Source organism: Streptopelia decaocto (assembly GCF_964273445.1).
Source record: "Streptopelia decaocto genome assembly, chromosome: 5".
In the NCBI taxonomy this organism is placed as follows: domain Eukaryota; kingdom Metazoa; phylum Chordata; class Aves; order Columbiformes; family Columbidae; genus Streptopelia; species Streptopelia decaocto.
This window is the reverse complement of record NC_138659.1, coordinates 13567041-13711219: the sequence shown is the minus strand read 5'-3', so window position 1 is coordinate 13711219 and position 144179 is coordinate 13567041. Positions and strand designations below refer to the sequence as shown.

The window sequence follows — 144179 nt, the reverse complement described above, 5'->3', positions numbered from 1 at the left end:
TGCAACCTTTGATTCACGCTTTCTTTTTAGGGTTCACGATGTTTCATTTTCAGTAAGCTGCTGGTGAAATGAAATGCTTTCTGCATGCCAACTGTTACCTCATAAATGGTCCTTCTGAAAAGTAATTTGTGATCACGAGATGATTATCAGCCTTCTCAGCCAAGCTCCTGTGAGAAGCGTGAGTTCTTCTTCCCTCAAAGAAACCCTTGGGTATTCAAGCCTTTAACAAGCGCTCCAGAGAAGTGTTTAGGGCCTGCATGACAAAAGGGTTTTATTTTAATTACACAATAAGCTGCTGGGAGTCAATAACTTGGCCTGGGACAAGTATGCACAATCTAGTGGTCTTGGTTGTGTTGAAAGGACATGAGGGCCATGGTGCATCAGGTGAGGATGAGCGGCCAGCACTGAGGACCAAAACCTGCTGTACCAAATGATGCCTGTGCATATTCACCCCCACTGATGTTAATGGTCTTCCTAGTTTGCGGGGCTGTTGTGTGGGCTGGTAACTCGCCAAGAGGTGAAGAGGACAGGGAGTGAGCTGGAGAAGGTGACTTGTGGTGGCATGTAGGGGAGGAAGGTGGCTTTGCTCTGAGCTTCGTGGTGGTGTTATTGTTCTTGCTTGCCAGGTTTCAGGGTATAGCATGGTCCCCACGCCTTATTCTACAGAGCCCAGGTGGGGTCCCAGGACCTATGGGACAGGGACATCCATTGCCCTGTTACAGCTCTGGTGGACAGCATTAGCTGAAGATGAATTCAACTGTCCCTGGAGGCAATAAATGCAGCCTCTGAGGCTTTTCAAGGTATGAATTTAGTTGGTGCATGCAGCCACCTGGAAAAACTTGGCCCCAAAAGTACAAGCTAAAAAATGCAGCTTTCTTTTTACCCATGATCTGTTGACGCCCCTCAGGTTTGTTTTCTGGACAAAGTCTCACTTGTGTATTTCAGAGTGCTAATAACTCAATTTTAGCCAACACTTGAGATATGGTGTGTCCTGAACACAGCCCTGATGCTGGAGAGGTGGAGTCCTGTCTCCAGTATTTTGCCATGAAGGGGTTTGTTGTTTTTTTAATCAGCAGGTCTCTTCTGGTGTGTCATGTGTGGCAGCATGGTATTGCCAAGGATTTTTGCAGCCCACTGCTGGGGGAGTTCAGCTTTAATTTTGTCCTTCATTTGTTTTGTTCTTGCTAGATATTACACAGGCATTGGGCTGGATGGTTGCTCTTTGTGTATTGGAAAAAATCAGTAAACTCTCCAGTGATTCTTGCCATGAGCAAAAATTTATTGGAGGAAAAAAAGAGTTTAGAGTTGTTTTTGCTTGTAAAGCTCTTCGAGGCTGAGCTTCATCTTGTTGTCATCTCTGGCGTGGTGCTGGGAAGCCAAAATGAGCTTCTTCTCCAAGGGTGTGGGTCACAGCTGTCACACACAGCCAGGTGACGATCACACTACTTGGGGCAGCCACATGCCCCAGAACTTGCTCAGCATGCACAAGTCCCTCCTTAAAGCTCTCTGCTCATGGGATACAGGTATAAAATTGCTGGAGCTGATATGAGCTGAGTGAGGTTCATCCAGGTTGTGCTCCTGCTCACCCTGAGTTCCCTGGTCCATCTTCCTGGCTGGGTTTGCTTGCAGGCACCATTGAGACAGGACCTCTCTCTGCCAATGGTCTCACCAGGATTCTGAGTTGGAGCTTTGCAGCTGCACGATGTTTGTCTTCAGTTCTTTAATGCATTGCTTCTGCATATCTATGTGTGTATCTATCTATATATATCTATAAAAGTATATGTGAGCATATAGGCAATATATATACTTGCAAATAAACCTATTCATAATGCAGTATTGTCAATACACAAAGAATTATAGTGTATAAATCCTATTAAATCCTTCCTGTGTCTCACAGTGACTGGATAGTTGTTAATTAAATTCTGGCACCATGGCAGGCCAAACAAATGCAATGTGTTATCTTGTTTTTCCCTGTTCCTGGGGTCATGGTGCCCCTGGTTAGGATGGAGTCAGTGTTGATTCAGCTCAGCCTTCGCCAGCTCCAAATGTGGGGCATCAAACAGGAAGAGTCATCTGCACCTGGCTAAGTGTCTTCCAAGGAAAGGTCTTGTCATACACTTAAATTATATCATACGACACTGGGCAGTCAGTTGTCCTGGCTCCTAAAGCATCACAAAAATGTCTCCATAAGTGTTATAAGTATTAAACAAGGAAAATGTATGTTTGCTTTATCATGTTCTAATGCTGCAGAAATACTAGAATTCTTAAACCAGCCACTTTGTGGTTTTTTTGTCTGTTCACCAAACAGCTTTTCATAGTGCTGCAAGGAGGATTAAAATCATCCCCAAACAAGACACTGTGAAAAAGGTAATTTATTCTCTCCTGTCTCTTTAAGAAAAAAAGCAAGAGGGTAAAACACAAATGAAATAGCCAGTATCTTTTATGCATCCTGGGAGTCTTCTCAACAGTGTGCTTTATCTGTAATAATAAATGCGGAGCTGCTGCACATAAAGCAGTCAGAGTTCCCATGCCAGTTTTCCTACATTGTTATGTGACCCATCAGAGAAGCTGCTGCCTCCCTAGTTTCAAGTAAAAAATACCTAGCAAGCAAACGATGCTCTCGGCTTCTACCCAAAGCTGGTTAAAAGGAACAACACTACAGGTAGTCAAATGGTACCTAATGATGAGAGACACTTGTGAATTACAAGGTGGGAAATGATCTGGCTGCTCAAGGGGGGAGAATGTGGGTGCCCGGGAAAAGGACAAGTATTTTGTGCTTGTCTACTGCTGGTTTAACGACATGATGCTGAGCATCTTCCCCATTGCTCCCTCATCTTTCGTAGTCATCCTTTCTTGCAAAGCTTTGCGTGTTATCTTTGGCCACTCGGCTGTAGGGTAGTACATCCCTGGCTGCATCTGATACTCATAAAACATGGCTCAAAGTGTAATAGTTTTCAAACTAATCCTCACTTTCTTATTTTTACATCAGAAACAGGGCATTTGTCCATCAGTGGCTCTGATGTAGTTGTGGTGAATTCAGATGGCCTTTTTGCAGGGTGTACATAAATATGCATTGCTGCTCCTCAACTTCGTTTTCCTGGCAATTTCTCAGGTGTCAGAAGACCTTCCCAAAGCTGCTGCTGAAGTGCACTCGCCAAATGCCTCTGTAAAGACTTTTCCAGAAGCTGAGGTTACACAACCTCTCCTTAAATCAGAACTGAATTGTTTGAAGTGATTCAGCTTTCTTATGTGATGCTTTTCTCAAAAATCAGGCCCTTTGGGGATGCTGCAGATCCCACTACCAGGCCACCACTAGATCATATAGACTTCTATGTACCACCTGAGCCCTGATATCAGGCTGATTTCCAGCATGATTGACCACTTCTCTTCCAGCTTCACTTGGTGCTCATCAGCCCTGGGTGCTGATGAACTGCTTGCAGTGGGGGGCATGTTCTTTCCCTTGTTTCCTAGGACTGGGCACACTCATGGGTCCAGTAAGTATTGCAGGTGGTTGAAGTTCTTGTGAGTTCATCTGTTACTGAGTGGCAAAATAAAAAGCTGAAAAAGGGCAATAATATGATGAGGCATGGCTTGTCTCCACCAGTGGCTGAAGCTTTCCATAGGAGGAAGAGAGAGCACAGAGGTTGCAGCTTGCCTGGCTGGCAGCAGCATATCTCCAAAGGAAGCATCTCTGTCCATCAATGCTGGCTCTCCAGGAAACTCTTCTTCTAGGAAGCTGTCTCCAAGGCTGCTGAAGTCAACACAGACAAATTCTCTTCACACCTTCAGCTGACCCCCCCAGCAGACGGGGAGGAGGTGATCTAAGGACAGCGGCGTGTGGCTCGGAGGGATTGTTCCTCATGGAGACCAAGGTGGCAGTCCCCTTCTGGCAGGGGACAGTCCTGTTCCCCATGTGCAGTCACTGACGTGGGTCTGGAAGGATCCTCACAGCCAGGAGCAACCCCCAGGGCGGCACCAGCTCCATCTGAGCGGGATGCTCTTCCTGTCCTTGATTTGAGAGCAATCAGTCCTTCCACCACCGTCGCTACCTCTTGCGAAGCAGGTTGTTGGCTAAGCCAGCTGTGAAATGGACGGTACTCACCAGCTCACATAGGGAGGGAAGGAAAAAAATGCTGAAAGCATGCCAGTACCACGCACAGAAAGGTTGTTTTTCATTTTTTGTGGAGATATCAAAGATAGGGGAAACATAGAAGCAGCTCTGGAGGAACCAGGCAGAAGGACTCACAGTGTAGGAAGTGTTGGGCAAATAAAAGTGGAGGATGTTTATGGTGTGAAATTGGGAAGTGTTTTCAGGAAGCTGGTAGGAAGATTCAGCTGAGACAGGAGAAGGGGAAAACAAGAACACAGAGAAGGAGAGGAGGGGCACTCTTGTTTAACCATATTTATAGAAAATTGGGCCATCCTCAAATCTGATTTTTTTTTTTTCCTTCTCTTAACAGAGAATAAAATTGAATGGCAAGTGGTATCATTTAAAACTGAAGGAAGAGCACAGACTTGCAGGCTGTCTTGCATGGAGGTGTTGGCCATGAGTTCTCAGTTTTATTTCTCTAACTCAGCCCAAACTTACGGTGTGGCACAAGTTAGTGAAAATAGTCTTGTTAAAAAAAAACAAATTCCTGGAATATGATCCTTAGACAGAGCTGAAAGGCTACAAATTATTAAACACCCAGGACAAATGAAGGGAAATAATCCTTCATATACACTGTGCTCACTCTAAAATTTGCTAATGTGGGAGATCGTCAAAGTCAAATGTCCTGGATGTTAGAACTTTATTTTTAAAGGAAAGTTTTAATTTCACACTCATCAATAGCATGTTTAGGTTAGCCAAGCAGTGCAAGAAAAATCCTTATTCACTCCTCAAGGCATTTTGGGGCTCATGGGGAGGAATTATTCCTCATTTGTGAGCAATAATGACTGAGTGTGGGCATTGCCAGAGGGGAAGGAATCACTTTCTTCTGCCTTGCATGTCATCCAGGATGAGGAAAAGATGCTCAACAGGATAAATTTAAGAGCTGACTGTAAGCAAGGCCTAGTTTTCCATATATTTGACTTAAATTTTAATCAAAGTAAATTGTTTTTCAAATGCAGATAACACAGCAACAGCTCCAAAAATAACACAAAAACAAGCGATCTATCAGGCATGTCTGTCGGCAAAACAGATGCCATTTCATAAACCTGCCAAAACAGCTCTTTGCTTCAAACAATAAGAACTGCTTCAAACAAAAAGAACTCTGCTTTAAAAATCTCTTTGTATGTTTAAAAAAAAAAAAAAAAATCCCAGCTCTCAATTGCTGTAATTTGGCCTAGGTTAATGTAAAAGTGAAACCATTCAATAAATCTTTTAGAGGAGATCAAAAGCAATAAGTGCAGGAAACCAGAAAATTGATTATATGACATTTTCTGTCACTCTATAACATCCATATTATTCAGAGAACTGCCAACTGCAATTGTTCGAATACTATTTTAACTGATGTTGTTACTTGAACTCATATCCAGCCACTGATCTCCCCAGGGAAAAATATCTGGGAAGACAGTAGCTCAATTAAAAGCAATATAGCGTGTGGCTCTTAATCCTTGATTGAGCCCTTGTGCCAGAAAGTCTTAAATGTGTGTTTAAATTAAAGCCTGTGATCTAATTCTATCTGTTTTATGTGAATTTCTTGAGTGAAATACCCCAAATACTCTTGAATTTCCTTTTGCAAAGGGTCTGCTCGGGCTGTGCTCAGAGGTGGCCCCGACTTTCTTCTGGGTGCGCTGGGCTCTGCGAGCATTTCTGGCTGTTTTCTGTCATTGATAAGTACGGGTTTCTGATCGCAAAACCTTATGTGAATCCTGTCTCCCTCTAGTGTTGTGAAAACAATTGGAAGGAGGTAAACGGGGTGTCAGAGATTTAATGTCCAAGTTAAGTAAGCAAAAACCAGATGCCAGCAAGTTCTCCCCGTAACTGTGCACCTCATTGGTGACCAGAGGATGGGTTTGGGATGGGGAGCATCCTGTTGCCAGCGGAGCTGCCGCTGCCTGATTTGGCTGATTAATCGGGTGCGTTTTGGCTGGGTTGTGTTGTATCTTCTGCTCCACTGCAGTAACAGTTTGTCTGTTGCGTGACGGCGTCTGTGCTGATGGCGAGTCTGGCGTATCCTCTCACCTATTCTGAAAATTAGTGACATCTGAAGAAAATGACTGATGAAAACAAGATTATGAAAACCTTATTTGCATGGAAAGAAGAGGACAGGGATTGGTGCCTTCCTGGGTGGGTGACACAGGTTGTGTTGTGCCCTTTGTCACCGGGTATACCATGTGCTATTGGTGGCCGTGGTCTCCAGGATCTGCCCAGCAGTGAGGTGATACCACAGCTTTGCTTTCCCCTGGTCTCAGTAGATGGTAAGAGCTTGCAGAGCTGAAATCATGATTATTGTACTTGTATTTTCTTTTCCCTCCCCTTTGATGGGGGATGATGCTGCCTGCACCTCTGGGCTCACAGTGGACAATGTCCCATGGATGTGCCAGCCTCATTTTGGGTTTGGTTTGTTTTTTTTCCCATGACATTTGAGCACCCATTAATCCATTTGATTTTAGCCTCTTTGAAGCCCAAGGCTTGGATGTTTTTCAGCACACACTGAAATCAGAATCAGACATGAAGACACTTGAGCCAGTACAAAAGTTTAAAACTCTTATTCATACACCCTGGAAAGGCTTTTTCACTTGATATGCTGACAATGACTGACTTTATTATGTTTATCTTTTAACAGTATCTCCTTTTGCAATTGATAGTGTCTTGTGTTTTCCTGGTGCCAGACTCAATTTCCAAAGGGGCTGTGGTGTTTCTCTGCCAGGCTGTGGCATGCTCTGGGCAGCCTGTGATTTCGGTGTTGAATATATAGAGGAGCAAAATAAACATATAACAGAACAGCACACACAGGCACACACTTATGATAAAAAGTCTGGTCTTTCACCTAATTTAGACCAGAAAATTGGCATCTGATTTTATTGTTCAGACTGACTCCAAGAACACAAACTTTTTTTTTTTCCTTCAATATGAGAACTGCCAAAATATAAAGAATGATATCTGCTGTTTTGGACTAATTGGGATTAACTGTTTTGAGGCTGCTTTTTGTGGAACAAGTGCTGTTTCACTCATCTGATGGCAGCAGCATCCAGGCTACATCCTTAGGGAAAGGGATGGTTGAGGTCCCCGCAGCCATCGGATCCTTGTGGGAGGCACTTGCTGACCAGCACCTTTGGGTGTTTGACACAGGAACAGTCCGTGTTCCCCAAGTCTCAGCTCCCACTGCAGTGTGGGGAGGCGAGTTTGGAGCGGCCGAGCCAGACAGCGGACCGTGGGGGGGAAAATGCAGAGCTTTCAGCAGTTTGGTTCCATTTTAATTAGTGTTTTCTGTGCACTTCTTGATTTTACATTTTCATCCCCAGCTCTTGAGACTGTTTGTATTTCTGGAAGTGTTTCCAGAAGGCAGGGGACAAAAAAAAAAAAAAAAAAGCACAATCCCATCAAGAACCCAAGTACTTAATTAAAATTGTTGGGATTAGAATAACATTGCAATTAGAGTTGTGTCTATTTGTCTTCCGGGGTTTAGGATCTGTGTTTTCAAGCCTTTTGCTGTAAACATGGGCCTGGAAATTTATCTTGGGGTTTCAAAATAGCCAAATGTTGCAAAACCTGTCAGGAGGGCTGAGGGAGCTGGGAATGTTTGGCCTTGCAAGAGGATGGGGGAGCACCCAACCATTGCCTGTGGCTGTTTGGGATGTTGAAATAGGTGGAGGAGAAAAAAATACCATGTTCTGTTAAGGGCTGGCCTGCAGAACCACACTGAAAAAGCGATGTGCAAGGCATGGCATGTTCCACAGAGGAACGATGCAGCATATTTTTAGCACTGTTTCCCGGCACCTTATCTATTAACTACTTCCAGACTGAGAGCATCGGACAGGGATGGTCAAGGTCGCCGGGATTTGTGTGCTGATTGTGTGTGTGATGGGGTGGCTGACACAACTGCCAAGCAGAAGTCAAGAAGGAAAAGGAGTATTTTTCATACAGCTCCCAAGGGGATCTCTTGAAGCAAAGATGCCCGAGTGCTGTGGTACACCCCTTCCCAGATGTTTATACCATGATGCGAGCAGAGCAAACCTGGAGACAAGCTGCTCCTGGGAGAGGACTTCATGGACAGGCACACACAAACATCCCCAGGGATGCCGTGTGGGGCCACCAGCTCTACCAGCCTACTGTGCCCAGCAGCTGCTGTGCTGCAGGGACAGTCTCCAAGGGCACGTGGTGGACGAGGCCTCCAAGCTGGAAAGGTCCTGTGTGTTCAGGGGGTAAATATTTTCTGTAGAAATAACTAATCTCTTTGTCAAGATGTCCCTGAGATGCCCTTCAGCCTAGATACATGCCAAAGGTGTTTAAAAGATGCATAAATGGGTTTCTTCATGGTTAGTGCTAGAGTTAGGTTATGGTTGGACTTGATGATCTTAAGGGTCTCTTCCAACCAAAATGATACTATGATCTGAGGTGGCCCCTAAGAAAACAGATAAGGCAGATGCCAAACAGAAGGCGGGGTCTTCTGGGTTTGCTTATTGTTGTGTTTCATTAAAACTTCCAGTAACGGCGTATGGGGCTGATGCTCTTTCCCACAGGCCACTGCCTGTGGCTGGACCCTCTGAGTAGCAGAGCATCTGTGAGGGTCTCAGACCCTCATTTCCTCATAGACCTGTTTTTGTTTTATTTATTCAATATAATACTAATCTGGGCAAAGATTGTGAGGGGAGATGTAAAGCCCTGGGGGAGGAGGAACTTTCTAGGAATAATGTGTCCTTGGATGACCTTTAGTAATACCTTGAAGGAGCTGCACAAGCAGCAGAGAGGACAGGGGAACCCTGTTCCCCAAGGAAAAGGGATGTTTTCCTGGAGCTGTGGGTGTTTATCCTTCCCAGCGGAGGCTGCTTTAGTGGGTACCATGGGAACATCTCCCTTCCCCTCCCAGTCTCCTACGGGGTCATTGAGGAAACCACTAAACCAGCTAAGAGAACATTGATTTTGGGTTGCTGGTTTGTTTGTTTAGTGTTGGAGTCTGCCGTGAAAATCTGGGGCAAACTAAGGAAAAACAAAGCAAAGTTTTTTCTTGAGAAAAAGAAAAAAAAAAAAAGCCCGACTTCAGAAACTCACATTGTTTCGTGACCCGGTGGAGAGGAAGAAGTGAGAACATGGACAGCCCTCACTACCACCTGCATGAGAGGCTCTTGTGCCTGAGTCTAGAAAATAAGTGATCCCACAAGAAGACCCCTGGGAAGTTGACAGGAGCTCCCAGGCCACGAAAATAAGTTACGTTTTTTCCCTGCTGCCTGTTTGCTACTTTTTCCTCCCAGAAGGCTTCACAGTTCACCTTCCTTGATGTGTTTCTTCCCTCTGACCGCAGAGACAGAGATGCCCGGACCCCAGCATCCTCACACCTGGCTCCGATTCCCTGCTCTCTCTCTAAAATTGATGATGTGTCAGGGGTCTGACTTCAATTTGGATGTCAAATGGGGAGAGGGGGCTTGTGAAAGACAGTCAGCACTGGGGCAGGGCCCAGCTGCCAGTTTAAAGCTTCTGCAAGTAGTAGGTGAGGGAACTGCAAACATGGGCCACGGGCCAAGGGAATGGCTGGACTTGCAGGGGGTGCCCAGGCTGAAGGCGTCGTCTCTGCAAAAATAAACATAAATATTTGGTACCTTGCATGTTCTTCAGAAGCAGCAGCTTTCCTTCATATTTCTATCCCTGCTTCTGATTTGCTCTGTCACCTCAGGCAAATCATTTAACCTCAGCTTCAACCTACTTTACAGGGATGTTGCAAGGCTTAATTAAGGCTTGTAAAAGGTCTTGAGTTCCTGAGAGGTGCCTGCTGGAGCAGGGTGATTAATCACATGTTGATGGGAAGGATATTGTGGGGGTAAATCCAAGCAGTCAACAATAGGGCAGATGATATTTTTCCCTGGGGGAATAAGACAAGGGGGTTGTAAAAGCATGCACATATCAGATTTATTCATTCTGGATATCAAGCTGTTGAAACTGTAGGGAGGCTCTGTGGCCAAAACCACAGAAATCTGACTGTATGGCTGAGATAAAGACATTCTGAATTTCCGCAAAAGTCAATCAAAGACACATAAATTAGGGTGTTTCCCCCCAGACTTCAGAGTCACAGAGGTGAACAGTTTGCAAAACTTCAAGTTTTAGAAATAAGTATTTGGCATTTCCTCTGAGCACCATCCTAACCCTTGGAAAACACAAGAGAATAACACTCTTGTATTAATTACTGTTGATCAAAGGGAAGATTATTCAGAGGAGGAGGAGAACCCACCACCTTTTGCTGAACTTTATGCAGTTGTTCGCATGATTGCCCAATTGCCCTTCCACGTAGAAAAGGAGAGGAGAGAGAAAATGCTGGGCCCCGTGCAGTTATTTTCAAGATGACCCATTTCTCCTTCTTTGCGGAAGAAATGGAGATGGAAAAGTTGCCTGCTGATCTTGGTTTAGTTTGGTTTTTTTGGGCCTGTTATTTTCCCTTATAACTTCACCTCCTTCAGTAGGCTCACCCCTAATTTACACCAGCATCCTGAAAAGGAGCTGGGGCTTAGAAAACAAAGCAGGCAAAGGCTGAAGCGTCTTTGATTGGCTTTTGAATTCTGCAGGCTTCTCCCCAACAGTTTGCGGTGACAAAGGGACGGACTGTGGACCCTATTTTGGGCTGCACATGAGGCGATTTGCCTTTGAATACCAAGGGAAGGAATGCAGCGAGCCCCTGCGCATGCAAACGAGGGCGATTTCATATGCTTTTCAGAGACAGAGCATAAATCAATATTGTTTTGTAGATCGCTTGGCTTGCCACATTTTTTTCCTTGGGGTACATCCAGTCTCCATGTACTATGGGGAAGGACACTGCAGGGGAGAGGGAACGGCTGTGCCCTCGGCTTTCACCTCAATGTGCAGCTCAGTGAAAACTGGATTTTATTCTTCCAGGGACCAAGCAGAGCCAGCCAAAACCAGAGATTATCATCACTAAGGAATCCTGCCTGGGGAGCTTCCACCAACCAGGAGAGCTGTTAGTTTGAGATTTTTTTAAAGCATTTTTTTATGGCACGGCAGTTTTAGTTGAGCTAAATGAAGCTTATTGCAGTGGGGAATTCAGCGTGCACATGTTTAAAAATCTTTAAAGATTGGATATTTTAACTCCAGCAAATAATCAAGTCCCAGGAACAATTTAGATGAGTAATATATTAAAAACAGGCTTATACAGATCCAAGAAAAATGTTGGAGGATCCATAGGGGTCATTGTTATGCACTGCAGGCTTAAATATATTGACTTTTACAACTGCAAATGGATGGTTGCATAGTGGTTTCCACTGAAGAGCAGTTTCAGTTGTGATAACTCATACAAAATGAAATTCAGTCTTGTGCTCAGTGCCGGCATGAGGTCTAAGAACTGGGTGAACTTAATCTTTATCTCTCTACAAACATTACATCTCTTTAATCCTTGAGGCATGCCATTCCTGGGAGGACCCTGCATAATGGATGCAATAGAGCAGGACAGGAATCGGATTTGTTATTTATGGAAAAAACCTGAAATTAGAGAAAACACGTTCTGAAGTTACAGGAAAGGAAACATTTTCCAAAGGGGAAGAAAATCTCAAAACCAAAAATAAACGGATTTTTTTTTTTTTTCACTAATGAAAGTGTTCTTCACTTCTCTAAAATTATATCATTGTATTGCAAACAAAAGAGGAGGTTGAAATGTGCCAGTCAGAGTAATGTCAACCCTTCCATTTCAGGAAAATCAGAATACTTTTTCTAGAAGAGATTTCCTATTATAAAAATTTGTGAAGCTTATAGATTTTTATGGAATGTTGTTTCTTTTCCAGTGGGAAAACAAAAAAAACAACTTTCCTCTGGAAAATACGGAAACTTATCTGTTTAAACCCAGAATGCCTGTGAAAGTCTGAGATTTAGAAGTGCATAGATAGGAAATATTTGGGGGAAATGGGTACGTAGGATTTGGCCACATAAGTACAGAAACTTTTCTATAGCACCATGGACTGCTAGGAGAGATGCAAGGGTGAAATAGGCTGTACAGGGTGATGCTGTGGGGTCACTGGGATTGCTCCTGGCAGGGGTTCTTGCCCAGACCAAGATGTGCTGTTTGCAATGTATGCAGAAAAACTATGTCCTCTACAGACAAGTGTTGATTTTCACTTGTTAGAGTTATACAACACTCTAGATCTTCACTTAGGTGATTGGTATTAATTTTTAATCAAATTTATTATATGTTCTCCTGCCAGAAAAAGCTGTTGATGAAACTGGGTTTCCATTGGCAGCAAGACTTAAATACTCAGCAAATAAAACTGAGCATGGGAGCCGTAATCAGCATGTGAAGAACAGCCCCCGGCACAGCCAGATCCCCCGAAATTTGCTGAATAGTTACATTTCTGTAATGCTTCCTCCTGTGACATGGTATGACAGCAGGTCTTTCCTCCCTGAAGATGAATTCGTCATTAACCAAAGCAGGAGAGGTGACAGTGTCAGAAGCAGGGCTCATGATCGCCTTCGGTAGCAAGATATTGTGCAGGAACCCAAACATCTGAAGGATAATATTTTCCTTTATTCCAAAATATCCATTTCTGGTCTATTGGAGGAGCTATGTCGTTTACTAATTAGGGAATTGGGAACTGGGGGTTCATGAATTGTAATCCTTGGCTGAGTGAAGTAATGTGTTCATTGCAGCTGTCACTCATCTCCCTCTTGTCTCATTTTTCTGATCTGTAAATTGAGGTTAATACCCTCTATACACCCAAGGTGCGAGGAGGATTAATAAGACGGTGTCTGAAGCGCTGCCGTCTTCTCTTGGAGCAACGGTTGGAGCTCCTGAAGAAACTGAAATGTCCCACTGGAAAATCTTGTTTGCTCTTGAAAATCTGAATACGGGTGCTTCAGTTCTGAATCACTGAGGTATTATTGTTTGCATCTGAAAATTACCAACACATGAAACCAACATTTCTGACACAAGGGGGACAGGAAGCAAAACCGCCCTTTGAAAAGTGTTTAACAGGTTTACCTGTGAAGGGGAGCAGGGAGGCTTTTCATATTGAAAAAAACTTCAGGACCCCAAATACTTGGCAACAGTATAATCACAACTTTAATAGAGCTCTCGGTTTTCCTGTTACAATAAATGAGGTCTGCTCTGTGTTAAAAACAAAGCAAAGGGGATGCAAACAAACTCAAACCCCAACCCTTGCAGCAGTCTAGGGAAATGGGGTCACTCTTGGACGTATCTCAAAACCTCTCCAGGAACTGCGTGTTCTCAAACCGATTACATTTACCCACCACTCGCTTGTTGGGCTACATTAGCAAACAAAACAAACCGGCTGACAGCTTATGCTGTACTGCATAGCATAAAAACACCACTCCCAATGGCTTTTCCAATTCCAGGAATGGAGCTGGTGAGTTAACTACTTTTTTACTCGGCTCTGCTCACCCAGAAAGGACCCAACCTGATGGATGGTCCCTGACCTCTCTGTTCTGCATGACCACTAGCCAGGCTGCCACTTGGGTGTCTTCTGCATGGGGAGATACAAACCTCCCATCTGGCAAGAGCCCAGCTGATTTTTGTTCCATACCCACCATAAGAAATACTGCACTTCCCTGAATGGGTGACCTCGAAGTCACACGCGAGTTAAATAGAAGCATAAGTTATCTGGACTTGCAGCCATGAAACTATTCTCTGGGAGGAAAGGGTAAATAAACAAATCATTTATTAGCAAGTAAAATTGTTTTTTCTTTGAAATGCAAAAATGTGCTCACTGGTGAATGATGTTTTTAGCTTCACCCTTCGCTCTCACCAGGCAGAGTCCAAGCATGTCATGAGCAAAACTGCTTTCAAGTCACCCGTCCAGCTGGATCACTGCAGGGTGGTGCTTGTCTGGTTAATCACTTAGGGCAACACTCGGCTGAGGGGAATTCAGCCACCGATGCTGGGGGTAGTGGGGCCGAACTCTGGCTGCAGCTGTGGGGCAGCACCAGCAGACACATCTCTGTATCCTGCAGCTGGGGGGCTTGGGGAGGGAGGGTGAACTTGATAACCACCAAGGTGGACTTGAAGGTTATCCATGCAGAGGTAATGATGGAGCAAGGGAACAGGTCTGTGGCATTCAGTAGATGTGAGATGTGTCTGGAGAACATGCTGTTTTTCCCCCTGCTCCTTGCCTTGTTACAGACGGTGTGGGACTGAAGAGGGGAAAGTGGCCAGTTTATCCCCTCCTTCAGGAAGGAGATGGGGCTCCAAGAGTAGATTCCTCTTGGGGTTGCTGTCATGCTGGTGCAGACACCATCCCAGTTTACTTTAGATTTTCTCAGCTTCCAAAGCAGTCATCATTTTTCACCAAAAAATCCCAACTGCAGCATGTCACAGAAGCATGTCACAGGTTTCCTGCCTGCCCATCAAGCCGCCATCCTTTAAGCCAACTCCTTCCAACCAGCTCCCTGGAGACCGCCAGTGTGTTAATGAACCCATCCATCCTCTGGAAGCTCCTGGGTCACGTCTCTGCTCTGTGTCACAGGCACATCACAAACAGAGGTTTACATCCAGCAAGTCTGGAAATTCACTTGGGATGTCTCCTTTGATACCTTGCTGGTGCGCTGAGTCTAGAGACACAGCTGATCCTACGGCTGGGCGGGTTCATGTGGGTAGTAGATGCTTTTACATCTCTGCTGCTTGGTGCTGACAATTAGGAAATGCCTTGGGGGGAATTGGGGTGAGTTCCTGCAGTTTCTGTCCTCTGCTGGTTGTCGGTGATGCTGGTGGGACAGTGCCGGCTGCTGCCCCATGGGAGTGTGACAATGAGTCAGTGAGGAGAAGCAGCTCTTTCATGTGCTGAGAAGGAAAACCAAGTGGAGAAATAAAAATATGAAGGCAAACCTGGTGAGAAATCATTGCTGAGTCATGTCAGCTTAGCAGGTGAGAGATCCTGATTCCTTCAGGAGGGTGCGTGTTGGGGGCAAACCTCCCAGCTTCCCCCCCTTTCAGAATGGGCTTTCAAGTCCATAAAGCTTTTTAGAAATACTGGTTCAGGACGGGTCGAACTACTGCCACCAAGAACATCAGCAAGTCACAAATGGCCCTCAGACACATGGTGTGAATTTTGGCGTTGTGCTATGCAGGACAGGAATCGGACTTGATGATCCTTGTGGGTCCCGTCCAACTCAGGACGTTCTGTGATTCTGTGCTCACCATGAGTAGGTCATTCGTGCTGCCACACTCTCAGGAAGGAGAAATAATCATTTTTCACATTGATGCAAATAAGTTGGGGTTACTACCACAGAAAAATGTTATTTTTCTCTCATTTATGATGCCCCGGCCAAATGAACTCACTGACGTAAGAGCTCAGGCACAAACACCTTCCCCCGGTGTGGTGGTTTGGAGAGTTGTTTAAGGTACTTACGAAGCACTCGGGGCTTGAAATAAACTGTCTGCTAAGAGGCACAGACCAAAAGTAACAGGCACATCTCCTGCCATGGTCGCTGGGGCTCCAAAGTAGCTGTTTTCTGGGCTGTGTCAGCTGTGATTTATAAAACTGTTTTCAGGATTGTATCATCGGGTACTTCTCAAAAACTGCCTTTTCCCTGAAGACTGGACTCTAGAAATAAGATTCCTGACATTCCTCGTATTGTCCAGCTGAGACCTGTAGTACAAGCAGCGTTTTTGTAAGGCTGTTTTGAAAAGTGAGCTGTGTTTGTTACTGAGCCCTCTCTCTCCATATTATTCAGACTTTTCTTCTTTCTCTCCTGTTGTTATTTATGAACATGAAACTGGTGCTTCTGTTCAAAGGGGGATTGCTTCATGTGTAAAATTGGGGCTCTTGGTGGTCTGCTACTTCTGAATTAATACTTCGAGTCAATAAATGTGCTACCACAATTTCATAACTTATCCATATGAGGATTAAAATAAGCTGAGGAAAACAACAACAAAAAAAATGGGTTATTTTAGCTGCGACTACTTGAACCTGCAGGATGAGAGAAAAAGTACATCTTGCTTTCTGATTTAAATAGCACTTACTTATTTTTAGCACTGTGGCCAGTATGGGAGCTTGTGGCTGAAGCAGAGGCAGGGATGCCATGGGTGGGTAGGTCTCCTAGGCTGTTAAATCATTTCTCTGGCAGTTTTAATGCTCATTTTGGACTGCAGTTCAGAGTTTCAGTATGGGAGAGTGGGGAAAGGTGGGAAGAAGTGGGATTGCTATTGACAGCCTCAGGTGCAAACCCTTAATTCGAGAGTGATGAAATGCACACAGCTGAAAGCTTTTGCAGTATGTTTTGGGGGAATGGGCAGGGAATATTTCACTTAGTGCCAGCATCTTCCCATATTTCCACGTTGACCCTGTTGCTCTGGGACCTGACCCATGTGAGGACACGTTTCACCTTGCAGTTTTTGCCTTCCCTTTCCTCTGACCTGAGTAGGGGAAAAGAACCTCCAGCAAATACAGCAAATACAGGGCTGAGAAATCTGTGTGTTCAGACCTGTGGGTGTGCAATACCAAGCACAAGGGGAGATTGTCCTGTTTGGGGACCCTCGGTGCTTCCAGAGTAGGAGAGCGAAATAGCACCATGGCACAGAAGCCACCACTTTGTGTTACCAAGCTGAAATAAAAGTCCTGCTGTATGGCTCTGAGGAGTTCTGCACTTGCCTGTGCATGGGGTCATGCTTTAGAAAGGCATGGCGGCTCCAAAAGATGCGACTAAGGTTTTCAACAGGATCTAATAAATAAGGGCCCTATAAGAAAGATGGGCACAGACTTTTTAGCAGGGCCTGCTGCGATAGGACAAGGGGTGATGATTTTAAATTAAGGAGGGGAGATTCAGGCTGGACATGAGGAAGAAATTTTTTACACTGAGGGTGATGAGAGCCTGTCCCAGGTTGCCCAGAGAAGTGGTGGATGAACCATCCCTGGAGACATCCCAGGCCAGGCTGGACGGGGCTCTGAGCAACTTGAGCTGGTGAAGATGTCCCTGCTCATGGCAGGAGTGGCACTGGGGGAGCTGTGAAGGTCCCTTCCAACCCAAACTGTTCTGTGATTCTCTGAAATGGGAAGGCTAATGAAAGCTGTGAATCCAGGGAAAATAAAGGATCATTTCAGATGATACAGGCATCTAGTGTTGTTTAGAGTCTCTGATGCTGTCCAAGCCATCCACATGGGACTGGAAGGTAGAAATTGGGAAGGAAGGGAGACCCGAATAGCACACAGTGAGCGGTCCCTGCCGAGTGCAGCACACTTGCAGGTCAGGACGGCTTTTTCCTCTCTGATATTTGCCTCCAAGCTCTGTGGCTTCTTGGCAATGATGGTTTATATCACCCAGGCAAAAGGGAGGGCATCTCCTCCATGGAATGCATGCTCCTGAGTCCTGAGCTTGCCTCGGACTTGGCTGAAACCTGTAGCATGTGGCAGTATTTCTGCATCACCAGCTGGAAGGCTGCAGAGGCCAAAATGTCAAATCTGGGTTTCCAGATGAACTGCTGAGCACGTTTCTGAATTTCAGGTTCTCTAATCTATGGAGCTCTGCTCGAACCTCAGAGCCACCCGTGATGTGGGACTTCGAACCTCTTCAAAAGAGCCAGTTCTGCAGCCAGAGCTTTCTGGGTTGTGTCTTTGTACCGTGTGGTTTCCAATGTCAACTCAAATGAAAAGGCCACGAGGACATTACCTCTGTTTACAAAAAGACAGAAACAAACACTTGCATTTGCGAAAGCAAACGTCAGCACCATTGATCTGCAGCTGGGTTGTTTATGGCGAAGAAAGGTTAACATTTAATGGAAGGTTAACTCCATTTTTTCTTTCTTCTTTTTTTTTTTTTTTAAAAAAAGGTACCTAAGCTCACTAGATTTTGCAAAAAAAATATGGTTTTGATTAAGAAACATCTGACCTAACAAAAGCAAAGTTACTATGTGCATAGTTTTGTATTAGCCTGCCTTTAATTTTGGAGTAAAACTCTAATGACTACAGTAAATTTGTTCATTTATGAAACAGAGAGGAAATGCGATACGCAGGAGAGATTAGGGGCAAGGAAAACAACCCTTCTTCTACCGAAACTGAGACGAGCTGTGCTGCTGCCATAGCCCCCAAACTGCTTCCTCCGGGCTCCCTCAGAAACAGGGACGTGGGCTTTTCAAGGATACATAAACTTCTACATCACAGGGGGGAAAAATTCAGGATGGATAGAGAGATTTGAATGCTTTTCTGTGCAGAAGAACATTTTGGTTCACACTGAGCAAAATTGGGCCTTCCTGCTGGTCTGAAGTTACCTAAATGAGAAAGAAAAGGGGAGGTGTGGGGAAGAAACAGAAATTTTGCCGTTTTGTAGAGAAAGAGTGATTGAGGATTGAGTCCCGTAGGTCCTTTCTTGTGCATCTGAGAACAGATCACAGAGCAAGATCTCATCCTACGGGATGGAGCAGCAGCCAGAGCACCCCAAATGTAGAGTTAGAGATGAGGAGCAGAAGAGCTTTGCTGGAGGAATGGTCAGGAGGAGAAATGCAGTGCTGTAACGTGGTGAGCCTGGGTCTCTGTGGCAGCGAAGAGGGCAGGATGCCCTGTCTGGTCCCTCCTGCACTGTCCTCCCCGCGTCACATGGGGCTGCGGAGCTGCGGAGCTCTGGCCAAAGCCCAGGGCAGCGCTGCAGAAACACTTGCAAGCCCAACACCTGCTGCTGCATGAGCACATCGCACTCCATGCTTGCTGATGCTGTATTTTAAAATAAAAAGGTTGTTTTCAAAACATAAGTTATACAAATATCTCTCTCTCTCTTTTTTCTTTTTTTTTTTTTTCCGGAAGGACACTGACATCCCTCTGTTTATGTTTTTCCACTGCAAAGTGAACATCCCAATGGGATTTACCATGCTGGGGCGAGCAGGGGATGGGACCTGCACTGGGCACAGCCCTGCAAGGGCTCAGCACTGGGGCGAAGCAGCAGCATTGTCGCCCACCTGCACTTGGCGTCCTCCAGGACTCAAAGCCGGGGACAGCCACTTTGTTTTCCAGCCAGAGATTTTGTTTGCAGGCAGGAGGGACTGTTTGATCTGCTGCTTATGGGAAAAGCTGCTGCATTCGGATGCGTTTGGAAAGTGCCTGCTTTGGCGGTGGCCCTGATAAGGCACGCGATGGCTTTGAAGGTGAAAGGCAGGGTCCGAGGGAACCCCCGGTGTTTGGAATAAGGGACAACCCTCAACAGACAACAGCCTGGGCGCGGAGCTCATAACGTGCTCCCCTCGGGTTATCTAAATAGCATATAAATCACTGTCGGGCTGCCATTTCCTCTGACAGGGACCCGTGTAAGTGATTAATAACACACAAACAGTGGTACTTTGTGGAACTGCAGTAAATTTTATTATAACTTCCTTCCACTTGATAAGCACTTCCAGGGAGACAGAGGCTGCCCGCTCCCCTCCCATCCGCCGCCCGCAGAAGACCCCAAGGTTACAGAGGGCTCCATCACTCCAGCCTTTTCATGACCAGCTGCAAGCCATGAAAAGGAGCATTTTTTTTTTGTTTTCTTGTTTTTTTTGACTGGATGGAGCCTCTCATCCCCACTATTGGACCCCGGGTTGTATCTTGCACACCTGCTGTTTTAAAAGTCCCATAAAGTGTCAAATGACATGTTGAGCATCACCGTGCCACGGCGATGGGGTGCATGGGGGCCACTGTGAGAAGAATCGCTCCTTTGCAAGAGAGAGATGGAGAAAGGCTGTGACTGTTTGTGTTTGGGGTTTGGAAAGCAACAAGAGCAATTGCTGACTGTCTCACCACTTTGCCCTGTTCTCTTGAGGATTCACATGTTCTCTAAACATTTACAGAGAAACATGTGTTTCTGTATATGGAATGCTATTTTTTTTAAATGTTAGGCTATTTTTTTCAAGTGGGAGTGGAAGCTGCTGGTAGATGAATGACGGTGCATAGTAGCAGCAGCCAGCCCAGAGCAGGAACAGGGTAAATGCTTGTGGGTCTGCAGCATGGTGCTTTGTTATCGTTATGGTGGGAATGTAGTTTCCTATTGCTTTACACCAGTAATCAAATATTTCACATGCTCAGTGAAAAAGGGTAGAGATCTCTCTCTCTTGTCACCTCCTGAATATAAGGGGTTTCTCCCCCGTGCTGCTCTGCACAGGCAGATTTTGACTGACATGGGGAGATGCACGTAGAGTATTTTAGGGTGTTAAAGATACAACATCTTGCAAAAATGATTGGGCAAGCCATGATGTGTCACACGAGCTCTCTGTTTTGATTTGGTTTGGTTCGTTTTTTTTTCCTGTGTTGCCTATAAAATCATGGTGGTTTGTTTTCCAGGTTTTTATGCACTACATGAGGGAAGGGAAGGGAACAAGGTGCAAATTGTGTTGCAGGATCTGCTGGGAAAAGCTGAGCCAGGTTTGGTCTCTCCGTAGAGACCTGAGCCCAGAAATTTGGTTTTGCCACTGGAAGAGGCACTTGTGTGTGGAGTTGGGGGGGTAACTTTAGCTTTTGGGACAGCTGGGGGAAATCACAGCAGCACACAGGACAGATTGGAGCTAAGGAAGGTGGCCCAGGTGCTGCTGAGGTTTGGAGGTGACCCTAAGCAGGCATCCAGGACACATGTAGCCCTTGTACCTCAACTTAACACTGTGTGGTCCATGAATGAACTTTTTTCCACCTTCTTTTTTTGGCTAAGCACAAGCGAGTTCCTTGCTCTGGTGAATGCAGATGACTGATCTCGGCTGGTGTGGTGCCATGGGGATGCATTGCAATAACGTGTATTTTATATGAAGGAAAAAGCCTCTGGAGAAACAAAGCTTTGAACCGTTCAATTTGTAATGGTGTGACGGTGGCAGCAAAAGCTGTGAATGAAAACTTGTGGGACACTGAATGAGCCAGTTAATCTAGATGGGTTTCCTTATTTTTCTTTCCTTGTAGGCATTGAGTGTAAGTTGAATTTTATTCCGAAAGCCAAATGCTGGGCTGACTGCAGAGCAGCATCTGTGTGCCCACTTCTGAGCTCTTGGAAATCCTAGCCATGAGTGAATAAAATGCAAACAAAGCATCAAGGCATTTTGTTATTCCTAGAGCAAATCCGAGCGGTTTATATGAGATAACACGGCAAAGTAAACAGCACCTTCGCTTGGATCCTGCTCTGAGGGTGGCTCCTGGCTGCAACGGGAACACGTCTGCTGTAGGTTGTGCTTGAGCATCCCTGTCCTGAAGGGACCCAGGTCCCTGCTCAGAGGCCACTGACATGAGCAATGTCCCTGCTGTCACTGGAACAGGAGCTGTCACCAGCAGCGAGCTGGTGGCACTGTTCACTGTCAAGTTTATCAGCCAGTCAGAGGCTTTCAGAGTGGCGTGGCTGATGTTTTCCAAACCGACCTTCCTGAGAATCTTGCTTTTTTGAAAAAATAAAACAAACCAACAACTTTTTATTTTTTATTTATGTTTCTTTTTTATTTTTTTCTGAGGCTGATTAAGTGTAAAACATGTTTGGAATGAAAACTTTTCCATCCCAGGCTCAGAAATCTTATACATCAAAGAAACACAAGTGGAGTAGCGATAGAGGAGGTTGGGAGGATGCTGCCATGTTTGGGAAAGTGGCAAATGGGCACAGGTGGGATCCCTGTTTCAACTGAGGTGTTGGAGAAAAAAATGGAAAACTTTGAAGGAAGGCAATTACTGGAAATAAAAAGTAGGGAAGAAGTAGGACTTATCCGGAGGTTCAATGGTAGGGTGGAAGCCTAAAATTCCAAGAGCATGCAGCAATCATGGGGGGTGATATGATATTTCACCCAGTTGCCACCATGTAAATGGAGTTATGAATACTCAGACTAACAAAATTTTGGCAAGAGAGATTTCTTTCCCAGTCCAAGGCAGAAACACATTTCAGGGGAAAGGCAGAACACTGATTAAAAAAAATTCCCAGAAAATACCTGGGAATTTTCAGTAACTTTTCTAAATGTTTTTGTGAAGTCTTCAAAACTTTTGTGGGTTTTTATTCTCCCATCCTGATCTTCACACAAGTTAAGAGACAGTAGCATTTCTGATGGAGCTTTCACTCAAGTATGTTTGCAGGAAGTCAACTCACGAAGATCTGTTACAAAGAAAAATTCCTTAGATAACTTTATGCTCTGAATTACTCAAAACCCCACCACAAAAATATTGAAAAATCTACTGAAATTTGAAAGAACAAAAAAAAGCAGTCTGAAGGATCAAGAAGACATAAGTATCTACTGTTCCACAAAAGAGGCTTTATGTCTGCAAGCCAGAAAGATTTGTATCGTAATATATTCTGACACAGAACAAAGAAAATAAACGAAAAGTGAGCAGCCACCAGATCTGTCTCTCGCACGCCTGTGTGGAAATTCAGACCTTCTCTCAGTATTTGTTTTTATTCCCTGTGTTCTGTGGTAGGTCTCAGGAGCTTTGGTCAACGTGCCCAGGGGACAACCCTCTTCTCCATGGCCATGGTCTCCAGCGTGTGCTGCCTCCTCTGCAGCCCCTACCTGGCCATGGGGATAGGAGGAGGAAAAGTTTGGGATGTTTTCCAGAAAGGGATGAAATTGGAAAGAGTCTGCATTTCAGGAATGCACAACCTCTCCTCAGCGCCTGGTTAATACGTCCACCACACTTTGGGGTTTAAAATCAAACCTCTTCACATTTTCGCTGTTGTCGTGGGCTTTCTGTAGACGCTCTTTTATATTGCATTGCATTGCATTGCATTGCTTATATCAAAACCAGATCAGAAAAAATTCTCCGTGCCCCCTGCCTTTTTTTTTTTTTTTTTTTTTTATGACTGTTTGCAAGTTTCAAAGCATTTCAGGATTATGCAGGGTAAAAAAAAAATAAAGGTCCTTCCAGCCTCCATCTAAAATGGATTCATTCCTGTCACCAAAGTGCATAAAAATAATAAATAAAACACAAACTAATTCCAGGCAAGACAGTGATAGTTGAGCTTTGGACAGTGCTGGCCATGCTGAGCCCATGGCAGTGTATCTTGAGTGGGTAAAATGCACATGATGCTGAACAAAATGTGATTTTCACACAAATGCGATGTTTATGTGCTTACATGAACCTCATGAAACATTTACAGGCTCTCTTCTAAGACAAAATGCTCATGCATCCAGTTGTGTCTTCCAACAGGCCTGTATTTACCAGAGAGAAGAGGATTCCCTGTGGGCACTGTCTGTTGCAGCACACGTGTCTTCGTCACGTCAAGGTCTACCCCAACTCCGTTCAGATGTGGGAGTCACCGTGTTACTGAGACATCACAAAGTAATGGTAACTGCTTGTGCAGAAACATTCGACCGTTTCAGTTTCACGTTAGAAGTGATTTCCAAATATCTCAGATAAAGGCAACTTCATAAACTAGACGTTCTGGATAACTTTGGAGCTCCACTCTTATTTTCAGGAAGCTTCAGGTAGAAATCCGCGGGACTAAGCACTTTTGACTAGGTGGCCCATTGTTGCAGCTGACGCCCTCGAGGAGAAAGTTTGGACTCCACACGTTTTACCAGCCTCCAAGTCTAAGTGTGGTCTGGGGAGGTCTTGGAGCTCAATGGAGAATAACTCCATCATGTGGGAATGAGGGAGGCCATCAAAAGTAAGAGCATTTAGTCTTCTCTCTTCTTCCAGTGAAGCCATTGTCCACTCATCTATGGAGTGTTTCTGAAGAAGTGTCTGTGCATTACCTGGGGGTACTAATTGACAGGAAGCTCAACATGAGCCATCAGTGTGCCCGGGTGGCCAAGAAGGCCAATGGTATCCTGCCCTGTATCAAAAATAGCGTGGTCAGCAGGACAAGGGAAGTGATCCTTCCCCTGTACTCTGCATTGTTGAGGCCACACCTGGAGTATTGTGTTCAGTTCTGGGCCCCTCAGTTCAGGAAAGACATTGAAGTGCTGGAGCGAGTCCAGAGAAGAGCAACAAGACTGGTGAAGGGACTTGAGCATAAGACCTATGGGGAGAGGCTGAGGGAGCTGGGGTTGTTTAGTCTAGAGAAGAGGAGGCTTAGAGGTGAGCTCATCACTCTCTATAACTACCTGAAGGGAAGTTCTAGCCAGGTGGGGATTGGTCTCTTCTCCCAGGCAGTTAGCAATAGGACAAGGCGGCATGGGCTTAAACTCTGCCAGGGGAAATTTAGGCTGGATATTAGAAAGAAATTCTTTACAGAGAGAGTGGTCAGGCATTGGAATGGCCTGCCCAGGGAGGTGGTGGACTCGCCGTCCCTGGAGGTTTTTAAACTGAGATTGGACATGGCACTTAGTGCCATGATCTAATAAACGGACTGGAGTTGGACCAAGGGTTGGACTCGATGATCTCTGAGGTCTTTTCCAACCCAGTCGATTCTGTGATTCTGTGATTCTGTGATACAGGAGTACCACCTGGGAAAAGCGAGGGATACTTTTTCTTTCTCGAATTCTCACAATTCTTATAGATCTGGGGCTGGAGGAGAAAGGAAAATTCTCCATTCTGGCTGGCTCTCTGGACCATGTCATAACTATTGCTGAGCACAGAATGTGCTTCTTTCTGGCTTTGGTTTCCTGCTCCGAAGGCTTGTGATTGGGGAAGTTATGCTAGAAAATATCTGTGGTTGAATAAAGAGGAGCAGTACAGAGATTTGGCTGAGTTGTCTGCCTACTGTTAGTTTGGTAGAAGAATAAAATGTGTATGAGAAAACAAATGTTTATATTTGTTCTGTAAAGTCCCCTTGTGCAGGACAAACAGGAAGAAAATAAATTAAAACCCTTGCAAGGGCTGAGGTATCTCTGTTTGTTTGGATTTACACTCCTACCTTGAGGCATCAGAGCTTTGTGTGTCTTTAACTGAACTATGGGCTTTAGATAACATTTAAACAATTCCCAGCATATTTTTAACCATTGAAACACCTAAAGGATTTTGAAACACCAAAAGAAGAAGAATGTATTCTACTTGAATTGTATGTTACCCAAATCTCTGAAATGTGAGTAGTGACTCACACTCCCAGCTGATGTAAATTGGCTAACGAGCAGAGGGTAACCATGTTAATTTATGTCTCTGCCAACAGAGCCTCCCCTTTTGCTGCACCAGTCTCAGAGCCACCAGCAGCTCCAGCTCATGTGCTGTCCCAGGAGAAGTTCACAAGGAGGGGGCTGTTCAGGACACCACAGGGACTTTCAGGTAAGGCAGTTGCTCTGCCTCTTTTTTTCTGGTCCATAGGTAGCTTGTATCTGATCACAATATTCAGTAGAATGTTTTTTTTGGGATGTTTAGATGCTGTTTTGTGCCTCTCCAAATCATTGGTTTTTATCTGTTGAGTCCGTGAGATCTCTAGTGATTTTTTTTTTTGTGTGTGTGGTTGTGGCAGCTGCATGTTCTTTGTGACTGTAAAGCATTATGAAACGTTTACCCCTTATTTCTTTGGTCCCTTTGGAGCAATGTCTTGAGATGGTACCTCAGTAATAAGCAACATGTGTAATATGAGGCTCAGGTGCTGGGAGGGAGTCTTGCTTTTGAAAAGCTCTGGCATAGTTTGGCCTGTTTGGACAGACCTAGCGGTTTGGACAGTCCAGCAACATCCATATGCAATGATTTTTTTTTTTATTCACAATGTTGAAACTAAAAACCGCTTGGCTTTAAACTTTAAGCCTCTGCATGCATTCCCCTGAGAATGAGCCTTTCTGGCAAACTATAAGTTCTTAAATATCACTTCTCCAATTACATTCTCACAGGTTAGTATTTATGCAGGCCTGGCTTTTCAAATCCATGGAGCTGGTACTGGGCTGAGGCTTAATGCATTACAGGTGGCTTTTGGTGCTTTGGGCTCTCTGACCAAACTGGTTCCAGATGGCCACACAGTATGAGTAATAACATCAGCTCATTAAATTGCAAGGTTTCAACTACAATCACAGAATTATCAATGAAATAAAAGCTAACGGCGTATCAGCTGCACCCTAAACCATAAATAGGATTTACAGCAAAACAAAAACCTTGTTTTGAACTCGGATCTCTCCTCATTTCATTACTGGTTGTTCACATAGTGGGTTTATTCACTAGCAAAAAGAACAAAAATCTGCCCCACCCCATCCAAAATGTACTTCTGAAGGCTACTGCACTGTGGTCCTGTAAGCTTCTGATTTTGGCAAAGTTTTTGATTGAGGTCATTGAAAATACACAACAGCATTTATCTGTGATGACTTAGAAAATAACTGGAATTAGCCGAGGTCTTGGATCAGAGAGATACGTGTCAGAAAGCCTCATTACCTCGTGTTTCATGTTACGGTTGCAAGTGCTGTTCTTTGTGCAAATTGTTATCGGTCTGTAGTGTGTAAATCACGTCCAGCAGGATGGCTCTTCCAGTGTGTACAGGTGGCTTCTGCTGCTCTTAAAGCCTATATCAACAGTGTTTTGTTGGTCTGGATGTCTTTTCTGTTCAGAGTCACCATGGGGAAACATTTCTCCAAGCTCCTGGGGTAGCTGGGGTGATCAAGATCTCTGATCTTGGCTATCAAGGGCTGAATTTTGCATAAAGAAGGCAACTATAATAGAATAGGAAAACATACAGAAATTAAGTAATTCCTCTTTGAATTTTTGTAGTCCTTGAGCCAAGCAGGAGGTGTTTGTACACAAAGCCAGCAACTAAACTATATCATTTTTAAAGTTCTCCTTGACTCGGACACCTCTGATGTGTGTGTGTGGATGTGTCTACAAAATTCCGTCTGGGCCAGGCTGAAGCTGCAATATGGGGTGCGATATTGAGCAGAGGCCCCCTGCCGTGGTATGGGCTGGGTGATGCTGATGGGTGAAGAGCAGAGGAGGCTCACAGAGCCTCTTGACCTTTTTTTTTCTTTGGTTCTGCTAAATATGACCCCACTGCCAGGAAAGCAGGACTTCATTAGTAGTAAAAACTCTAATGACTTAAAGAATATGCACTAAAGATATAGTGTCACGTGGTTTGGAGCAAGGTATCTTGTATGTTGTGTTTTAAATTAAGTCAAGATGATGAACAAGGAACGTTCCCAACCCAACTAAAGCCACAAACTGTTGTTCTGTGCTCCTCCATACCAGGCATCCAGAAAAACAGTACGTTAGAAGCATGAAGGTGTCTTGCTGTAGATAGTAGAAATGCCATGTCTTGAGAAGCCTGAGGGGTAAGTGGGTTTCTCAAATTTATGGGAAGTCTGCAGAAGCTTTATGTGACCCTGGTTTGGTCCTAGAGGTCCTGGTTGTGGTTAAAGCCTGGATCCACTACCCTGAGTCATGTTGATAACTGGTGCACTGATCTGCTTTATTACTACTCAGGATGAATAAGAGGTTTAAAGTCAGTCCCCTGATAATTAGAGATGTTTTCTTCAGATTTATCCTACCTGCTTAGCCTCCCCAGCTGCACTTCTGTTACAAGTGCAAGCAAAACTTTCATATATTTCTACCCCAAGGTCTGTTTACAGCAGCAGCATCACATACGGGTCATGTGATAGTTCAAATATTGTGGTGTTAGGAGAGTACATCTAGTGTCCTGCTATTTGGGATTTAATTATCAGCGAAAGTAATCCTGTAGGTAGTTCTCTCTCCATCCTTTAATTCTGAGGGTCTCACAGATGTGCAGAATCACTGCTTCCAGATGTTGACGGCCTTTTCAGAGCACTGGGCACTAGCCCAAGGAGGGATTTGGTATCGGGGAATTCTGGCACTGACTGCATTTCCAGCTATGTGAACACCAAGGAAATTATTGTGTGCGAGTGTGATGCAGAGACACCACTGGAGGCTGAGCTTAAGTCCCTGGGCAGGCACAGTATTGATCAAAAGTCAGGACTGTGGGCAAGCACGGACAAAAATAACCTGATGATTTAGTGCAGTGGGGTTTTTTTATGTCTCAAGCCACTATCATGCTTTGTGCTTTTAGAGTTGTATTGCATGCAGTGCTACTCTTGCACAAGGAACAGGTTTTCAGTGTGGTGCTTGGTGTTAGTATGAGTTTTGAGGGCTGTATTCAGGCCTTCTGCTTTAGATGTGTAATTTAGGTGGTGCAGTATGTAAGTCACAGGCTGCTGTCTCAGCAGGGTGATATTGCCTGGGTTAAGACCTGTGTTCTCTGTGCTCACATGGCATCAGTGGAAAGAGCAAGGAGCAGCCCAGGAGCCCTAAATCAGGGCAAGCCTCTTAGGTGCTTCCATGGGGGCCTGGGTGATGGGCAAGGTATGGAATGGGTGTGCTGAGCTGGGAGCTGCCTCACACCAGTCAGTGTGAAACTGGGCACAAAGCCATATCCAGGCAGGATATCATAGCAGAAACCTCCATTCTGGCTTTTTGGTTGGTTGGGAGGGGTTAAGGGTAGGACAGAATCATAGACTTATTTTGGTTGGAAGAGACCCTCAAGATCATTGAATCCAATCATTAACACTGACACTAAACCATGTGCTACCTAATCTACATGTCTTTTAAACCCCTCCAGGGATGGTGACTCCACCACTGCCCTGGGCAGCCTGTTCCAATGCCTAACAACTCTTTACAGGAAGAATTTTTTCCTAATATCCAATCTAAACCTCCCCTGGTGCAACTTGAGGCCATTTTCTCTTGTCCTGTCACTTGCCACTTGTGAGAAGAGACCAATGCCCTCCATGCTACAACCTCCTTTCAGGCAGTTGTAGACAGCAATAAGGTCTCCCCTCAGCCTCCATTTCTCCAGGATGTGCCCTGACAGAGACAGAAGAACCTCTGAATGCAGCTCACCTCCTGACCCAAGGGTCTGTTGGCCTTGTCTATGAGAGAGCACTAATCCCTAGCTTTTTTGAGGGAGATATTGCTACTCACCTCTTCTACCACACCACAGGGTCCTGCAAAGGAGCCCTAGATGAGATCACTGCCTCTCCTCACAGCGTCAGTGTCCCATTTTGGGCCTTTGCTTTGTATAACCAAGGTTTGGGGTTAAGTGAGTGGTGTTGAGTCCATCTTTCCTAGGTGCTTGATGCAAGCAGCGGGCATGTGAGCTCGGATGTTGGCATCAGCACGCTGCTGGTGCTGAGACCCAAGCTCACGTGCCAAGAAGAGCGATGCTAAAGAAATCCTGTGTGCAACATGAGGAATGCCAGACCTACCCACTGTCTCTAGATTCTGTCTCCCCAGCCAGGCTCTGGATCTTATTTGGATGCGGAGAGATTTATAAGGCATTCTCTTAATTAGGGGGCCCTGTTAATGTTTCGACTGAGAAAGATGGGGAATGAGGAGACCTAACAGAGAGGCAACAGCAAACAGCGGACTGAAAGAGAAGGCTGGGGGGACTGATGGTGTGGGTTGTAAAGCAGGGGCAATAAAATACACCAATAAAAATGATGTGTATGTCCATAGCCTCATCTAAGAAAGGGAAACAACAGCAGGTCCCTTCTAAGGGCAACCAAGAGAAACCCCTCCATGTGTAAGCAATTATCAGAAACACATGGGAGAGGTGGACAGGGCAGACAAATCCAAAAGCCATATGATATTGCACAGAAGAGTGAGGCTTGTGTAAAGCCTGGGAGTTCATATATTTCACAGCTCACAACATACAGAGACTTTGGCCTGCTCCAAAAGCTGCAACTGGGAAGGCTCCTCTCGTTTTGGCCTCCAGGCCTGTGCACAGATGGAGGAAGCTGAGGGAGGAGTGCTGGACTGGAGGGGCTGGCATTCTGCTGAGGAGAGACAGAGCTCTGCTTGGCTTTGCTGTGCACTTTCCTTTGTAAAACACTTGCAGCCAGTCTGTGCCACAGCAGCTAGGGTACTGGGAGCAACATATCTCTGCTGCTGCTGAACTTTCGGGTGAACTTTGGGGAATCTGTGCTTCAGTCTGTTTTGAAGTGTGGACTTATCCTTATTGCCTTCAGATTTTCTATCAGTTTAGTGGTAGGATGATATTCACTGTTGGGATGGGAGTCTCAGAAGCATCGTATGCAGCCTTCCACCCCCATGTGAAGAACAAACAGCATTTTTAGTGCAGGGCTGTCAAACTCGTTTTCACCAGGGGACATGTCAGCCTCACGGTTGCCTTCGAAGGACTGAATGTAATTTTAGGACTGTATGTAGGAGCAGTTACATTTATACAGTCCTAAAATCACATTTGGCCCTTTGAATGCAACCGTGAGGCTGATGTGGCCCCTGGTGAAAATGAGTTTGACACCCCTGTCTCCCTGTGTTCCCATCACTGCAAGGACTGTGGTGTGGTCTAGATGTTCCTGAGCTGCTTTGTCACTACTTGGGCATGTACTGCTGCTTTGAAGACCACAGCAGCCTGGAGCCCAAGGTGTTATCCAGCTCCTGTGCAGAGTTGGTGCCTTGGACTACGTGACACACTGAAGTACGGGAGAGATCCTCTTTGCTGAGACCCAGCCCTGTGGGCATGTCTGATCAGCTCAGCTGAGCATATTAGTTCTTGACAACTGAACTGAACTAGTTCTCTGAGCTCCTTCACATCCACTTGCAAAGAACAAGCTGTGAACTTGATGCACATCATCGGTTTGTGGATTTGGATGCATTTAACTTGTCTCCAGTGCACGGTGGTCAGGTCAAACACGTCTTTCTCAGCGTGCCCCAACTCCAGTCTGCCTAACAGTGCCCCAGGTCAGGCTAATATGTGGGTTGCTGCTTTCCAAATGTCTCATGTCAAATGCAGGGATGTTCTCCCCAAGATGTATGAATGGGAGCCTTGTAGAAATTGAAGTATGCCACCTGTTTTTTCCTGTTGGAGACCAAGTTGTGGTCCCTAGGGATCATAGCATTTGCTTGGTTTCCACAGCAGTAATCTGACAACCTTCTGTTCTTTAGTCTTAATGGTATGAACAAAGATTTGGAGAAACTGAGTTTAAAGTTTACTAATACCCTATGCTCATGTCTTGTAAAGCTTTGGGCATGGCTGCACTGCGCTGCTATAAAGTCTCTTGCTTTGCATCCCACCATAATGTGTGATGTTTGTCTGAAGCCCTGTGATCTGAGGTGGATGTCAGGGCTGGGAAAGAATAGCTTAAGCTTTGCATGAGATTCTTTGCATGAAGATTACCTCACTTTCAACAGCATAACTGTTTGTTCAGATTGAGCTGTGAAAGGAGTTAATCTGATTACAAGATGTGTCACTCCTCTATGTGCTGTTGGCTATAGAAAATGATTCTTCCCTGTAAGAAACAAGAAGGGAAAGTTCCCTGAATGTGCCACGCTCCTGAACATTAATGTGGTTGTGGGGTCATTTTTTTCACTGAGCAAACAGATGTTTTAGTGCTCTGAGGAGCACCTTTGCTGCAAAGGGGGATGCTTACGTCTCTGAGGGCAATGGTGTGTTCAGCCTCAGTAAACATGTTCTGCTCCATCTCATGGAGCACTGAAAGCAGAAACTGCTCTTGGGTTTCATCACAGAAGGGGCAGCTTTGCCAATATAAAGAACAACTTGTGCAGGGTCTGCTTTCATCTCTGTGCATTATCAGAACTATTAAAATGAGGAGAGAGCTCTTTAAGCCTCATTGGACAGTGACACTAAAAATACCCCAGCAGCCCCCTCAATCTCAAGCCCCAAACAACTGAAAAACAAAAGCCAGCCCTAAACCCTAAGCCCCCGAAAACCCTGTGGTATCCATCACTGCCATGTGTAATCACAGTTCGAAATCCAAATGAAGTCTGCAGCCTGTCAGCTCTGCAGACAGATTTGGTGGTGATATGAGCAAAGCCAACGTTTAAAAATGACTGAATTCTCATTATAAAGATACATGATCCTCCTTCTCATTGAGAACAGTTGGGCTTTGCTTCCAGTGGAGAGCCAAGCCATTTATTTTATAGCTCCATTGTATGCTGCGCTGGGAATTGTTCCCGCAGATAGAGGTTTCTCGCATGTTTTCCCTATGTACTTTGTTCCACATGCTCTGCGTCCTTTGCACATGCTGAGGGCTCTCACATGAATTACACTTTGCCTGATTTGGTTGGATGGGTTTCCTACATTTGTGTCCTATAAATTGGCATGGTGATGTATTTATTTTGGTAATCAACCAGTTCTTTGTAAATCTGTGAGCTTAATCCTCCAAGAGAGAGATATAAAAGGCTCAGTCTCTGTTTCTAACAATGAAGATAAATACCTTTATTTTCATAACTTTTGGACATCTTTTTTGTGGCGTTCAGCCAAATCGTGAGGTCCTTGCTCAGGCAAGGGTGCACACATGTCATTAAGTTCCTCACCAGACTTGTTAGGGCATGGAAGAAGTCTTTTAAGAGGAAGGATGGTCTTGTGGTTTTGCCATTGAGCAAGAATTTAGTTCAACCAGGCAAGTTCTTGCTTCTGCTATGCATTTCCAGTGTGACCTTGCATGACCTTTTCTCTCTACATCTGCTCCCCCAAAATCTCCTGCTGTCAAGCATATAAATCTCCTTGGTGCAGAGGCCCTCTTGCCGTGGGTTGGTGCGTGCAGGAATTCCAGCCGAGGCGTCACAGAGGCAATGCAGACGTGAGAACAGCCACAGGTTTTCGGCCCTGTCTGCAGACCAGGACCAGCTTCACCTTGCTCCAAGGTGACAGGATGTAAGCCAGGAGTCACCTGAGCCTGTTAATGCACAGCTGTGTCCATAATAATGAACATCGACTCTCACCTTATTAGTTTGGCGATCAAATTTGGATGCCTTGGTTGTGGTGCTCCTTGTGCTGAGGGTGGCTCACAGCTGGCTGCATCTGGCAGTGGGACATGACCCAAAGGAGCAAGGATGGCTGTCCTGGGATCTGCCATCCTTTTCTAGCAGCTCATCCCTTCCCAGGGACTCTTAATCTAGCATCATCCTTCATCTGCTGATCATTAAACTTTGGTCACCTCTTGGGGTGGTGGGTCACACAAGCATTCAGGTTTTGCTCCTGTGTGGAGGTGCTGGGAAGACCTCCCTGCAGCATTTTAAATAGCACTGGGAAAATGAGGGTGAACACTGAGTGTTTGAGCAAGGCAGCGGCTGCATATTGAAGGAGGGAGGCAGTAGTGTAAGCACAGGCTTGGGTCAGTTGGCTCACCTCAAGAGGGTGGTATAATCCATCAGGCATGCCGCTTGATGTGGTGTTATTGACTGCAGTGCGATAAGGATCTCCACATGCTTCCGCCCACCCTCCGTTTTCCCCCCAGCTGGAGGGAAAACTTCCTGGCGGTGGCCGGCAGGAGGGTGGGGGATATCACAGCCCCACTCCTGCCAGCTGGGGCTGTGAGGAGAGGCGCAGACGGTTGCTGTTGGCAGAGTTCCCCTCCGCACGCTCCCGCTTCGTGCACGCAACCGCATTTGTTATTCTAAGACGCCTACGATTCAGAGTGTGAGCTGCGAAGATGCGCCTGGGGAGAGAGTCCTAATGCATGTAAATGCTTTGCTTAACTGAAGTGATATTGTGTGTGTTAATTAAGTTTTGCAGAGTGGGACCAGGACGTTACAATCCAGAGTCCAAGTCCACCAGAGTCCTTCCCGGGCCTGTGGTAGTTGTGCTAAGGGTGAGGCTGGGTTGGGGCATGTGGCTACGACAAGTGGGCTACAGCCTTGTCAGTCCTTCCTTTTCCCTGGCCTGGCTGAAGGTGTTGATCAGGCCCAAAGACCTTCATGGCCACCTCAGGTTTGTCAAATAACTAGACAAAAGCAAACTCTTTGAGACTTGAGCTATGGCCACCATCTCTGGCTGTAGCACATGTGCTTGTTCTTTCTTTGCAAGTAGAGTTCACACACCACTGGAAAAAAATCCATTTGTCTCTGCCTCTTAATACATCGGCTTCTCCTAAAATACCTTTCTGTGCCATTTTTTTTTTTAAATTAAAGTAAAACCGGAGAGGGGTTACAGAAAAGCAAAGGTTTCCTAAGTGACTCTGTTTCCATAGTCAAAAAATCCTTTTACAATAAGTAATGATGATGCTCCATGTTTTTTATACCAGTCTTTACAGTGAAAGCAATATGTTGTCCATAAATCTTAAGGCTGGTTAATTCCTAGAAAATTCTGCCAGCAGAATCAAATTATTTTACTACTTCGTGTCAAATTAATGGCTGGGTGTTGACCAGTGTCACTTCCTGCTTGAAAAATGACTGTGACATTAAGCATATTTTATTTATGCTTTCCTGCCTGATGATCAAAAATAGTAAAATTGAACAGTGAGGGTGGGGAAAAGTCAGTGCTCATTTCATAAACAGCATCACCACCGCATCTCCTTGGAGCAAGCCCATGGTGATGCCCACACAGTGAGGCTCAGCTGTGCTCCCTGGACACACTGACTCTGTCTTTCCTTTGATGACCGGTTGCTGTGGGAGGTGTGTTGGGTTTGAGTGGCAAGGTTTTGGTAGTGTATGGGCAGCGGGTTTTGCCCGTGGTAGTAATTGGTGAATGATCTCTCCCTGTCTTTACCTCGACCCATGAGCCTTTCATTATATTTTCTTGCCCCTATCCAGCTGAGGAGGGGGGTGATGGAGCGGCTTTGGTGAGCACCCAGCATCTAGCCAGGGTCAGCCCACCACAGAAGGGAATTTGGACTCGTAGCCTTAAAATCAACTCTGGTCCCACTTCAGCTGATTTGATGAGAAGGGTGGTACTGTGGGACACGTCCCCAGACACAATGCACCCTTTGTAATAATTTGTCTGAAATTCCTCTTGCTAACCTGTATTTATGTATGGGAAAGGCCAAAGGGAAAAAAGCAGCTGGTCTTCTGGCTGATGGCTGGATTAAGTTCCCACAAATTGCAGGAATAACTCATGTAGTCTCATGCCAGTGGTCTTATATGTGTTGATGTGGACCTGAGGAGGGGTTTTGTCTTCCTTGGTGTCCTGGTAGCACCTTGATGAGATGCCAATTGTAATGTCTTTGTTAGTTTAGCTGGAATAAAATGCTGATTATTAGTGGCTAATTGTTTTATGGTGAAGCCTGAAATGTGCATAGACCCTGCAGAGGTGCCCAGTCAACTGCAGTCCAACCTGGAAGCAGTTCACTGTCTTTTCTCCAAGTTTTTGAACAAAACACTAAGTAACTCCATGTGATGGTTTAGATGAAACAGAATAAGCAGGCAATGAAAAAGAAACAGTTCTGTCCTGTGGTTCTTGGTGCTGTGATGTCCTTCCAAGAAATCCTTTGTTAATACGTGGTGACCTCTTGTGCAAAGGGACAAAGAGCCAGGAAAGATTACCCCATGGAGGTTCATCTATTCAGAAGGCAACTGTCCTCAACAGGCCCATGGGTGGTTGCAGCTAGTGGCCTGGTTCAATCTCTCTCTGTGGTTTCCTCCACCCAGCCCATGCAAGCAGATGGAAAGAGCAGCTGCCAAGCACGCCACACCTCCCAGCCTGCAATAATAATCACAGACCATCTCACCTCTGGCCCACACTAAGCATCTGGAGAAATTTTTCTGTTGCCAGTTGCCTCACATTCAAGCTGGTTCTCTTTGGCTTGACCCATAGCTGGGGGTTTGGCTTTCCATGCACTAGCGAAATGCATTAACAAAGGCCAGGTGAGGACATTACGATCAGCAGCATGAAAGGTAATTTTCTTTCTGAGTCAGCTCTCAACTTCTTGAGTGCTGCCAGCACTAGGACTCGCTGCTGTTTCTCTTGCTGCCCTGGCTGAAGTCCTCCTCTCGGAGCCCAACAATTTCCACTGTATATTTTGGGAAGAATTGGAACGTTCCACTCAGTCTTCCAAAATCTAAATATCACTCCTCATGGCCCTCCCTAACACTTAAAGAATCAGCTCTGGACATGCTACAGATTATTTTTATACATCCTAAGTTGTCGTGGTCCACCCCGTTTCACCCAGCCACCTGCAGCTGGGTTAGCTGTGCTGTCCACCCTCTGTGAGTTGTCCCAAGAGATGCAATAGGGATGGTCCTTACCCTTGTCGCTCCTGTCTTGGGAACACTTGGTGCTGAATCAAGAAGGTGTACAGCCAGTGAACAGCACAGGACATCATCCAGAAGTTGGAGCATAATGGAGCCTCTTGTAGCTCTGCTTTGATCTCCTTACAAAGAAAACTAAACCCTATGGAGGAATGGCACAGAGTCAGCGTATGTGCAGGATTTTAGCTGGGAACCAGGACTGGGACATGTTCCCTGCCTCCACAATCAGACCCGTTTAGTCTCTTCATGATCTGGACAGGACAGCACAACCTTTCTGTCCTCTTCTCCACTTCATCCCTTGGTTCCCAGGTCAACATCATGGCCCATACAGTCCCTCAGAATTCCAGACCTGATTTCATCATGGCTGTAGATCATGAGTCCTGAGAGGCAACTCTGCTCTGCTTGGGTAATTCAGCCCACACAACCAGGAAGAGAAAGACAACAAATAGAGAGGGTGAGGTGTCCTTACGGTGCAGAATTATCTCATCCATGCTCCAAACATCTTCTATGCTTCTTTAGTCAAGCCTCATGCTCATAACTGGAGAGATTTTTGATGTGCACACTTCTTGCAGTCAGTCAACCAAACAATCTGTGCCATGTCCAGTTTCCTGTAATTATCAGGAGGTGCACTCATTTATTTCACTAACCTCTTCAGCCCAGCTGTTCCAAGATGCTCAAGTCTTTGAGCCAATTTGCAACAAGTGGCCATGAGGTGCTAATATCCCTTTGCCACAGGATTGGCAGCAGGGACCATGCTTACATGGGAACTGCAGCTGCAGGATGTGAACATCTGAAAGCACCGTTAGAACATAAGAAAAATAAAACAGTTCAGACACATGATCTCAGGGCTAACATTTTATTAAAGAATATATATATATATATATATTAATGCTGTTGCTTCTGATAAAGAGCTTATTTAGGCCTTGCTTGAACTGAAACCCCTAACCTATTGCTTAGAACTACTGTATCTTCCTACGCAGGGGTTTATTTTGTCACCAGGCCAAATCAAGTTATGTAGTTAGAAGCCTTTGGCACCTGCCTGCACATTTGCATCTGGGAAGAAAATATTTCTGTCCCTTCTCTCTCTTTTTCTGTATGCAGTGAGTTTATAGAGCCAAAGCTACCCTTAGGGCTCACTTCTCATACTCGCTCTCAGAGCCACCTTATTTATAAGACACCAAATGTTGGGATGGTTGGAGACAGCAGAGCCCCATCAGCCATTCTCTGATGATAGTCTGCAAAATTCAAGTGCGACAAAGTGTTCAGGAGGACGCTTAATTATATTACAAGGTGTGAGGAACTTGGAACCATAATATGGAGACTGCTACAGAGAAGATTATCATGCCTCAAATTTTCCACTGCGGCAAGCTTATAAAACATAAGCTTTTTATTTTATAAAAATTTTATATTATAATTATATTTTAACTCACACTTTTAAATATATAAAAAGCCCTAATGTTCTGTAACCTTGCTGAACTGGAAAGTCTGAGGCATGCACATTTGGTGATGATGACAGCTTGATGCATGGGTTTTTTGGGTTGATCAAATGCCCTTGTCAAAATTCCTTAATTGCATCTCACTCATATATAGGTTTTTACACTCAGGCCCATCAAAGTCTTATTCAAGACCTTAAAATAGAGTTTTACCGATTCACAGAGGTTGTGTTGGTTTTACTGAATTGATTCACCCACGTTTTGTAACAGTGATAGTAATAATAAATTATTCTTAATGACATCAATATGTTATTTCTGATTGTTTCCCCCTGGGACTCAGGCGTGTTACAAAGGAAGCTGGTGTCACTCTGTTTTAAAGATAAAACACACCCAGCTTACCAGTGGGGTTGTCAATTAGACTTTGGACATCCATGTTTAATCTTCTTGCTTTTATCGTTTTCCTACATGTGAAATGTTTAAAAACATGTGGAAGCAAATTAGATAAACATATGTTCCAAGCTGGCCTCATCCATCCAGCCCATAATTCAGCATGTGGGAGGATTTTGGTGGTGAATGTGGCTGTGAAAGGCCAGACAAAAATAGCATCAGCACCCTGGGGTGTAGGGCCAGGCTGCCAGCTGGTGTAAATCAAGGTGTCTCCTCTGCACTGCCTGCACAATGCATGGTTCATCTTCACCAAACTTACTGGTTTTGTTTGAGATGTTCCAAACCAATTTTCCACGTGGTTTCTCCCATCCAAGTTGGTTTCATTGTGGGGTTTGTCCTGGAGGAGTGGGACAGTTAATGAAGAAAGCTCCTTGTCTCTGAACTGGGCTTTGTGGATCCAGCGCTCAGTGATGCACCAAGTGCAGGTGGGCACGTACGAGCCACCAAAGTGGGATGCCGAGCTGCAACATGTTCAGAGTGCAACCGTGGGTGGTGCTAATGGAGGAGTTAACATTCCTTTACTGTCCTCCTGGGTAGTAAACCCATTCCCAAATATTTTCCGTGCTGACCTTTTCTGTAATAGACTTTGAAGGTACCACTGAGCACAGGTCTTCCCAGGGATGTTCCAAGGTGCCCTATTCATGGTAGAGCGATGAGCGGGAGCAATGGTGTGGTGACATTTAAACAAATGTATTTAACCAAAACACCAAAACAAACAAAAAACCAAACAACAAAAAAAACCAAACACCAAACAAAAAACAAAACAAACAACAACCAAAAAAACCCACCCAAACACAAAAGGAATGGCCTCTCTTGCATAGGAAGCTTACAATGGTCCCTTCTGGATTTGAAATCTGAGAGGTACCTGCGTTTGTCGAGAACTTGTAGGAATGGAAAAGCAGCCCCCTCCGGCCTGGACCAGACTTCTGAAGCTCACAGGCTGGAGAATGGGGCCAGGTGGGATTTACCCCTTGCTCTCGCCAATGTGTAACCTGGCAGGGCTGAACCATTTGGAGACAAATTCCTCCTTCTCCTCCGGTGGGAGCAGGAAGGCAGGCAGAGGCTGCAGCTTTCCCAGCAGCACTCATGGTATGCCCTACCCCAGGGCCACTCGCCTTCCCTGCTGTGAAAAGCTGTAAATTACACACCAATAACTGCATGGAAATGGCTCGGCAAATATTTTGAAAGACGGAGAAACTTTGTAGAAACTACTGCTTTGTGAGTCACTTAAGGATGGAAAAAGGTGAACTGAAAAAAATCTCCCTGGCAAATAATTTACTGAATATTATTCATCTTAACGGTACCGCTCCCTCTCTTCCTTCCCCCGTTTCTTATCTGCTTGCCTTTTTATGCTTGCTATTCAAAGTCTGATGAAACCATAGTTTCCAAATTGATTTTTTTTTCCTCTCCCAAATTTCTAATGTCAATAAATACTTCAAAGGTAGACAGAACTCGCATGCCAACTTCTAGCCTAGAGCTTACTTTTACAGCTCTGTAATAAACCCCTTTAAAAAAAATGTTTATAACGGCCATGACCGTAGAACTTAACTATTGCAGTGCTTTCTGTCACCCTCATAATGTTAAGTGCCAATAAATCACCTGAACTGTGGTGATGCCGTGTATTTATTTGCAAAGCTGTTAGAGGAGCATTTTGGTTGTTTATTGACCAAGTGGAACAAAAGCTGTGGATTTTTTTTTTTTTTTTGTGGATTTTTGGGAGGGGTTTTTTGGAGTTTTTTTTGCACAGGAGAGTAGATGAAATGCCATCTAAACCTCAAGCTGGCCTCTTGTACCCAAGGTATGTAATGCTGCTATTTTTGGAGGTATTTCACAGGGGATCAAACCCGGTTCGGAGGCGAGGTGCAGAAGCGGTTGCTCAGTGGTCACAAGTGTGATGCCAAACCTGCCCTGGGGCTCAGCCTGCAGCTGAAAATGTTTTTTGTGGGGGGACACCGACCTGCAGTGAAATGCGAGGCAAGAAGCAAAGGGCCTTTTCCTTCTGTAAGCCCTGCTCTGAAGCCTCCCAGACTCTGCTTATAGCAGAAAGCGATTTTTGGACTCTGATTTTCCTGGGCAGCGCACAGCGCTCACTTATTATTAATATTTCCATTACCACCCAGTTCAGATCCTGCTTGGTGCTAACTCAGGGCGTTGTACTGGGGCTTATAGACTCAATCATCCTTTTGCAAAGAGGATTTTTGCTCTTTAGTCTATTGAGTATTCAGAAAAGTTCACCCATTGAGAAACACAAGTAGTAAAACCATAAAACAAAATTTATCCTTCATCCTTGTTTCCTGCATGCTGTCATCTCTGCACTGGAGTGTTTCTGAAGGCAACTCCCTACTAAGGACAGCGGTGAGGAATTCCAAAACCTAGTGACAGACAGAATTAGAGCTTGCAGTATGAACATTGACACAGTCTTGGTTTAAAATTAATGCACGAAAAGTAAACTGTTTTCTCAAAAAAAGTAAACACAGTAAGTTTTCCAACTGTGTCAATAACCCCAGGACAAAATGGATTTTGAGGCAGCAATGGATCATATAGAAAAACAAGCTTTAGCTGTTGGTAATTAAAAGTCAGTATTAGAAGTAAAAGGCCAATCGGCCCTGAAAGCCACCTGCCTCCTCTTAGAGTGTGTTTTGAAGATCCTCACCACATATTGCGTTAGGAGCTGCTGCCTCTGAGTGTATCACCTGGTTGGAATTTTTCATGGAGCTTGAATTTATTAGAAAACAGCCCTAGTCAAGCAGAACTGTGCAAATTAAATTGGATTTACATGACAAGGTGGAGCCGAAGCATAGCAGCTAGGAAATGCCTGAGAAGCAAAAGACAAACCAGAGGGGATCAGGGAGGAAGGCTGCTCTGTGTAAACAGGGTTTAAAGAAAAAAAAAAAAAAAAAGATTGACTAACAGAATAATAAAATTAAAATTCCCATTTCAGCTGCCCTGGGGGTTTCAAAATGAGACACTGAGGGAGAGTTAGATATTAGAGGAAATAAAGAAATAAACAGAATTCAGCATATAATAAGCAGGAGGATGGAATATTATTTTAGGATAAAGTGTTCTGGGATGGAGCAAGATGACCCAGAACGCATTCCTGTTGCAAAGAAATTGAAAGGCTTGATTTTCAACCCCCGTGAAGCCTGGACAACTCAGTCTTTTGGCTTCAATAAGCTCTGGGTGAAGACTGACTTCCTAGGAGATGCTAGGAGCTTCAGCTTTTCTTCCCTTTAAGTAATAAGTCTGTTGGATTGCACTAGTGCCTATTATCTTATCAAAATATGGTTTCTTCATCATTAATATGTAGGTTTCATCCGAATCTGTAAATATTGAATTGTTTCCATATGCCGGATATTTCACTGGGGAGACCCTCCACTTTGGGAATGTCATTACTACCCAACATAATCTTCTGTGAGTCATAATGTAAACTCAAAACTATTGCAATTTATTGGAAATCACAATTTGTCAGGAAAATAGAATCAAGAGCAAGTAACTCAACTGCAAAATGATCATGCCCTCTGTCACAGTCTGAGCCCATTAATATTGACTTTTCCAATCCAAAGAGTGATTTCCTCTTGAGCCTGTATAATAACATGGTGCAGCGTGTATTCTTCTGAAGGAAGCAACAGATTTTATTGAATATATGGAGAAGAATTGTTTTTCTGGTTTGTTATCTAAAGCTGATCCTGACTGTCAATGTTTGTGATGAGTAAACCTCAAGAAATAACACAGCTAAAGTCTTGATCTGGTGCCGCTGTGATTTGTAGAGTGGAGGTGGAGAGACGTGGTTGTGGCCAGGCAGGAGGTGCATGAGGGCACCTCGCTCCAGGCTGCTTTTGCACAAATGCATCGTGTTCTTCTTAAAGATCGAGAGATCTGCTCACAGAGATAGCAGAAGGCACAGAGGAAATGTGGTGAAAAGCAAGCTGTGAAAGAAGTGCTAAATGTGCCATTTCCTGCTGGAGCAGTTTGGCTTCTGAGAAATCCTTCTTCTTTGGAGAGGGGATTTGGAAGGGTGAGAAATGATTCTTTATTAATGATTCCACTGATCCCAGTGGGCTGGTGGCTGGGATTTCCTCCATCTAAATGCTGATGTGAGCAGCCTCCAAAGTCTATTTGTGTAGAAATATCGATGTGTAGCAGATCCAACAACTGGCTGTATTGGGACAGCTTCTTATCTCAGAGCCCTGACTCTGATATGTCTCCTCTGACTGCATTGCTATATCCATTCAGATGGAGCTAGTTTTCTAAGATGCAGAGGTCTCCATGACTAGAGATGTCCCCAGGGTTGTCCCCATGTAATGGACAGTGGTGGCTTGGCCTTGCTCTGGTGCACGGTCATGCTGGGCATCCTCATGAGCCTCAGAGGTTCATAAGCCCCAGCTGGTGCCAAGGGAAGATTTAAAAGCTCCGGTATGTGGAATCACGTCAGATGTCTGAAGGTGGTTGTGCAGCTGGACTGAGAGCTGGCAGCAGAGCTGTTATGCTGGCTTTGCCTAAAATCCACCTGTCTATCCTGGTGGAAAGAACAATCTGTTTGGCTGACATGAACAGATATCACTCTGACAGAGCCACAAAATGCTGCCTGTTCATAGCAGGAACCTGCAGGAACACCCTGTCTCCTGTGGTACTGGCATTTCTGATTCACTTGTCTGGTGTGAAGCTGCAGTTATGGGTGAGAGAATTGGATGGAGGACAGAGCAAGCAGGTCTCTAGCGGGTGTTGCTTCTGGGGAAACACAAGAGTCTTAATTGCCTGAGAGCCTCTGGACTGGTGATAATGGGTGCAAACAGGGAACAGAATAGCAGATCTCCTGGTCCTCATCAAATCAAAGGGAAACACGGCATAGCCTCACCTTATAAAGCCCACTCAGATGTCAGTGGCTGAATTATTTTGGCAGGAGAATAAAGGTCTAAAAATACCCCATTCCCTGAGAAATATGCTTGGTAGATGTTGCGTCTACCTGTTCCACACTTTCTTTAGCATTGCAGGTGTTATACAAAGCCAGGCTTTGCCTATGGCCAGCTTATACCATGTTTACATCTCTGCAGCACCAGTGCATACAGTGACAGGCCAGCTTGGACACGGGAGGAGCAGGCCGAAGGCTCAGCCTAGTGCAGATCGCATCCTTACGGCTCTTGCATCGTGGTGGAGCAGCAGCATGCTCCTGTAGGATTTACATGTCATGCACAGGGGATATGAGAGCTGTCAAGCTTTACTTCAGTGTGGACTAAAGTTAGGATTCAACAGATCTTTTCCTTTCTTTTTTCTTTTATCTTCCTGGGAAAGCATGGGTGTAAAATTCTGTTCCACTCTCCTTGAATTTAACAGCAGTTTTTTCCATTTATTTCAGTGGTATCACAGATATTTGTGTGTATTTCCACCAGCTAATACCCAAGTGTAACAGCTGAGCTTGTCTGAAAAAGGGGGTTTCTTACAGAGAAAAGAAGACTGCAACTCTGCTGGAAAAGCTTTTGTTTGCCAGTGGCTGGAAAAGGTTGTTCTGGGACTGATTTAAAGAGCAGTGGGTAATCTTATGCAGATTCCCTCAGGGCAGCCATAAGTTAAGTGATGAAAACGTCTGCATGTTTTACACAGCTCTGCTCTGTGGCTGGGGGAGAGGCAGCAGTGCTGGAACAACACACAGAACCCCATGGGGACTGTGTCATTGCCAAGTGGGACAGGGTGCTCTCCCATGGGAGCAAGCACAACTCAGGATGAGCAGGACAAAGCATCAGTGTTGTTGAGTGGGTCATAGAATCACAGAGTAGTTTGGGTTGGAAGGGACCTTCCAAGCTCATCCAGTGCCACCCCTGCCATGAGCAGGGACATCTTCACCAGGTCAGGTTGCTCAAAGCCCTGTCCAGCCTGGCCTGGGATGTCTCCAGGGATGGTTCATCCACTGCCTCTCTGGGCAACCTGGGCCAGTGTTTCACCACCCCCAGTGTAAAAAATTCCTTCCTTATCTCTAGTCTGAATCTTTCCTCTTTTAGTTTGAAGCCATCACCCCTTGTCCTATCGTAACATCTGCAGGGTTTTTCCTGTAGCTGCAAAATGCAGCGCTAACACCATCCCAATGTCCCAGAGAGAGTCCAAATAAGAGATGCAGTCCCTCTCCAGCTTCTTGCATGAGTCCAGTTGCCTCAGCTGGATCCATATGGTGCTCAGCAAAGATCTGTTTGATACAGTTGGGCTGAGCAGGAAAAGCAGTGACACTTCTTGCATCTTGTACATCTGCAGAGAGCTTCTCCGGGTGTCCTCTCTGTGCCCCCCGTGCTGGTTCGGGAGCTGCTCTGACAGATGCAGCGCTTCACCCGGAGACGTCCTTGGTCTTGATACCGCTCTGAAGTCTGCAGAGCTTATGCAGGGCCTGCAACCAGTGCCAGGAGAATGACTTCCACTCTGCACGTGCTTCTAATTTACATAATTTGCATACTAATTTACAGCACATAGAGAGAAGGAATGAGGGCTTGGAAGAGATGGAGGCTGCTTATTTGTGATGTGTTTGATGTGGCTGCCTTTTCGTGCGGGAGTTTTGCGTGTGTGTGTGTGACATAAGTGGTCTTAAAAATACAAAGGACTGGGTGGGAGGAAAAAAAAGAATGGAAACTGCAAGTCTTTTACTGAGCTAGATACCGTAATAATCCTGGCAATTAACTATGGGAAAGCTCTGGAGTTGGATTGTTTTCTGCCGTACATTTGTTTTCAGTATAGCTGAGAGAGGAGAGGCCTTCCCACTTGCTGCACAGCAGCCATGCCCAAGGGGACGTGGTTATAACGAGTTGCAGAGCAGGGTGTCCCTTCTGGGCTATCTGTGTGCTTTGCCCATAAAGCTCGCACACACACACCCCCTTAAGAGTAATGTAAAAAAATTAAAAAGTGAACTCCAAAGGCTTTTCTGATGAATGAGGCTCTTTGTTCTCAAACACTGTCACCCAAGAGCGAGCCCTATGGGGAGATTTATAGCAAGATTTTGAGCTACTAACGAAGGAAGGGTTCTTTGATTAGTCAGGTGGCCGAGCACTGCAACACAGCAGTTCCTGGTCAAGGCAGAGCAAGCCGAGGGCAGCCATACAAGCAAGCCCATGGGTATGTGCATGAGAACTTGGGTCTTGCTGTGTTGTAGGCACTGCTGAGGGAGCTGCTCCGGCTGAGGGAAGGTGTTTTGCCAAAGTCCAGCATTTCCTGGGGTTTGGCCGTTGCCAAAGTGATCCCAGGATTTGTGGAGCTGGCTCTGGTTTGTGGCTTCTTGAGGTCCCTCAAGGCCTGTTGTTTTACTGAGGGCTGTTGAACTTCAGCGGAGTGTTGCTCTGCTCTTTTGCTCTCATGATCTCTATCCACAAAATCTCTACTGCTTTCATCTCCAAACCATCTGGATGTTTTGCTTGTGTTCAAAACTACCTGGATCAAAGAAGGTGCATGCTGCAGTGCCAGCAGGGTGTTGGTGTGAAGAGGGACCACTGATTCTGCGAAGTCCCCCAGAGTCAAAGCAATAAAGGAAGACGTTGGGGTGGAGGTAGAGAGCCACCTCCAGCAAGTGAGATAAAGCCAAAGGCTTTGGTTATGCTTCTCTGCATGGTGAAACCAATCCAGTTACCCTTTGCAAGTGAGTCAGAGCTCAGCTTGCTCTTCTGTTCTGTCTGTCTGTCAACAGCTGAATTGGAGCAAGAATTATCTCCATTGCAGAGACTGAGAGCTGAGGCAAAGACATGCAAGGCTGATTTCTCAATGGAGCAAAAGCTTTGCCTTGCTTAAGGTCAAGCAGGAAGGCTCTAACAGTACTGGGATATGAGACTGCATTCTAGTTCCAAACAGGGTTTACACGCTGGAAGAATTTCCTTATATTTTGTTAATTCTTTGTCATGCAGGAAGGCAGGTTTATGGCATGCATTTACTCTATAGTGCTTACAGTACTAATGAATTTGAGTAGTTAATCAATTTAGTGTGAGTTCTTCTCACTTAGGAAAAAAATATATCAAACCATCCAATTTATGCTTACTCTTTGCAGAATGTTTTCTGCTCTGTCAGTCTAAACACTGAGAAGTATTTTAAACAGATGTAGACCATCAGTTTCTATAAACATTGTAATTGTTTGGCACCACCGATGCTTACATTTAAAGATGCAGTTTGCAAGGATCTGCACAGACACCAGGCACACACTTTCTGCTGCGCACAGAGCCACAATTTATGTCCCGTTAGAGGCCCGTAACCTTCCTCCTGTAAAACTCACTTTAGCTTCGAGCCTGGCACCAAACAGCGGCTCTTATCCTTGCAGCTTTATATAGCTTCCTGCTGAACGCCCAGCCATTTCAGCATACTGACTCAGTGGGGTTTGATAGGAGGATGCAGTTTGGATTCCACCCTGAAAGCTGTTTTTTCTCCTTACTCTGCTGCAAACTAGATGCAACGTTACTCGTGCCTCGCTTGTTCAGGGTTTGTCAGGAGAAAACAACACAATTGGCCTCTCAGAGCTCAGTTCAGTCATTTACACACAGCTTTCTGTGAACTTATCCTCTTTGACCTACGAGTGATCATGGAGCTGATGTTCCTGGTGCCATCCCCAGAACGCAGAGGAGGTGCAGTCCTTGCAACTCGCCCTCTAGTAAAAATGATGAATTGATCTGAATAGAGTGGGGGTGAAAGAAAAGGATGGATAATATTCATGTTAATAAATCTAGTGCGGCAATTAACATTGCCTTTAAAAATGTGCGTTATCAGCACAAATGGCAATACAGACAAGAGCTGCGGCCAAGTGCTGCTCTGTGTTTATGCTCAAGCAGGATGGACTCGGCATTAGCTGGGGTCTGCTGACCAAGCCCCTGGCTCCCCTGGCCTGGGGTGAACAGCTCTCCCTAAGCCATCTTTCATCTTGAGCTCATCTGCAGCTTTGTCATTTATGATTGCCATCATCTCTGGTCCTCGTTGTAGTTCCTTTGGTTGTTAGTGGTTCCTTCCATTAGCCCTAACTAGGTATGTCAAAATTGGACACCTTTGCACTACAAATACTGGCAGTGAAGGCATGAAGCACTTCAGGGCTTTGCCCTACATCATTCCTGTCTCAAGACAGCCCCATGTGCATTCTCCTCTTATTATGAAATAGTAAGTGGCAACAATAAAATGAGCCTTGGCTGATCGCATATGTTCAACTCACAGGCTCGTTTCTTAATGTGTAATACTTTGGCTTCAGCCTCTAGCTGAGAAATTAGATTGCTAAAGCATCAGAAGTGTGGATAAATGTGTGGTCAAGGCATTGCCTAATTCTTGCCTCAGTGTCACATACAGAGAAAGCTGCAAATAGCACCACAGACCAAAGAAAGTAGCTGCTTCTCTCCTCTCTGACCCACTGGGATGAGAGTTTCTGAGCTTTCAGGTCACTCTTACTGTCCAGGACCAATTTTTGGTCAACTTGGTGTTGAGAAAGGTGTTGTCCAGATTTTGAAGTAGAGATGAGGCATTCCCCACTGGGATGGAGACACAAAGGGTAGAGTACCAGAGAAGTATTCATCTTACCTACCTCCAGCTGTCTACTGAAGGTGTCTGACTTATCTGCCTGACTTAGACAGCTCGTCACTCAACAGCTCCTCTGTAGGTTGGAGGGAGGTTACTCTGTAGGGCTCTTCCCAGCACAGGGGGTTAATTCCTGCTCTGAATTGCTCAATGGAAGAAAGATCTCTCTACAGAGATTACGAAGAGGTCAAAGGAATATCACATACCTAATTTAGTTGCTTATACAACATGATTAACATTGTATGGAGCAAATGTTCTTTTTCCTTTGCCCCCTGTGACAAAGGTCCTCAATGACAAAGGTTTCTAGGGCATCTGGTGGGCACCTCCATAATGCAAGGGACAGGTTCCTAGAACAATAAAAACAGGGCCCTTTTTCCCCAGAGGGGACTGAACTTCACCCAGAAGAAAGCTGCTAAGCAGCTACAAGGAAACCTAAAGCTGGAGTAAAAGGTTGGAGTTAATGGAAGTGGTTCGTGGTTGTGGTTGCGCAGTGGTCAAAATAGTTTGCTGTTCCATCTGTGCACAAGAGTCTTATTCTAGGAATTCCTGCTCGTGTCACTAGGAATTAAGCCCAAAATAGACTGCCTGGGTCAGAGAGGAAAAGAGAGCATGGCTCAGGAATCAAAAATGCACAAAACTTGGCCTTGGACAGGGTTTTGCACTCTTTGACCAGGGCAGAATCTGATGTCAAGCTTTCCCCAAGAGTCATACTCCTAAATGGGAAGTAGCCCAAAATGATCACATGTCGACTGCCTGTTCAAAGACAACTGGCTCTTACTGCCAAACTGAGCATTTGGGGAGGCCTGCTCTTGGAAAATTCACTGCCGCCCGCATGCTGATCTTCCTCTGGAGAACAGGCATTTCTCAATCGCATCTGGGCCAACAGTTCTTTCCAAACTCAGGATTCAAGGAGTCATCTGCTCTAGCCTGATCTCCATCTGCACCAGGGTCGGGAGCTCAGCAGCTGATCCTTTGCCACTCACCTGTCCCTTCCCTTTCAACCAAGGTTGGTGTCAGAAACTTTTCTGGAATTGCACGAGTTTCCTTGTGGTGGCTTCTAGCAGGAGGTCTACAGAGGGGAAAAGTCTGCCTTGGGCATCTGTTTTGACTGTCACCTGAGCACTCTTCAGGTTTTTCTGGTTTTGTGTTTTGGGGTAACATAACAGACATGAACATAGGTAAAACAGTCTTTTGCTCCTGTTCTTTTATTGCACTGATCAAATCTTGAAATATATGGGATTTCTTCTCTCTGACTGAAGCATATCTGGACTTTCCTTACACCAGTAGTTAAACAGAATTTTTGGTCAAACAAGTCCTCTGAAGATAATGCTGTAGGGTTTTAGGCATCTACACATTTGCCATCATTCAATTTTTTTCTTAATGATATTAGGGACCTTGCCTAGGTTTCTCAAGTGATGTTCACATTTCTAAAGATATGCAGATTTTATCCTTTAGGTAGTAGGCAAGGATAAATTCTGGAAGTTGCAATCGTACAGTTCAGACAAGCACATCAACATGCAGTGACCCTTCCAGAGTAGATCCAAATTTCTTAGGTTACTCGAACTTGGCTATGGATCTCTTTGGTGGTCCAGCAGAAATCAGTGAGCAGATCTTCTACTAATGTGTGAGAACTGTCCAACCCAGTATCTTAACAGTTATGTGGGCTTTTTAAAATAAACAAAACAAGGTAATTCATTCCTTCTGGCCTCTTTTGCAGGCAAGATTAATGGGTTATGAACACATGACCCAATTGTTTCTTCTGAACTGATTTGCCCATTTCTCTTAGTGAGAGTGACCCATCAGCCAGAGCAGCAATGGTCCCTGGTCCAAGTATCCTCAGAGCCTGAGAACGTCCACATTGAGATCTAAATCCCAAGACTGGCCTCTGCCAAACTCTAGGCTGGGGTCCAAACATCATACCAGTGATTTAGGCAAGGCTTATTCTGAGACGTGGTTTAGCAAGGCCTGTGGTGTTTCCATCCCGGTAGACAGGACCAGAGCACACCCCCAGCTGTTGCTCCTGGGCATGATCCCAGCTCCTTGCAGGCCAGCTGCTGACCCCTTCTCGGCCTGTCTGGTGCCAGCTGGGTGGGCCGGGTTTGAATCCTCGCTCAAATCATCTGCAGATCCTGCTTCCCACCCTTGTACAGTAAAATGACACCTTTTCTCTGCTGCCAAAAACTCCCCCAATGCCCAGACAGAAATCAAGCTCTGGCAACAACCCCCTCTGGACCTTAATATTTCCACCTAAAAAAGGAAAAAGAAAATAAAGTGGCAGAAGTAGCTATTTGTGCGGCTTTTGGGGTTGCGTATTCACTTGCCTGGCGGCTGCAAGGCTTACATTTAGGGAAGAATGGCCTCTTTTCAGCTGCTGCATTTTGGCGTGAGTGGATGGGGCAGTGGCAGAGCCCTTCTGTTCAGTGCAGGCTCCTGGTCCATGGTTCTGTCACCATCCCCAGTAGCCCCAGATCCAACAAGGGCTCCTTTGACATCACTTGGGACTGTGCTGGAGCAGGGCTGGGCAAAGTCCTCCCCTGCGAACAGGAGGAGGAAAGGTGTTTATGCGAACACCCGGGCGCTTGTGGGCATCTCAAGTCTGCGGGGAAGTCACTGAGCAGTCAAGTTAATTATTTTTAATGAACTGGGCCAAAGCCGATTGTGTTATTTTGTAACATATTAGTTAGAAAAGCAGCGAAAGTATTTGGCATCCCTCCCTGGCCATCACAGGGACCCCTTTGTGCTTTCCTTTTCCCCACTTTTCTCTTGTGTGTATAACTGGCTCCCACATCTCCACTTGCTGACGCTGATTGATTGCATTAATATCACTGTAAATATTACATAATCTCCACTTACAATGCTAGAAGGAACTGATGAGTTTTACTTTGCCAAGAGTTTTCAGGCTGGAAAATAATAATAATTTAGAAAAAAATAAAATCTTCTTTATTTCCCACCTTTTTTTTTTTGGTGCCATGTGGGTTTGTCATTGGTCTTGTTGGCTGCAGACCAGGAAAAGGCTCTGCCTGGCCTCAACAGAAGCATAGAATCATAGAATAGTTTAGGTTGGAAGGGACCTACAAAGGCCATCTAGTCCAACCCCTCTGCCATGAGCAGTGACATGATGATGGTGAGAAGGGATGTTGAATGATGTCAGACCACGTATGGAGAAAAAGCAAGTTTCAGAAAACTAGAGTTCAAGTAAGCGAAGGAGGATGTGGATGTGCAGGGAGGTCTGTACCCCATCCTAGCGCTGCAGGATGGTAGAAATATAGTTGCTGGAGTGTGGTACCTACTCCCCCCATGAGTGGCTGGTTTTAAGTCAGTGTGCTCATCCTGTTAAGGACTTAATAAAGACCCTGGTTTTACTTTGCTGCAGAAGTGACAGATCTCCCGGGGTGTTTCCAAGGTCCTGGGCTGGGGATGTGCATGGCCACAGGGAGGGACCGAGGGGGTCCCCTGCCCTCTGAGGAGCCTCTGGGATGGTCCTTTCCACTGTGCTTGGGGCAGGCGGGAGGGGAGATGTGACTCCTCCTCCTCCAACACTGGTCCAGGGTCATTTGAGCTCATACAAGTAACACATCCTCCATCCCAACCCTCCTTCAGGCCAGTTCTGTTTCTTTTCTCTGTCTCCCAGCCGGAGACAACTGCATCTCAGGTTGTGTTTTGAAGCAGGCGCACTCTTTTCAGACTCCGCAGAAAAGCCATATATCATATCAGCCTTACATTAGCCAAAGTATCGGAGATAAAAATTATCTTGGAAATCTAAACATAGATTCTAATCTAAGGTACAGCAGCATCTGTTTCCCATTACTTTTTATTACTTGCAAGACTTGAGCAGTATTACTCCTGCGGTGAGATATTTCTGAACGCGGGGGTTTGCGCTTCCCAGAACTGCGAGTCCCCGGGCGGATTGCTGCTCGTCTCCCGGGGCTCATCTGCATGGGAATAGCTGATTATTCTGCGTGCAGCATCAGGGAAGTGCATGTGCTGCCCAAGGGCAGCAGACTCGACTGAGAAGATCCAGGGTCATGCTGACTTCAGCAGCATCAACATCGTGGTTGGACTTCTTCCAGAAGTCTGCTCAGGGACCTTTTTTTGAGGTATTTACAATACCATTCAGCCAGGCTTCACTGGTCCAAACTAGCCAGGGAGAAGCAGTGATGTGGATAAGTGGACACAAAACCGTGACTATTCTCGTGGAGCTCTTTCTGAGCTATGCTGTGGGGACAATGAGCTCCTTGCAGGTCACTGCCAGAAGTGACTCAAACCTACCACTACTCCTCAGGAGGCCAAATCCTGCGCAGCATGGTGCATGGTGCAGCTTTCAGCTTAACCACAGGACAGACCACTCAATCTGATGTAATGCAGCCAGCTGTGCCTGCACCCCGGGTCTGGCTGCAGGGCTTGCAATGCCTGAAGCTACAAGTCAAGTGGCCACGTCTCAGGGACATCCATGCACCGCGTTAGGGCCCTGAGGGCGCTAACAGACCTTGATGATGTTGAGGGGTCTGGAGCATTTTTCTTATGAGGAAAGACTGAGAGAGCTGGGTCTGTTCAGCCTTGAGAAGAGAAGGCTGAGAGGTATGCTGATAAATACCCCAAGGGAGGGCGGGTGTCAAGAGGATGGAGTAGACTCTTTTCAGTGGTGCCCAATGACAGGATGAGGGACAACAGGCACAGACTAAAACACAGGAGGTTCCATCTGAACATGAGAAAAAACTTCTTTACTTCGAGGTGCCAGAGTCTGGAACAGGCTGCCCAAAGAGGTTGTGGAGTCTCCTCTGGACACATTCAAACCCCCCTGGACACAATCCTGTGGGATCTGCTCTAGTGAACCTGCTCTAGCAGGTGATTTGGACTTGATGATCTCCAGAGGTCAGTTCCAACCCCAGCTGTTCTGTGATTTCTCTGACCAACCTCACATAGGATTTGATGGTCCCCACTTGAGCTGAGCCCAGCCTGAGCTCCATTGCAGGATCTCCTGCCCCTTGCCCTGTTCCTGAGCTGTCTCTTGGTTTTCCTGGATTTTCCTTTAGGGAGCAGCCCCATTCTAGCTTCTCCTTGACACGAGCAAGCTTGCTGTTACTTTGCAGCGCATTGGGCATAGCGAGGGGGTATGCTGTGAACTCGGCCTCGCCCTGCTGCTCTGCAAACTACTGTTTGCCTCTTGAGACAAATTATGGCATGCTGCAATAGCTGAGGAGTATGCAATGAATCATGATGCATATGCACACGAGGGGAAAAGTTCAACCTTCTGTTTGCCATTATCTGACTCTTGAAAGCTGAGCTGTTCAATTCTTACATTTTCTTAGCAGAGTTTATTTCTGTGGCATTTCCTACGTCTGTCTCAAGGCAGGAGAAAGAAAGCGCATCCCTCCTCAGAACTTTGCAATTGTGCTGGCTTGCAAATAAAAAGCAAATCAAAATAAGATAGACTAAGAGAGCAGAAATGTGTGATGCATAACTCTGGGTCTGTGGAGCTGAATGTGTTTCTTTAGCTTGCCCAGCTGAGGCAGCCACAGTGCTCCTGAAACCCATGGCCATGGCACCTTCTTCTGCCAGGGGTGTAGGTGGGAACAGGTGTGGGCACCTTGGAAACTGCTTTGGCTGCAGGAGGCAGGGCACCCTGACATACCTTTGCAGCGGTGTTAAAAAAATCATATATTTCAGTTGGAAGTAGAGATCAAGTAATTTATTTTTTTTTTTTTTCTGATTGCATCAACCAAAATGGGTTTCCTGTGACAGGGACAGAGCAAGTGGAGAGGGGGAGAGATCCTCCCACCAAGTAACTCAAAATTGGCTTTACCTCTCAAGGTACCTGTTTTTCCCCAGCACTGATAATGAGAACACATGCAGACTAATCTAAATTAGCTCTCTTGAGCTTTATGACTCTGAGCTTTTCAGGGCAGTCTGAAATCCCATCAAATTACTGTTTCAAATACAAGAAAGTTAGTCTTGAGTTTCACAGTCATTATGCACAAGTTGTCCTAAAGAATTGTGGTGCCAAAGACTAGATACAAATCAAGGATTTGTTAGTCTCTGCTCAGTACATCAGATTTTATCAAACTTCCAAACTCTATAGTGGATATTTGTCGTTCCTCAGGCAAATGTTTAACATGCAAAGAGCAGGCCAAGAGGTTTCCAATCATCTCTTAATCATCTATGAACACTCACGTGGGAGAGGACTGTTTTGGGGGGCAGGGGGAAGTATCTCCTTAATCTAGCAGGAAAATGAGATCCCAAAATAATGAGGAAACAGAAGCTAAACACATTTAGAGTGGTGACAAGACGTGGGTTTTCAAGAATGACACTAATTACACATTGAAACCCATTAACTTGGTGGCTGGAGGAGTCTACATTCCTTCCTTCCTCCTCTACGCTGCCAAAACTCCTCTGGAGAGTGCGGGCTGAGCCGAGTGGGAGCTCAGCGCCGGCTTCTCTGTGCTCTGGGCTGGGAGGAGGGACGGTGGTAACACCGTACACCACCATGCTGGCTCTGAATTGTAAGCTCTCCCCTGCTCAGCACCCTGGAGTGTTAACTCTGAAGCCTAATGATGCCCGTTTCCACTTGAGAAGTACTTCAGGGCCAATTCCTTCAGGCAGCAACATGTGCTTTTGCTGGGATTGGGACTAGTCAGAGTAGAATTGCCTTGTTTGACCCCAAATCCCCCTCCTAAACCACCTCGCTCTGTCCTACACCTGATTGTGAGAGTTGCTTTTGTCACAGTTCCGTATATGTCCTAGAGAAGCATGCGCATGGTTCATACAACTAAAACTACAACTTGGATTATGTAGGAATGAAAATAACTAAATGAACCATTTCATTTGCACCTGCCCTGCCAAGTGAACCTGCTAAAATTACAATGGCATTTGCAGTGTTTACATCAATCTGATTTTTCTAGATAGTCTCCTGGGGAAAAAAAAAAAAGCTCCTTCCCCCCTCACCACCTTAAGTTCACAATAATATTTGCTTTATATTGTGTACTGAAACTGGCTGTGCAATTACTGAGCATGGAAAACTGTTTGTGCCACTTCTTATCTTTTTATTAAAAAAAAAAAAACAGCTATGACTTTCTGAACTGTTTGCATGCAGCAGAGAAAGGTCATTTTGGAAAACAGGGGCTGAGACCGAGCACCGTGAGCAGTTCGGGATCAGAGTTTTTGGACAGGATTCTGCACAGTACCTGATACAACAGAGCCTAGACCTCAAAATCCTCCTAAAACATAGGGGATGAGGATTGCCTGTCTGGGTTAGTCCTTGCTGTTCATGTACCAGAGGAAATCCTGCAGTGTTCTGCCTGTGTCCAATCCCTTGGGATCTGGAGGAGAATTTGGGTCAAAAGTACAGAGGACTGTGTTACTGGCGTTAGCGCTTTTTAACCAGTTTGATTCTATTAAGGGAAATCTACAGTGAATAATGAGAATTGAGTTGGCCCTTTCCACAAGTGCTCTAACAGCTGGTGGCCTGAGAGCTGTTTTGATGAAATAAATCACCCCGGTGGAAAAATCTCAAAAGCCGCAGACTGTGGAAAGTCAACCAGATCTTTACTGGCAATACTTAGGGATGCTCTAAACAACGAGACAGTTGTTTTCCTGTTACTTTCAGTACTGTGCCTGGAAAAACATGATACTCCTGAAGCTGGCATGCCCTAGAAGGTTTGGGATGTAGGGAACCACTAAACCTGACTGCAGGACACTTGGAGGGGCTTCTGCACTTTTAAAGATTTTAATATATGCAATAATTAGCAAGATTGTCTTGACCTCACAGAATCACAGACTGGTTGGGGTTGGAAGGAACCTCTGGAGATCATCCAGTCCAACTCACCTGCTAAAGCAGGTTCACCAGAGCAGACCACACAGGATCACATCCAGGTGGGTTTGAATGTCTCCAGAGAAGGAGACTCCACAACCTCTCTGGGCAGCCTGTTCCAGGGCTCTGGCACCCTCAACATAAAGAAGTTTCTCCTCTTATTCAGATGGAAGCTCCTGTGTTTCAGTCTGTGCCCATTGCCCCTCATCCTTTCGCTTGGCACCACCGAAAAGAGTCTGGTGCATCCTCTTGGCACCCACCCAATTGGGGATGGCAGGGCAGGCGGAGCTGGAGGGGGTTTCCCTGGAGCCTGGCTCTTTCCTGTGAGCATCCTCCATGGTCCTGCACCTGCCTTGAATTCCTGGGGCAAAAAAAGAAGCGTTGTTGTGATGCACAGCCACTGCCCTAAAACTGTGAAAAACAAATCCAGAGGCTGAATGAGGGTGGTGAGAGCCTGGCCCAGGTTGCCCAGAGAGGTGGTGGATGCCCCATCCCTGGAGACATCCCAGGCCAGGCTGGATGGGGCTCTGAGCAACCTGAGCTGGTGAAGATGTCCCTGCTCATGGCAGGGGTGGCACTGGATGAGCTGTGATGGTCCCTTGCTCCCCTGGACTACGGAGATGGGGGAAGACATTGAAACTATTTTTTTTCCTCATTAAGCTGAGCTGGCTGAGAGGGTTTGGTTGGGTTTGTTTCTTCTGTTTTGGAGCTCCTGGAATAAAATGCCGTGGGGACTTTGAGTTTTACAACAGAAGGTGAGAACTGAGGTGACTGGCTCAAGTGCAGATAATTGTAGATAAAGTAGCAGATAATTTAGCAGATAGCAGGAGTTTCTTTTCACCTCTTCACCTTGGCCTCCTCCTTTTCACCTCTAACTGAAAATGCTTCCTCAGCAGCCTGTCTTAAGGGAAAAAAAAAAACATACCGAGAAGAAATGAGGAGATAAGTGTAAATCAAAGGCTGTCTTAGCAAGAAGAGATATTTAGTTTTCACTTTCTGTGAAGAGTCTTCAGTTCAGCTTGCAGGACTCAGGTGTCCTTTCAAAGGCTGGGACTGAGGAGGGACAAAAAACCTAATCTAGTCTAAGCTTCTCAGCTTAGAAATCTCTGTGCAGCAAGTTACTGAGCAGCAATAAAAGTAGATTAAGGGCGTATGAGAAAGGAGACCCTCCTTGTCTGTTGGTGGTAGCAATTTCTGAGCCAGGTTTGACCTCTCCACAAATGCCTGTATGGTGCAGAGGAGCTTAACACTGGCGTTAAGGGGCGAGGAAGTAAAATAGAAATGATCTGCCAAATTCTGTCTAATGAGGTCTTTCTTTTTAATTGGGTGTTTGTGGAAGTGGAAACGGTGGTTTAAATACCACGTAAGACATCAAACCAACGAGAAGGTACATGGGTGGCTTGGCTGGGCTCCTCTTTTCTGGGCAGGTTCTCACAGAGCTGGTCAGGTTCCCCTCCACAAACACCCCCCGTTGTGCATCCCTGATGGTGTTTCTATTGGTGCCACTTGTTCTCCTAAAATTAAAGCTTATAAGTATGTCCCAAGATGGTATTACTGGCACCTTTTCATAATAAGCATAATGCTGAATTTTTACATACGTTTTCAACAGCCTTTCCCTACCCTGTTCTCTTGACCACTCTCCCATTTATGCTGATGTCCCATTTACATCTTTTAATGACACAAAGGATCAATTTGTCATGTTTATATATCATCAGATAGAGCTTTTGTCATATTCCCTTTGTCATGGGCAAACCAGAGAAGACTTTACTGAGATTAATTCCACCTTATGGAGCATGACCAGGAAAATAAGTTATTACAGTCAGAAAGCCCTATTTACAGGGGGAAAAAAATAGATCAAGCCCAGCATGTAATGCAGTAACTGTGGGCTCTGGGAGAAAAGATGTAATTGTTGTCTGTGCTAAACACAAATCTAAATAGGATCACAAGTAATTAGCTATTTAATAGGTGACTAAAGTAAATACTGCAATTAAAAAGCCTATTAAAAATAATATTAAAAAAAGAAACCTCACAAGAAATGCAGTTTTGTCCTGGACTGCCAGTCAACAAAATCAACAAACCATTAAGAAAAAAATGTCTGTGCATGCCCGAATCAGTAAAACACATAATAATTACTTTTCACATTTTATCTTCAAAGCCCTCTGCGCACACTAAGTAATTAATCCTCCCAACACCTCTGTGCGGTATGTGCAGCAGGCACTGGTAAAAAGCAAGCTTGTCTTGCAGCCAGGCATAAATACCTTGTTGTGGGGCTGGTTCTTGATGGAGGAAATGCCACTCTAAAGTCAATAACAGGGAGCGGAGGGTGTTTATCTCTTCAATAGCGCTCATTGTAAACCCGGGCTGGCTTTGTTTTAATGAGGGGGAAACTGAGGCACAGAGGTGATGTGGCTTCATGTGCCTGTGGGGTTTTGAGCCCATTTTTCTGCTCTCTGCCAAGCAGAAGATGAGTAGCTTTCTGCTCTGATCCTTCCATCTGTTGCTCCATGTGATGACTTTTTGCCATAAAACCAGAAGGTGGGAAAAAGATAACTACAAGTAGTAGATCAAAGCAACACATGGGGGAATGAGAAGTAAGAATGTGATGGTGGGGCATGGAAAACTCACGTTAACATCAAGCCGTGTCATAAACGCGTCCAAGCCTGAGCTCAGGGAGTGCCAGCAGAAATAAAATACCTTACAGAGAGAAATCCAAGGTGATACCATCAGATCACATCCATCTCCCATTAAATGCAGCAAAGGGCTGTGTGGAGCTTGGCAGGAGCCACGTGGAGCAAACCTCCCAGCCAGGAATGGCTGATCCTACCCTGGTTGTCATTAAGAGACCATTTGCAGCAGTGGCTAATTGGGCTGAGCATTTATACCAGGGTCCAAAACTAAAGTGTCCTATAAAGGAGGGTGAGCTACAGATGGAAAAGTACCTGCACTGAGATGAATTTCACTTCTGCAAAATGAAAGGCTGTATTCAAGAAAATATTTGTTTTCCCTTTGTTTAGAGGGGCATCTATGCACTAAGGATGAAAATGGAGGTTTATGGATTTGCAGCCTGCAGAGAACAGCATTTTAACCAAAACTGAACTTTTTGTAGTTCCGTTCGCAGGTGTGTATGTGGCAGATGAGCACTGCTGTACATCTGGTACGGGTCAGCAGGGTTTGAATGACACCAAGATGTGGCTCCTCTGGCTGGGGAGCTGTTGGGCTTTGTGAGCTGGTCCCTGACCCTGCATTGAGGTGCTGCTGAGGGGCCCTGGGTCACCCCTGGGAACATCCTGTGAGTTGCCTCCTCCTGCCGCCACAAATGCCCACAAAATAACTGCCTAAAATTGCGGTTTGGTCTTCCTTGCCTTTGATTCTTCCATAATTCTCATTTGGGACTATGTTGTCTATATCCATTTTCTTTTGGTTGGGGAAAATGGAGTTATTGAGGATTAATCCACGTGAACAGGTACTCGTCAGTGGTGTTAGCCTGGCTGTTCTCCTGTGTATTTTCCATTTGTCTAGGAATTAAAATGACACCAGAGAAGGCAGATTTCAGAATCTTGAATGGATTTGGTAATACGTGAAACATTTCCCAAACCATCACATCGTGCAGGAATAAGTCATACAGTGTTTCTCATGTGCACACAAGTCCTATTTTAAATCCAGACTAAATTACCAAGTTATTTTCCTGTAGGACATGTTCCATGACGTGTATCAGATGGGTTATCAGGATAGTCTGTCCCTGCAAAACAGCCTCAGTGCTGTGGTTTAGAGGAACATAAGCACGTGCTTTAAGATTATGTGGTATCCCAATTTGTAAAGAAGACCCGTAACTCTGATTAGGACTGCGAAGTGAGGCTGGTCTCTATCTTAAGATATATTGATCCCTTTATTTGGAGATTTCCAGGGGATGTCATCTTTCTGATTCTCTCATTTGTACAATTAGTATTTCAGACTTCGCTGGAAGAGGTGGATGTGTTTGCAGTACGTGACTCTCCTTTGACGGCTGATCCAACAGCTCTGGGTGGAAAAACTCCAACTAACACTGAATGAAGCCCAAACCATTATCCCAGCAAATATTTGTTTAACAATATTTCTGCTAATTTCTGTTGTTCCCAAATAATTCACTGTTTGGAGGGGATGTAATTTTTCTGTTTTCCGGTGTCCCTTTTTCATGCAAATATGTGCTTTGCCACACCAGTTGCTTCTAAAAGAACACCCAGGACAAAAAATGTGCAGAGCAGGGGCATTTGAGATCCATCCCTTCTGGAAGGTGATGAACTGCACACTGTTCATCCAGTTGCTGCTGTTAGCCCGGTCCCTATATAATTCAACCTTTATTAGATTATACATTGCAGTGACCCATTAACCCTCTTATTCCTGTCACTGGGTTTTTAGATGCTTTCAGCAATAACTGGTACATGTTAGGTACCTCAGTGCCACAGACATCAGCAAATAACCTTGTGTTTCTCAGCGTTTTTCAGAGCAAATATCCCAAACCTCAGACTTTCTCTTCTGCCTTGAAGTGAGTGGGAAGCTGCGTTCCCAGCCTCCGCACGTGATTTTTACCCTGTTTATCCCACAGGGTCTCTCAGATTAGAACCACTGCCATCCATCATCTGTTCGGAGATACAGATTTCACTAATGGCCACAGTGTAAATATTTGCAGTAAACAGTTTTAACAGCTGACTTTTAGTAGCCACTGTGCATATGGAATTGCATAAACAGGAAGGACAGTTATAGGGATGGAAAAATTGGCACAGGAAGCAAGGAAAAGAAAGAAACTAAAATGCTGAATTCCTACAGCATATAATTAATATTATAATTAACTAGCAATGACTCTTCTCTTACAAAGACCCACAATACAGGCATGAAATGGAAGCGTAGAATTATTTGGCCCTACAAAGTAGTATATGGTGCTGAAATTCACATTATGTTACTTTTTTTGACCCAAGTGATTAGCCAGGATGTGGGGTCTCATGGCTTGTTTCCACTAGAAGTAGAAATTAATGATGGTCTCAAGTATTTCTTTAGCACAATCCTGTTTATTTCAAAGACTGTGCAAAATCCTTGTTCCCTGAACTCATTAGGAATTAAATAGCAGGAGGCAGTTTCCTTGGGCAGCAGTCCAAGCCCCCTTTTCCAGGCAGCACTCAACCCAAAAAGCGCACTTCATCAGTCTCGTTTCAGGGTCATGCTTCACGTGCTTCTTTAGTTATCCTTGACTTTTTTCAGCTGCCTTCTCTCCTTGCTACTGTGATATTTCTCATGATGTTTTTCCTACTTTTTCCTCCACTTTTCCCCTGCCTCCTTCCCATTCCCACCTTCCCCCCAGAAAACAAGCCCTGCATGAATTCCTTCACTCCTTTAAAAGAAATTCAAGTCCTTAGCACCTGGCTAACTCATGCCATGTGCTTTAGGCAGTGGCTTCTCCTGCTTTAGGCATTAATTCTCCCTCCACCTCCCAAAAAAAGGATATTTTTTCCATTTATTATCAGCACAAGTGGCTATTTGGCATCCCCACTCCCACCTGACAATGACTTTGTCATCAGCCATTGTCACTTAATCTTTCCAGATGCCTGTGATTCTTTTTACCTTTTTTTCCTTGTCTTTTCAAGAATCTTCGTGAGGGAATGACAGAATTTGTTCTGGTCTTTTAGACAGGCTTCGCCCCTGAATGGGATTTCGTTTTTACTTTCCACTCGAGCTGGTAAATCCCTGTCACCGTGTATTAATAAGACATGAACAATGGAAAAGTCCTGTGCACGCTTAGTCTCTATGTAGTCACACACGCTTTGGGCCTCAGCAAGAAGATATATTAGCTCTTGTTCCCCACCTCTGCCAGACTAACTCTTCCTTTCTGTGTGTTTATTTAACTAATCGGCACTAAGGCCACCTGCTCTTTGAGAGGCAGAAGCAATATAAGGCAATAACAAAATGATTCAGTGTTTCTGTGGAAATCTAGGTTCCATAGTTGGGGTTTTTTTGGGGGCACAGGGGTGTTTACAAGGGTAATTTCAGCTATTCGAAGTATTTCAATAGGTTTTTAAAGGGATGACCTACAAACTAGAACTGAGAGCAAGGCTTAAGCTTGGGTTTATATGTCCCAGGTGCCAAGATCGCTCAGATACACGGTCTGCATTCCCTTGCTTGGATCTGGTTTATCCTGCAGAAGGCAGGAGGAGGAAGGTTATTTGACTTGGAGCTGGGCAGGCTTCTGACAAAATAATGAGAACAAATTAAGACAGATGAAAAGCGGAGACACAGGGGGAGAGAAAAGTGAATTTCTCTTCCTCTTCTGGAAAATGCAAACAGTCCAATATCTGCTGCAGTCCAGGTGGCATTCATTTCCCTCATTTAACTAATTGGGGAGACTGGGATTTTAATTTTATTTAATTTATTTTCTTTTTACAATTTTCTTGAAGCTTTTTTTGTCTATATTTTGATTTTCTTTGGAACCACATGTCTTCCTGCTATATGGAAAAGAATCAGTAAGCCATCCCCTCCACTTCCTGTAACACTTTTACTGCTGACTTTTGTTTTTTCATTATATGGATTTTTGAAAACCTGCTGTTGTCTTAAAAACATGAAACAAAAACAGTAGTAAAAGAATTATGAATTCTTCTAATAGCTCTGAGGGAAAGACATACAGCCCCACAGCCCAGTTTGGGGTTTGCAGGGCAAATCAACATCTTCTGCCTCAGGAGCAACCTCAGGCAATAAGTGACTTTGGGCCATTGTATCTTCTCTGCACCAGCCTTGATCCTAGAAAAGAATGGATGTCCTCAGCTCTGTTGGGTTCGTATTCAATGGGAGACCAAACTGCACACAACCACAAACCTTAATCTTCAATTAGTGCTCAGATCGTTAAATAATTTCAGTCCAAGGCATTCTGCCAAGGAAAACACCACAAAGATTATGTTATCATAAACTGATTAACAAACTGTGAAAGAGAGGCTTTTCCTGACAGAGAGGAAAGATGGAAATATCTGAAGAGAGCAGGAGGGGTAAAGTAATTATGAAGAATTTGAAACAATGACATGAATACAGAAATATACCCTCTGAGTCAGCTGTGCTCTTAAATATATGCAATTTTAAACTCACAAAATGCACATATATTAATTGTGTGCTTAAAACTAGGCTTATGCATAAGTCCCTTGCTGAGCTTGAGGCCAGGTGAGGCACAGGTCTAAACACTGTTGATGTTTTCTTCTCAACAAATTAGGTCCCAAGTTGTTTTTTAACTTTCCTTTAACAAGTCTGACATAGTTTGGGTCACTCTTATCATTGCTATTGGTGTTTCCCTTCTCTGTTATTATTATTCATGATAATAATGTAATTCCCAGTCACATCTTGAGGCTTTAAGGAAGTCACAAGAGCACTGGTAGAGCCTGGTAGATCTCTTACATTGTCATTACCCACATTTAATATTAAAATATACCCTTGATACAAAGGAATGGCCAAATCCCAAGGCTCATGCCAACATTCACGCCTCCCCCGAGACCACAGCTCAGTAACACATGGTTCCCAGAGATCCTCAGCACATGCTTATTCGCATATATGTCATCTTGCTGGTATGCATCCGAAGAGGGAAATTTAGCACGCTACTCATTTGTTTTACAGCTGGTTAATGATGCTAATTGTGCGTGCACCTGTTCACTCAAAGGCTTTATATGAATGAATTGACCTGTTTCATGCAAAGAAATGGAGCAGCTGGGTCTGTAGCTGGTGTGAGTCCACTGATGCTGGCCAAGCATCCCACAGACAGCCCTTCTCCTCCCAGGATTAACCAGGCAGCAGCATATGCTTTTGCACTGATGTTCCTTAAACTCAGGATTTGGGGGAAAGCATTTAAAGAGAAGATGCTGTTATACTTCAGAGCTATTGAGTGCTGTTGTGGCACTGTCTGCCTCTGTCCTGCTCAGGCGGGTCACCATCCATCCATCAGCCCCCTGGCTCTGAACATGATGCTGCCTTAAACATCCCCCTCCCCACCGTGCTGCTCACCTTGTCCCCAGCAACAGCCCTTGCAAGGTGTCACAAGGTGGGAATGTGACCCACATGCTGTCCCCAGCCTGCTCTGCAAGGGGCAGTGAGCAGGAGGCAAGCAACCTGAGTTTTGCCTTGTTTGTTTTGGTTTTTCTTTTATTGAATGTTGTAATTTTTTGATGTTTTATTGTAGCGTGAGAAATGAATGCAAAAAAAGCTGTGGCTAAAACCAGATAAAATTAGCAGAGCTAGTATTGCACCTATGGTGTATCATGTACAGTGAAGGAAAAAAAAATAAAAGGAAAGGAAAAAAAGAGGTGAGAAGATGTGTAACAAAGAAGAAAATTCCTGCCTTGACAACTAAATGTACAAGGATGAGGCTAGAAATCTCACAGTAGATGATGGAACAGGAACGCCTTTGGAACAGAACTGCATCAGTTTACCTGTTGGAGGAAGGACCCAACAAAGACTAACTTTCTGTCTTGGTGAAAGGAAACCTGCTGTTCCCTAAAGACATGATTGGGTGTGAGACAGTGCTTCTCCTTTTACTAGCTTTTCCTTTCCTAAAAAAAGATGGGAGATCTTCTGCCTTTGCTCAGGGGCACCTGCTGGGGTCCCATCGCTGCTGCCTCTCGTGTTGCAAATGGCATCACAGCTTCCGTGGCAGCTTGAAGGTCTCTCGTGGGTAACTAGAATGTACCACACCATCTGGTTGGAAAAACACCAGCCACTTAATAAATAATACGTTTGCTTCCTGTAATCTTATCAATAATTTTGGTCACAAAGACCAATTACCAGTAAAAAAAATACTTTTATGGTTCTGATCCAAAGTTAAGATAAAGTCAATGAAAAGGTTCTTGTTGATTTTAACAGGGGTTGGCTCAGACACTATCCATGTGAAACCATACTTCGTCCTGTCTTTGTAAAGTGTGCAGGAAAAGGAAAGCTGTTCAACTTGTCCAGTTACTCTTTAACAAATGGTTTTAGTGTTTTTAAAATTCTGCCTTTGGGATGTTCATGCATCGCTGAACCCTGTTAAAATAGATTTTGACATTGGTATTCATGGCAATGCTCAGAAAACTGCCTTTCTTTAGAAGAAGGAAAAAACCTAACCCTAAAAGGAAAGTTAAACGCATAAATAACATGAAACATGGCTGTTTCCAGAATAATTTGAATGATTCATTTATTTGGTTTTTGTGGCCAGGGCTTTTAAGATAAAGATTCATCAAATGAATTATTTTTTTTAGGTAATGCACACTATAAACAATTTATTCCCCGCCCCTCCTCAAGATCTGATACTTTTTTTTTTCCTGTGGAAAGCAAGATTTTTCCAAACTCTTCCTGAATAAGTGATGGCGACAGGAAGTTCTCTAATCTCTTGCCATTTACAAGTGAGTCCACGTGGAGTTTTTGGATGGAAAGCGGCAGCAGAAGGTTCCAAGAGCCGCTGGGCCCTCGAGCTCTGAGCCGGGCTGAGTGTGTGGAGATGTGTCCCGGGCAGCAACATCCAGCCTTCCAGAGAACGCTTTTTTTTTTCACTCTCATTCTTGCCCTCTAATGAGCAATAACCTTCTTTTCTTGCCTGCACATTCCTTACCCACTATGTAGCCAGATCCCTCTGGGGTCAGTAGGGGAGGGTTTGGCTGCTGAAGGACCATCCCAGGATCAGTGTGGCTCATTCTGGTCTGGCCCTGGGGACCGTGCTCTGATTTTCCCTTTTTGAGTGTTCAGAGGTGGTTATTTGGAGGGAGGGTGAAATCTGGATTTTAGCAGCCCGGTCTTTAGTCCTGGGATTAATTCTTCTCAGAAGCTGTATCATCTGAACAGGGGCTTAGAGGTGAGGAACAAATCTGTCCAGGATTTCTGATGATTTAGCAGGGTGGTTTATTCCATTAATGCATTATGTGTTGTGGCACTTTGAGTCATTGTGAATCTGTTCAGTTGGTTTGTGTTAACTTGACATTAACTGAACAGAAAATGGAGTTGCAGATTCAGAGGCACGTAGCTATGGAGAAACACCAGTGCACAGGACCCTGCAGGTCACGTCCCGGGGTGGTGGGTGACTATTGGCTGCTTTGGCTATAAATCTCAGCTCATGTCATGCAGCAGGGACAGGTGGACTGTGAGATCCAGACTCTGTACTGACATTAGAGGATGCTCGTGTGTCTTCTCATGGTGTCTTACACTGTATTTCATGTACTGAAAGAGGTCCACTGCTCCAGGGGTGTGAAGGTATCTTGGAAGAAAGTTTGTATTGCATCCTTAGGACAGATCTGTTTATTATATAATTTTCTTCCCCACTTCTAGGACAGGCAGTCTCCTCTCTCAAAACCACCCTTGGAGGGACCAGCTCTGCCTCTAAGAGTTACTCTGTTCAGAGAGCACAGGGTCAGGAGCAAATCCCGTTGAATCATAGAATAGTTTGGGTTGGAAGGGACCTTCAAAGCTCATCCAGTGCCGCCCCTGCCATGAGCAGGGACATCTTCACCCAGATCAGGTTGCTCAGAGCCCCGTCCAGCCTGGCCTGGGATGTCTCCAGGGATGGGGCATCCACCACCTCTCTGGGCAACCCAGGCCAGTGTTTTACCACCTTCATTGCAAAAGAATTCTTCCTTATGTCTAGCTTTGCCCTCACCAGAGTTCCCTCACCAAAACCACCAAGAAATGTGACATTTCTTCCAAGGCGAAAACCTTGCTTTCACAGTAAAACAAATGATATCTCAGTAGGAACCGCAGCTGTAGACTCATGCTTGTGATGGTCCTCTCCATTCTGACACGCTCTTTCTGTAAGGGGACATTGCCTCAGCCCTTGTGCTCAAGGTCTCCAGCTCTGTGGTAGTGACAGGCATCCCTCGATGCTTCTCCTGTTTTTCTTTAGTCTGTAAACTTTTCAGGACTGAGCTCCTTTATCAATATGGGAATGTGGGAGAGCATTTTTTTTAGTACGCAACTGAGTGGTACAAAAAGGTCAGCTGTGTTCAGGTCTAAGATTCACTGTAATAGAAATAACACAGAGACAAAAGTAATTCTTGAATATTGAATATCAAATATGGACTCACTTGTAGAACATTTTGAGCAATTTTGTTTTGGAGGAGAATAGCTTCACTTGGGCTGAAATCTGAAAGGCTTGCAGTATTTTTTCCACAGAAAGAGCTGCTGTCTAACTATGTGGAAATATTATCCATTATGCCACATAGTAAAGCACATTTTTTTCCTCTTTTGCAAAAAGTGGTTAGAAAACAGCTTTCTTCCTATTTATCCAACTTTTGTCATCCCACAGGGAAAGGACTGGGGATTTAGTAATATTTTGAAAAAAGGATTGCCAATACAAATGCAATTGTTTCTTGCAAAGGCACATTAAGGAGACAACATTCAGTGCTTCCAAAAAGGAAAAACAAAGCTGAATGTAAAATAATTTTGAGGGGAATTTATGGAATGTAGTAAGGAACAAGTCTATGCCTGCTGAGATGATAGATCATTAAAATTCAAGAGACTTATTTCTCTAGAAGTCAGATACTTGGTGTAACATAACTCACGATGCCCTGGAGGGAGCAGCTGTAGGTGGAGAATGGACTCTTGGGTGATGTGTTTATGGCACAAGCTCAATGGAAATCAGAGCTTTTCCAGCTGGAGAGAAGTTTGCATGCTTAAGACATCATCTAGAGTTGCCCAGCTGGGCTGGTGAGACGCTCTAGGTACAGCCAAGAAAACATGGGTTGAATACTGGGATGTTAACCCATAAACCAGAGAGAGATCCAGGATCCCTGTACACAAGGCTTGGCAACTTCAGCTCTTTGATCGCAGCAGAGGGACGATTCAGATCCTAGTTCAGTTACAAATTTAACCACACCTCCACATTTCCAACCCTATTGAGTTCTGGTTAAACTGTATTAATTTTAATATAAACAGGATGTGTTTCATATTTATGCACGACTCTGGCTTGGTTTGCTGTCCTGAACCCGAGCCATGGCAGATGAACATCACCGCTTTAGCCTTGTTATGTTTTGCTGTTCTGCTTCCAGCAAACAACCGTGTCTGAGAAGCCTGGGGTCCGTGGGATCAACTGTTTAATCAGCTGTAGCAAGAATGTAATTGTCTTTGTTGTTAACCGTTCAGCTATGAAAAGCGTGAGTAGTATATGTACATTTGGAAGCACTACACGAGTAGTTTTGTCCCTGCTTTGCTCCCTCCTACTGGTCAAATGCTCAAAATAACTTAAATATTTTGGAAGACAAGCATTTTGCTGTTTTTCTAAAGTTTGTGTTTTTAGTTCAAACAGATAATTGCATCTGTAATGGGTAGATGCTGTCTTCACTTGGCTCCGTTAACATCATAAAACACCTGCTAGGGCTGAGTTTCTTTTAGCTCTGACATATTTGTTTCTAACAACTCTTTCTGTACTGCAAATGTACCAGCACATCTATAAAATTTTTGGTTTAAAAATTTTGGAAAACTACCCTTCTTCCCACTAAAAACACATAATTATTTTGCTTATTATCACTGTTGTTTGTATATATATATATTAATCTTCTCCCTAGAGCATGAACATTTTCCAAGCTAGCAAAACAAAAGAAAAAATCCAACCAAATTGAATGTAACTGTTAAGGTGCCAAAAATGCAAATCTCCTGTAGATGTTTTTCCAAGTACAGCTTCAAGTTCCTGCAAAGGGAAGCTTGGGCTGTTTCTCTGTGCCTGAGTGGGCTCTTTCTGCATTTTAGGTATGTCCAGCACAGACCCCACTGCTCCCACTGAGCTGCTGGGGTAGGACGGGTCACTGGTGTCTACCCTGGGCCACGTTCCTTTGTTTTGGGTACTCCAGAAACCGTGGAGGAGCAAACTGTGGTCCTGGTTACTCTTGGGCTCTGCAGACAGATTTTGGCTTAACTGAGCTGAAAACCAGTCCATGTGGGTGATTGCTTCACTCTGTTGAGTGGCTGGATGTTGCAAGACCACTCAAGGTTTTGGTTGTTTTCCTGCTCGCTGGAATGTGTTTCTGGTTCGGGTGTTGAGTCATTTCTCCCAGGAGCGAGTGGCTCCAGGCTCTTGACATTCAGATCAGCGCCTGTGCACCCCGGGGAGCAGCGGGCAGCCCAGAGCTGGCACCTCTCGGGCGTATGGAAATGGGGTGTTGCAATGCCATTGGGGAGATTGCCAGGTTTTTAATGGAAAGTTAACGGACGGCTAACCTCAAAATGCTGGGTGCTACCTAAGGGGTTACATCAATTCTGCCACCCATGAGCATTTCTTGTGAACTTTTCCCAGCTTCACCCGAACCTCTCAGCTGTCATCTCCTCTGGATTTGGACAGGCAGCAGCATTTGGGTTTGGTTTTAATCCTCTGTGAAAGGCTTTTTTTTTTTTTTTTAAGGTGTTGCTGAGTGCAGAGACAGAAGTAATATCCCACAATGCCAAGTGCGGCAGAGCTTGAGCTCCGTGTTCCCAGGCTGAGCCCTGACTATGTTAGTGTTAATATCAAGGAGCTGTTGGATGGGAGAGAGTCTGTCCCTTTTTCCCTCACCATTGTCACATCTGAATCCTCCCTGCAAGTAGTCAGAGGGGAGCAAACCACAGGCTTATTTTAAATTGTTCCCAGTGTCGCTGCCTCTGTGTCATGCTTTTGAAATGGCAACACAAGAAATGAAGAGTCCTTGTTTCTAATCCCACCCCTCTTACCCCCGGCACCTCCATTTCCAGCTCTCAGTTCCAATTTCAGAAAAGAAAAAATTGAAAAACACAGAACTGATAAAGATCTTGCCACATTGCTTAACTCCTGCTCTCAGTGCATTTTCCATGCTCCCGAGCCACACAGGTTATTCATTTTGACTTTATAGTTGTGTTTGACAGCTCTATCACAAAAAAAAAAAAAAACAAAAAACTCTGTGTCTTGTTTTCTAAACCTGCAACTGTTTATGTTTGTCTGGCTTTCAAATTGCGCTCAGTCCCTCGCACCACCAGGATGTCCCAAAGACACAGGAGGGAGAACAAGCGCCCGCTGTGAGCAGGGACCAGCTGGCGGTGGGTGGCCTGGGAGGAGCTATGCCTTAGCCCTCCACCTGTGCTCTCGCAGAAAACATCCTGCAGACCCCATAAATGGCTTTTCCTTTCATATGCAAGCTCTGGCTCCAGGTAAAATCTGAGCTCCTGGATCACAAGTTTTGCCAAGGGCTGCCAGGCTGCTCATCGCAACGCTCAGCTGTTTCTGACAGCCCAGGCTTGACAGGAAACCTCAGTTATTTTGACTTTTTTTTCCTTCACTTTAAGGTACAGCAACCCTGAAAGTATCCGTTCACCCAACTTTTGCATGTGGTGGAAGGTGGCACAGGGGCAGAGAGGAAGAAATCCTCTCTGCGTTGCTTTAAAGCTGTGGTTGTTGTGCCTGAGTTTGCCTCTTTGCCTCTCCCTGCCCACACAAAATGTAACTTGAGCCTTCTCAATTTAAAGTTTACACAAATCATCTTGTTACTTCCCACTTCCCTGAGCTCTCACATTGTTTTATTTGTTTTTTAGCCCTTTTCTGAGAGGTTTCTCAGCACACAGCTGCCCCCTAATTCCAGGGCAGAGAAAGATTTGAGGGATCAGGTTTCCCACCTGGAACGATGCTCGGCAGCCTCTGGAGCCCCAGGGAAAGGATGGGCCATTTGTTGTGAAGGAATGGAGAGATGCTGACTTGGTTATCTGTGCAAGAGGGAGGTCAAGAGAGGGTGCTACAGATCTGTAGCATCCTTAAGAGGGGACCATGCCAGGAGGACACCTAATGTCCAGGTATAGCTTTACAATAAGTAAATTTAGGAGAAAAAGGATGGATTTCTGCCAACCAGAACTGTGATATTCTGAGCACTTAAAGAGGCATAAAAATCCTCTGGCATTATAGGGATGTTAAGTGGATTTATGAGAAGCACTATATGATGAGAGTAAGACTTGAGGATGCAGGGCTCCAATCCTATATGCCCCCTCTGCCTGGCGACAAGGTACATACACCTTTTCTGGATTGTTTGCACTACCAGGGCTCCTTTGAGCACTAATCCCCCTCAGGGTGCCTGGCTTTATATAGGTACGCACTATAAGATAATCCTTGTCTTGCTTTTGTGGAGTTATTTTTCCTCCTACTCCACTCAAAGACTATAATTTAAACCAATCTGTTGGCTTAATATATACTGAAGCTTTTCATTCTCTTCCCTGTGACTAATTTTTCTTTTTTTTTTTCCTCCACCCCCTTCCCTTGATTTTCATGTCCCAAGGCCATAGCTAGAGCAGTTTTTGTCATTATTATCACTCATCATAGTTGAGTCAGCATAACTCATGATGTCATGATAAGAAATCAACTCTCTTAAGCTATTTTGTAGGCAACTCATCTCAATAATTCCCCTGCCCTTACCCTGACAATAACCTTATATCTTTTTGGCCTGTTGTGGTGGGTTTTTTTGTTTTTTTTACTGCTATAATTGTTTTTGTCATGATGGTAGCAGTGCTTGGTGTGCCAGAAACACATCCCCAGAGTAGCTGTGAGGAAAAACACAGTAGCAAGTTTTGCAAGTCGTTTATTAGTCATTTGCTGAAAATGAATGGCAGCTCAGGCTGGAAGTATGTTACCCAGACGATGCCCAGGAAAGCAGCATCTGAGGCGTGTGCCAGGGGCTTTCTTCTTCCCACACGGACACAATTGACTTTCACTGAGGGTGGTCGGAGTGACTCACCTCCTGATGGGAGAAAACTGGGACCCGTTTCTTGGAAGGAGCAGGAGTGGAGGCAGAGCCTGATTCACAATGTCTAGCTTTTCTTGAAATCGTTTTTTACCTCTCCTCATGCTGTCAGTTCAGATTCAGTGGCCTGCCAGTGCCTGAACGGTACTTTTCTCCGTGTCCCTTTCCCCAGATGCAGTTATTGCACATCTAGAGGTCACCAATCCATGCTCCTGACTTGCAGTTTCTCGTGCCTATTCTTTTCAAACCCCAGGATGGAGATTTCCCCATCCCTCTGGACTTACCCATGTGATGCTATGACTGTGATTCCACCTCAGATCTATCCTTTCTGTGTCGTCTTCTCACTGCTTTGCCTTCACCCTGCGCTCTGCAGCTGCTGCTCACTGAGCACTGTGGGGAGGCTGGTTGGAGCAACCCTCAGTTCTCTTATTTCTGCTCCATTTTTTACTGCACCACAACACTTTTTCCCTCTTTTTGTTTATGGACAGAAAACATCTGAGACTTTTTTTTACCTCATTAAAAAGTCTAGCTAGGTTAATTTTGACCATTCTTATTTTACCTCTTCTTGCCCCAGCCTCTAAGATGTTTCCTTTGTTGCTTTTGCATCCCTTTTTGCACACTTGATAAGGCTCCTACTATTTTGCCACTTTAAGATATCCATGTAGGTCAGTGAAGAGACCTTCCTTGTTTAGCAGGGAGATATATTTAAAGGCATTTTTTTGGTGTTTCCTAAGACAAATTCCAACCCCCATCATGTCAGTCACCGAGCCCTTCAGTCCCCCTGAATCCTCCAGCTTTAGCCATGGTTTTGCTCTAAGTCAAGATGCAATTGCTCAGTTTAAGGCTATTTGCTATGATTTAGAAAGCCCTTTTTCAGTCTTTAACCTAAAGCAGGTCAGAAATAGTGACCGGTGAGGAAGGCCATCCAGGAATAACTGGGCTCCACCCAGATAGCAGAGTGATTTCCCCAATTTCCACCCAGGAAACCTCCCTCAAGAGCACAATCCCCTGTAGCTCCCCTCTTCATTGCCAAGGTCAAGTCTCAGTCAGACACTCGGTGTCGCAGCATCACATCTCAGCACAGTTCTGCCCCAGACAGATGCTGGCTGGTCCCTGAGGGACCTCATTTCTTTGCATCAGCAACACAGCAAATATGATTTATCAGAGACCACCAGAGAATTCCTGCCAGAGAGTCTGGACCAACTCGCCTGATAATTTTAAGGGCTTTTGTGGTCTTGATTGGGGAATGTGTCTCTTCAAGTGTAATATGTCTTCCATCCTTGAAGGCTCTGTGTGAATTTCATGGACTTATTTGGCTCTTTAAATCCTCTTTTGCTGGGAGTGTGTTGCTGTGAGCTCATGGATGGCTGGGCTCCGTCTGGCTTTCCATAGGAGCCTGCCTTCTTGTTCAGACCTCTCTGAAATCTGCATTTTATCCTCTGCCGCTTTTGATTTGTTGGTGTTTCTTCTCTGCTAGTATTTTTTCAAGCCTGGTTTTAAGTAGAAGTGAAGCTAACTTATAGTAAGTTTTTTATAGCAGACATTTCTCCTTTAGTTTAACTGGAAGTGATGCATCGGGGTGGTTGCTCCTTTACTTTAAGTCACCTTTTAATCTCCCATCGACCAGGGATCACTGCCCCTTTCCACTGAGTGCCACATGAGGAGCGGCTGAGGGAGCCAGGGGGTTCAGCCTGGAGAACAGGAGGCTGAGGGAAGACCTTATCGCTGTGTACAACTACCTGAAAGGAGGTGGGAGCTTGGAGGGTGTTGGTCTCTCCTCCCAAGCAGCAAGTGATAGGATGAGAGGAAATGGCCTCAAGTTGCACCAGGGGATTTTTAGATTGGATATTAGGAAAAAAATTTTCACAGAAAGGGTTGTCAGGCATTGGAACAGGCTGCCCAGGGCAGTGGTGGAGTCACCATCCCTGGAGGCGTTTAATAGGTGTTTAAACAAGGTTCTTAGGGACATGGTTTAGTGCTAGAATTAGGTTAGGTTATGGTTGGACTTGAGGATCCTGAGAGTCTCTTCCAACTGAAATGATTCTATGAGCAGCCTGAGCTTGGCTTTGCGTGATGGCCAGGACACGGATAACCCGCCCTTCTGTAAATTCTCCCTCCAGAGAAATCAAGCTCTCCATTTCCAACCTGGGTAAAAAACAAAACCAAATCTAAAAAAACACCACAAAAAAACACCACCACATCCCAATCCCTCAAAAGACTGTGATCTCATCAGATATGAGGAATTCTTCTGGGGACAGATTTTTGGCACTCTCCTGTCAGCCTAATGGGTGAACAGCCTACTTCAATGAGCCCCAGCAAGACTTGGGATTTGGGTGACCTCCAGTAGGTGACAGACTGCTCACCAGAGCCCTTTCAAACCAGCTCAGATAGAAAGGATTGTTTCACTTCAACCACTTGCCCTTTCTGTGTGGGATTTCTTCCTGTCGATGTTCTTTTTGCAGTGGGCAGAGAACTTAGAAAGGATGGGAAAAATTGCCTTCCTGTGATGCTGTTGTTAAATGTATACTCTGGGGACTGCATTTTTGGCAGAAATTTGGATAAATCATATATTTCCCTTCATTTTGTCTTGGAAATACATAAAAAAAATAAAAGCAGTCGCAAAGCTGTATTGTTATCAGTGAATGCTGTTTGGGGAAATCTTGCTTTACTCTTTCTTTTCCATACATTTATTTGGGGTTTTTTTTGGCTGTGTTTCTCTTGCATAGGCAGTAAAGTTCAAATTATAGTAGGATTTGGAGATTTTTAACCCAGCTTCACTTACAAAAGAAGTCAGGACTTGATAAAATGCCCACTAATGGAGGTGGAAAAGCTCCCACTGACTTTGAGAAACTGTTGCTTGTGTGTCAGAGAACATCTAAGAAATGTTTTATTTTATGATGGTTTCAGAGGTGAGGAAATGGTGATTATTTGAATCAGAAGAGTAGATGGATACTGGCTCACACTTTTGTACAATTCCTGTACCGCTATAGCATCGCTATTTGACTTTGGATTGGGCATTGCTGAGACAAAGCAGTATGGAAATGTGCTTTCCCGCCACCCCATTGTCATTATAGACTGCCCGATCATCATAAATTTTATTTTTTAAAAAAATTGTCCAATCAACTTGAAATTTGGAGAAAATACATTTAGAAATAGGATCTACTTTGTCTATCAGAAGGAGATGCATCAAGATACAATGGCTGTAAGCAGCATCCAGACAAATCTGGGCTAGATACACAATTAAAAAGTTTAACAGTGAAAGTAGTTAAGGGTAAGGTACCATTTAAAGCTTTGATTTATGTATGGGATGTGTGGGATTCTCCATCACTAGAAACCAAGGTTGGGTTGTTTTTCTCTAGGTGCTCAGCATGACACAGAGACACGCCAGGGACTGGGTAGAGAATGTAGTTGAGGACAAGGGTTGGGCAGGAGGTGACAACAGGACAAGGTTCACATTTGGGTTAGGTAGGGCATGATAAAAGACAGTCATTACCTCATCCTTATAATCAGAGATTTGCATTAAGCAGGTGCTTATTGACAATATGCACTTGAAATCTCATTTGTCATGTAGGTGACAGACTAATTCATCTGCATAGAAATTTAACCCCCAAAGATTTTTGCATTATTGATCTGAAAAGCCTGTTGCAGTTCTTGTAGATGGAGCTGACCAAGCTCGTCGGCACTGCCGTAAGCCTGCAAGAAATGTTGTTATATATACACATGGTCCAGGGAAGTTCTGCTGCAGCAGCATGGTGTGACAGGTGCACAGGAGTCAGAGGAGCAAACCAAACCTCCTGCTTGTCTGGTGCTGCCGGGATGTCAGTCGAACTGTCAGGATGCAGGAGGCATCCCAGAGGCTGCATGGCGGCTCTGTTACCTGAAGGAGGAGTGCCTCAGCATGCTGAGGAGGACATTCTGGGTTTTTAGGCTCTGGTAACATCAAGCTACTTCAAAGGAAGAAAAACTGTGAAGTTAATGCTAAAGGGGAAAAAAAAAAAAAAAAAGAGGCATGTGTTTTGTGGTTAACAATCAATGAGTGTCACAACTCTTTTCAAAGCAGGGGCCTCTTGATTTTTGCTTCTGTCTCATTCAATTATGCTCAAAGGGCCATACTTATACACTCGAGGAAAAGGAGTCAGACCTTTACAATAAAAGACACGAAGCTGCGTTTGTGAGTGCAGCCTTTGGTTCTTGCAGTTCATGTACTGAAGAGCAGTTGAAATGCAATGACAAAGCTGGTCTGGTGCCAGAGGTGACAGGTAAACTCTGAGACACCATCCCCACCTGAGCATGTCCTGGTTTGGAAGCTGTGTACCAGTCCATGTTCACTGTCAGACTCTTTGAGAGTGTCTTAATATTGACATTTCTAATGGTAGATTAATCAGGTTGCACATTTTCTTGTCCCAGATAGAAAATTTGAAAGAAACGCTCCAAAAGCATGAACCTCTTTCTTGAGTGAGACACACATTTCCAAAGAATTTACATCTGAGGTCCTTAAATCTCTGAGGTGGGCACAGGGGACCTGCTGTATAAAATACTGAGAGCCTTCCCGACTTTTTCAGATTCTTTTCAAAATTTATTTGAAGCTATGGAGGAGCAAATGGTATATAACTGGGATGGTGCTGAGCCCAGACTGGGATACAGAATTGCAGAGGTTCTTGGATAGGGAGGTAGGTAAGGAAATATGTTAGAGCATTAATTAAAAATAAATCTTCCTCTATTGTTTTTCTTCTCCAAGTAAAATTCTAACAGATACTCATTCACAGTTTGGATATATGCCGTGAAATGTTTGATATGCAGTTAACTTCATGCTGTTAATGATTTGGGGCTTTCCAGCAGTCCCATGTGGGATTTGGTACAGAGCTGTGCGGCTCAGCAGATCCCATGCAGGAGGGATGGCATCTTTTTTTGGCGTTTCTTTGCTGAGATGGTTGCTCACAGGCTGTGTCATCTCATCAACTGGGACATCAGCATCTGCTTGGAAAATTCATTCCCTTTTCATAATTTAGACGTGCACAGTAGGCACGAGACGTGCATGTTTTGGAAGAGAGATTGCATCGGGGGGAAGGTCAGCATGAGGAGCGGAGCTGAGCGGGTCTGCAGGTGGTTTAACTCACTGCCCGTGAGAACCGACGTGCAGCAGATTTTTGCCTTTCCCATGAACAGAGCGAAGCAAGGAGATGCTCCTCTGTGCTCAGCGCTCATGCCTTGGTCCTCATGACATCCAGAGGGCTGGGTGTTGAGTGCCAGCATGGTCCAGTGCTTCTAGGGACCCTTTGAAAATTATTTTTTTACAAGCCAGGCTCAAGTTTTGAGTAAGCCAAGAGACTTTTTAATGTGTACATAAGAGCTGGAGCTCAGGCTAAGCAGCCATGTAGTCATAGGCAGTGGGAGCAGCGAAGCTTAAAGCTTCAAGCTCTGCTTTGTTCCCCTTGAAGCCAGTGAGCGTTAGATTCTCCTGCTTACTGGAGAGGCAGGAAAGACAGGAATTTCAAAACTTCATTCCTTCAATTCGCCTTTCCCTCAAAAATGCTGCTCTTCCTTCAACAACTTCTCTGGTCTCCAGTCTAAGCCAAGTTTTCATAACTCCTTTTCCCCCCACCCTCTGGTTTGAATTACTCTAGTGTCGATCACTTTTAGCTGACATTGTGAATAAACTCTTATAATGCAGAGAACATCTTGCTTTCTAAATCACTTAAGTAATAATCAAATTTAGCAGGATGATTTAGAGCCCAGGAAGTTTGGAGGGTGTGTTTATTTTACTGGAATTTCTTGTACTCGTAAGTGACCATCCTGCTGACTGTCCATATGAAGAACTCATTGTGGGAAATACTGTGAATTTTGCTTTACTACCTGATTTCCAATTTTACCGTAATCCAGTATTTCGGAGGGTGCTAAAATCACAGCTTTTGTTGCCAGAGACGGACTAACACTGAAAACTCCCCAGAGAGAAAGGAGCTTTCATCTGAGTGGAGGCCAGACAGCCAATTATTTTCCCGAAGTAAGAACGACGACTTGATGCTGCACCATACTTGAAACTAATAATGAGTTAAATAATAACAACAGCTGTTGGAAAGTGAAAGAATACCAGGAAACAGCTCCTCAGGCATTCCATAGTTAGCCTGTGGGCTTCATTGCCACAGGAGATGGTTGTGATGACTGCTATTGTTAAAATGCTGTGGCCCTTACTCAAGAAAAACTGTTGGTTATCTGCATAAGAAATCTCCGAGGGAGCTTTCTGGAAGAGCTGGTTGTAGCGGTGAGATGGGACAGGAATGACTCCTTGCCTGCTGTGCAGGCAAGGTGATGTCTCACCACGGCTGGGAAACTCTGTCAAGCCTTCCTGGGAAGCCCAGCCAGCCTAAAATAGATAACCTGGGAATAGCTGTTCCTGGAATCATCATGCTTAATCTACCATGTTTCCTCATTTCTCCCAGGCCCCCTCTATTCCACCAAATTAGTGGTCAACTGAATAGAAAAGGGTTTCTGTGTGTAACAGCTGTCATGTTTCCGTCGCAAAATCACTTGACAGCAATACCTGCATCCAATCTAATTCTGCAGAAAAATTCTTTTCCAGCTTTATTCTGGATCTTAATTAATGCCTGTGAGATAAGAGCTATAGTGTCATGGTGAAACAGTTCATGGGCTCAAAAAGCAGCATGAGGGTCAGCAGCCTGTCCCCAGCCTGAGGTTTTCATCTCCGCACTGACAGATTGTGCCTTGGGCAGCTCTAATTAGATGTAAGATTGTGCGAGGATCCAAGAAAATTTATTAAATTATTCTTATTCTACATATCTTGACACCAGCAAGGTTTTCTCCAGAGTCTGCACATTAATTTTGACATTATGTTTCCTTTATAGGTTTGTAAGTTTATACTTCTAACAAACTTGGCTCGTACTTTTTCCACTGATGCCCGTAATGTGCTTCATTTTAAGACCAACTGGACAAGCTGGGATTTTCTAGTTGTTTTATTTCCAGAATACAGGCTGGAAATTACACAAGGAGCTAAAGCATACACGAACCTCTTATCATCATAATCAGATATATATCATAATGTTATATAGGAAGGGCTGTCTTTACAACAACTGGGGAAAGGTGTGAGTCATCGTGTCTTACTCCATATACGTAAGTGGAACATCACACCACAGCTCGTAAGATGTGATTACATGCCAAAGGGAAGATTTGAATGATCGAGGGTTATCACTGAGATTTTGCAATAGAAATGACCTGTGATTCACTTCTAATTTCTGAGGGTTTTGCAGGTTTTTTTGGAGCTAACAAAAAGCAACGGGGAATGGTTCCTGTAACATCCCCAGCCCTTTGCTATACAAAGGCATCAACACGCCGTTTTGGACACATAAAGGGCAAAGGGCTTGCCAAACAATTGTGTCCTGACACTTCACTGTTGGCTGAAAATTGACATCCACACGTTAATTCATATCGGCTCAGCTGTGTCTTGTACTCATTATATTGGCTCAGGAGCTACTTTATTTTTTTTTTTTTCAGTGGTGAATAGACACCTAACTTGTGTGTGCTGCTTGAGCTGTCTTGCTGGAGATCTGCCATCAGCTGGGGGGGGTCATATGGATCTGATGGACAGAAGGACAAGTGAATCTGAGAAAATCAGTAAAAACTACACAGAAGCACAGGAATCCTTCCAAATAATGGGGATCTGCTGCAGACCCTACCTCTTCAAGCACTGGGTGCAATTTCAGAAAGCTCAGCTTCAGTAAAAACATCTGCTTTACTAAGTAAAGTATTTGAGGTTTTTCCTGTCCCCTGAAAGCAAAATCCATCTGAGGCAGTATCGGATGCAGCAGAAAACCTAGTGCCTCTGTTCACCAGCCTATTTCCTTCTGACTGAGCAAACTTGCATCCTCCTATTCTTGTGAAGTTTTCAATGAATGAACAGCCAAGCTGCAGACAGCATGTGTCATGAGAACATGACCAGGAAGAGACACTTCTTATAGAAAAAAGAAGAACCCAGGGCTACAAATATCTTGATCATTAACTTGATTAGAGCAAGTAATACTAAGAACTCCAAACAGAATGCTAAGTTTTGGGTGAAAGCAAACATTCCCATTTCCCACAAACTGTTTTGCTCATACTTCACATTGCTTCATCTTTTCAAGACCTGGATAGTCACGTTGACCAAATATTTCGTTTATAGTTACGGTTAATTTTTTGTTCTTCTTGCCCAGGACAAACAAAGAGCAATGATGGAGGAAGAAGCGTGGCTGAAGTCACGAAGGCCCTTTGAATGAGGGACAGATACTTGTCTAGAGGACCTCGTGACTCGGACATGCACATCTGAATTACCTTTGGAAATGTTACTGTCAGGGCAGGAGGGCAGATGGGAACTTACAGCAGTGTTTTCTGGCTTTCAGACCCATGAATCTATGCATCCTCTCATTTTAAAAAAGCCTTTTCCTTAGTATTTTAATGAGCTGAGCTTCAGCTGCTGATTCCTAGGTGGAGTAACTACCTCCAGCCGCCATGAGCTATGTAACACCTCTTCAACCAACATCATTACAGCTCTTCTCTAAAGTCCGCTGGACTCTGCAGCTCTTCACTGACTCTTGATGGCCTTGGGCTGGTGTGTTTATGCACAGAAAAAGCTGTCTTGAAAATTTTTCGAGGCTTGGGTTTTGCTGCCACTTTACATATTGAACATGACTGAGGTTTGGGTAATTGTTCCAATGGTGAAAAGGAGAAGAAATTTAGCTCACCCGAACAATCACTCTTGTCTGATGATCTGGGTTTTATTACGGCCCTTTGTAGATGTCTGAAAATCAGTTAATATCCTTTGCTTTAGAGGCAAACCCTATAAAACACATTTAGTGTCTCACTGAGTATTGCTCACATTTAATTTGGTGTTTATTTTTGGTCACAAACTCAGTAGGAAACTGTAAACAGAACTGCTATAAGCATCCACACGCGCACACAAAAAGGTTGCCAAGCAAACGGTGCCAATCTGGGTAAGTCTAATGTAAACACCAAGCCCAGACAAAATGATCTAAAGACAGAAGCCAGCTCTGATGTCAGATGAGATCAAATGATGATAAAATTACTAGAACTGGGGAGCCAAAGGGCTTTTGCGTTAAACTTGGATAGTGGTTAATGATGACGTTTTTACTCAGCTTGAGTTAATGGAGTTTTTGACCTAATATTTTATTACTTCAAACTTCCTAACTCTGCATCCAGCATCTGAGGTAATAGGTCTGAAAAGCCATTGCTTTTGTTAGTCCTGAGATGCCTTTCTGGACTGCAGGGTACAAAGCTCATTTCCCAGCTCTGGGCAAAGCCTCAATGGGCTGTACTTCAACAAGTCCTCCGTGGTGCTGTCTGGTGTGTCCCAGGGATAGACCAGCTCACCTGGTCCCAAAATCCCCTTTCCATGTCTGTTGCCTCCCATGGACATAGTGGGTCCGTGTGCTGCAGCAGCTCTGCACAAATGGGTGCCATCACCTTCTCTTCTATAAATGCTCTTGAGTGTGTAACGTGGAGCTGGCTGTGGGCAATGCAGGTCTGCTGGCTGCTGCTGCAGAGAAAATGGCTCAGAAACTTCTACACTTTTTTTTTTTTTTTTTTTTTTTTTGCATTTCTAAGTGGAAGGAACAAGGTAAGGAACAAGGAGCACAAGTCTTATGAGGAGCTGTTAAGGGACCTGGGGCTGTTCAGCCTGGAGAAAAAGAGGCTGAGGGGAGACCTTACCGCTGTCTACAACTACCTGAAAGGAGGTTGTAGCATGGAGGGTGTTGGTCTCTTCTCGCAAGTAACACGCAATAGGATGAGAAAAAATGACCACAAGTTGCACCAGGGGACGTTTGGATTGGATATTAGGAAAAATTTCTTCATGGAATGGGTTGTCAGGCATTGGAACAGGCTGCCCAGGGCAGTGGTGGAGTCACCATCCCTGGAAGCATTTAAAAGACATTTAGATAACGTTCTTAGGGACATGTGTTAGTGGTGGACTTGACAGTGCAAGGTTAATGGTTGGACCCTGTGATCTTAAAGGTCTTTTCCAACCAAAATGTTTCTATTCTAAGTTGCAAAGGAGCTGCTGTCCCTGCCCAGAGCATTCAGGAATGCTTAACCACCCCTTTTCTGTGCTTTACTTTTCTTATATTTTTCATGCCTTACCTGAGATCCGTATCACATATTCTACTCGCCCATTGTGTTGACTGGTCTGGTTGCAAGAGTGCTTGGTAAGATCCTAATTTGTCTTGAGACTGTCCTGCCAACATCTGCACACATTCTGTTCTAGAAGGGAAACTCTCATCCTAATTTCTGGAATACAGCAAAAAAAGTTTCCCCAAACCAGAATAACTTTTAGAGAAGAAAACAACTTTTAGAGAAGAAAACACACTAACAAAAACATTATTCATGGGAAATTATTTAGAGTGCAGAACAATATGTCACTTACTAAACAGGTTAGGGTCAGTGGTATAATAAGCACCATGAAAGAGAAAATCTGCTGTGTGGTTCCTGTGGTGGGACAGATCTCCCACAGCCTGTGTCCTCGGCTGTCTGTGTTCCCAAAGCACCGTTCTGCTCTGGACACCTTCCAGGATTAGCTGCAAGACTCTCTCTGAAAAAATCTTCTTTTCTTCCAGTTAGGCAGACACTTAACCTGCTGGATGCTTCTCCTCTGTCTTCTTGACCAGTGACATGTTAGTGAACAGGCAGGACTGAACTGTGACATTGATGTTCCCAGAGATCTGCTCTGAGGAACCAGCAGGGACATCACAGTCCTGACATTACTAGTGCAAGGGCCACCAGCAGCTCTGGTTGCTCTGATGCCAGTGTCCCTCCTAGGCAGGAGATGTGCAGACATGAGGTGTCTGTGCCCCCTCCCTGCTTTCCTCAGCCCTCAGTAGGGAAAGCTCTAGGGAAGATGTTCTTTCATATTTCCTCCAGCTGCCCCTAAAGACACAGAAAAGCCTTGAAATGAGGAAAGTCATATAATCTATGTTTTGGATTTTGCTTGAAAGCGTATTAACCCCCCTCCCTTTTTTCTTTCAGTGGGATTTCCTTTGTTTTACTGAGCAGCTGCAAGCTGCAAAAGTCCCAGAATTGTAATTTTGGCCTGCAATAGCACCATATACTGTCACAGTATGTATTACATATCCAATAAAGCCTGACTATTGCGTCCTCTGGGCACACTTTAAAATAATTGCTTGTAAAAGCACATGCTCATCTCAGCTGCACTCGTCTGAGGGACCAGTGACAGAAAAGGCTCCCTGACCACAAATTTTCCTTATCCTCCTCCATCACACTCACCCTTCATCACCCCTGGCTCCCCAAAATAAGATTTTCCAAGGGAATCACTCAATGTTTGTCTCTACTGTTTCAGCCTTGCTCAAGGCTCTATGGAGGTGACCCAACAAAAAGTGGAGAAAGCACCTCAGGGGCAAAGGAGTGGCAGAGGAGAGGGAGCGGGGTTGTCCTGTAGGAGATGGAGGGATGCCCTGTCCACCTGCTCCTCTACAGGTGTCCTCTGCACACAGAGGAGAAGCAGGGCCGGACCATCACAGTGGCTGTTGACTTGCCTACAAGGACACCATGCCACACTGGTGACTGTTGTCACTTTGGGCACAGGGCATTGTTCAGACATCCAAACTCCTGCATTACACCAAAGAAAAAACATTTCTCCAACCAACACAGCCTACAAATCCCAGAGACTTTTCCTTTCCTCCTTTACTTCTTAAATCCCCTGTGCAAGCAAGGATCCCATAACCCTTTCTTGGCTGTTTCACCCTGTCTCAGAGCGGCTATTAGAAATTAGTGATGAGTGAACATCCAGTGCTTTGCAGTTTGGGGTCACTTCACTTTAAATAAGCATCCAAACCTTCACAGCTGAGCTAGCCAAAGCTCATTTGTCTTGACATTTTCTCACGCGATTTCAGGCACAATTTCTTCTGGCCACAGCTGGGAGTATCAAGATAATAGTCTTCTTTGCTGTGCTCTGGCATATTTGGCTCTAGTGCTAGCCAGAACTGGAAGTTGGAAGAAAAAAAAAAAAAACTCTCTATCTGTCTAGCTATATAATGCTAGCTATATAATGTACTTTATGTATGTGTATAAAAACTTTGAACCCTCAGAACCCTTATGAAACTTTATTCAAAATTGGTTGGAGTTGGACGTAACATTTTGGAAAATGGTTCTTCATTTCTAACCTAAAATGCACATACTTATTAGGAATTGGCATTTCAATCCGTTTAGAAAATAAATAATGAAATCTGACTGGGTTTTTTTTTGTGTGTGTGTGTTTTTGAGGTTATCCGTTTACAGAAGGTAACAGGCGAAAGCTTATCTGCTGACAGCTCATTGCGAGAATTCCAGGCAGGGGCTTGCAATATTTACACAAGGTGTTTCATTGTGAACTTTCTGAACGCGAATGTATTAAAACTCAAGAAATACACATAGCGACTTGCAGAAAATTAATTGTCTTCCTTTCATTTCTGTACTTGCAACCAATCTTTGCCAGTCCTCTTTCCATTCCAGAGCACAATAACACCCATAAAAGACCAGAGAGCGTCTGCTCTGTGCAGCATTTCTGCTTGTTTATAACAGGAGGGGGGAAAAAAAAGAAAAAAGGTTGAATTTGTTACAGCTCGTGGGGGAAATCTGGTTTTGTCCATTTTACCTGATTGTCGCTGAAACCATATGTACTATGTAAGTGTAAAGAAGTGTACCTGTAAGGGATTTCTGCTGTTGAGCTTTCTGCAGGGTTTTCCTGAAGTCTGACCTTTGGCAATCATGGTTTTGCCTTGTTTTACAGAGATCTAATTGCTCCTAATTTCCTGTAGATAAATGGTACAAGGTGTGGAATTGCACTTTCAATGTTAAATTTCAATCATTTGTCTGACTTAATAGACATGAATAGCTCTTTCAAATGCAAGTGCTTTCAGTTCACGTAAGACATATTTATATTGAAAATCTATTTTGAGTGGGTAAAGCCATTATTTGGGATGTAGGAATATATTTCCTACCTACGGTTGTTGAGCTCTGGAGGAACTGTGGGCACAGGGCTTGGATCTTCAGATCCCAAGAAATTGACTCTATAGGATGATTATTATTTTTCTTCCAGTGCAAATAGTGACAGGTTCCCACTTGCCACAGGTGGGTCACAATCACATGTAGCTCAACAACTTGCAGATGTCCTCCCACCGTTGGGGTAATCCTGGTGGCACAAGGACAATCCTTCCTCTTGGAAACATCGTTGGTCCTTTGGCATCTTTCTTCTCTTACCCATGATTTCTAGTAAAGACAAGGGTTTTTAGCAGCTGGATTTTTCTGTAAATCATAAACGCGTCTTGCAGTGATCTGCTTTTTGCAACCAGTTTCTCTTTCTAAGGGCTTCCTTAGGCTGGAAGGAAATCAGTGCATCCAGCTTAGGGATTAATTTTTCAGCATTAGGTCTTCTAAACTTTTATTTTCTTTTCCTCTTGCCCGGTGAGGCAGGATGGGAAGCTCCATACATCACCACCGTGCCCGTGGTGCATAGTAACTCCAGCGTGGGCTGCCCTTAGTCACAGAGGCAGCAGACAAGAACACATCTGGCTCTGGGAAAGGAGTGCTGGATGCTTGACTTGCAGCCTCTATCTGAGCCCCCATCTGAATGTCTTCATCCAAAATACACAGCAATAATTCTGCTGGACCTTAATCTTGCTAGGTGTGATGCAAGGAGTAGTGTTTCTACCAGTTAATACTTCAAAGAGGCAATCAAGTTACAGGAAAAATTGCTTTTGACCCGTGATGATGCAATTAAGGATTTGCAAAAGTGTTTTAACAGGATTCAGGAGAACTTGGAAGAGAACTATTAATGATATCTGATAAGCCATTTCAGGTAAAGCAATTTGTGTATGAATGGTAAGTACTTGACTTTCTTGTAGATATGAGTAACGTTTCAGTAAATGACAATTTACTGAAATATTTAAGTCAGCAGTCATTAATCCTGTAGGACTTCCACAGATGAACTTAGGCCTCTGTTGCCAAACACTATTTAGGAACTGATTAAAAAAACTACCTCACCGCATAATTTTTCCAGCCAATATGGATCCTGAATCAGAGTAATTATTCCAATTACGATGTCCCTGTGTTTGGTATTTTTCATTCAGTTTTACCCACTATTTTGAAAGCTTTTGATAGGCTACTAAATTTGGTCTGAGTCTTTTCTCCCTTTCTAAAGCACTTGATCATACCCAAAATCCATTCATTTTTCAGTATATGGAGCTATTCTTATTTGTTGTGTATGACACTGCTTTTTGAGTACTGGATCTGTGAAAAGTGACTGTATTTTTCCTATGAAAAAAAGATGTGTATAGAAACTTTTCCTTAACATAGAGTGAGTTTTAATATAATTCAGCTCGTGGCTAATCCCCTTCTGCACAGATAACATTTTATACTCAAATTTTGCTCTTTGAGCTTTTCAGCATTTCAATTCCAGTCTGGATCCGTATCAGGTTTCCTCTCTTAAATAGCTCTGCTGTCTGTTTTGTATAACTTGCAATGGTTTGCAGGGTATCTCTGCCTTAAAATCTGTTGGTTTGCTCTGCTGGGGCCACATACATCTCTGTTGTGTTTAACTATCCCCTGCAACCTGTTAATATAGCATAATGGGTTTGCAAAGATAAAAACCTTACCAACAAAATAATGCCCTTTTCATTGCAACACAGACCCTGAAAGGAAAAAAAAATGTAGATGCTTGAAATGAAAAATATTTCAAGAGAAGAAATATCTAGGTCACAGCTTTTCTCAATTTTTGTAATTTAATGCAGCCTGGAATAATTGTTGCATGCATTCTTTAGAAAACTAGTCCTATAATGTTCTTATTGCTCAATCTCTATTTTCGAATGTTCCTGGTAATGTACATTGGTCTGTTTTCCAAATAACTACATTGTAAAAACGCTAAAAAAGTAAGTTGAATCAGAGTTTATCCAAATATTGAAAAGAAACATAGCCATCCATATCAGCCTCTTAGCTGTTGGTTTCTTCGTGGGAAATTAACTCCACTTCTGAAGATCTCACTGCCTCAAAGCCCTGAATTCCAGATAAAAATATACTGTAGTGGAGGAGATGGGGGAAGCAAAAGACTTATGGCTCAAGTCTCAGGTAATGTTAGGGAAATCTGAGGAAATTAAGTCATGCGTAAATGATGTATAGTCTTTCTGCATCGTGTATGCAATTCCTCTTGGAGAAAACAGTGGGATCATGTGTGATTTCTGCTTCAGGATGGTGCCCTTTCCCTCTTGTATGTGCTGCAGAAGATGTTTTAAGAGCACTCTAAAGCAATTAAAAAACATCTGACGGAGGTAAAAAGTTTAAACGCTTTGTGTAGAGTCTCTAGCAGTCCCAGCTTTACATTACAATAAATGACTGAAAAAACAGTTTTGTGAGATTGGCATTGCTGGTCAGCTCAGGGGGAAAGGGAGGAGATTCTGGATGGGCAACAGCAGGAAAACAATTGCACCCTCACCTGTCAGTCTCAGCAAATAAAAGGTGGGCATATCATACCGTTGGTTTGCTACAAAAGTATTTTGCTTTTCCTTTAGCTTCACATTTTTCTGCACACCACTTCATATGCCACCAGGTCAGGGCAAAGATAGAGAAGATAAGTACTGAAGAGAAGTATCTACTTATCTGCTAAGAGAGAAAATGCTGGCAGATTTTCAGATCAGGCTTAGGTGTTTGAAAAGCTGGTCTGTTAAACAAAAAGATTCTTTTTCATTCTGTAGCAAAAAAAAATGAAGCACTTGAAAAATCTCAACATATTTCACAAACCCTTCATGAAAAATAGTTGACTCTGAGTATGAGGTGGAGATCACAAGTTAGTGGTACGTGTTCTTTGGTATCTCTTTGCACACATGACCTTTGAAATTAATAGACTTAACCTCTCTTCGCTTTTGTGGTGTCTGAAGAGAATTGGTTTTCAAGTATGAAAAGGAGGAAAGCTTAAACTGCTCTGGTGAATAGTTACTTATCCTCCCTCTAAACCACTGCTCTCCATCACCAGCTCCTCACATACAGTCCAGAACTGTGCTGTGTTTTAGGTGGGATTTGTAACTAAGATCTGGACGGTTCCTGTTCCTGAACAGCCTGATACGCTTCCCACAGAGAAAGTTCAGTGGTATCTGAAAACAAGTGAGGAACATCCATCTCCCTCTTACTTAATGACAGATTTCTTCTCTTATCGCTGGTGACCAAACAGGTTCTGCTGTGGGTCATTTCCATCTGCCCAGATAAGTTGCTATGGCATTTTTAACTGCAGAAAGTATTGTTTTGGTTTTCTGTTTGTTTGCTTTTTATTTTCTTCCCCTATCTTTGATTTAATACAGAGATCTGACTTGCGCTGCAAAAAGAAACTTAAATTAGAAAACCTTTAATTGAGGTGTTTCACATCAATCCAAATAGGTGTCTCTCTTATTACTCTTGCAGAAATAGAGGTTAAGCAGTTGTGTTCAGTAGTTAGTGATATTCTCCAACAACCAAGCTGGTTTAAGTGGTGTTTTTCCCAGATTTTTAATTACACTGCATGGATGGGGCAGATTTTAAAATACTTTAGCCCTGTTCAAATTTAATTATAGAGGTTTTTGGGGTGGTTGTGGGGTTTTTTTTGTCATTTGTTTGGTTTTGTTTGTTTTGTTATTGGTTTTTGTTTGATGTTCTTGTTTGTTTGCATTTTTGTTTTGTTTTTTGTTTGTGGTTGGTTGGTTAGTTTTTGTTGGTTTTGGGTTTTTTGGGTGTTTTTTTTTGAGAAGTCATCACTGTGTCCATATTAACAAAGCTGTCTGGATTGCCTTTAAGAGTGTTTCTAAGGTGTTAGGTCTTAGTTTTTATTCTTTCTGGTGATGACAGTAATTGGATTGCACTGCTGGCTTTTGGGGTTAGTTTAGTGGGATCTTTTTTTCCCCAATTCAAATGTTTAGACATAATGACCATAAATAGCCATATTTCCATCCGAATCAGTAGACACACACTGACAAAGGCAGGAGTTTTTGTACAGCAGAAGCCGAGCTCTCTTTATGCATCTGATAGCGCAATGTCGAATAACCAGTGCTCACCCTGGGTTAAAGCTCCCTTCCTTCTGTACTCAGCACAGCTGTTTGCTTTCAGAATTATATTAGAACATCATCAGCCTTCTTAATTGTTACACAAATTTCTTCACAAATAATTGATCATCTGTCAATTTTTCTTTTCAATATTCAAATGCCACCTTTTTTTTAATTAGCCGTCAGATTTACAGGAGAGTGTAATACGACTTCATTCCATGATCAAAGGAACACACTGTTCAGTGCCAAGTTTCCAATATTAATACTTGTGTTATAAAATTTCTTTCCATTAATTTGTTGCTTCTATAATTGTTCTTGTCAGTAAACGTGTTCATTACTGGAAGGAGAAACTTAAAAAGAACATAAGACCAGTTACAGTACATTCAATAAGGCATTAAAATAAGTATTCATGGGAACCCTTTTTGTAGTATTTTCCCAGCGTACGTCTTCCAATGGACATCTCTACAGAAAGCTCAGGGAGAGAAGGAACCTGGGTCATTTGCCATGGAAATCTTTGTTCATTTAGCCCAGAGACTGCAAGATTGGACACTATTTGGCAAGACATAATTCAATAATAGCATCTTCCCTGCCTGGGAATATAACTCTGTTCTTTGGTTTATCTGAGAAACCTTGTCTGAGATTTTAAGCATGGAAATAAGCAGCTGGTTAAGAGAAGGATTTGAAGCAATTTTGTTTGAAAATGTGGCCCTTTTCAAACAGCAAAGCTCAGCTATCTGTGTTCTTGTGGAAATCTGAGATGACTGCTTATTTGAGAGAGCTTCAATATACATCTAGTCTTGGTAGTAAGCTCTGTGTTTTTATATCCTTTCCTCTGATGAAAAAGAAACTTGAGACAAATTTCAAAGAAGGGCTCTTCCCACCCCTGTTTGCAGAGGAAAGCAAATAAGGCAAAGAGAGCTCAGATATTTTATTGGAGAGACCACATGTTAGCTGCAGGACCATGGTATCTCTTCAGGTTCCTGAGACAGCAAAGTCCTTTCTCCTCCTCTCCTCACACCTGATGTCTGTGTGGCAGTTTCAGCAAGTGTTCTGATAGGAAACGCCATTTTCGCTTTGTTTCATGCTAAAACAAAGATGTTAAAAACAAGAAATCATTATTAGTTGAGCCTCTGTGAAGCAATTAAATAGAACCTTAAAATTGGATTAGGAAGCTCTGATTCCACCTTAAGTTTCCTTTTTTAAGACCCATTTGGAATGATAGGTATTGAAGGACTGCAGGAGTAGAACAAAGGAACCTATTTACAGCAAGTGAAATGACATCTGAAACATCTGAGAGGTTTCATTCTACTTTAGTGTCATAAATTTAAACAAACAATGTTCTTACGGGTTCACGCATTAAATCGGTTTAGTAGTCAGAGACCAATACATCTCTTGTATAATAACACGCGTAAGTTATAGTTGCACACAAAGAAGAGCAAGACTTACTATTTTATTATATTTTATTTGTACCAAAGCTCAGACTTTATTCTTTTTGCTGTATTTTATGTTATCACCTCAGTCATCATGGAAAGATGCCACTATGTCCTCGTATCATTTTCTGTGGTTTGGAAAAGGTGGTATGTTTTCTTTGAGCAAAATTTGGGCTGATCAGGTAGAAAGCTTTCCCCACCACACAACCTGCCCCTTGACCTGAAGAAAACACATTTCACCTGACCCAGCTGATGTCAGAACCTGAGCTGGTCATCCTTTGAGTGAGTAAAGAAAAACAGGCACCTGAAGGACCTCAAGCGTTTACCATGCAGTAGCCATCACACCTTAAATATGCATGTTCATCTCCATTGATTCATGAAGGACCCGATGAACCTTTGCACCATGTACAAGTCTTCCCTGTGTATGGTTATAGTGTAGGGAGGTGAAACCATTCATAAAGATCTGGCTCATTCGTCACATCTGCCTGTGTTGCCTTTACGTGTTTATTTTTCTGGCTGCTAGTGGGTTAAATGGCAAACTACACGCTGCTAAAGCTGCAGGTTAGTGCTTTAAGATTTGGAAGGATTTTGCTTTCTTATTGTGTTATTCTGTAGAAATAACATCAGTGTTTGCTGGAAAAAAAAAAAAAAACACAACAAAATAAAACATCTGTTTTAGTGTTCACATCCATAACTACATTCATCAAACCCTGCTAAGGCTACTGAAGCAGGAGGCCATCAAAATATGAGAAGCACTGTAATGTCTGAGGGGAATTTGCAACTTTACTTTACCTGGGAAGAACATGAGTCACAGTGTATTTGGCAAGTACAGAGGCTCTGGGGAATATTTCTTGCAAAAGGCAGCAAAGTGATGTCAAAGCAAGCAGATGGATTGCATTGTGCTTTGCAGACTGAAAGACGCTCCGTTGTCTCCTGGAGGAAAGCGGTTGCTCTGAAACATATCTCATAGCACACTTTGTGCTGATGTGGTGGTCACCGTGCAGGAAGCAGCTGAGCCCTTTCTAGCACTTCCAGCAGCCAAATCTGCACATCCTGATGGTGTCATCCTTAGAGACAGCGTGCCTGAGGACAGGCAACGGCAAGGTTAAGGTGCTGGGTAGCCATCTGATTCCAAGTGCACAAGAAAGTGTTAGATAAACAGTAGCAATGAGCAAGCAATTAGGAGATACGGGTCCTGCGGAGGTCTAGAAGATCCAGCCTTTTTTTTCGTTGTGAGGAATTTATTAATTTTTTTTAATTGCAATTCTTCTTGGGGAGAGGGACCAGAGGATGTGCTGTCCAGGTTCCTTTGCAATGCAGATGGCAACTGGTCTGTGTAGAGTAGCAAAGCAGTCTGCATGTGCTTTAGTCTGAACTTGGATGTAGTACGTTGGCCCAGTGACTCTTCGCTGTTGATCCGAAGGCAGATGGGCTCAGGTCCTCCCCAGCATGGTGCTGCTGGGAGCACTAGGTCATCACTCAGCTGCTTCTCACAAAGGTGTTTAAAAGATGTGCATGATCTGCCAGGAAAGCTTCTCCTAAGTCCCCTTGCTCAGGAGTGAAATGTTGTGCCCCTAAATTCATGTGGGAAGATTACAACCAGATTTTCACCTCGCAGTGTGTTCTGTTTACAAATGGAGACCAAACTATGTGACCAAATCAGCTCCTTATTAGGGGGGAAGGTCTGAGACGATGAAGTGCCACGGGCTGTGCGGATGAGCTGGAACCGCTCTACTATGGCTCAGCTAATTGGCAGAGGACCCAGGAACATGGGTATCCAACCAGTCATTTCATACATAAAAGCTTGTAATTGTGTGAGTATTTCCACTCACTCTTAATTCGGCTGACGAAAATGCACAGATGTGAGGGTAAAAGGTTGTGTGAGATTCAGGATGTCGCCAGCTCCTCTTAAATAGCCTCCCTGGGCTGCTCAAACGTTATTTTAATAATAGTAGCAATATTAATTTATTGTAAATTGAAAAGGAGAGTTAAAGCAAAAGAAAACTGTGCCAGGATCCTCCAGGAAGACACAAGAAATTGTGAGGAGCCCCTTTTTCTTCTCAAAATTGGAAAGGCCCCCTGGGGGAGACGAGGGCTGTGCGCTTCTGCCGCTCACCCTGTCCTCTCTGGACCCATTTGCACAGCCTGTGGCCAAAGCAGGGCTTCTACCAGCCACCGGTGTGGGTTATGGGTGGTCAGCCAAGGGTACCCAGGGCACCTTGCACCACCAGCAGGACCTGCAAGTCTCCATTGTAGCCACCACTGGCTGGTCCTGCTGGCTTGCATGGGAGCTGTTGGTCAGGTGCCACCCAAGCCCCCCCCAAATCCTACCAGAAGTGCCAAGCTTGCCCGCAGGGTGACTTTCCTCAAGCAGCTGGACCTGCTCTTCTCACACACCATCCTCCCGCTGATGTGCTGCATGGGCATTTGAGCAACTACCCAACCATAAAATAAGCATAAATGTTTTCTCAGGGAGAGGATGAGGAATGTGTTTTGAATCCACTCCAAGATTTCCCTAAAATAAAGACTCCATGTCCGTGGACAATAATCGTATTAGCATACCAGGAAGTTAAAGCCAAAAAAAAGTGCTAAAAAAGGACAAATTTGGTCACACACTGCTGGGTTTGTCCCTTTCTGGACACACTTGGTTAAGCTTCTTTACTGGTTTGTAGGCACTCTAAATCTAACAGGGATGACTGAAGTACTGACATATGGTTAAGATAGTAAAACATCCTAAATCTTTCCAAGCATTAGCTGAATTTCATCCAAAAGCCCATTAAAAAAACATACTGAAATAATGTGGAAAAAGAGGAGGATTTTTTTTTTTTGCAGCCATTTATGTGTTATTTGATGTCTTAGTGTCATTGTGATTCTTAGATAAAATTCCTCAAGTTCACACACCTCGCACAAAATGCTGTGTTGACTTGGTGCCACAACTGACATCCGTTCAGGGAAGTTTAATCTCATGGACCCTTGAATCTAACACTTCCAAATTAACACCAATTGTGGTTAGTTTTTTCATATGCACTCTCTCTAGATGTTCATTTCTGGCTGTGTGTGACTGCCAACAGGAAAAATGTGTTAGATTTAACTCTAACCTCACACAAGCAATCGATGTTTTAGAACATGGATACTTTGACAGGGATCTGGATGCTAGTGCATGAATGGAGATATTTTGGAGAAAAAATCAAAAACCTGCCTTGCTTCCCCAAATCCTGTTCTAGCACCTTAAAAATGTCAAGAGGACTCATGTCGTTAGACAATCATGCTGGGCTCAAGTGTTCGACTGGGGCTCAAGTGTTCTTTGCAGTCAAGCTGGCCTACAAATATTTGTTGTCTTGGCTCCACACCCAACAGGTGAGGAGATATTGCTGCATCTGTATCTGATTTGTGTGTGCCCCGAAAATGAAATAGTATTGGAGGTTTTTGCACTCAGGCTGTGTTTTTATTTGAAGCTGGTGAGATTTCACCGGAGGTCCACTGCCCAGCCCTCAATGTTGTGTGCTTTCGATATTTTGACATTGGTAGTTAAGGCAAAACTGAAAAATTGTTTTGTGATATTATTTTGTTAATTCTAAAATGGTACATTTATCTGGGAAACCATACCTCAGGAATCTCCTCATATTGAACAATTACTGGAAATTTACGGGAGTTTTGTCTGAAAAGAAAATTTGCTAAAATATTCTTTTGACATGATATTCAGGAAAGTTCCAGACAGCTTCACCTGCAAAGCAGAGAGAAAACAGAATAACTTTCATGTGTTTTATTTGCCTTTTTTAAGCAGATTTTTTTCCCTGTTCAATTTAGAGGTGGCTTTTTTTTTTTTTTTCCTATAAAAAGCAACTCAAACTCCTTTCTAAAGGCTAAGAAAATAATCCAAATGTGAAAATGAAGCAGAATAGTTCATTTTTAGTCACACAAAATACATTAGTCAATCTTAAATGAACTTTTTTCCTGATTATTCTGGTTTGGCAGCCAAATTTAAAAAAAAAAAAAAAAATCCATTCTTGCACAGCTCTAAATAATATGTTTCAAATATAGTCCAAAGGGATACATTGACACAGAAACAGATTCTCTTTCATTTTTCAAGTCATCCAATAGAAAGGGGAAAAAAGGGACCAGAAGCTCCTCCAAGTTTCCTTCTGCTGCTCCTCTTAAAACAGGGAAAACACATTTCCGACCACATTACATGTTTTAGTTGGACACCACTAAATACAAGGCTTCTGCTGAAATGCAGAACGCCACCCGACCAAAGTTCAAAGTTGGGCAACCAGCCATGATTATTTGTAAAATAAAAAGAATCCGAAAGCTGTCACAAGCACAAATGCAATAGTGACTTGGAGCATCCTCCTGGTTGTGAACACCCTCCCATGGTGGTCCCTGGCTTGTTTATCCCAAAATTCACCCTCCTTTTGTGACACAGCCAGGATTTAGGTACATGAGGACTTTGGCTGGGGATGCTGGGCTGTCCCGCCTTTCCTTCCTTCCTTCATTCATCTTCCCTGCTATGTTTTGGGTTGGGCAGTACTTGAAGGCAAGATCATGGTTTTCATGGAGGGCACTGGGAATACATGTGATCTGTGCACGGGTAGAAGGAGGACAAATAAAGGACATGCTGTTGGAAAGGGACGGTGCTTTCCTCCAAGGGATTTGTTGTAGCTCCTTCATCTCCCTCTCACTGGGATGGTCTTGGTCCTTCTCCTCTCCGACGGCCTTTCCCAGGTTGGTGTGCCATGTCAGCAAACATGGGCTCCTTCCTCCACACACCAAGCTAAAAACAAAGCTTTGGGGGAAAGCATGTCCCTAATGTCTCTTAATGCAGGGACCTTTTGCTAAATGTTGTGGTCTAATTCCTTAGGTTCTACTTTCTGGGGTTGTGTTCTGGTTCATTTGGATGTATGAGTTCATGATTTTATACATCTCCCAACTCTTTTGACTCATGGGGATGTTTCTGCCAAGCCCGTGGTAGATTCTGCATGCTGTGAAATACATAATTGCATTCACGCTCTCTGGTTAAAACATGTGGCTGTTAGTAAGCCGCCCACAGTTTAACTAGCAGAACACCTAGGAGTGTAGTAAGGAGTGCAGGAGCAGAGATTTTTCTGGTTCCCCCACCCCAGATCTCCATCCACTATAAGATCTGTGGAGCACATCTGCATAGCTGGGCAGAAAAAAGTCCGTTTTTAAAATGCGGCAGCAAACATCTGTACTTCTTTCCATGCCCGAGACCTAGTCGTTCCTGAACCTTTCCCCTCAGCTCTCGTTTTGACAAAAAAAAGCTCTTTGGGCCACCCAAAACTTCCTGAGTCATGAACATCAGGCCAACCAGCTTCTGAGACCAAGAGGATCTAAGAGGGTGATGCTGCATCACACGCAGCTGCCCTGGATGTCCCTTTGCCAGCCAGTGTGACTAAAACTGGTCACAGCCCCTGCCCGGGTGCTGGTTCCTGATGAGGTGTGTGAATTGCTCCACCCCAAACCACCTCACAACTGGTCCTACAAAAACCTCCTGGGTTTGAACTTGCCTGCAGTTCAGACAGTGGTTTTCACTGTAACCACAGAGGCTTTCAACCTGTTTTTTGGCTGAAGCAGCTCACCAAAATCCAGGGCTTAGCACTTTTCTTTTTTCTCCCCCCTCTTTTCTTTCCCTGTTTTGCTGGTGGGAAGGAGAATGCCTGGCTGGAATTGGAGCTGGTGGTGATGTGGGCCATTTCTTCCATGGGAAGCTCTGAAGTCCCACATCCCCCTGCACACTAGGAATCAAAGAGCTGGAAAGGTTCTTCTAGCTCGGCAAACCAAGTGCTGTTCTCAACCAGCCCTTGGCCCCAGAAACTTCCCTCTGGAGTTTCTCAGCTCCTGTGCTTATTCTGGCCTCGTCCTCTGCTTCCCGCCACTGCTGCCAGGCTGTGGGCATGCTCCAGGAGCATTTCCCACCACCATGTCCACCAGATACTTACCATCACCTCCGTGATGGGATGAAGTTCACGGTCCTGCCAAAGGAGGTCACCTCAGACCAACCCTTTGTCAGTGTTGAGAAAAACCCTTGTCCACCATGAGGAGATTTACACATTAGCAATGGATGTCAAAAACAACAACAACAAAAAAACGACCATGCAGCACTGCTTGTGGTCTGCAGGCTTTCAAGATGAGCAGGACATGCTTTCAAGACCAGAGCATCCTGGCATATATCAAGAATAGTGTGGCCAGTAGAACCAGTACAAAGATTGTCCCACTGTACTTGGTGCTGGTGAGGCCGCACCTCAAATCCTGTGTTCAGTTTTGGGCCCCTCATGACAAGAAAGACCTTGAAGTGCTGGAGAGAGTTCAGAGAAGGGCAATGAAGCTGGTGAGGGGTCTGGCACAAGTGTGATGAGGAGCAGCTGAGGGACCTGGGGCTGTTCAGCCTGGAGAACAGGAGGCTGAGGGGAGACCATAGTGCTGTCTACAACTACCTGAAAGGAGGTTGTAGCACAGAGGGTGTTGGACTCTTCTCCCAAGTAACAAACAATAGGATGAGAGGAGGTGGCCTCAAGTTGCACCGAGAGGTTCAGATTGGATATCAGGAAAAATATCTTCCAGGAATGGGCTGTCGGGTATTGGAACAGGCTGCCCAGGGCAGTGGTGGAGTCACCATCCCTGGAGGGGTTTAAAAGATGTAGAGACGAGGTTCTTAGGGACATGGTTTATTGCTAGAGTTAGGTTGTGGTTGGACTCGATGATCTTGAGGGTGTCTTCCAACCAAAATGATTCTATGACCAGGTGTGTTTCACCTCCTGGTGCCAACTGTGGGCAGAGTAGCTTGTGGCACCGCTCACCAGCAGCAAGTGTGGGGGGCTGGTATTTAACACACCATATAATACTCTGAAGCAGCACAGCACCAAGCTCTGAATAAGTTCTGTTCCATTGTAATCAGCGGACCAAGTGCATTTCATGGGTGCCATGCTGCACATTTTTAAAAATAATAACAGTTGTACTGCTTGATGTTTCCTTTTTGAAGAAAATAGATCCAACATAATTCCATGTGTGTATTGCTGCTTTAATAAGTATACTTATATATGCTGTAAAAATAGAACATTTTCCTGGCCCTAAGGGTACGGATGTATCAGCAAGCATTGTTGTAACGTGAAACTTCAGAATCCTTTTCTGCAGAGAAAGACAAGATTTTTAGTAACTGTTTGATCTGAGAAAAAAAAAAAAATCATAATCACCAGAGTTGTCTGCAGTACAAAACTTTGCAACTGTTGTTATTCACATCATCAGCAAACAGACTGAAAGAAGTGGTGTGCAGGGGTGTGGGAAAAAGATCTTTGTGGTTTTTGGTTTCAGCTCTACCAGTGAATCACTTTGCAGTCTTGGGCAAGTGGCTCAACCTCACGGGGACTTGATCTTTTTAGGTCTGCAGTGGGCTGGGCAGTATTTAGTGGACTTCATTTAAGAGGGTGTTTGAAATATCCATGAGAGATGAGAAGATGCAGAGTCCCTGCAGAAAGATGGCATGTAAGAGCAATTATAGTATTATCATGCTTGCTGGAGTATCATGGCTTTATGCTTCCAGAAATCCAGATGTCTCACATGAAGAGTGTTATTGCTACATACGTATGGATTTTTCTTCCTTAGAGGCAAATAAAGCAACATCTTCCAGACAGGGACCAAGATCCTGACATCCTCATCTGGCAGACTCCCACCCAAGCCAAGTACAGTTTTGCCTGAGCAAGAATTTGGCTCTTTGTGAATTATCCAACACAATCCATTGACTCTTTAACCCCTAAATTGTCAAACTCAATTATTTCCAGCGAAGCAGATGGCTGAAAACAAATAACTTGTAAGATAAGGTATTCTGGCTCTAGTTTTAAGTAAAATTCAAGTTTGCTAAACATGAACGTTATAGTTACATAAATAACAAGAGAAAAAAATCGCCCCCAAAGCCAAAAATCACTTTTCTGCAAAAACATAGAGGATCAATTTCTCCAGTTTAGTATTACCAAACTTGGCAGTAATTCACATTTGAAGTTTAATGATGTCATCTGGTTGGCCTTTTCCCATCGCAAACAGTAAATCTTAAAATCTGGAGAGATCTTTTATTTGGTTATTCATATTGTACTGCATCAAGGGGTTACAACACATATGCCTGGGCTTATTAAAATCATCTGGAAGAGAAGAGCTTATTATTTAAAGGCGCAGTACTTGAGCCTATGCTGGTTTTCCTGGACATTGTGGGTTTCTTTTTTCTGATGTTGACTGCATTTACAGTCGTATGCTCACCACCACTTGTGTCACATTGAGAGGACCTTTTGTTTGAAGTGGCTTCTTGCAGTGTCTGGAAATGGATACTAACCCAGGGACTCGCATCCATCCTCCAAGGAGTGCACAGTGCCTTTCTTCTTCAGAAAGGACTTGCACCATCATGGTAAATCTTCTCGTTGACTTTCCAATTGAAATTACTACTCTCTGGTGATGAAGTCCACATGAGACCTCCCATTTTGGGGAACAAGCATGTTGTTGTGCTCCAGCCAGCCAAATCACTTGCTCCCAGGGACAGTTTCATCTCATTTATTCCAGTGCAGTGAACAAATAGCAGGCTGGACTTCTTCAAGTCCTGTAGTGCCTTTAGCTGGGCTGCTCCTTTCTCTGCTTTCCCAAATTTCCGAAGTCTTTTCTCTTCTGCTCGTTTTTATGTACATTTCTGAGGTCCGCGTTGTTTGGGGTTTGGTCTGGGCTGCTGTCTGTTTTTCTTGGAAATAGCTGTGGTGGGGTGAGTGCGGGATGTCCTCACGATGCCGTTTCATGGAAATTTCCCTTGCTGGAGATCTCTCTGTGTTTCTCCAAGGCATCAGGCCAGCTCAACAGTACCCAGCAACCTGAGGGTTTTTTTCAGTCAGTGGATTCCTTGTCATAGATCTACACAGGATCTAATTATGGCTTTGCATGTTTTTTTTTTTTTTTCCCTGTTTACTTAATATCTTTGCATATGTATTTGTGCTGGCACATTCTGCTCCCCTTTGAGTCCCTCTGCACTGGCTTCTTCCCCCAACCTGTGTGGTTAGAGGTGTCACTGGTTTATTAAATCTCCTCGTGGTGTGGGGGAGAGGCCCTTTTTGTATCTTAGCCAGGTAGAAAAGTTTCATACTGGAGTATCTGAGTGAAACTTTGCTGAACTCTTCTCCTGCATAAACATGATTTAAGTGCTTCCAGCCAATTGTGAACACTCAACAGCAACTTATTAGATAGCAAAGCAACGGTTGCCAGGTACACAAAATCAGCTTGTGGCTGGAATTAGAAGTAAGAGAAGAAACTACCACATTTTTTTCATACAGTTGGAGAAGGAAAGAGTGTCTAACACCTGAAAATTTAAGATGAATCTGTTTGAGAACACTCTCTTACTTTTTTCCCCAAGTATTTGTCAAGATGTGGCAATAAGAAAAACCCAGCTGTAGTTGTGAAATTAGCAGACGATTCCCCACATGGAATGGCACCATGAGAACCACATTTCTGTGGCTTGGATGGGTAACTTCAATGGACATGAACAGCATAGGGTGTCAGGTCTGTGAACCAAAGATTTATCACCAAAAGTCTTATTCTAGTTATTTCCTTGCCTTCATCATACCAACCTGATTTTCAGTGCAGCTGTTACTGCATATGGTGGTGCTTGAGTAGTTCTCTGGATCCATTTCCACCCACAGAAAAGATTCATAGAATCATAGAATGTCCCAAGTTGGAAGGAACCCACAAGGATTATCTAGTCCAATTCTGATGATTTCTGCATCATCCACATTCATGTATATAATTTATATCTATGTATCTACAGCTAGTGGAGGGATAAAAGGCAGATCCCTCTGCTGTTAAAAAATCTAGATTGTCAATACTTTTTTAATTTGAAGGCTTGAGTATTGTTTTAGGACAGTGGTGTCACTGTTTTCTACACTTAAGGTGTCATCTCAGGGGTTGTCCTTGTGTGTCACTTCCCTGGCCATGAATGTTAATTATTTTTCTGCATAGAGACTATCACAGCAGACCTGCTATAGATAATATTAAATCCTGTCCACGTTGTACTCTCTACCCTCAGCCTTGCTTACTTGATGGTGCAGGATAATTTAATGCAAATGCTGACGATGAACAGTGTTGTCAGGCTTTCAGCTGCCGTAACCTCGTTGCGTTTCCATTTCTTCATCTCTGTAAGGGGTGCAGAACTCTTCTTTGATCTTACATGGTGTTTGGGCCACAGCACGAGGAGTTAATGTTTGTAGGTGCAACACAGTTGCCAGGGAGCGCAGGAAGAACATGTATAAAAACTAGTCACAAATTTCCAGCCAGGCTTATGACTTAAAACACCTCTTCTACAAAAAAAAAAAAAAAAAAAAAAAAAAAAAAAAATAGCCTGCTTTCTGTGGGGGTAAAAAAATGACATTTACTGAAATCACTAGAAGTTTTCATCTACTAGCCCCAGTTGATAACTTTTTGAGTTTTTGATGAAAACATAACAGTCCTAAAAAAGAAAAATCTCCTTGTCTGGTCCTGGGTGATTGTTGCTTTACTCTGTGTCATACCTGATTGCTGCTGCACTGATTTTTCTTAGCTTAGAAAAAGTGCTTTGATTAATATTGTTGCAGAAGCCTAATAAATGACAGGGAATATTTTAGAGTTGTTGTACCTGCTTAGTCAAACAGAACGTGCTTCCAATTAGTGTTGGTCTGCACTGTTTCAAAATAAATGTGTAACTCATTATCAGCCAGTATCACAGGTTTTGAACCAAAATACATCCCGAAGGAAATGTATAACAAATATTTCATATCAGTTGCATTAATCATGAGAAAATGTGCCTTTTTTTTTTTTTTCCCTCCTTGGGATGGTGTACACCTTAAAACACTAACAGCCACGTGTGCCTATAGCTGCCTAAATGCAGGGCTGGGTCCCCTCCACCCTTTTGCCTGGCATCCTGGAGAAATCAACGAGCAAGATACAGCTTCATAGTAAATTAGGGTCAGATGGTATCAGATGCAAATAACCCTGAAGAAGAAGGGGTAAAAAAGAGCATTGTCCAGGGAAGGTGTCAGGAAGGGTCTCTCCTCTGGGCATGGTTCTTCCCCCTGGTCCCCCCTGTGCCCTGGAAACATGGAGCACTCTCTGTTTAACCAGATCCACTGTCCCCAGCAGAACAAACCTTTCCTCTCTTCTGGGTTGTGTTTCGGTCTACAAGAGATGAGAAGTGTTCTTACATTCAATCTTCTCCCATCAAACCACAAACAGTGACAAATAATTTGGGGTAGCCCAGTATTAACCCTTGGTGGAGCATCTGACCCATCCACAGATCAGCTGAGATTTGTCCAGGGATTCCTGGACCTGAGATTCTGTAGTTTAGACAGAACTAATGTGCTTTAAATTAGAGGATCTATTCTACCACTGAGGTCCTGATATCCCATTCACACAGACTAGATGTTCCCATTGGTGCCCCTACATGATACGACCTACCCGAAGAGCCTATTTTCATCTCTCACTTGCAGAGGAAGCTTTTTCCTCTTTGCTAACACGTTGTTTATGAACTTGCCCCACCAGCCTCCTCTGCTTTGCTTGCTCCCCTACCTTGTTCCTCAGCTTCACTTCAGCCAAGAACTCCTGAAATATATCCTCCTGTGCACACACAAAAGGACAAGTTGACTACATGAAATAGATTGGCCTACAAAAAAGGCACCATGAAATAAAATTGTGTGCACACCTCTCTGTTTTGGGCATAGTCAGTCAGTCTGACTGTCCTTTCTCTGATCATCTCCAGATTTTTCTCTTCATTTTGCCTAGGAATATTATAGCAAGTCAAATTCTCATTCTTCTTCTTTTCTTGGAGAAGAAAAATTCTGTGCTGTTATTTTAAAATTTGGGAAATGCATAAATATTCAGTGCTGGCAAAATAAATGTGAGTAAATATGTGACCAAGTGCAAATGAGGCATTCAATAGGGATATCTTTCAGCTGCTGAAAAAAAAAAAAAAAACGGAAAAAGAAATGCAGGGTACAAAGGGACAGCAGATTCTCTGCTGATGTAACCTGGTGGATCATAACACGTTTACATCAAAGACATGCAGAAGGTGACATTCTCCATGTGCAGGGAGGACTTGAGGGGGCTGCAGGGCTGGAACGTGCTGGATCTTCTATGGGAGGAGAACGGCGGAGGATGCGAGGGTTATAAAAAAACTAATATGAAAAGAAGGAGACACTTTCAAAAAAAGAGTGTTGTGTTTATGCATTTTATGAGTCTACACAGGAACTGGTTGGAGGGATGCTACACAGACACGTTGTCGAAATCAGAGGGTGTTAAGTGCTTGGATGACGTTCAAGTATGCAGATTTACCATGTCGCCCGTTGGCTTCTAGCAGCAGCCCAAATCCCAAAGGATCCCTATTATTAATTTATCCTTGATTCTTAGATAGGCACAGGCTATTTTGATAAAGGGTGGAGAGCTATTGTACTTTCCTTCCTTTATTGCTCCACCCAAGATAAATCAGACAGGATATTTTACAGCATTGTACGTACAGTCAATATATCATCTTTCTAAAGGTGCTGGACCTCAGAGAACTGACTCCCTTCTGTGTTAGGCTAGAAAACTGGAGAAGTTTGATTTTTCAGGATTTCTTCCTTGCTCTTAATTTGCTCAGCCCTAACATTTTTGTGTCAGACTATGTTGTAGAAGTGCCTCATGAAGACGCTCCTTGGTCTCTACTTATCTTTAAACATAACTCAAATGGTAAAGTCCCTGTTTGGATGAACATTATGCCTCATCGCTGTTTACAACTACCTGAAAGGAGGTTGTAGCATGGAGGGTGTTGGTCTCTTCTCCCAAGTAGGAAGTGATAGGACAAGGGGAAATTGCCGCAAATTGTACCAGGGGAGAATTAGATTGGATATTAGGAAAAAAATGTTCACGGAAATGGTTGTCAGGCATAGGAACAGGCTGCCCAGGGCAGTGGTGGAGTCACCATCCCTGGAGGGGTTTAAATGGCATTTAGACGAGGTTCTTAGGGGCATGGTTTAGAGCTAGAGTTAGGGTATGGTTGGACTCGATGATCCTGAGGGTCTCTTCCAACTGAAATGACTCTGTGATTTTTTATTATTTTTTTTTTTTTATTTTCTGTTGCACAGTTAGTGCTGCCTCAAGTCTCGCAGCAAGAGGCTTCTGCCCAAACCACTGATTTTGGGGCTGTAGCAAAGAAATCCACCACAACAGCCTTCAGCTCAAATTCAGTCAAAATACAGTCTTATCCCTTCAAAGACTGTGCTTCAGAAACTCTGCGTAAACGTTGTTGTGGGATCATTATGACCCATACCTTTGGTAACCGAGGCTTTCGGTCACTCTTACTTCTGTCTTATCACTGTTGTGTCTCTGTGCAGACCTTTGAGCTGGCTTTGCAAAACACCCTGTGTGCTGTGCAGTGCTTTTGCTGTCCATCACATTGCTCAGCGCCCTGCTTGGAGGGATTGCAGCCAGGTAGGAAGGCAAATGGGGTTTCCACCAAGGAAGACTGCTGTTGGGAAAAGTCAAAATATACTTAAGAAATCTGCTTTATTATACATTTTCCACCTACCAGACCCATTCTTCTGCCTCATAGACAGGGACTTTACCAACGAGGAAAGGACAAAGGTCTCTGTAGACCTGAATTAACCTTAAACTGCCATAGACGTGGGAAAGGATTTGTCTGATTATGTTATTTCTGGTGTTGGTCACAAAACATCACTCTTGCACAGATGGGACATGAGCTGGCAACTGGGCCAGGTCCAGCCACCCATTGCACTGCACTGTGGCCAGGTACATGGCTGGACCCTGCTCACATAAGCCCATATTTATCCTTTTGGTGACTTTTCAGTCACACCCACATCAAAATGTTGAGCCTCTTCTGGGAAAAAACACAATGCAGGAGACGTGCGTGATGAAGGGCCTCCCGGGAGAGCCGGAGCCGAGCCCAGAGACACACCATGGAAGTGACGTGTTTCATGGCTTTTCCCGTAAGAGACTGGTATCAGAGGGATACAGGACTGGTACCGTGTTTACCCAGGCACTTTGGATAAATCCGCTTCCTCCATCAATACAAACAACTCAGCCAAAATGGATTAATGCCTTATAAAAGGGGGCACCTGGTCTATTATCCTTTAAACAAAAAACAGCCTTAAAAATAAATTAATAAGCCACGTTGTTTTAACGAGACATGGAAATTAGCTGTCACTGCCAAAACACAACTCCTTCTCTCAGCCTCCTGTTCTGATTATAAGAATGGTAATTTGCCAGCTCCCGGCTTCCTGTTATTAAGTCAGTTGTTCAATTTTCAGAAAGATTTGGGAGAGCGATCTAAAACCCAGGGGCTGACGTTCACCCAGCCATGATACCAGGGAGACCTTAATGTCTTTGAGCACTGGGGACAACTGCCTGCAAAGGGCAAGGAGGTGATGTCCACGTGCAATGGGGAGACAAAGGAGACACAAGGCCTCTGGCAGGAAAGGCAACCAGAAGAGTGAATGAGCCCCAAAATTTCTTAGAGGACTTGCTGCCACAACACAGGCCTAGTTTTCCCTTAGGAAAAAAAGAAAAAAAGCAGTCTTCCTCTGAAAGCAGCAGTCTTTTGGAGGGAAAAGCCCTGTTTTCTTTGCAAAAACAACCTTCCTAACATAATGAGATTACTGCATGATATGAAACCTACTGAAAGAAAGGTTATCCACAATAAAAAAGGATTTTGCGTGCCTGGCTAGGGCAGTGAGCAAAATCGTCTGTGCAAAGAGAAATGCAGGTTTTCTTCAGGAAACACCATTTGTTCTTTGACACAAGAAGGATGCTAAGCCTCTGAACTTCAGGGTTAAGTCTGTACTCTCTGTATGAATGACACAGCTACATAGATCCCCAGTTACCATGTCAGAGGCTTCTGGAGTATCCTGAAACACAGAGCAAGGCGCATGTCACTTGAGGGCTTACCAAATATTAAGGGGATGTCCCTGCAGCACTGAGCACTAGTAAGGTCAGTTTAATCAAAGGCATATGGGCCCACATGTGAATGTTTAAGAATTTTCTCTTGTTCAAATGGCAGACTTTCCCATCCCTCGGTAGCATTAGATTAAAACAGGTTCTACCCTTGCCTATTTTGGGATATTTTTTAAACACGAATAGCAGATCAGCATCCAACCTCCACCAGCTTTCCAAGGGAGGTGACCATGAAATTGCCCTTTGTACAGTGAAAATCATTCCTGCCTATACTGCACTATTAGGTTACCCATATGGGCTTCTTCTGTTGTCCTCAAACCCCCATGGAGCTTGTGTTCCCAGCTGATGGCAGAGCTGGCACTCAGGTAATAGACAATATCACACACTGTGTATTTCACTGCTTCATTTAGGTGACACAGATTTTTCCACTGTTAAATGTCTGCATTTCGGTAGCTGTATGTATATATATATATATTTATATGTGTAACATTCTTACAGTAACATTACATTGGAAATTTGTGGCAGGCAGGATCTATATCTTAAACTTGCTCTTTGGTGACCGATAGCAAAGTTAAGCTTTTCTAATGGATTTCCTTATGTTATCCACATCAGAAATTCCACTGACTTCTCTGTTGGTTCCTCTTGTATCTAATTTCCTACCATAGTCTATATTCTGTCTCTTCATTCCAGGGAAATATGGATTAGGTGAAATGTATTAGACAAATTAAATCTTTTGAACATTTTCCTCCAAGTGAGGAAATTCCATGTTGTTGATTTGTTGCTGTGATCGAGGCATGCTCAAATACAGGCAGAGGGTTCTTGGTACACACAGTTCCTTTCACAGCTATAAAACATTGTTATTTACAGAGGTATATTTTCCCAGATCTCTGCTGTATTAATCATTGCTCCTGACCCAGAATGTTTATCCTGAAAAACAACCACCACCGAGTCTCCCTTCTGGGACGCAATATTAAAGTATGAATGCAATTGAGAGGGCCAGAACTTGATCACACGGAGGATTCACACCCTCCTCATGCTGTTATTTGCCGTATAAGTCAGACCCTAGGAGCCAGCCTATACTTCCAAACTGTAATTTAAATCCATTGATCAGCTCCTTCACAAAAAATTGTGAGTCAGCTATAACCGACGTGGCAAGGCTGTTTGTTTATTCTTCCGAACAGATGTTTGAACAGCCTCTCCAACCTCCAATAAAATATTGCAGACAACTGTGAAGTTTACTAACCCCTTGTTAAAGCGATCTCCTTGAAGTCTTAAGCCCACCAGAAGATAAACTGCACCAACTCTGAAGTACAGAGAGACATTTCTACCAGCGAACAGAGATTATGCCTGTAAACTTTAGTACTGGAAATCGCTGCATCTCTGGTGTAGATCAATGATATTACGACAAAGACAGATGAAATATTTTACTCTTATCTGAGGCCGTGGTGAATTGTCTTTCTGATTCCTCTTGGCACTGCACTCAGTGCCCTGATGGACTGGCTGTTGTGGGGTGGTGGCACATGGCAAGAAGTCTTGCAGCCCTTGTCCTTGTGTCCCAACCTGGGGTTAGCCCTGGGGATGGTGACACATCAGGACTGGCACTCAGAGCATCACCTGCAGAAGTGGTTTTCCTTGCAACAGCAGAAAATTGATGCAGGACAGTGTTCCTATTCCCACCATGCCATGACCTCAAGTTGCACCAGAGGAGTTTTAGATTGGATATCAGGAAAAAAATTCTTCATGGAAAGGGTTGCCCAGGGAAGTGGTGGAGTCACCATCCCTGTAGATGTTTAAAAGATGTAGACATGAGGTTCTTAGGGACATGGTTTATTGCTAGAGTTAGGTTGTGGTTGGACTCGATGATCTTGAGGGTCTCTTCTGACCAAAATGATTCTATGATTCTGTAAATGGGGAGACAACAGGCTGACCATGCCCAGCAGCATCTGTGGTGGTCAGCACAGGGGACGTTAGCTGAGAACAGGATGATCAAATTGGACACGCTGCTAACAGTGGCTGACCGTGCTTTTTTTCACCAAGACATGTTGCTTCTCTAGAGCTGCATAATGCAATATACAGCTTACATTTTATTTTTGACACCATTCCCCCAGGTTTTGGTCTCTCAGTCCTTTCTCCCTCCTGCCCCACCCATCCAGGAATTCACATTGCGCACATTTCTGCAGAGGGAATTAATGGCTTCTCTTTAAAGTTATGGGAGAAGAATGTCCTTTCTATTAATGCTTATCATCATGCACTGCTTCAATAAAGATTCCTTGTAAACCAAAAAGAATGTCCTGGGCAGCACTGGGGGGCTGAATTGCCTAAGATGTTCAGTGTCCAGAGCCAGACCCTGAACATGCACAATTTTAAACACGAAGGGAACACTAAGTATCAGCTTAAGTATTCAGTTGGCTCGGGACAGTGTATTTTCTGTGCTACTGATCGTACCACATTGGGTTTCTGAATTCTTTATGTTTTCTTAGTAAATAAATCCTCATAATGACTTTCCTTTGTCTGACTCCAACACCAGGGATGAAGCGTAGAGTGCACTAATGATTTTTAGCAGGGCCTGTTACGACAGGACAAGGGGCAATGATCTTAATCTAAAAGAGGGGAGATTCAGACTAGAGAGAAGGACGAAATTTTTTATGATGTGGGTGGTGAGAGCCTGTCCCAGGTTGGCCAGAGAGGTGGTGGATGCCCCATCCCTGGAGACATCCCAGACCAGGCTGAATGGGGCTCTGAGCAACCTGAGCTGGTGAAGATGTCCCTGCTCATGGCAGGGCGGCTGGACTCAATGACCTTTGAAGGTCTCTTCCAACCCAAACTATCCCACGATTCAGCATGGTGAGGCTCATGTCTGAAGTCTATCTATGCCAAGGGATCTCATTAAGTGTTCCATGGCCCTCTCCTTTCCTAAGGAAACAGGGCACACGTGGGACATAGACCACACTCAGGTCGGTTCCCAGCAAGGAGCCAGGACACAACCACCTCTGCACCCCAAGACCAGGAGGGTGAGCACGTGTGTACCCAGGGCCCTTCTCTCCCATCACGATCTTTTTGCAGAAACCCATTGCTTTTTCAAAGATGTCACCAGGTTAGTGACCAGCATCACAACAGTGTTCGGCATCCACAGTGTTGGGTCTGCTGCTGCAAACGACCAGTGTTGTGTTCTTGGTGAGAAGCAGGAGTGGGATCTATGTGACCAAAAGGTGTCAGCTTTTGTCACCTGATCTACAGTAGCAGCTCCTTCAGCTGGCATCAGTAATAGCTTCTATGTTTCACGTGCAAGAGGCACTTGAGAGAGCTACAAAGTGGATTATGAGCACAGTGTAGATGGATAACACAGTGTCTAGGTTGACTGGTGGGAGGTTTTTCTCAGTTGCAAAGTCAGTCTTTCATGCTTTGGAGCCTGTTAATGATATTTGATAATATATAGCATAGGGAAGATGGAACTTCTATATCCCAGACAACAGACTCCATAAATGCATTTCTAAAATAATTCAGTGAGAGATCATCTGTTACACTTGTACAAGATGAGAGGGAAATTGTCCAAAATTTGTATTCTAATGGGGAAAAAATAATCCTTGGAAGCAGAGAGAGAGAATCTGCTGGCTAAGAGACCCCAGAAAGCTTTGAGTGTTTCAAAGGCTGTAACTGATACTAAGACTTTTGGGCAAATGGACAAAGGAATTCCTGAAGACAGACCTCTCTCAAGCCCTAAAATGCACATTTCTTTTTATTTTGTGAAGAGACATCTTTAATATTTTGGTGGAGGAGGTTGTTGGCCTGTCAGGTCTTCAAGAGGTTATTTAACTTCTTCCATTCACAGTCCTGGACTTTGTGGTCTTCTGTCTTATTTCTAATGAATTTCTGTCTCAGCTCTGAAATGTCTGGTTCCCATTCCAAAGGTGTAATTTGACTTCTCCTGTAAGAGGTCTGTCTACATCCATGATTCTCCTGTAGCCAGAACTTAAAGGCACTTTAGCTTCTATTAAAAGCAAATCTGGGGCTCAATATACATGTTGGGCCTGAACTCTGTCAAAGCAAAGTGCCCTCAAGCCCTCGTAAGACCAGGTCCCTTGTAACTTTACTTCTTACAAAACATAGAAAAAATATTCTCCTCTTAAAAAACAAGAGCAAATGCTTCAGAACATCCTAAAATTATATATAAATGTAGGTGTGCTTTAGAGGTTGAAACCACTGGGCTGGCTGGGGATAAGGAGTGTCAAGGGATGTCTGTCATCAGAACGGGTGGTGAGGGCCAGAGTTGGTCGGCAACCTGCCCTTCTTAGCTGGGTTAGTTGAGTGCTGGGCCTGAGAGCTACTATAATGTAGATATAAATGGTACCCAAGGCTGCTAGAGGTATGGAGAAAATGGAGAAAACTGGTGGCTCAGAAAGAAAACTTATTCATATAACTTCCTCCACTTACTCTAACAGCAGTGACGAGAACCATTTTCATGGGTTCTTTACCGCAAAAAGCTTCTCCCACAGCAATGTTCTTGTCTGACACCTCCACACACGATTATGACTGTCTCCCTAGTGAAACAATATGATGAATTCTCATCTCTAAATCTCTTTAGCTGCTGGAGTTACTCTAGGCTTTCAAACAACCGTGTCCCGCTGGATGAAGCTATGAGAAGCAAACCCCGGTTTCCCTTGGTAGCCAGGGTTCATTCATGTCAGTGGATGTTCAGCAAACAAGCCTTATTAGACCAGAACTGTGTGCTTGTTAACAAAAAAGGATAGGAAGAAGCAACAGGGCTAGATTCCTGAACTTAAACAGCAGAGCTGGGCTGAGAGATAAACAAACTATTAAATCACGGTGCTGCGCTGTTGCCAGAATTATATATCTCTCCTTTGAAAATAGTGTCTGCAAGGAAATGACAAATAATTTTCCATATGCAGAGCTTACAGACACACCGAAGTGAGTAACTTGGAGGACGTTAGTATTTTTTGTATTCCCGTCCTTCCGGAAAGCCGTGGCCAAATCCCCACCGAGCACCACGAGAGCCTCTCACTCCTGGAAACCGTACTGACAACTCAGAGAGAACGGTCTAGTAAATGATGAGTAAAGAGCCCGAAATGATGTGTAGGATTCCAGCGGTACGTGGGCTCACGTCTGGACCGCAGCCACGTGGAGGTCGCGAAGGGAAATAAATCAGTGGCAAGTGAGCTGCGCGGGTGAATTTGGCTGTGATTTCTGCCCCGGGCTCATTGTAGCGACTCCAGGACCTAGGAGTCCATTTGTCAGCACAACGGCGGAAATGCAAAATCCAGATAGTTACAATGGAGACCATTGAAAGAAGGCTCTCAGGAGAAAGTCTGCTTAGCAAAGGGAGTCATCAGCCCTTCACAGCTGCAAATATGTTGTCTAGGGCAAGAAAACACAGGGAAAAAATAAATAAATACAACCAAATCCTGCTTTAAGGTCTCAGACCAAATGAAGTCACTTCCAGAAAAACATTATCAAGTGCTTTGCTCACATAACACATGGGCCTGTGTGTGTGTGTGTGCTGCAATCACAGACTGCAGCGGACTCATCTGGAGTTGGGAGAGCCCTGTGCCCTACAGGTTGGGGTGCAATGGGGTGGCAGAGGCCATGCAAGGTGGTCTTTTCAGATGTCCCCAGGCTGATCAAGGCTTGTGGTGTTCACTGCATACCCTGAGGGCAGGATCCTGCCACCTTTCCCTACCTGAAAAACCTTTCTAACATAAGCTAGGAGGTCTCCAGCTCTTGAAGGAGCCTCTATGATGCTCATTACCTGTTGGATCAACTTGATAATTTGTCATATTTTGCTCCTACTAAGCTTTCCCTCACCCCAGTCCTCCCAAATTTATTCTACTCCTCCATCACAACTTGGCTTTTGAAGGCAATGTTTTTGTCACTTCTGCCATCATCGCAGAGGCTGTCATCTGTGAAGCACCGCATTGGTAAGAGCTCATTCATTGGTGAAACAGTCTTCAAGGCAAGGAAAGTTTGTACCAGCATCTTGCAAAATAAGCAGCCTCTCTGTGACATGCCTGACATCTCCAAAAAGTCTGTCACACAGGACAGTTCGGGAGGTTTTGTTGTATAATTATTGCTGAACCCTAACCACAAGCCGTACTATGGGGCTTCATCCTCATTCCAAGCAGTGAATCAGAGCCAGAGTTTGTACCTGTAGACCTAACTGCAAATTCATATTTTAGGGTGCTATAGAATAACCCATGATGCTTTCTTATTTTTTAATAAGGCAGGAGGGCTGGGGGCTCTAGCAGCTCCTTGGTGCCCTGGTCCGAGGGAGCCAGGCAGAGCTGCCATGGTTCGCAATCAGATGTGCCGTGGGAAGACGCTGCACCTCCTGCACTGGCCCAGGTGGGGGGAAAACAAAAACAAATGCAGTATTGCAAGGAATATTTTACAGGAGTGACATTGGCTCAAAATCCATGATTTTTTTAATGAGAACTGTTGTAAATTTCTGCAGAGAGCGTCGACATTGAGAATCCAATTTCCCCGAGATAAACCCATTTTGGCAGGGATTTTTGTCTCTCTATTTTTAGTAGCATCAACAGTTATTATTCATATTTTTGAAAGACTCTCTCTGACCATTTTCATCCCCACTTGAGCTTCAGTTTTGCAGCTAGACTAGACTTTCCTCTTCCTACACCAAGTAAAATTCACGGGTGGGCTGAGAAAAACCATGCAGTTTATCGAGTTACGTTTCCTTTAAGTGCTCTTTTCTAAAACTTCAGTGAACCATAAGCAGGTACCCAGCACAGAACCAAACTCTGGGGCAAATGAAAGCAGAGAGGGGACAGGAGATTATCTCAGGGGGGTGAGTCCTACCAAAGCCTACTTTGGCTTGGCAAGGAGTACATCCTTATTAACGCTGACTGTAGTAACACCCTTCAGCTGGTTCATGCCTGCAGCAGGTGAAGTCTGCTGGATGAAGCCTTTTTGCTTTGCAAAACTTCCTCTGCTGCTGTTTTATTTCAAATCCCATTTTCATGGAAGGATGCAAAGCCTGCCCGGTGTTGCGTGCTCTCCTTTGGCATTTCTGCTTCCTTCCCATAGCTTGCCTTGGGCTCCTGCTAGATAGCAAGATGTTAAGAATCACCGTCAACAGAAAAACAGTGTGCTCTTTTATTTTATTTACACAGCTGCCATGAATTTTGCTATGCGTAAATCCTCTGTCTCTTCCTCTCAGTGGGTTGAAGAGAGAAGAATGGGCTTTTTAGCATTTGTGTTTACTTTTATTGCTCTTTAAAATATTTTATGGCCTTTTAACAGAGTGGCAAAATAATATTAAAATAACTTTTAAAAAAAAGTACAGAAAATATACTAAAGCATCATAGAAATTGATTTAACAGTTCAAATACCCCTTTAAAGTGGCACCATGTCCTTGCTTTGAAGTGAAGCAATAAATTCACTTTGTAATTCTTTATGAGAGGTTTTATTGGAAATTAGAGTGCATGTCAAAATGTCAGCTTATCTCTACACAAATATTTGCCTATAACTTGGATGTAAGACAACATATTGTACATTACAATGCAATTTATATTACAGTAGCTAGCAGAGATTCAGTCAAGGTCCACCCTCATGCTTAGCGCTCCATCTATCTGTATTAAAAGTCAGGCTGCTCTCAAAACTAAGCAGACAGAGGGTTTCAAATAGGAAAATAGCTTCAGGTTGTACAGCAAGGCCATGGCTGCTGAGCATCCCTCTGGTACATCCAGCACTGGTGTTGCAGAGTGTGCCTTTCACAAGAGCACGCAGCAGATTATCCTAAACATAAGTTGTGATACACTGATAGTCTTATCTCAGTGGTGGCTGGAATTAAAACAATGCAGTGTACAAATGGAGGCAGACAAAACAAGAGGGTAGAGGAACAAGATGCAGGCATGGGGCTGGCGCAGGAGAGACGTTCATTTTGGAGCAAGCACGATGCACAGGAAGGCAGAAGGTAGTTTATTATAGAAATAGCCACATAAGCACTTTTTTACTGCTTTTGTGCCAAGTGACTTTCTGAGGAGCACTGGGAGCCAACTGCATCCTAAGGGATGAGGCCAGACAGGAGCTTCCTCAGGTACCCAGCAGCACAGTGGCATGCAGAGACTCTCACTTTTTCTCAGCGGGGAGGAAGGTGACATCTCAGATAAACCCCTTAGCGTGCTCAGCGCAGAACATTTTCCTTCCCATTCCCTTTGCCTTTGCAAAGCTCATTGAGAAACTGGTGAATTAAGAAGTGGGGAAAGACGATTATGCCAACATATGTTGTTTATATGACATAAATAATCACCATCAGGGTTGTCACAAAGGAGACTGCCACTGGGGAGTCACGGTAATTACGAAATGGTGATTACGGCACTTGAAGCAGTGACAGGCTCCCAGTAGCCCAGAGAGATAAATCTTTTGCTGCCTGCTTCTCCTTCAAGTTGTGGCATCCTGGATTTCAGGAGCTTCCACTGTTCTCAATGATCCAACATTCTTTCAGGATTTCCGTGGAATAAATAACTCTTTGAAATATGTCCTCCCTGTTGCGGCACCCGTCCCAAGGAACGCCTGCTCATCTCTTTGGCATTGTGTAAACATGCATGGCACAATCCAGAGCTATTTTTTTCTTGACTAGCAGCATAATTACTTCTTCAAAGGGCCAACTCCTCATGCTGTCACTGAGGACAGTCAAATCTCTGGATGGGTGCTGGAGCCCTCCCATGAACTCTCCGGTTTCCTACAGTTCACGGGCTTGAACAGAAGCTGTTTGGCTCTGTTGGCCACTGGACTGGAGGAGGGCATGGGTTCATGCTGATAAATAAACCTCTTGGCAAGGTCAGGTCCTTCACAGCCACCGCACGCTCTCCTTTGAAGCCTGGCATGTCAGCAAGCTCAGCATCGCTGGCACGGCGCGCGAGGTCGCGTTTTTTGTTGTGTTAAAGGAACGAAGCTGAGAGCGTTTCTCCTGGCACTTTTTCTTGTTCAGTGCTAACCTGTGATCCCAGATCCTGGCTCTCAGGACAAAACAGGGTTGTGTTGAACTGGAACCCGTGTGCACAGGGGTGGTTTTGCTTTGAAGGTGCCTTTTCCAGTGCAGATTAGACCCAGGCTCTCCACTGCTGTAAATCAATGGTGCTTCTACAAAGTCATGTGTTACCAGTCAAACTGTGTCTGATTTACCACCCCAGGCATCTGTCCCTCTGACCAGAATCAGAAACACTTGGAAGATGCTGGCTTTCTCCTACCATACCAGTAATATCCTGATTAAGTTATAGATTTGCTATTAAAAACCCATTGTCATGTTCAAGTTATGCAGGGGAAACACAATATCACACCACAAAGTAGCAGAAAGAGATTAAATATTAGAGCCAAATCAGTTACAGATTTATTCTATAAACTTCTCAGGATTTCAATGTATTTTTCCCTTCTTTGATGAATGGATTTTCCCAAGTATGACAGATTTACTTTTTGTGGCAGGTATTTTTTCTGTTGCCATGCTTTATGCCAGTTTTCCATTAAATCCTAAGGAACAAGATGAGGTGAGAGGTTTGTTTGTAGCTGCAATTTTATTTAGGTGTGTGTAGTTCATATTTGAGAACTTTTTTTAAACAACACAAGGCCTCTGTTTCGAAAGCCTTTATATGGCAGTTTGGAAACACTGATGTTTTTAGGAAAAGGAAGAAATCTGAGGGAACTGATAGGATCTGCAAATGGCATTTAAAAAATTAAATAGCCGGTTTTGAGCATCACCTTTGAATTGGAGATTTTCTAAAAGATTGTGGAATATTTACATGCGGTTTAAGGGGTTTTCTTGTAAAGACGTGGAATATTTATGCATTACCAAGAGGAATTTCACTCAATGTACTCAGGCAGGCTTTAGGTTTCCTCAGATTTCTTCGGAGATTTCCAAACCTATAAAAGCTGTAAATATGATCAGACATTGCTTTGTCTGAATTCTGTTAAACTGACACTTTTTTTTTTCTTAAAAAAATATGATCCTTGATTTATTTTGCTTGACCCATATTTGATATTTAAGAAAATTAAATAAATCTCACATTTAGCCTCCCAAAATAATATGAGGTGTCCATTAACACACATTAAAACTAATGAAAGCTTGGTGTTGAACATATAAATAGCATAGCTGCCAGGCTGTTTTGTAAAACTTTAGTTGAGCTCTCCCTGCTGTAAAGTGTGCAGAGCAGATTCACAGAGATAATATTTGTTGCTCTTTGTAATTGCTCTTTTGTTGTTTCTGCTTTATGGCTCTTTGGTTACACACTAGTACTCCATCAATATCTTACAGCTCTGCTAAGATGCTTGCAAGTTGCTCAGTGTTTCCACATTCAGCCCTATCAGGAAACAAGGGCTCCCTGTGTCTGCATCCTTGCACAACAATATCTTGGTATAATTGCACCACGTTGAACCGGGAAACTTCCAGTGGCTGTTTTCCCCTGGCAAATGTAGACAGCAAGTGATGATGTATTAAGGAAAAAAAAAAAACAATTAATCTAACGCTTTTGAATGTACCAAACCAGGGACTTGGATCCGGTTGTTCATTATTCATCCTGCTTTCTCCTACTATTAGAGTTCCTAATTTCCTTTTCTCTAAGGTGGCAGCTCTCTTCCTTTCCCACCTCCACTGATTTTTATGGGGCTAACCATAATTACATGGCACAGCACTGTGGTTCTCCAGTGGCGAGTTTATTACCCATTGACTTATGTCTTGTTTTACTAGCAAAAATGACATCAGAATCTGGCCCTCTGCTTTCGTTTTACTCTGTTGTTTAATAAAAAGTATGGCAGCGTTGACATCAGCTTAGCACGACAATTCTCCAAAAACCATCGTAAGGTAACCTCACCCTGAATCACCACTTTGGCCCCAGACAAAGCCACCTTAAAGCAAGTCTGTGGTTAAACAAGTACTGCAGTCATGATGCTAAAGACCATGACTTCTCTCATCAGCCGATATACACATGCCGGAGCCCACATCCCTGGCCCAGGGAAGACTTGGTGTCCCTTTGGACTGTTCCCCCTGTCCCCCAGAGAAACCTCCCATGGAGGCACTGTGCATCTATTGCTCAATACAGCACCATGGCAGGGGAGCAGAGGCCAAAGTTTTGATTGGATATCCAGGTATAAGTCTTGAAACGGATTCTTCATCCCACTAGGAAGCTGTTGAGAAGATTGAAACTTTAAATGTAATCTCACATGAGGTCAGAAAATTAATCCCTGCCCCCCCTAAAAAAAATTACACCTTACAAACAAATAGACCAAGGCAGTAAGTGTGGGAGTTTTCTACAGAAAGTATCAATGGACTTCAAGCAAGCCTGTGCATCCCCTGCAAAGGTGGTTTTCATCTAAAAATGTTTTCCTTACCACCTCCCTCCCCATCCCAATTAAGCTTGGAGATTTTTTTCCATCAGCCCTTACCAGAAAGCATCAAAAGCTTGTTCCAAAATCCACTGACATCATAGGGAATCTTTCCAAAGGCTAATGGGCTTTGGGATCAGGCCCCCGGTTTTGATTCCAAGTGTTCACAACAGTGAGCTTAAATTGGTTTGTGTGCTTGTGTGCACCCAAGATTTTCCAACATTACGTTTGTTTGGGACAAAATTCCCTCCATGCTGTGGACTTGAAGTGAAGCCCATTTAGATCCCATCAGTCACTTGAAAGGTGACATCAGAAGGGCCAAGCCAGCTGAGCAGAAGTGGATTTCACCTTACACTCTTATCAGCGTGGCTGAGGGGAGGGACATGCCAGGCAGCTGCCAAAGAAGGGGTGCCGGTGGCACCATGCTGAGATTACCATGGTGGTGAGGCTGCCCAGAAGACCCTGAGAAGTTTGAAGGGGAGACAGTAGAGAAAGCCCATGGAAGAAAGCTCCCAGAGGGTCCTGCCCCGTGCAACAGCATTGCCACTGTTCATGAAAGAGGTTGTGCGAGAAGGGTGGATCTGAAAAATTCTGTGCCTTCCCTTTGGTGGTATTCATCCATCCAGGGTTAGACATTCATCTCTGCTCAATTGACCAAAAGGCCACAGATCCACGGCATGTGAATATGATCCTAATTAGCTCGCTTAAGGTTACACATTGATTTTCTGTGCGTTGCCTTTTGGAGCTGTGGAGCAGCTTGTTTTTTGAGGGGAACATAAAAGAGAGAGGGGGTGTTAGTTACAGCCATAAATTTTACAGTTCACTGGAAACCACATTAAATGGCAACATCAGTTTATAGATCAACTCTGCAACTGCTTGGTTGTTAAAGTGGTGGTGGTAGATTATTGTGTTGTAGCCTTGTAAAATATGGGCACCGTATTTGCTTGGAGAGAATTTAAAAAGAACAATAAATGTCTCCAGGGTCTTTGATTCCTCATTTCTCTGCTGTTCAGTAGGCAATATGATAGGATCTGTGTGTGCTTTTTGGGGTCTGTATTTTCAAGGTTTTTCTCTTATGCTCCAGAAGGCAAAGCTGATGAATCTTTCTGACTTTGGGTTATAATGACTCTGTATCACCCTTTGCCTGGCTCAGACACGGAGGACATGTCCAGACCATCCCTTAAATTGTAGTGATCTTCCAGGGGCAGCAATTTCAGGGCCACAGAAGCAGTGGATCCAGCTGCATGGCCAGCCCATACATCAATGATGCCCGTGCGTGGCTGGCCCTTCTGAGAATCGTAGAATCATAGAATGTCCTGAGTTGGAAGGGACCCAGAAGGACCATCGAGTCCATCTCCTGACCCTGCATAGGACAACATCACAGTTCACACCGTGAAGCAAAGTGTCCTATGCCTCTTCCAGCTCAGCAAGACTTGAGGACAAATTTCACGTGCAAAAATAAAACTTGGAAGTGATAAAAAATGGCATCTCTTCCCAGACAGTGCCTAGTCTCTGCCTGTCTTCTGAAAATGTAGACATTTATTTTGGACTATGAAGTGCTTCTTTCAAATGTTTGGCCACTGCTAGAGACGCTGAGCTCGTTGGAAAATTCCAGCCACAATATCCTGCCTGATGACCAATAGATTTTGCATTTATATTTTCCTTCCTTATCAGAATGAGAGAGCACTTTACAGGACTGGTGAGATCTTCACAAGAGGGGTTAGGGTTAATAATCACATTTTTATCTGCTCATGACACCAAGTCTCTTCCAACCAAGGAGCAATTAGCACTGCCTCACCATGGGCCTGGCTGATCAGAAAGCTTTTCTTTAAAAAAGGGACATTTCCAGCTTTAAAATGGAATATTGTCAGGTGAAATTAATTAGCTTTGCTGCACAGTAGACAAATGGGAATTCTCTCAGAAACATGTTTGGCGGACTGAGGAGCTAATTGTGTGAAATGAAACATTTTACAAAATGCTACTGCTACCGCTCAGCACACTTTACAGAATTTCTCTGGATGAAATCCCACTTGCTTTGCGGAGGACAACCCAGAGCTGAGATGAAGCGCATGGCTGTCATGAGCCACTGTGGTGGGTCCAGGTGCAGATGGGAAACCAAACACAATCCCCAGCTTGTTTGTTGTTGAGACAGGCTTTAAGCTGGGTGGCTGTGAGGCTCCTGGCTGTCTTTTTTCCCCCATAAAGTCCACTAAAGCCACTGGTTAAATTCCCACCGCAGGAAGAACAAGTACTGGTCTGAATCAAGTCCAGTTTGGCAGTGATGGTAGTTACCACCACAAGGCTGTCAACTTTCATTTGTTGAATGAGTCAATGGGGTTGACCTTCCCACTCAGTTTCTCAGGGAGAGAAAATGATCGATATTCTGGGCATGTTTTTGGCAATTTCTGTAGAACTCACATGGCCACATGTGAGAGCTCAATGCACTTTTGGCTCAAGAGCCAGAAGAGCAGCAGAGAACTTTCAAGGATGTGTGAAGGACCTCTTATACCCCTTTCCTGTGAATAGCAAGAGTTTTTCTTGTCTTGATTTCAAAAAGTGATATAGTTTTGTGAATGCGAAATCCCCTTGAAAAATAACATAAACAGAATTTGGTAAAAGTGATCGAATAGATGATGCTCCTGTCAAGTTTGTTCAGTTTCTACCTAATGGAAAGGATTGTGAAAGCTGTTAATAAGTCAGCCTCTGAGTAATAAGTCAAGCTACGCAGTTACAATTTCCTTAAGAAAGAAGGAAGGAAGGAAGGAAGGAAGGAAGGAAGGAAGGAAGGAAGGAAGGAAGGAAGGAAGGAAGGCAGGCAGGCAGGCAGGCAAGCAGGCTACTGTTTATCTAACACAAAGGGAAAGGGTGTCTGGTTGACATGGGTGTACAAACATTACATGATCTGACTGCTCTGCAGTGAAGAACTAGGATGTTTTTCTGATTTTATTTATTTTTTCATTTTAACACGGGGAAGCTTTGCTTAGCAAAGGCGAGCATAAAGACCAAAGACCCTATCTCCCACCAGGCTGAATCTTGTTTATGGCACTTTGGCATATAGAAGCATTCTAACTCAGCCACAGGTGGTCCGTGTTGATTCAAGAGCAACTGCTGGTTTCTATAAGATGTCATGGCCAGATTGTGGTCCCGGTGGACCTCATGGTGGGAGAACGAGTGTGGTATGTCATTAGTGCTTTGATATTTCATCAGGGGATCACCAGGGACCTTCTGTCAGTGGGACAAAGATGAAAGATCTGGCAGGGGTTTATCTCAGCTGGGGTGGCAGCACAGGCCAGGCATGCTCTGCTGTCCTGCAATGACAGTAATTCATGAACCGGCCTGTAAAGACAAACAGCTCAGTACCTCTTTGATGACAAATTCTTAAAATTGTCCTAGTTTAATCTTGTCACTATTTGGGTGTTGTTCTGTTTATTGCCCTGTTTTTAAAAATAAAGACCTTTCGTCAGGAAAAGTTTGTAACACACCCCTAGAAAGACATCATTTTCAGTTTAAAACTTCCTATGTCCCCAGCTAAAAATGTGAATCAGAGATAAAGCCTGACACGTTCTCACCATTTGTCTCTTTGGCAAAAGGAAAAGAAGGGTCATTCAGCTCTGGGTCTGACGTACAGGATGCCACTTGAGCCGTCATACTTGATAACTTCAACTTGAACTTGTCCTCTTATGTAAATGGGGCTGATTTATTGCTTTGCAATACAAACCTAGAGCTTTGTGTGATTTTCTGTGTGATAATAAGCTGCCTGCTGTAATGGCGTTAAACACATGAGTTTTTGCTTGCCAGCTGTTTATCAGCAGGGACCAAGGTGTTGAGGTCTAAAGGGCCCTCAGGGTGTGCAAAGCATGTTCTAGGCATGATATCTCTGTGACAGAGGGAATTCAGTGGGGTTTGGGAGTGATTTGCAGTAAAAGTTTTGATCCCAAATATGGAAAAAATCCTTCCAAATCCTGAAAGAAATCTGCAAAGTCAGGCATTCAATTCTATCCTACTAAAGTCATCATAAAGATTTTTTTTTCTTTTTTAAACAAACAAATAATAAAATAAAAGCCAAAACCAAAACAAACCTTTGCTGAACAGTGCAATTGCTACTGAAGGCTAAGGAAGCACTGTCCAGACTTTATTTTCTTGGGATTTTCATGTGGTTCCTCTGACAGACTCAGCTGTAGTTAGCCTACTTATGTGTCCTTGCAGCTTAGTGATAAAACGTAAGCTTGCAGCCACCTGCAACACAATCTCCTGCAATTCAGAGAGCAGAAATTACAGAAGTTATCAGAAATCCCATCCTGGATCTGCATTTCAGTTGCAATGCTGCGTCATCCATTACTAGAACAGGGTTGTTCTGACCATGGACAGGTATATGTAATAAATCGCTGTGATCTTTCCCTCCACATTGTCACTGCCATAGCACAGATGAAATTACAGACCATCGTCTGGTAGAGTCTTGAATGAAGAAGAAGTTAAATTTCCTCCAAACCTTCATCCCACGTCTCATGGCATGGGAGGTGATGCCCGAGCTCTTCAGTGTTTTAGAAATACAGAGCAGCAGGATTTCAAAGGTTGAGGCTGTTTATTGATGCTGGTTCTGGGAGTGCTCTGACAATGCCTTTTGTATTAGTCAGAGAAGAAATGCATTATTCCTATGAACTGCTCCAATGTTTGTTTGTTTGTTTGCTTTTAACTTCAAATAATTTCATGTTACACCACTGCAAAACAAAGCTCTTTCAACCTTTACTTACTAGAGATCTGCTTGGCTGGATTTCAGACACTTCAGATGACACAAGAAAATAAACAATGAGATGACTGGAAAAAGCAGAAATTAGCTTTCATTCTTGGGCCGATCCTGGTGTATGATTAACCCAGCAAAAATAACATATCCCTATGGGTTCACCAGAGTTGTGCTGCAAGTTTAAAGCCTCAGGGTCATTTTGTGTCTTATCCTACCATACAGAGACCATCCCATAACTCCATTTGCATATGATAATGAGCCACTCACCGAATCATTATGCTTCTGAAAAAAAATAATCCATTGAAATTACAAACACCAACCAAACTTCCTGCCTCACATGAGCTGCTTGGCCATCTCACCCTGGTGAATTCTGCTACAGCTGCTAAAGCTAAAAAATGCATATGTTTATAATTGTTCGTGTTTCTGGAAAGTGAAACAAGTGCCTGGATGCACCAGCTTATACACACAGATGCCTCTGGGCAGCCTGACAGGCTGCACATGTACCGCTGCAGTGCCAAGAGCTTGACACTTACTTTTTGGGACCATGTTTGGTGGTTAACAGCAGACAATGTTGTCCAGCACCCCATTCTTGTGCCCCAATGTTGCACATGTAGCTGAGATACTGTCAGAGGTTTACTTGGATAGCCTACCCCTTTACTTTATAGGGAAAATATGTTCTGAATTGTGTGAGTAAGGAGAAAAAAGGGAAAATAAAAGAAAAAAAAAAGTTCACGCTTTCCTGGCTGAATTCTATATTGTAGCTTCTTATTTTGACTAAATCTTTTCCCCATCTTTCATTTGCTCCTTTCAACCAAGAATGCAGGCAGGGGTTACTTGGAATTGGTATGTCTGTCTTATATTGGAATGATTAATTATTCAGAAATGTTCTGTTTATAGTAAAACTCCCTTACAATGCTTGGACTGTATAAAGACAGCTTTGAGCTGGCACAAATGAGAGTTATTTCCACTTTTAAGGACTATTTATAGGGCCAAAGAAATACAAAGGAGGCCCGTAGCACCTATGTACTTATTATTCATCACATACATGCTTATTATATAGGTATGCATGAGATAAATAGATTTGCACAGCACAATGCTTAAGCTGTGCCAAAGAAATAAAATTCTATCCCTGGAGAGTCTAACTGTGAAGGCAAATAGGGGCTAGCAATGAAATCACAGATTGCAATCACGGCTAAATGACTTCTTTGAGTAAGAAGATGAGTTGGCGTATTTTCCCTGGGAGGCTGCTTGAGATGCATGACATTATAAATAAAGAGGCACAAACCACATGCCAAGGACGCAAGCCAAAGCTGATAAAAGCCAGTGGGAGGCTTTCAGTGTCAATAGGCTTCAGAGCAGGTCTGGGATGCCGCGAGCTGTCTGAAGGTGCTGCTGCAGCCTGGCATCCCACATGTCCCCTGGATATTGTGGCGGCCTCGTCACCACAGGGCTTGGAGACTTCATGCATTGGCATCCTTAGCATCTCTGTGAGGAAATATTGTCATTTTTGACAATGAGGGTGGTGAGAGCCTGTCCCAGGTTGCCCAGAGAGGTGGTGGATGCCCCATCCCTGGAGACAGCCCAGGCCAGGCTGGACGGGGCTCTGAGCAACCTGAGCTGGGTGAAGATGTCCCTGCTCATGGCAGGGGTGGCACTGGATGAGCTGTGAAGGTCCCTTCCAACCCAAAACCATTCTATGATTCTATGCTATGTTGCCAGCAGGTAGCACAGGTTTAGCTGGACAACTTCTTACAACATCTCACATGAAAAAAATAGTTGGATTAGCAGGAACTGTGGATTCCTGATTTCAGGTTGCGCTGGACTGGGGGCTCTAGACGTAACTGTTGTGTTAAAATAATCTCTGTGCGGTGTGGCTGGAAGAAAGTAATGCAGTGATTTAATGATACCCTATTTGTGTTGTAACCCTGAATTGTACAACATGAATATCTGAGGATCAGTTCTTCTCCTATGTGTAAACCAGACCACACCTAGTGAAGGCAAAAACACTCTTTAGCTAGCATTCACCAGGTGGCAGTTTATTTTAACCAGTTCCAGCCTGAAATCCAATTGCCTCTGTTTAGTCACGTCTCAGAAAGTTGGTGAGATATTAGATAAAGAGCTCGTTTCAGAGATATATTAATTTTCATTAGGGATTTTCTAATAAATACTTTCCATGAGAAAAGAACACAGGGGCTTTCTTTGTTAAAGACTGCAGCTCAAAAAGCGTCTTTACTTGTGGGAATAGGTGGCGTTCCTTTCCTTACTCAACCATGGAGGTTTCCAGCCAAGAGCAAGGACACAAAGAAGGGAGTCCACCCAAATGAACTAATGTCATGTCATTGGGAAAAAATGGAAAATGTTCTGGAAATATTCTTTTCATCTGCTCTCCAGAAAGCAGTATTTTCTCACGGAGGACATTCCCACTAACAAAGATCCCATGAATGGGTCTTCTCTTCTGCTTCCACCTTTTCCCTTTCTGCTGTGTTCCCCAGCCACCAAGGTGCAGGTCTCTGGAGTTGAAAAGATGAGTAGCAATGTATCTTCATTTTTGGAAAAAAAAAAAAAGTAAACAATTAGAGCCATTGCAGGAAGATTTTTCTACCTCCAACATGTTGGGGTAAACCCACGAACCTTAAAACTATACTGACTGTTCTTTTGTCTATTTGGTGGACCCTCTTGTATATTTATGTAATTATGGGCAGAGATTATACTCTATCCTTTTTGTGCCACATTTGCTCTTTAAATTTAAGCAACATTTTCTTCCTTTCTGCTGCTCCTCTCTGATATATTTTAGATAGATATTGTGTCCTTCTTAGATTTCATTTTGGTAGGCTTGTACCACAAGTTTTAAGTTAAATCTTCTAAGAAAGGCTGCGTATTCCCTGGTCTTCCTAGTTCCCTCTTCTCACATTTCTTCTGGCTGGGATTCTCCTTGCACAGCAATGCACATCAGGTCCCCAAAGGGCTCTTCTTAATACCTCTTGCTCTCTTGTGTCTGCTCAGTCCGTTTATACAGGATCAGATCTGCTTTGCTCAAGATGACGCTGGTGCTATTGAGTCCTCCTGTGATTAATTAGCACAGCTGGGTCTTTCCTCTTTTGTCATTTCCCTCTGATAAATGAACTTTACCAGGCTGGCTGGCTCTGCTGTGGAAGGGTGTGCAGCACAGCTCTGATTTGGGATCGATTCTTGCCATTTCGGAGCCTCTGGGGACCTGGTGTGACCCCTTGGCTGCTCCACAGCCCAGGAAACAGGAAAATTTGGGTTCCTTCAGGACTGGTAGAAAACCAGGGGCTCATCCTGCATTTCCCCAAAGCTCCCTGAAACAGATGCGGTTCTGGAAAACAGTTGAGTCTGACAGATCTCCAGTCTTAGACAAAAAGCCATTTGGTCAGAATATGATCATCCAGCTGTATTCAGGACACAGCTTGCTGATTTTATGGATACACATATATCTTTTAGGACGAGAAATCAGCGTTGTTTTTGTCTTCATGTGTAGTGTTTGACATATGATGTAAATTTACTTTTACAATGTACAGACATAAAAGCTACTGTGGCTTGGACTTAGAATTTATTGATTGTAGAAAACTGACTACCAGGTTTGTTGATTAACATTTTTCTATAGAATGGGAAAGAGAGAAGAAAGGGAAGGGAAAGGGAAAGGAGGAGAGGAAAGGAGAGGAAAGGAGAGGAGAGGAGAGGAGAGGAGAGGAGAGGAGAGGAGAGGAGAGGAGAGGAGAGGAGAGGAGAGGAGAGGAGAGGAGAGGAGAGGAGAGGAGAGGAGAGGAGAGGAGAGGAGAGGAGAGGAGAGGAGAGGAGAGGAGAGGAGAGGAGAGGAGAGGAAAGGAAAGGAAAGGAAAGGAAAGGAAAGGAAAGGAAAGGAAAGGAAAGGAAAGGAAAGGAAAGGAAAGGAAAGGAAAGGAAAGGAAAGGAAAGGAAAGGAAAGGAAAGGAAAGGAAAGGAAAGGAAGGAAAGAAAGGAAAGGAACATGAGGACAAATTTTACACTAAATAGAAATTATTAAGTCTTTTAAAATTTCACTGCTTTAACTAAACAAATTTGGTTTAGCACAGATCTCTCCTGTAATTTTTAAAAGGTCTTCACTAACCATCTATCTATCTATCTATCCATAATCTCAGTTCAATTAATAAAATTTCTTAAATAGATTTACATATGCCCAAGTGTTATGAGTTTAACAATTATAAAGCAAGATTTACTTTTTCTCTGTAAGAATGCCATTAATTTTTTCTCAAGAGCCTACATTACTATGCAATGGCAAATCTGAAGGCAACGAGAGAACAGCCTGATGCAGCCTGAAGCTTTTAGCCATGGACAGACAGGTTTGTGCTCCCACAAACTGCGTGTTTGCTTTGCTGTGTGCCCATCACTTGCGCAGTTAATGGCACCCATTTTGTTCCCAGTAGAGAGTGGGAGGTTACAAAACCCCTCTGCTTTCTTTGGCCTTTTGTGTTGTTGATGCTTGTCTTTGGTTCAAACTTACTGATCTTCTCTAGTAAAACTTTTAAACTGTTGTTTACATGTTAGAGCAGTGTATAATGGACAGAACCTGGCCTCTAGTTGTTATCATGGCCTGGTTCACATAAAATTTTCTAGCCTGGCTTTATAATTCAAACCATTTTCATACTGCAAACACACAAACAAGCGAGCTGCAGCTATTGAGCAGGCGATGCACACAGCTGAGTGAATGTATTTTTCTTGAAACTGTCATTAAAGCGATTTCCCATAATGTCTGGCAGGGTGTAGGTTTCTTTTAATGATTTTATTAAAAAGTGAATTAAAGGCCAAAGGTTGCTTTCCTACAGCCTTTAATTTCCTGTTCCAGCGCCAAATGCCGTGCCCAGAAATTGCTGGGAGCAGAAGACAAGGGATCAGCCCCTGGCGAGGCTGTCGGAGCTTCGGCTCCACGACCGCACGCGCGTGCGAGTCTGTTCTCGCAACGCGATTTAGCATCAGAAAACACACAATGACAGAAGCCCAGGGTTATCAATTACAGACACAAGCCTGTGAAAGTGGGAAAATGCAGTATCGACTCCAAACAAGGCCCAAGTGTTCTGTTTAATATCTGGGGTGTGATTTTTTTTTTTTCCCTGATGTCAATTTGACATCAGTGAAACTCCAGGGAGGGTAACACAAAGTGTCCTGAAGGCACATGTGCCCTTTGGCACTGATGGACTAGTGAGTTTGCATTTTCATTGCATCTTAATGCAGCCAATACTTTATTTCGGGTTTTCAGTTTGCTAAGCCAGCATTTCAAGTGGAGGAGCTCCTGGTGGGCCAGCAGCTGCGGAGAAGCAGGGTCATTTGCAAAGAATCAAACAAACTAATGCAATAAGAATAAACAGAAGAACAGTAACAGGCCCCAGCCTCCTCCTCCTAGGGCCTAATTCCCTCTCAGTTCTTGTGAGAGAGAAAATACAACACCCCTGGCATCAATAATGGGTGTTAAACATCAGAGGTTTGGAGTCAGCTGGGACATGATTTCTGTGATATCCCATTATTTGTAAAACCGAGCATAAATTCCCTCCCGGTGTGCGGAAGGACTCTGTGAGATGCAGCTTGCACTTTTGCAGCATTCATGGGCCTGGCCAACTATTGGCAATGAGCAATATGTCGGTAAAACTCCAGTCTTTAAAATACTTCAATAAAACAACCATAATTTACCCCACTGCAAGAGCTATAAACTGCAATTTAATAGTGTGTTTGTAAGGGGACGGCCTTTTTAAATAAAAAATGTTGTAGTATTATTAAAGAAATGTAGTATATAAAAATATCTAATTGCTGAGGAAACAGCACGATTATGATTTTCAGATATTTAGTATGGGAAAATCATTCTGAAGAAGGGAGCTGCGTTTTTATGGTGGATTCTTGCAGTATGGGTCTCATTAAGTTTTCAGGGAATACTGTTCCAAATCTTTACCATGCTTGCAAATTATGTCACACACGTAAGCTTTCATCCTGCTCAAGCGATGGATTCTCAAACATAGATGACGTTGCTTTGCATGGGATATGAGCATCTTTCATGTAAATGGAGTCTTTTTCTTACAGGACAAAGCATCATCCTTCTGTCTTTGGGATTTATAGGTTCAATTGCCCTAGAGTGCCCCCAAAACATGAGTTTTAAGATTCGCACTTGGAGTGGCTCAAACTCTCCAAAAGCTTGGACTCAGGGCAAGTTTAGCCAGGCAAAAACATGCAATTTTTACTCCATCTTGGTTGCAGTCATCTGCTCTGACACAAAATAGGATTAAGAATCGTATAACTGCTTCCAGCTAATAGATTTAGGCTGTGGTTCCAAGATTATTCATACCAGACCTGTGCACTAACAGCTCACCCAGGACTATAAATCTAATGTGGATTAGGCAGGGACACATGATTGTGTTTTGTCAAATTAGCCAAGGGACGTGATATGGAATTTAGGCCAGCTTTATAGTTCTGTGCTAGCTGCACCCCTGCTCTGGAAGGGCAGAATATAACTGGTACACATGACGTTTAGAAAATACTGATATGCTAAAAAACTGCTGTTACAAAGCTAGGGTTTTTGTCTTGTCTTTGTTTGTTTTTTGACAAATGGGAACCATTAATTGGAGTTTGTCTATGCTCTAACAGCGTGTTGCTCATCTGACACACGGCACTGCCGGTATGATTGCCCAAATTGTACAGTTGGGTACAAACCACAGCCTTAGTAAGAATTAGCACTTTAACTCCTGCCACATAGCTACCCTTGGAAATCTTTTTCTAGGGCGGTAACCATTGTTTCCTTATCACGTGTTGTGGGATCAAAAGGTTTTATGCTGCCTGGTTGGATGCATATGACAGGTCTTTTCTCTTGAAAAAACAATTGTAGAGGACTCCCATGCATGTTTTCTATGAAGTAGACAATGCTCAGTTTTCAGTAGTTAGTTTTAAAATCTTAAGAGTCCACATTTCCTCATTCCTCTGGAGATATGTTAAATATTAATTCTTGGGAGGCTAGGATTAGAAACGTACCTTGCCAAAAGAGGGCAAGAGAGTCATCACTCTTCAGTTTCTGGGTAAATCTCTGGTTGTCAAAATGGATCCTGCTGAAGAGACTGTTTTATTCTGGGGGTCGAATACAGAAAATGGGAAATCAGAAGTAATGTGTTTTGAAGAGGAGCTGCAACCACAAATTAAAGTGTTCATTTTCTGAAGGAGGTAGCCCCACATACAAAACACCTTTGTCAGGACGAGGCTTTGCAAGAAGACGCAAAGCAGGCGAAGATCAGCTCCAAGGAAACCACAGCAATGTGCTTGAGCACCTCCCTCAATCCCAAGAAACGACAATGAGCTTTTTGCATCAACATGACACTCACATCCCCGTGAGTCACCACTTCTGGGCTCAGGCTCTCCTCTCACCTTCATGAAAACGGTTGATCCTGAGGACTTCAGCATCGTCACACATGAAACACCTCAGCAGCACTTTTTCTGAGTATTGCTTTGGGTATTTGGTCATGTTGGAAACCAGGAAAGGGTGAAATCTGGAGGGTCCTACATGCTGCATGAGGCCTGCAGGTCAGGATTGACACTGGAGTGTAACTGAAGTCAAGCTTTGACCCTTAACTTAGAAATACAAAGCTAAATTTTCCCCTCATTTTCCCCCTCCCAAGTCCTCCCTGGTTGCCTACATGGCTGTTCTGTATTATGATCCCTTTAAATAAGCGGCCTGTCATTAGCTTTTATCCCAGTGCTTGCTCAGCCGGACTCAAGTCTAGATCTCTTTGTTTTTAAGACTTGCATGGTGTGTAAGTGCCAGATGTTTCCCATCTCTTGGCTCTTGGTGAAATAAACACGAACTGCCATAACCTTCACCTTTCAACTCTTACATTACCTATTCTTAAAGTACAAAAAGTGGATGTGTGTTTATGCAGCAAGGCTTTGAACTACCTTCCAGGTTTATGTCAAAAGTCCTATTCTCTAGGCAAAGATAACACATGAGAAGGGACTTTGGTGTTGCTGTAAAATTCACCTTCCACACTAATGAAGCAGTAGTCTTCACGGAGGAAAGTAGTCTGGGGGGATTAGAGGCCATGTAAAACTCATCGACTTTCTGACTGAGTCACTCAGCTCCAGATTCAGGACTCCTGGAAAACGGAGCCGCTCCATGGGTGACAGCCCAGTTATTTTATACAAATGTGCAGATAGTCCATGGGGATTTATCTGATGTGTCACAGCTTTCTGCACAGACTATGAAGTTTGTCCCTTTAATGTATTTCAGTAATCTTTACAACTTTCCTCTCCCTGCCCCAGCAACAGCAAAGCTGATTTGGAGGGGTTAATAAAGGAATTTTCATCATTAATAACAGCTCATCTAAATTCATCCTGCAGTTATTTTTCTTCCTCCCCTTCTTTTGCTTCTCATTTTGTAAAATCTTCCTTGAAGGCACCTGGGTGACTGGGCTTTTGGTGGGGCACAGAGGGCTTCTTCATGTTAATACTCATATATCCTAAGGAAGAACAGAGAATATTTAGCCCTAAGAGCCTGGGACCAGCTGCCTGATGACACAGGCTTAAAGCTTCCCAAGAACAGCTACCCAGGCTTAAGTGTCTCGTAAGAGTAAGTCATACAGCAGCTTCTCCTTTTTAACTTGATTCAGTAGCATTACGCAATTAAATGAGGAACAAATGGTGTAATTAAGATTGCAAAATCATTTAAATTAGAATTCCAAGTGAATTATGCAAATAGAATTTTAATTTGTGCTAATTCATGTCTTCCCAGAAGAATGAAGTCTTCCTTTGGGGATGGCTTTTTTTTTTGGTCATAGCCTCAGCTGAAAGGTGAATTAGAAAGAACAGAGTGAAATATTTTAGCCACTATTCACTCATGCATACTGGAAAGAATGTATTTTCTCCACTGTAAAGAGACTAGTAGCTACATCTTTTCCCCACAGAAAGCTGAAAAACAGCTTCCCTACGGACCTGGGAAATTCTTGCAGAGAGTAATCAAACTTTCTTTTGTGTTTTGAAATAATCAGAATATACTTGAGTTTTACTCCTCAAGCCAGACATTTGGATTCAACCTATTTTAAGGAGTGCCCATTTTGCAGCGTGACTATCCATGGGGATAAGGGAGAGATTGTAGCAAACCAGACCCTGAAGTTTAGATGTCTCGAGGCACTGATGAGTCTCCACAGAGCTGTAGAAAACCTGGCCTCTTGTATGACCTCTCAGTGTGGATTTCCTTCACCAAGCTGACTCGGGATGCCATGGTCACTGAAATACAAGTTATTTCAAAGGCTGGACCAAAGTGTACATGCCATGATCTTCTATAAATTCATACTAAACCACAGCCCTTGGATCAGGAGCAGTTACTATTGTGTCTGAGGGAGAATAAGAAAATGGCAGACAGCGAGACTAATGGATTTGGGGATCTTTCCATAACTTTTGCAGCATTATTAAGCTCAAATTTGTGCATACTCTAACCCCCATTGCATATGCTCAGGCCATTCATCCATTCAAGCACCTCTTGAAGATGCACTGAAGTAAACTCAGAAGTTTCAGCTGCACACACCCAGGTGCCTTCATAATTTCCTAATCCTCCCTAAGTACCTGGTGCCTTTCTGTCTAAGCTCCAATCTAGCAACCTATATGTAGGTTTAGGAATTTTATTTTTTCTATAAGTTAACTTTGACCAAATGACAGCATGTTTTAGTGACATCTTAAAAATGCAAGGGGACAAAATAACATTGAATTATTTGCCTACTGCCAAACTGCTCATTGTTCAGCACTGACCTTATTAGACATTACTATGACATAGGAAATACATCTGTGTATATATCTCCACATATATATATTTAAGCTATCTATCCAAGACTACTTGCCCAGAAGGTAGGTGATTGTTCTGATAAAAAGCACAGCAGTCACAAAATCAGCTATTTTAGTGAAACCAACAGTAATTTTGCTCATGTAAAATGGTATTTAAATGCCTTCTTGGCGTCTTCCTAGCATGCTGCAAGAGCAGTGTACATTAAAACACATTCTGGGTTGTGTTTTTTCCTGTTACCTGAAGACAGTAAATCACAGAGTTACAGATGTTACCTCAGGAATAAAGCCATCACCTTTAGCATTGGTTTCAGTAAAAACACAAACACTTCTGCAGTCAAAGGACAAAGTTTTATGGCTGTGGTCCTTCAAAAAAACTAACAAATATTTGTTTGCCATTTCTCTCTGGAGCAACTGTCCACTTGCTAATTTACACATCACCAAGAGATCACTTAACTCTTGCCTGTAGGTATTAAACCCTATCTATTACTATGTCATTGAAAATATAAACTGTCTGGAGGTTGAGAGATATTTATAAAGGAGTAAGAGCAGCTCAACCCACAGCAGGTCACGCTGAAGCATAGCTCGGGATCCCTTAAAGGCTTACAGTTTCTGATATGACCTAATAGCAGTGTTTCTGCCCTAAAGATTGTGTATGGTGCTCTGGAGCATTCTTCTATAACCATCACTGCCCTTTGGAGAGGATGAAGCTGCCTAACACTTGGCTTCCACGTTTCTAAATGTTCTTTGGCTTTTCCTTGCCCTCCGTGTCCACTGTCACATCTAGACCAGCAGCAGTCACTCTCACTAATATTATCTGTCTTATCCAAATACCCAAATCACTTCCTCAACCATTTCCATATTTTAAGAGTGTGGATCACGTCTTCAGACTCTTCTTCCAGCTCAGCCTGGGAATCAGGTGTCCAGCTCTTCCCTGGGCTTATTTATAAACATACGTACATCTTAGGGTTTTATGTGTTTGTGTTCTTTGAAAACCTCCTCTGTTTCCCTGGAGATTTGTGCTTCATCAGTTCCTGTCTGTGGGTCCCTCGATGATAACCTGACTTCTAAAAGCCTGTGAATTAGTTGGCTGTAGCTTTTTGTTTGTTTTCCTTCCTGTTTGGCTTGAAAAAACTGCTCTCTGTTACGTTTGCTATTAAAATCTTTAAGAGAAATGCTCTCGCGTAATTTATTTTTGTTGTTCTTAATTAAAGTTCTCCCTTTTTGGCCTCTTTATGTTGATTCTTTCTGCTTATCCCCAGCCATTGCAACCAAGATTTCCCTATAGATTCAGCAGCTGAGTGCAATAGAGATGTAACACAGACTTTCTGCACATGAATGTGCACCCCTGACCTGCCCATGGACTTGCTCTCGTTGATGTCTTAGATGGGTGGGGATGATTCTGTGGGAAGTCCATGGTAGAAAGGTCTCACTGGGTCCTTTCACATGAGGGTTACCCTGAAGCCTCCTCCAAATTTGTGAGCAACCTCTCCAGTAACACCCATGGTGATCAACACTTGGAGTGGACACCTGGCCCAGAGAACAAGTGTTTGGACACAAGCAGAGCTGGAGATAAGCCTAGTTTAATAATGTCCCATTCTGAAGAGTGTTTCTCCCAGCTCTCTCATGGACTGCTAGACTCCAGCCTTTTGCTGCAAAACACTTGAAAAATTATGTTATTTACAGCTTCTCAAACTGCCTCCCATGTACTTGTGAATGCACCTATAAGCTCAACAGCATGTATTTTTTCCAAAGGACAAAGTCTATTTACACACAGGGAGGCAACTCCAAAGCGCCGGCACTTTACAAGTGAACCATCTCTACCCTACCGCTACCTGACAGTATCCCGTGAGCTACAGATCCAGCTCGTCAAAAACACCAACACAAAGCTGACCGTGAAATAAAGAAACATTCATTATGGTTTTTTTTAATATATATAGCTCCCAACTACTGCAAACTGTGGAAGAACGTTGCTGCAAAGCTGACCATTAAACTGTCTGCTCTTTCCTGTTTGAACAGGACCTCTCCAGGGTTTTCGCTGCCTCAACCACCATGGGTCAACATCCAGGAAGGAAGATGTTTCTAAGGAAACCGTGGAGGCTTTCCACCAAGGTGGTTGCATGAAAAGCACTGAAACTGGTGAGAGTGACAAAAAGCAGTTCATTGGATAATGTAGAAAAGGGTAAAAAGTTATTGCACACTGACTGTTTTTATAATGAGGCCATTCAGGCATAAAATCACTTTAAATAGGTAGTTTGTTTCAATGTCGCAGAATTATTTTCGTCCTACTCTTTCAAGGAGGAGTTTATCTAGGCACAGTGGTGTATAAATAATAAATAGCCCTGGAGGCAAGGCATTTTTAATTTTTCCCCCTGCTTCGTATCCTGTTGCAGTTGGTCTCAGGCTGCTAAATGAATTTTGTTTTCTGAAATAATATTATTTACTTTGAGTGTAGTCCTCTGCAAGAAGCCATGAATTCTCTTTTGCAGCTGTAACGTCCCAAACCAGACAGGAGCTTTACAGTCCAGAGTTTCTATTAAATAGCTTTTCTGTGGGTTGTTTGGCAGTTTGCTGCCAGGACAGGTACAGTCCCATTAGCTCAGGAGCTTCCAAGAACTGCGTGTATGCATCCAGCGTTTGGACTGGGCACACGCTGTGGGATGCAAATGGTCAAGGGATAACCGGATGGAAACCGGAGGCACAGGATCATCGTGAAGGTGGTGGATTAGAGAAGCAGGAGACAGTCACCGTGCTGGAGATACACCACTGTGAGACTCTCCGGACAGACACAACAGGTTCATGTCTTCTGTCTCATGTGACACTGAGCATCTCTGAATGTATTTCTAACAGTAACCACATCCGATATCACCACCAGCACAACCAGGAGGCCACACCAGCTTCTCCTCTCACAGAGTCTCATCCTGCCCACTGGGAGCCTGTAAGCTCTGCCCCCATCATGAGGGTTGGAACAAGCTTGCCATCAGCACCTGCTTAGAGGAACGAATTCAGGGCCTGACCCACCAGCCCAGACCTCCTGATGGATAGAGGTCGTGACGACACCCTACAGCAGATGTTGAGCTAATAGAAGACGAGGGAGGCTGAAGAAGCCCTGTTCACCACTGCTCTCATGTAAGTTTTGTGTGGCTTTCCACAATTCGGTCACAAAAGCTCTTGGTTAGCATCTCAGTCTCTCTCATCTATGACATCTATCATTTTCTTGTGACACAAGCTTCTGTGTCGCTACCCCACACTTCAGTCACTGCATGGAGCCCTTGTCAGGTAGAGCAGAACTTGACTGAATAAACAATAAATATTTAGGAGCCTCAGGGCATGAGAAAATGGAGATTCCCTTCTCTAAATGGGTTGTAGCCTCAGGCTTTCCGTATAGGCTTAACAGCAGAGACAGGCAGTGAGGGAGCTGCTGCTTCTCACCTCTTCCTTGGATTGTTGCTTGTGCATCATTGGGGATGAATGACGGTAGTGAAAGAGACCAAGAAGACAGGATTTTGGTATGGGAGACTCATGGTTCGGTGGGGAGATCCCAGAAGGTTGAAACACACGGCAGGTGGCTCATGGAGTGTGGTAACAGGGACCTGCAGTGGGGAAGGGGTTGGGTTCAATGGGCACAAGCAAAGAGCCTCCATCACGTGTGCTGGAGGGGTCCAGGGACTGCATCATAAGTTTGCACTGGGGAAAATAAATAGAAAAAGTTAAGGAAGGATCAGCCTGAAATGATCCAGACACACCATAAAGTCCCAGGTTACTGGAGGGGGAGGGAGCAAAATTCCTGCTCTCCTCAGAGCCCGTGAGTGATTAGCTCTAAAAGCCATGTGCCAACGCTCCTCCACGCCTGCCGCTGCTCAAGATAAAATAACAGGTCATCTGTTGGAGCAGAGGTCCTTCCAGACTGAAGTCTAATTTCTGTGCTCCAGGGGCTTAAGTGCTGGTTCAAAGGTCACCAGGCAACACCCGTCGCTGAGTAAGGATGAAGCTCATTTTCACTAAAAACAGAGCCCGCAGAGCAGGACCCTGTGCTCCATCCATCATGTGCAGTTGGTATCTGCACAGTCTCAGGCAGGAAGGAGATGGTTGGAGATCAATAGCCAAGACAGGGGATGCCAGAGCAGATGCTGGTTGTGTCACGGACTTACCTTCACACATGCAGCCAAAGTGCTTGAAGTGCGGACCTGCAAAATAAACTTCAGCAGCTGAAGATAAGCCTGAGGGAAGCCCCTGTGGCTCCATACCCTTGCAGCAGAACTCTGTGTATCTTCATCCAGGAGCCATGTTATTGCTACAGAAACTGTGGCTTCACCTGCATGGTGGATGATCTGTGGCCCAGCAAAAGATGCAGAAAGCTTGCAAGTAAGTGAAGGCCTCACCAAGCTCTTCTCTCACACAAATTAAAAACAAAAAAACGACATGAGCTGAAGCTGGAGATGAGCTGCCAGAGAGCTCGAGCAATGTACAGGTCACACACTCCTAGCCTAGGAAACAGATTTTCTTTTTTTTTTTTCTGCAGGCAGCATGGAAGAACATAGCACAAAATGCACATATAGTAAAATGAGAACCCCTTTATCAGCCAAATAAAGCAATAGGGAGAACCTCTCATAAATTCAACATAATGCTTGTATTGGAGGGCCATTGGATAAAATGACACTAGAAACTTTGGAAAAATAAACCAAGTGGGATGCTTAGGAAGCTAGATACTAGTCCACATTTCACCTGGGCAACGAATTTCAACCCTGTCCTCTTCACTTATACACAAGTCCTTGTTTTTCCTTTAACAAATCACTTATTTGCAGCCCTTGGAAAAACCACTGCCCTTCCCCAGAAAGAAACAACCCGCAAACTCAAGCACCGACAACAACAAAACCGTAACACAAAAACTCCCGGGGCCCTGCAAAGCATTCAGGGTTTTTTAATGTTTGCTCGTTATAAGCAGGAGCAGCTTTTTTCCATTACAAAGTGATCTATTTCACAGCTTTCAGCCAAAAGTGTCAGGCAATCAAGCAGCAGTTTTGCCTTAACAATTGCTAATATATTTCAGCACCTAATGAATCTATGCAAAAAAGGCAGGTAAAGGATAGAAGTAGCCCACAGTTAACTCCTGCCCTCCCCTTGCAAGGATTTTTATCCCCTGCCTCCCAGTCTTATGTTTTTACTGAGTGGCAATTAATTAAAAAGATCAAGATAGGAGAAAGATGGAAACCTTATTACTGGTGTTATATTTCCATACTAGTTTTGCCCAGGGAAAAAGTTTCCCAGGAGATTAGCTAATAGTTAAGCTATTAAAGGCTTCTAAACTGGAAAGGTTATTTGCAAGGTCAGACAACTTTACTAAGCTGGTAGTTTCAAAATTATCCTGGGTTCTTTTACTAATTCATCGATCAAAATGACACGTTTTAAATTATAGATGAAAATGGAACAGATTTAAGTTCCCGTCATGTAAACCCTGCATGAAAACTACACATTACAAGTCTCTAACCATAGTAATTTTTAAGTGAGAATGAAACATTTGTTCTTATTATGACGTGCTGATTTACTACAAATTCACAAAGAGCTGAACCACCCTTCACATTGAAAACATGCGATCTAACCAGCTTCTCCCAGGTGTTTTGAGCAGTTAATGCAACATTATTGCCCCACTAGCAGTAGTTATCTTTCCGATTCCCAGTTAAAGGTAGGGATGCACTTCCATAAGATGGGAAGCAAATAAACAGGATCAAGAGATATAAAGGAGGGCTCTTATCATGGATTCACTAACTTAACCCAAAAGTTCTTTATGAGAATTCAAGAGATCTGCAGGGGACATCTGAGCTCCTGTGACCTCAGGTTCACTAAATCCCACCTGGACTCAAGACAGGTCACCTGTGTGCCATGTGTGAGAGCTGTGCCCATCGGTGTCCCAGGAGAGATGCTCTGGACCAGTGACTGGGGCCAAGGCTCTGTTGTTCCCCTTCTGCTTCAGCTTTTGAAGTCCTCCATCTACATCAGTGTCTACATCACCCAGGTCTGATGCCGCCCACTAGGGATGGTGTATGGGGTTTCCAGGCTGGCTCCGTCACTCAGCTGTTGATCAGCTTTGCAACCAGGACTTCCATTTGGAGATAACTCCAGCTTGGACATTGCAGAAGTTGCATTTGAAAGATCTTGCTTTGGAGAGGTGAGCACTTCTTACATTTGAAGTCAGGTGCAGACATGAACATTTGCTGCTTTTCACAGGGAAAATGTGGGGTACAGAGTCAGGAGGGGTTAAATGACCCTGCAGAACGTTAGTAGGCAGACAGGTCCAAACAGGACTGGATCACACAGTAGAAAAACTGTGATGTGTTTGAGATGAGGCCATAAACAATCAGTTTTCTTTACAGCTGAGGTTGTCACTGGGGTTTCAGCTCAACACGAACCAGAGTCTTCATGAGCAGGGCAGAGCTGCCGAGCCTGGTGCTGCTGCTCCAGGTTGTCCTCTGCTTGGCCTGCTGCCCCAGCTCACTGTGCCACACAGGTTCTCCCACATCTCTGAAGCATGGCAGATGCACACAACATATTACTTTGCTGACAGGCCGGTCTAGGAATGGCTTCAGCGATACAGTCCATGACGCTGTGATAGTGGCTCCATGGCTTCTGGCAGAGGTTTGCAGAGAAGCATGTGCTCAACCTTCTCCAGAAAGCAGGTCCCTCTCTAAGGAGTATCTAAATGGACACCCCAAAAATGGGTCATTATTTTGGGGAAAATAAAAAAAAAAAGACCATCAAAATCAGTCCTATACCAGATAAGAAGATATCCCGCCAGCTTAAGCAAAACAACTTCCAGCCTCATAGGGAACACTTGGGAGGCCCAGACTGGCAGATCTTGAGGCTTTTGCATCCTGTGCACAACACTTGGAGCTTGCAAGAGCCATGTCACCCCCAGAGCCATGCTCTCACGGCCAGTTACACGCTGTCAGAACTACGTGGTGCCTTTTCATCGCCAGCTGCCTCAAATTGTCCGGTCTTGTGGGCAGCGATGGCAGCATTGCTTTGCTTTCCATCTGGCCCCTCTGTGTCCTCCAGCAAAGGAGTCAGCAGTTGTGGCTACAGCTGTAGCAAGCCCCATATGTTGAAGCTTGGATCATTTTCTTTCCCAGCTGAGGCACCTGGATCTGTGGCTTGTTCAGCTAATAGCCTTGTTGGCAGGGCTGCAAGCAGCTCTGGAGCTAAATAATCATGGGGAGGCTTGGGGAGGACCTCACCTGTCCTACAGGTCACTTTTCACTCTTTCTCTTCAAAGGAGGTGACCCATTGACATAAAATTCATAGACATACAGTGAAAAATGCTACTGGATAATAACAACCTCCTTTCAAAGTCTCCGCTATCCTATCTCCTGCTACCTCAAGAATTGCTTCTGTCAAGATAAAGTGTTTATAAGTTTTTTCCATCGTGAATCAGTTGCAAAATATTCAGGCAGCAGGACATATGGAAATCATATGAGGTTTTACTGCATTACACTTGAAAGTGATCTCTTTAAGAACACAGGGGCTCAGAAGTTGCAGGACACTGCTTAATGCCTGACTGCTGAGGCATCACCCAGAGGTGATGCATGTGAGGAAGGGAATCCAAAAGTCCTCAGTCTTTCATCTTTGGGGGATCACTAAGTTATCTTGGTTAAAAGTGTATTTGATGCTGGTCAAAAATCCCCCACTGAGCTTTTTCCCAGGGAGAAAATGAGGTTTGGGTATGTGAACACCATCTGTGTTCTCAAAACTTTTTTTTTTTAGTTCTGTTGGAAACTGAAACCCCCATTGGTGAGTGGCCTGGTCCTCTGGATCCAACACCTCACAACAGAATTTGTAACGCTGATGAGCACAGCCTCACCCATCGTGGTGATGTCTCCTGAGCTACTGCCTCCCTGCTGCCGCAGAGCTGAAAATGAGACACGAATGATACATGAATAGAAGATTTCAGGAATAGGACTTTCTGACCACAGCTGTTCCCACCCCTCATTTCTTACCTGGCACATCCCTGACTGCACAAATTACTCCTTATCTAGCTCCATCCATGCCTACTGCTGCTTAACTCCCTTTTTCCTAGATAAACTCCACCTTTAGCATCCTTGTGCTTTTTATATAGGATAACAGACCATAATCTCTGTATTACGATCAGCTGTGGCACCTGCCCATGGCTCTGATCACTGGGTGCACTGTAACTCTGAAGCAGCGTACAAAAAGGCATTACATAAGGCTAGCTCATGCTTGCTACTTTGATTTTACCTTTGCTGTTCTGATGGTGAGCAAACCCTCACAGAATCCAAGGGGTGAGAAAAGGCATAAACCAAGCTGATCGAAAAGCAGCCCAAATCTATGTGGGCAGAAAAGTAACAAGCTTTGCAGAAGACTTTGAAGAGCGTGGAAGAAAGAAAGAAGAGCAAGAAGGAAAGACAGACATCTGTCATGCAGCTCCGGCACTTGTAACAGAAACTATGTGTTTGTTCAGACCAGAGCACACCCGGGTTTACCCAGGCAATTCTGCTGTCACATGTCGCACACCAGACAAAACCATACATCAAAGTTATCGAGCACTTGCTAGGCAGCCAGCATTGGCATTTATTGTGTAACGTTACTTATACACTATTCCCCCATGGAATGCAGTTATATTATGCTGGAACACAGCAGCAGCCACCTCCAAACATGCTGAATGATGAAGCATTTTTGTGCTGAGGGCAAACATCAATTAGCTATTACTGTGCGACCATTGGGCTCGCTTTGTTATTTAACTCACTCCTCTGAACCTGCAACACTGAAACTGTCCTCACTTGCAATCTCTATGGTCGGTAAATTGTTTATTTTTATATTTTAACAGAATGCACTTTATACTGGCACCTTTCTTAACTTCATCTCTCAGATTTACTGGCTCAGCCTCTGGAACAAGAAATGGCAAAGCAGACCATATTCTAGTGGAACATCATGAAGGCTGCAAACTGCAAGCTTTCTTTAAGGGACAGCATGTGGGTTATTATTAAACCAGAAAACATATGTGAATAATTGAGGAAAGGGATCCAGCATTTAGCTCAGAAAATGTGAAGTCAGCTTGCTGAGAATAACATATCTCTGCATTTTGACCTGTTGCTGACAACAAATATATTTCACTATTACCTGGATAGCAATGACTGGGGGGTTTTCCTCCTCTAAATGAAAGCCAGTTGAGATAAGCTGGCAAGAGACAAATGATGCTCATTCTACCCCTGCTTTTACTTAATGGCTGATATCAAGAATCCTCAGCATTCATTGGTGACATTACTATTAAAAACATATTTCTTATCTGGCTCTTTTATTCCTACAAATCGAGTATGGAAATCCATCTGTGCTGATGGAGCAGTGAGCACGCAGCTGTGGGAAGGAGAAGAGCTGGACCGGGGCTGGAGTCCAGCGAACTGTGCACCTGCCTGGGCCAAGCTCACCGGGCATCGCCTACACACAGGGAACCGCAAAACCCTGATCCTTGAGGAGCCAAAATACGCTGAAGTCAATAGAGAGAATGCAAAACACAAAGGGCGTGTGTGAGACCTCACTGCAGCCACCCAGCCCAGTGCTGGTGCCTATGGGGAGGACTGGGACACCAGTACCTGTGTGTAATGCTTCATCTGGCAGTGCCAGCTGGAGGGACAATGTAGGGGTGCTTGAACAGGAGCAGAGCAGGCTGATCCACCATGCTGTGCACTCCACTCCTGTCAGAAGTCCATCCTATTAATTCAACTTATATTAATATATCAATATGTGGATGCAATAAATTGCCAAGTGCAAAATAATCCCTGGCAAGTGATGTATGTATATGTGAGTGTGTGTGTGTGCTTCTGAGCAGCACTTTGTGTGTGCATGGCACATGATACACAAACAACATCCTACCCAGATCAGGTCTCTAGGATTAAAAATATATGATGAATTAAAATTTCATACAAAATTCTAGCTTTGGTGACTATTGGAAAACATTACTTTCCCCTTTCCCCCCTTTATGCCCAGAAAGTATTTTAACAGGGCAGATAAGTAAATGTTTCACAGTCTTTTCCACTATGGAAGATGATTTCTAACCACAAGTGTTGCTGATAAGAAATGAAATTGTCTTACCCGATTGCTTTAAGGTAGTAAAGAAAATACTGTAATGCTTAGTAATGCCATACAGGTAACGTGGGACAATACAGTGAATCAGATGAAATTTAATGGCAAGTGAAAATATCACCTTTATTTATATGAACCAAACATGAGTTCGAGGTAATGTTTTACTTCGAGTTTATCTGAATTTCTCTGTTTCTTTTATTATCTGTCCTTGGGGCATGAACAAAGCTTTACCTGATTATCTGGAGTCAACAAAGACAGACATAACTTCAGGTTTCTTATGATCTACAGATGGGCTACTTCAGACTGTCAGGAGTGTGCACAGACACAATCAGGTAACTGCCGGAGGATGAGGGTATCTGATGACCAGCTCTAATACTGACAGGAAAAAATCTTTCCTTATAAAGACACCACTGAGGCCCAAGTGGAAAAAGACAGAAAGCTGGAAGGAGAAGAAAAGTGCTGGGTGCTTTTGTATTTCAGATATGACTGCATCTTGCTCATTTTCTCTTTGCAAAGTTCTCAGGTAGGAACATATGGGGCTGTTTGGCCACAGGAGGAGACACCATGTATGGGAAGAGGAATCACATCGCTCCTTCTACAAGGTGGCCAAAACCCACCGAGGTCTCCTAGGGAGGTACTGAGCTGCGTTCCTCATTCTTGAATTTAAATGTAAAAGGGAAACCTTGAGGTCTCAGGAGCTGACTTATGGGTGTCTCTGGGTGTGCAAGAGCCACATTCACTGCAGGGATTTCCAAAGCAAACCCAGAGATATTCCAGCCCATGCCCTGCAAGCAGCCCAGATTAGCAGGGAATAATGTCCCTTTCTCTCCCCTTGCAGGACTCCCTCAGAAACAATGTGATACGGTATCAAAACAACAATCCTCTATCCCCCCATTTTGCTTTCAGCTCTACAAGGACAACACGGGCCGAATTGATCATGCAAGATTGATGAGGCCACCAGGTGAAGTTTAGGTGAAAATCGCTTCCAGATTTAACACCAGCTTTGCCTTCATACTCCAACTGAAAGCAGAACATGCATGAGCATAAGTAACTCGGGGTGAGTTACTTTGGAGCCAGTCTCTTCATGCAGTTTTTGTTTGTGATTTTTCCATTGTGTCTGAGCACAGTATTTAGTGTCAAAGTGAATCTGAGACTGATCATTTTTACGATATTTTTACTGAGAAAAGACATTAAGCTACTTACTTTGGCTGCACTTCCTACCCTGCAGAAATTATTTATCCAAGCACAGCAGCAAAGTGGGTCAGAGGAGGAATAAAAAAAGAAACTACCCACAGAAATCTTGAATCCCTTGCAAAAGTTGGATTAAGACTCAAGACACTGGGCAAAAATCACTTGCCACATTCTCCATTTCAAAGGAAAGGTATCAGCTCTGACGGTGTTAAAGGACTGCAAAGTTTGAGCTGCGAAGTCCCTCTCCCATGGTTTGTAAAGCCAGCAAAGAGAAAGATTCACCTCTCAAAGCTGCTCTGTCTTTACCTCAAAGGTATGTAAATCCCAAAGAGCCAGTTGCTTCCTTGACTACATGAAAATAAAGCGCTTGGGAAAATGCTGGTAAGCACCAGTGCCCACGGCGGTGATGGGAGGAGGAGGTGGGGAAAAAGCTTTTTTTCCTGCAATTTCTACCACAAACTGCTCTTTTTAGGTTTAGTAGGAGAGTCGTATCTTTTCCCAGCTCCCTGAAGTGAGGGGAGCTTTGCTGAGCCCCAGGAATGAACTGGGACATGCAGAGATAGCACCGTAACTGCAGGTCCCACACAAGAAAAACTAAGAGCTCAAGTTGCAAAAAAAGAGAAAAGAGTGATCTAGGAGTGAAACATGAGAGAAGTATGAAGTCTGCCCCAACAGCTCCCTGTAACTTAACCATCAAGGCTGCAGCAAAACCTTGGACTAACTTCTTGCTACAGGAAAAGTCACTTCGGTGCAGCTGGGAGGACTGGAAAACACGTACAATCATATTTGCAGAGTAACCAGAGAAAGAAGAGATCTCGCCATTTGTGAAACAATCTGTGTGGATACACAGGGAAGCACAAGCCATGATGGTAGCTCAGCTAATCAAGCAGGATCTGACATTAATAAACCAGCAGTGGAGGAAAGGAGATAAGCCCTGGCATGGCTGTTGGCAGAAGGGTCTTTTTCTTGCTTCACTGACAGGAATCCAGCCACCCACAAAAGCCTAAAATATTTCTCCTTACATTAGCCAATTAAAACCCCAATCTTAATTCTGATAAACTTCAGGTGATGCTATAATCTGTTAATTATTTGTGCTTCCCAGCACTGATGAGTGATCCTACAGGACCACAAGCAAGCAGTAAGGTATTTCGTTGCAAGCAACGAAAGCAGTATCATCCCAGGGTACCCATGGACCAAGAAGATGAGATTAGTGGTATTTTCAGAGTGACTCCAAGCTGAATACGGTCTGATCTCACTGAGGTTAATTCCCAGTATCCGTAGGAGCATCATGACTGGGGGTAGTCCCAGCCAGGGCAGAGATGATGGCTGTGCAGTGTTAGGACAGCAAAGTGGGTAACTTCTGGGGTAAGATGATTGGTATTTGCACAATGAAACTCCAGAATGGCTGCAGATTCCTCTGACTGAGGCCAGATTCATTCATTTCTGTTTAAGTCAGCCGTTAGATTGCTTCTTTTCCTTAGGTCTTTCCATGACTACTTAACAAAGCCCTCCTACTAACTCCCCACTTGAAAAGCAGGAATTCAGACAACTTTGAAGAGCCTTTGGGGAAAAAGAAGATAGCTGGGCAAATCTGGTGTCTCCTCTGATCATACACCATAGATATGCTGTTGGTTTCCATGAAGTGATTAGAACCAGAGGTGAGACCTGTGAGCAAACTGGAAAACGTCATTCAGCTCATCCCACGTGATCTTTCCTCACCAAAATGTTAGGAAACCAAGCTGTGCAGTATGGAGCAGCTTCATATTGCTTGCAGATGTCAGGATGAAGAAGTTCATTTCCGTCTGTGAAGGAAAGGTCACTGAGGAGCACAGCTTACGGCAACCTCCACCAGCACATACGTACCCACCAAGCAGGACAACAGGCTGCTCTCAGGGACATTTGCCATGCAGAAAGAACATTTTGCAACTCTGATGTGCATTGGGGTGAGGTTAGCTGTAAGTGCGTACTCAACCTCAGATACCCGCTGCCTTCCAAAACCTTTTTTTCAAGTTCTTTCCCCTGATATTTTCAAAGAGCAGCTCTTTAAGGTGGGTGATTTCCAAAGAGGACAATTGTGCAAACAAGTCGTGGTGGATGGTTAGAGTGGGAATATGCACAGCTGGAGGAAGAGTGGGGCTGTAAATATATTGCAAAATATTACAGTGTTTGGACTGTTTGTAGCATAGCCTGAGTCAGCAGTCCGCGTTTTCTCCCAGGCAAGAACAGATATTTCATGCAAACTTTGCCATCCTGTTCTTGTTTCCTGTGTATAAGAAATGACCTGAAGGCAGAAAAGTAGACAATGCATAAAATTGTGATGCATGAAGGGTACAAATAAGCCAGGAGCATTTTAAAATGAAGCTTTTCAGCATCTGAATTATTTAGCAGAAGAGTTGGAGGAAAGGAGGGGGTTACTGGCTGACTGTGGAAAAAGGTGACTGTGCTGTGGGAACCAACAGGGAAATGCAGTTGTCACTTAAACACGGGGAGGAAAAGGAAGGCAGAGACTTTCTGCTCAAAGTGTGTTGGTGTGCACCACTCTGGAGCAGGGTGAATAGCTGGTAAAAGGCCCAAAAGGCAAGTGGCTGTTTCTGTGCCCGATGAAGGCAAAAATGGTCCCATCACTGGCAGCCCATATGGGCACCTCTCCCAGCTGCATTTGCAGTGCTTCCCTGTCCTGTCCATAGGGCTGAACCGGGCATCCCCCATATAAGGGCTTATGAATTTGCTCCTGGAGTCTGCCCTAAAGACATGATTCTAAGAGTTCTGAAGACTGCAGAGTACTGGTGTCTCTGCTATCAGCAAAACAGTATAT

The 144179-nt window shown here is 44.0% G+C and overlaps 1 long non-coding RNA gene across 1 annotated transcript; it reads left to right on the top strand.

The window, feature by feature from the left end:
* Window positions 1-25145: 25145 nt before the first annotated feature.
* LOC309439805 lies at window positions 25146-139861 on the top strand. The gene is made up of 3 exons (XR_014184072.1): window positions 25146-25224; window positions 132101-132220; window positions 137840-139861. It is a non-coding gene; the product is annotated as an uncharacterized lncRNA (long non-coding RNA).
* The last annotated feature ends 4318 nt before the right edge of the window (window positions 139862-144179 follow it).